Genomic DNA, 128,037 nt, shown 5'->3' on the forward strand with positions numbered 1-128,037 from the left:
CAGATGATGAATTCCTTATAGGCAACAACTGTACCATCTTTGCCACTGCATTCCCAGCACTAGATCCAGTATCTCTCCCACGGGAAATGTTGCTTGACTGAATAAATCACTCCTCAAGTTAGAGAGTGAACACAGGCTTGGGAGGCAGATATAACTGGCTTCAAACCTTGACTCTGCTGGTCCATAGTCTTTAGAGTAGCCCATGTGACCATGAATGACTCACTTAAACTCTCCAAACCTCACTTCATCATCTGTAACATCTGTAAGAGAGCCAGAATGCCCTCCTCAGGGGGTACTGGGAGGATTAAATTATATAATACACACTAAACTCTTAGCACATGCCTGGAGCAAGAAAATCATTTAAGATGATACCCACAGATACAGACCTAGAACCTCAACTTTAAGCCAGATCCTGAAGAAGGCACTGGAGATTCTATAGTTGTTGAAATAGAGTCCCTGCTCTGTATCTGAATTATGCTACATAAGTCTTATCTATCCAATTAATGGTACTGCCATTTATTTAGCATTTACTATAGTAACAAAAGAATGCATGCCTGTGCTAAACAGTTTATATTAATTACCTCCTGTGATCTTCACAATAACCCTATAAATCGGACACATTTACTAGATTAGGAAACAAGGCTGGAAAGGCTTAAATAACTTGCCTACAGTCACACAGCTAACAAGGGGCCACACAGACACTAGAACATACATTATCTGACTCCAAAGACTGATCTCATAACCTCAATCTCAGGCTCTCTCCTTGTCTCTAAGAACTTGTTGTTGACTTTTTCCCATCCTCACAGTGACCTCTGTTACACAGGGATAACACTTTAGGTTATCATAAACTTAAACGTGTATCTATAAAACCCGATGTGTTTATGAGCTCTGAGGTCCCTGAGGGGTAGGATAGGTAATAGGTTTGGGAGAGAGATAAGGAGTGGGGAAGTGAGGGATAGAGCAGAATAACTGGTTTTCAGGTAAACTCTTCTCTCAGCAGCTACCTGGCGTACAGTGTGTGGACTGAATGAATGACTGGGAAGGGGAGGCCCAAGGAAGCACCAGACTGGAGACCCTGAGTGGTCAAAAGAAATTGAATGACTCAAGGGATTGGGAAATTGAGCAAAACAAAATATGAAGCAGAGGAGAACCAGAGCTGAGCTTTGCATAAGTGAGAAGAGCTGGTTCTCACCTGCCCATCAGTCTCCTTGTCTGACATGAGGCAAACCTGTCATTACTAAAACAGGGTATTGAAAGCCGGTTCTGCCAAACTTGGTGGATCATGGAGAGACTCCACAAAGATCCCTTAAAGTGCTTTGAAAAAGTTAAAGAAGGTATATTCTGAGGGTGATTTTTTTTTTTTTTGCGGTACGCGGGCCTCTCACTGCTGTGGCCTCTCCCGTTGTGGAGCACAGGCTCTGGACGCACAGGCTCAGCAGCCATGGCTCACGGGCCCAGCCGCTCCGCGGCACGTGGGATCTTCCCGGACCGGGGCACGAACCCGTGTCCCCTGCATCGGCAGGCGTACTCTCAACCACTGCGCCACCAGGGAAGCCCTCTGAGGGTGATTTTTAAAAAGTTATTTGTTGGAGGGCTACAACTGTGATGTGATGGAAAATGCACCACCCAATGGTTTAGGAAGCAGTTTTTGCAACCTGCTTTGCTTCTCTGGGCTATTTTGCTAGCTTGAGAAAACTCCTTCACTTCCTGGAGTCTGTTTTTTCCTACCTATAAATCAAGGATATGAACATCAATGTCTCAGGGTTGGCCTGAGTGGTAAACATGAACATGTATATGTCAGCTCATTGTATATATATGTTATCGTGTCAGAGGTTTCTACAACTGTTTTGTTAACTTGCTAAATTTATTATAAAATAATAAGTCATCCCCTATAGCCCTAACAGAAGACAGCATGATTCACCATAAATGATACAAGTTTTGGGGGCCAGATTTGTAGTCTCAACTCTATCCCTTACTAACTGGGTGGGATGAGTTACTGTGCCTCTGTGTTTCTTTATGTTTAAAGCAGAAGTGAAAACACTGCCTCATTCCTCTTCTTTAAAATGGAGATGATATTATGCAGATAAAACATTTATTAAGCACCTACCATATGTAATAATTTCTTATCAAGGAGCTTATATAAAAGAAGAATTATATAAGAGAGTCTTTAAGTCAATTTTGTTCCACCCTTACTAAATCTCAAACTGCTCAGGACAGAAAATTACTCTGGGAGCAACTTTGCTCTCAACCAAAGGATGAGCTGGGGACTTGAGATCTCCTCTTGCCACTTTCTAAATGACCAAAGGACAAGTATGGATTTTCTAATCCCAGAGTACATGTTTTGTTGATGCACTAATAACCCAGGCACTGGAAATTCAGGTCAGGGATTTGGAGGGAAACTGAAGAAACTGTCATCAGCCTTTTGGGAACCCAATGTTAGATGCAAAGCTTTTAAAACAAAAAAGGACCGCTTGCTTCTGAAATTCAGGAAAAAACCGCCTTTAATTAGCGATGGCAACCAGGATCCCAGGAGAGAGTAGAGAAATGATACTGTGTTTTTATCTTGCATTGTTGGCTTTGGAAAGTGGCTGGAGGCCTCAAAGACTCAGATCCTCAGTCTCACAGTCAGCTGTCAACTGACTGCTCAGAGGCACAAGCTCTGGGACTTCCGGGGGCCCTGCCTGGACCTCTTCTACCTGAAGCCTGAGATGCTACCAGGAGGAAGGATGGACAGAGCCCCCAGGAAGTTCAGGACACACTCACAGTCTAGGGATCATGGCGGGAGAGGGAGAGTGGTGGTAATAATAACGAAAATAATAATTGAGCACTTTCTCTGGGCCAGGCAGGGTTTTTTTGTGGTTTTTTTTTTTTGCCGTACGCGGGCCTCTCACTGCTGTGGCCTCTCCCACTGCGGAGCACAGGCTCTGGACGTGCAGGCTGAGCGGCCATGGCTCACAGGCCCAGCCGCTCCGCGGCATGTGGGATCCTCCCGGACCGGGGCACGAACCCATGTCCCCTGCATCGGCAGGTGGACTCTCAACCACTGAGACACCAGGGAAGCCCCAGGCAGTTTTTTTATGCATGAGTACACAATATCCCCATGAGGTGGGTATTGTTATCATCACCATTTTACAGATCAGGAAACTGAGGTTCAGAGCTGTTAAGTAGCTTTGCCAAGGTCACACGTTAGCAAGTAGCAAAGCCAGAACTTAAACCCCGCAGCCCACATTTCTAGTCATTGTGACCACCATCTACATGTATATAAAATGAGTGAGGAGTTACCTTTTGAGTATAAGTTTTTCTCCCAAGAGCATTCCACAACAAACCACATTGAAGATCTCTTGAATACTACTGTGTGAGTAGGAAGGGAGCCTAGAAGCCCAGTCCCTCCTAAGGTGCTGGAATGTCCTCTGCACTATCCTTGTCATCATCCAATACCTGCTTTCATACTTTTAATGACACAAACATTAACTACCTTCCTTATAAGACAGATCCATCACCTTTCAAGAGTTTGGCTATAGGAAATACTATATTGAGCTGAACATAGGGACATCCTATGTTCCCCTGAAATGTCTACCCACTGGGCTTATTTCTGCCCTTTGGGATGGCACAGAACAAATTCAACCCTTCTTCCACCTAACAGTCCTCCAGGTACTTTGGAAACAATTCTGGTCCCTTCAGATATACCACCCTCCCACCTGCCACCCCTGCAAAAAAAAAAAAAAAAAAAAAAAAAAAATTAAGGCATTTATTTACTTGTTCACACTCTCAATACACATTGCCTGAATACCTACCACAGATCAAACACTCTGCTATCTATGTGCTGAGGGGACATCGGAGCTTAAATTCTCAGAAAGAAGATGAAAATATACACAAATGATTATATTACAAGGTAAAAAGTTAAAAAACCATAGGAATACCTGGTAGAGTCCCTTACAGGTTCCGACAAGAGATCTTTTCCAGCTGGGTCATATGTGAAGACGGCCTAGAAGAGATGCCGTTGGAGCCTGGTCTTGAAGAATGACAAGTATTACCGACCATCTGCTGTTGCAAAGACCTGGGTGGTCAGAGTGTCCTGGCATGGTGTAAGAATGAGAGCACTGGTCTTGGAATGGATCTGCTGCCCTGTAGCTGTATCTCTCTGCACCTTCTTTCCCTCATCTGTAAATTGGAACAAATAACACCTGCCCTGACTGTCTCCACGTTGCCTTAAGGATCAGGTACCAGGGTTTTGAAATAAGATGATAATGAGGCGAAACTGCCTTGGGTGTGCAAGGAATTGATAAACCCTATTTTCCTATTTGAGGATTCCTCTGACCTTGCTACAACTTCGTGAGAGCTGGAGGAATCGGAAGACACAAGCTTTGGTGAGAATGCCATTGAAGGGTTTCTATTCCAGCACCAACAAAAGGAGGAGAAAGAAAACTGAAATGCCAGAGTGAAGCAACATGGCCTAATCGTAAGCAAGACAACTAAATAATAGCCCCAGTTCCTCAGCTGTTCCATCTCATTACAGAATAATCCTATAAGGGTGATCAAAGAAAGGATCAACAGCTCAAACATATTATCAGCCACCTAAGCCTTTAGAGGAGAAGGCCTACTGAGAGATTAAGACACTCAGGACATGTCTGAGAGGTTTTCAGGCAGTTAGAGTTTCACTAATTGATATCCAAGCATCAGCAACTGTTCCATCTGACTCACTATTACCACCACCTGAGAAAGGAGAGCCCACCCTCACACAGAGTCAAGGAGAGAGCAGAGGAAGGTGTGTGGTGAGGTTTTCTGCAAGGTCACTTAAGACACCCTTCTGCCTCTAGTCAGGCTACATGGATTCACTCTTGGGTTAGGTACAAGTTGCATGTCCACATAGCCAATCAACCATCAATAGGCATTTACGGAGAACTATATGAATCAGGGCTCTTTCAGGTGTAAAGGGAAGAGAAATCCAACTAAAACTGGCTTAAGCACAAAATAAATGGATTGATCCATTTAACTAAAAAGGCCAGAGGAGATCACGGTTTGAGGCTGGCTAGATGCAGGTGCTCAAACAATATCACTGGGAATTCAACTTCTCTCCAACTCGCCACTCAGTACTGGTTTCATCATTTTTGTTTCTTTTTAATGGGGGTGGAGGGGGGTGAGGGGAGTCGGCTCTCCTATTTACATCCTCAAAGCACTAAGTTTAATTCATTGTAATTGGATAGATTTGGGTCATTTGTTTATTCCTGAGCAAGTCGCTGTTCAGGGGCTGGAGTATACTGATTACGCAGTCCTGTGTCAGGCCCTCCCACCCCATGATCTTGGGCTAACTCCACCCAAACCATCTGGAGTGACAGTGGGTGAGGTGAGGGGAGTTCCTCAAGGAAAATCCAGGTGCTGTTACCAGAAGAGCGACGAATGGATGCTGGTTGGGCAAAAACAGAAGACACCTATTCTTAAAACTCCTCTGGTGCAAATCCACAACACAACCACATTTTTGTCATCAAGGAAACTATTATTTAGTTGAGAGGAAGTTGCCACACATAAAATTAATAGAAAACCTAATTATAACAAATAACCTGAAGTATACAGTACAGATCATAAGTCTAAAAAATGAAGTTAGGGGTTAAAAGTGCAGGCTTGGGGGACTTCCCTGGTGGCACAGTGGTTAAGAATCTGCCTACCAATGCAGGGGACATGGGTTTGAGCCCTGATCTGGGAAGATCCCACATGCTGCAGGGCAACTAAGCCCGTGCGCCACAACTACTGAGCCCACGTGCCACAACTACTGAAGCCCATGTGCCTAGAGCCCGTGCTCCACAACAAGAGAAGCCACCGCAATGAGAAGCCCGTGCACCACAACGAAGAGTAGACCCTGCTCGCTGCAACTAGAGAAAGCCCGCACACAGCAATGAAGACCCAACACAGCCAAAGCTAAATTTTTTTTAAAAAGTGTAGGCTTGGGACCAAATCCCAGTACCACCAGTACCTGCTATAACTGAACAAAACACTTGATCTCTCTGTGCCTTAAACATTATTACTCTGTAAAATGAGGGCAATAATAGACTCTATACGGTTATTTTGATAATTTAATGACAGAGTTCATCAGGAGAAAAAATACAGTGTGTGTCATATAATAAAGAAATCTTATAGGACTTCATTCATTCATTTAATGCTTACTATGTGCCAAGAGTTACTATAGGCACTGGCAATACAGAGGAGAAGAAAGTTCCTATTATTGTGCTGCTTATATTTTAAAATGAAAAAGTAAATATGTAAATGAGCAAAAAAATTTTAAATGAGGATAATAAATATGAAGAAAACAATGAATGATAATGATGGGGGAGAGGGACTTCAGAGAGGATGGTTAGGGAAGGCTTTATTGAGAAGGTAACATTTTAAGTGATACATGAATGATGAAAAAACTAATTGTGTGAAGGTCTGAGCTCAAAGACAAGTGGAAAAAACATCTGTAGCTTGCTGAGATAAGGGGAGAGAGGCATGAGGTGTGATCGGAGAGGGAGATCAGGGCTGATCATATAAGTCCATGGTGAGGAATTATGTTTCGTTCTACGAGCAAATGGGATTCAATGCAAAGATTTAATATTTTAAAGATTACTCCGCTACTGTGTAAACAATGGACTATGAATTGGGTGTAAGAGTAGAAATAAGCTAGTAAAGAAAAACTGCTTGAGGGAAGAAAAGAAGTAGAAAAGTTACAGCTGATCCCTAAGGAAAGTATCAGGTGAGAAAGACAGAAAGATGGGCCAAAAGCGAGCCAGCTGAGGGAAGCCATGCACATAATGCAGAGTAGTTGTAGGAAGCCATCAGTGGTTCCCTATTGCCTCCTGGCTATGAAGCAGTAATCTGTATCTGACAAACCCTCCTACCAAGAACAACTATAAAAACTGGATCAAAAATAAAATCAGGGGCCTCCCTGGTGGCGCAGTGGTTGAGAGTCCACCTGCCGATGCAGGGGACACGGGTTCGTGCCCGGGTCCGGGAGGATCCCACATGCTGTGCAGCGGCTGGGCCCGTGAGCCATGGCCACTGAGCCTGCGTGTCCGGAGCCTGTGCTCCGCAACGGGAGAGGCCACAACAGTGAGAGGCCCACGTACCGCAAAAAAATAATAATAATAAATAATAATAAAAGTAAAATAAAATCAGGAGCCTGAAGGCAATGGGGAGCAAGACAGCTGTGAATTGAAGGGCCAGAGGAAAGGAAAACATACTGAAGTTGGTCCTAAATTGGTGCCTTCTCCACTCGAGGTATTTTCTGATTCTCATTGCAGGACAAAAAAGCAAAACAAAAAACAGCGGCCTAGCAGTTCCACTGGGCTGGAAGGACAAAAAAATGAGTTACAAGCAGCCAGAAATTGAAGAGCCGATATCCTAGAGAAAAAGGAATGACAGAAAAGTGAGCTTAATATTTTGCATGAAGTTTCTCAGGGCACTTGCCAAATTCTCAGATGCACATGTATGTGTTGAGAGTCTGAGAGGCCAAACAAACCTGATAACTTCTTCTAGGAGGTGGAGCTCATTTCCCAATCCTTGAGTAAGAGCTGGACTTAATGACTTACTTCTGAAGAACAGAGAATGGGAATGGAAAAAGAGTAATTCTACAGTGGAGGAAACTGCCAGACACTACCTTACCCAAATGCTCAAAGTTAACACCCACAGTGATAAGTCATGGTGATATCATGGACCTGCTGATATCATGTGACAAGAAGGGCAATTCACCACTCTGATATTCTTCAAAAAACTCATAAACTCAGTCTAAACATGAGAAAAAAATTCAAACTCAAATTGAGTGACATTCTCCAAAATACCTGACCAGGATTCTTCAAAACTGTTAAGGTCAGGAAAAACAAGGAAAGACTGAGAATATGTCACAATTCATAGGAAACTAAAGAGACGTGATGACTAAATGTGATGTGGTATCCTGGATTGGATCCTGGGACAGTAAATGGATGATCAGGAAAAAAAAAAAAAAAAAACTGGAGAAATCCAAATAAAATCTATAGTTTAGTTAATAGTAATGTACCAATATTTATTCCTTAGTTCTGACAAATGTACCATGATATGTAAAATGTTAACATTAGGGAAAACTGAGTGAAGGGTATATGGGAATTTCTGTAAATCTAAACATAAAACAAAATGAATGATAGTGATGGGGGATACTTTAGGGAGGATGGTGGTCAGGGAAGGCTTCATTACAAAATAAAATTAAAAGATTGTTTTTGAAAAAGCAGCTGCAAAGAGGTTAAAAAAAAAAGCTAAGCAATAATTTTAGCAATCCCATAGATTTGGGGAAAGAAAAGTTGGAGTTTAGCGCCCACCAAAGAGAAGGTACTGGTTTTCAGTTGAGACCCTGATAGGCTCTGCCCAAGGATAAAGGGAATCAGAAATAGACACCCCTCACAAAGCCTGAAACACAGCTTCAAATCATCTCAACCCATGGTTGGATCAAGGTGAGCTGTCCAAACTCTGCCAGCCACAAGGAAATTTAATCCTTTCTAGAAGATAACATGATACAAAGCCACTATAAGTTTTAAATTTTTAGACAATTTAAGGTGTTCACTGCAAAAATACCAGGCATGACAGTATACAGGCACAAATGACCTAAATCCAATTTTTTAAATATCAAGCAATAGAAAACCCAGATTCTAGAATTATCAGACAGGAACTATAAAAAATAATTATGATTAATATGTTCCAGAAAATAGATGAAAAGATGGAGAATTTCTTCTGAGAACTAGAGTCTATTTTTTTTTTTTTTTTTTTTTTTTTTTTTTTTTTTTTTTTTTTGCGGTACGCGGGCTTCTCACTGCTGTGGCCTCTCCCGTTGCGGAGCACAGGCTCCGAACGCGCAGGCTCAGCGGCCATGGCTCACGGGCCCAGCCGCTCCGCAGCACGTGGGATCCTCCCAGACCGGAGAACGAACCCGCGTCCCCCGCATCGGCAGGCTGACCCCCAACCACTGCGCCACCAGGGAAGCCCTAGAGTCTATTTTTTAAAAAGAAAAAAGAAGCAAGTGGAAATGCCAACCTGAATATTAAAACAATTTAAATTAATTCAATAGATACGTGAAAAAACAGATTAAACACAACAATCAGAAGATTAATCAAAAGAGTAGGGCTTCCCTGGTGGCACAGTGGTTGAGAGTCTGCCTGCCGATGCAGGGGACATGGGTTCGTGCCCCAGTCCGGAAAGATCCCACATGCCACGGAGAGGCTAGGCCCATGAACCATGGCCACTGAGCCTGTGCGTCTGGAGCCTGTGCTCTGCAACGGGAGAGGCCACAACAGTGAGAGGCCCGTGCACTGCGATGAAGAGTGGCCCCCGCTTGCCACAACTACAGAAAGCCCTCACGCAGAAACGAAGACCCAACACAGCCATAAATAAATTAATTTAAAAAAACTAATGAATATAATAAAAAAGAAACAGACTCACAGATATAGAAGATAAACTAGTGGTTACCAGGAAGGAGAGGAAAGGGTGGAGGGGCAAGATAGGAGTAGGAGATTAAGAGGTACAAACTATTGTGTATAAATAAGCTAAAAGTAAGCTGTATATTGTACAATACAGGGAATATAGCCAATATTTTATAATAACTATAAATGGAGTATAACCTTTAAAAATTATGAATCACTATGTAGTACCCTTGAAACTTATATAATATTGTACATTAACTATACCTCAATTTTAAAAAAAACTGATAAAAACCAAAGACACTAAAATATTAAAAATCACCAGGAAAAAATGATGCATTATCTTTAAAGAATCAAAAATAAGACTTTTAGCTGACTTTCCAAACACACGATGTAAGGCAGAAAAAAAATGGAATTATATCATTGAACAGTACACTTCCAAATACCTCTAAGGGTTTAATATTTTAACTAGAAAATATTTTGAACTGAATATTGAAAATATAACAATTTGTGAGATGTACCTAAAGTAAAGCTCAGGAGAAAATACAAAGTTATATATATATATATAATAAGAAAAGTTAAAAATCAATTATCCAAGCATCAATTTTTAAGAAGCCAGAAAAACAAGCAAATTAACACCCCCCCCGCCCAGAAAAATGCATAAATTGAGACGGGAAAAAAATGAAATAGAAAACAAATTTATAACATAGGAAAAAATTAAAGCTGGTTATTTGAAGGCACAAATAAAATGGATAATCCCCTTGAAAGAATAATCAAGAAAAAGAGAAAGCACAAATTACCAATATAACAACAACAACAAAAAAAGACATCACTACAGATTCTGTAGACTAACAAGATAAGAGGGTGATAGAAATTTTATGCAATTAAATGTGAAATTTTATCTAATGGACAAATGCCTAGGAAAATACAACTTATTAAAATAGAAGAAGAAATATGCAGTCTTAACAGTCTTACATCTACTAAATGTGTAAATTAAAACCTTCCACTAAGAAACCACCAGGCCCGGGGCTTCCCTGGTGGCACAGTGGTTGAGAGTCCACCTGCCAATGCAAGGGACACAGGTTCATGCCCCGGTCCAGGAGGATCCCACATGCCGTGGAGCAGCTGGGCCCGTGAGCCATGGCCGCTGAGCCTGCGTGTCCAGAGTCTGTGCTTCGCAACGGGAGAGGCCACAACAGTGAGAAGTCCGCGTACCGCAAAAAAAAAAAAAAAAAAAACAAAGAAACCACCAGGCCCAAATGGCCTCACCAATAAACACTTCTAAACACTGTTAAAGAGAAATAACACCAATCTTATACAAACATTTCTAAAGAAGAGAAAGGAGGAAATATTCACAGCTTGTTGATGAAGCCACCACAATCATTATACCAAAACCTGAAGACATTTTTAAAAAGGAAAGTTACAAGTCAATCCCTATTGTGAACAAAAACGATTATAATCAGAAAAAAAAACAAGCAAATCAGAAGTAACAGAATGTGGAATAGTAGATCCCTTTGGCAGATAATGACTGGGAGGGGATATGAGGCAGGCTTCTAAAGGGCTGGTAATGTTCTCTATCATGATACGGATAACTTGCATTTTAGAAATAATTCATGCACTTTATATGTGTGTATTTCCATATTAAATGGTTTTTAAATATGCAATACAAGAATCTCTTTTCATGACCTCCTCCCTTCAAGCAACACTGTTTAGGCTATTCTTGTTTTACCATTTGTCATACTTCCTAGCACTGAGAAGGTACTTAAATGTTTGTTAAAATCTGAACGGAGAGACCTTCAAGATGGCAGAAGGGTAAGACATGGAGATCACCTTCCTCCCCACAAATGCATCAGAAATACATCTACATGTGGAACAACTCCTACAGAACACCTACTGAACGCTGGCAGAAGACCTCAGACTTCCCAAAAGGCAAGAAACTCCCCACATACCTGGATAGGGAAAAAGAAAAAAGAAAAAAACAGAGACAGAAGAATAGGGATGGGACCTGCACCTCTGGGAGGTGAAGGAGGAAACGTTTCCACACACTAGGAAGCCCCTTCACTGGCGGAGATGGGGGGTGGGCAGAGGGGAAGCTTTGGAGCCACGGAGTAGAGCGCAGCAACAGGGGTGTGGAGGGCAAAGCAGAGAGACTCCTCCCGCACAGAGGATCGGTGCCGACCAGCACTCACCAGCGCGAGAGACTGACTTGTCTGCTCAACCACTGGGGCGGGCGGGGGCAGGGCGCTGAGGCTCGAGCTTTGGAGGTCAGATCCCAGGGATAGGACGGGGGTTGGCTGTGTGAACACAGCCTGAAGGGGGCTAGTGTGCCACAGCTAGCCGGGAGGGAGTCCGGGAAAAATTCTGGAATTGCCTAAGGGGCAAGAGCCCATTGTTTCGGGGTGCATGAGGAGAGGGGATTCAAAGCACCGCCTAAATGAGCTCCAGAGACGGGCTCGGGCCGTGGCTATCAGCGCAGACCCCAGAGACGGGCATGAGACACTAAGGCTGCTGCTGCAGCCACCAAGAAGCCTGTGTGCAAGCAGGGGTCACTATCCACACCTCCCCTCCCGGGAGCCTGTGCAGCCCACCACTGTCAGGGTCCCATGATCCAGGGACAACTTCCCCGGGAGAACACATGGCGCCTATCAGGCTGGTGCAACATCACGCCGGCCTCTGCCGCCGCAGGCTCGCCCTGCATTCCGTACCCCTCCCTCCCCCCGGCCAGAGTGAGCCAGGGCCCCCTAATCAGCTGCTCCTCTAACCCCGTCCTGTCTGAGTGAAGAACAGACGCCCTCAGGCGACCTACAGGCAGAGGCGGGGCCAAATCCAAAACTGAATCCCGGGAGCTGTTCGAACAAAGAAGAGAAAGGGAAATCTCTGCCAGCAGCCTCAGGAGCAGCGGATTAAACCTCCACAATCAACTTGATGTACCCTGCAATTGTGGAATACCTGAATAGACAACGAATCATCCCAAATTGAGAAGGTGAACTTTGGGAGTGACGATATATATATTTTTTTCCTTTTACTCTTTTTGTGAGTATGTATACCTTTGCTTTTACCATTTGTCCTAGGGTTCTGTCTGTGCGGTTTTTTTTGTTTGTTTTTAGTATAGTTTTTAGCCCTTGTTATCATTGGTGGACTTGTTTTTTGGTTTGGTTGCTCTTTTCTTTCTTTCTTTTTCTCTTTTTAACTTTTTTATTTTTAATAATAACTTTTTATTTTATTTTATTTTTCTTTCTTTCTTTCTTTGTTTCTTTTTTTTCTCCCTTTTCTTCTGAGCCACGTGGCTGACAGGGTCTTGGTGCTCCAGCCAGGTGTCAGGCCTGTACCTCTGAGGTGAGAGAGCCTAGCTCAGGACATTGGTGCACCAGAGACCTCCCAGCTCCACGTAATATCAAACGGCAAAAGTTCTCCCAGAGATCTCCATCTCAACGCTAAGACCCAGCTCCACTCAACGACCAGCAAGCTACAGTGCTGGACACCCTATGCCAAACAACTAGCAAGACAGGAACACAACCCCACCCATTAGCAGAGAGGCTGCCAAAATCATTTTAAGGTCACAGACACCCCAAAACACACCACTGAACACGGTCCTGCCCACCAGAAAGACAAGATCCAGCCTCATCCTCCAGAACACAGGCACCAGTCCTCTCCACCAGGAAGCCTACACAACCCACTGAACCAACTTTAGGCACTGGGGGCAGACACCAAAAACAATGGGAGCTATGAACCTGCAGCCTGAGAAAAGGAGACCCAAACACAGTAAGTTAAGCAGAATGAGAAGACAGAGAAACACACAGCAGATGAAGGAGCAAGGTAAAAACCCACAAGACCTAAAAAATGAAGAGGAAATAGGCAGTCTACCTGAAAAAGAATTCACTGTAATGATAGTAAAGATGATCCAAAACCTTGGAAATAGAATGGAGAAAATACAAGAAATGTTTAACAAGGACCTAGAACTGAAGAGCAAACAAACAATGATGAACAACATAATAAATGAAATTAAAAACTCTCTAGAAGGAATCAATGGCAGAATAGCTTGGGCAGAGGAATGGATGAGTGACATGGATGATAAAATAGTGGAAATAACTACTGCAGAGCAGAGTAAACAAAAGAGAATGAGAAGAATTGAGGACAGTCTCAGAGACCTCTGGGACAACATTAAATGCATCAACATTCGAATTGTAGGAGTCCCAGAAGATGAAGAGAAAAAGAAAGGGACTCAGAAGATATTTGAAGTGATTATAGATGAAGGCTTCCCTAATATGGGAAAAGAAATAGTTAATCAAGTCCAGGAATCGCAGACAGTCCCATACAGGATAAATCCAAAGAGAAACATGCCAACACACATACAAATCAAACTAACAGAAATTAAACACAAAGAAAAAATATTAAGAGCAGCAAGGGAAAAACAACAAATAACATACAAGGGAATCCCCATAAGGTTAACAGCTGATCTTTCAGCAGAAACTCTGCAAGCCAGAAGGGACTGACAGGACATATTTAAAGTGATGAAAGGGAAAAACCTACAAGCAACTTTACTCTACCCAGCAAGGATCACATTCAGATTCGATGGAGAAATTAAAACCTTTAAAGACAGGCAAAAGCTAAGAGAATTCAGCACCACCAAACCAGCTTTACAACAAATGCTAAAGAAACTTCTCTAGGCAGGAATCACGGGAGAGGGAAAAGACCTACAATAACAAACCCCAAATAATTGGCAGGATGGTAATGGGAACATACATATCGATAATTACCTTAAATGTAAATGGATTAAATGCTCCAACCAAAAGACATACACTGGCTGAATGGATACAAAAACAAGACCCATATATGTGCTCTCTATGGGAGACCCACTTCAGACCTAGGGACACATTCAGACTGAAAGTGAGGGGATGGGAGGGGATGTACCATGCAGGTGGAAGTTAAATAAGAGCTGGAGTAGCACTTCTCATATCAGACAAAATAGACCTTAAAGTAAAGACTATTACAAGAGACAGGGAAGGACACTGCATAGTGATTGAGGGATCAATCCAAGAAGAAGATACAATTGTAAATATTTATGCATCCAATGTGGGAGCACCTCAATACATGGGGCAGATGCTAACGGCCCTAAAGGGGGAAATCGACAGTAACACAATCATAGTAGGGGACTTTAACACCCCACTTTCACCAAAGGACAGATCATCCAAAATGAAAATAATAAGGAAGACAAGCTTTAAATGATACATTAAACAAGATGGACTTAATTGATATTTATAGGACATTCCATCCAAAAACAACAGAATACACTTTCTTCTCAAGTGCTCATGGAACACTCTCTAGGGTAGATCATATCTTGGGTCAAAAATCAAGCCTTGGTAAACTCAAGAAAATTGAAATTGTATCAAGTATCTTTTCTGACCACAACACTATGAGACTAGATATCAATTACAGGAAAAAATCAGTAAAAAATGCAAACACATGGAGGCTAAACAATACACTACTTAATAACCAAGAGATAACTCAAGAAATCAAAGAGGAAATTAAAAAATACCTAGAAACAAATGACAATGAAAACACGACGACCCAAAATCTATGGGATGCAGCAAAAGCAGTTCCAAGAGGTAAGTTTAAAGCAATATAATCCTACCTCAAGAAACAAGAAACATCTCAAATAAACAACCTAACCTTACACCTAAAGCAATTAAAGAAAGAAGAACAAAAAAACCCCAAAGTTAGCAAAAGGAAGCAAAGGAAAGCAAAGTTAGCAAAAGGAAAGAAATCATAAAGATCAGATCAAAAATAAATGAAAAAGGAATGAAAGAAACAATAACAAAGATCAATAAAACTAAAAGCTGGTTCTTTGAGAACATAAACAAAATTGATAAACCATTAGCCAGACTCATCAAGAAAAAAAGGGAGAAGACTCTAATCAATAGAATTAGAAATGAAAAAGGAGAAGTAACAACTGACACTGCAGAAATACAAAGGATCATGAGAGATTACTACAAGCAACCATATGCCAATAAAATGGACAACCTGGAAGAAATGGACAAATTCTTAGAAATGCACAACCTTCCAAGGCTGAACCAGGAAGAAATAGAAAATATAAAGAGACCAATCACAAGCACTGAAATTGAAACTGTGATTAAAAATCTTCCAACAAACAAAAGCCCAGGACCACATGGCTTCACAGGCGAATTCTATCAAACACTTAGAGAAGAGCTAACACCCATCTTTCTCAAACTCTTCCAAAATATAGCAGAGGGAGTAACACTCCCAAACTCATTCTATGAGGCCACCATCACCCTGGTACCAAAACCAGACAAAGATGTCACAAAGAAAGAAAACTACAGGCCAATATCACTGATGAATATAGATGCAAAAATCCTCCACAAAATACTAGCAAACAGAATCCAACAGCACATTAAAAGGATCATACACCATGATCAAGTGGGGTTTATTCCAGGAATGCAAGGATTCTTCAATATACGCAAATCAGTCAATGTGATACACCATATTAACAAATAAAAGAATAAAAACCATATGATCATCTCAATAGATGCAGAAAAAGCTCTCGACAAAATTCAACACCCATTTATGATAAAAATCCTCAAGAAAGTAGGCATAGAGGGAACTTACCTCAACATAATAAAGGCCATAAATGACAAACACACAGCCAAAATCATCCTCAATGGTGAACAACTGAAATCATTTCCACTAAGATCAGGAAAAAGACAAGCTTGCCCACTCTCACCACTATTATTCAACATCGGTTTGGAAGTTTTAGCCATAGCAATCAGAGAAGAAAAAGAAATAAAAGGAATCCAAATGGGAAAAGAAGAAGTAAAGCTGTCACTGTTTGCAGATGACATGATACTACACATAGAGAATCCTAAAGATGCTGCCAGAAAACTACTAGAGCTAATCAATGAATTTGGTAAAGGAGCAGGATACAAAATTAATGTACAGAAATCTCTTGAATTCCTATACACTAATGATGAAAAATCTGAAAGTGAAATTAAGGAAACACTCCCATTTACCATTGCAACAAAAAGAATAAAATACCTAGGAATAAACCTACCTAGGGAGACAAAAGACCTGTATGCAAAAATCTATAAGACACTGATGGGGCTTCCCTGGTGGTGCAGTGGTTGAGAGTCCGCCTGCCGATGCAGGGGACACAGGTTCGTGCCCCGGTCTGGGAAAATCCCACATGCCGCGGAGCGGCTAGGCCTGTGAGCCATGGCTGCTGAGCCTGCGCATCCGGAGCCTGTGCTCCACAATGGGAGAGGCCACAACAGTAAGAGGCCCATGTACCGCAAAAAAAAAAAAAAATCTATAAGACACTGATGAAAGAAATTAAAGATGATACAAATAGATGGAGAGATATACCATGTCTTGGATTGGAAGAAACAACATTGTGAAAATGACTATACTACGCAAAGCAATCTACAGATTCAATGCAACCCCTATCAAACTACCACTGGCATTTTTCACAGCACTAGAACTAAAAATTTCACAACTTGTACGGAAACACAAAAGACCCCGAATAGCCAAAGCAACTTTGAGAAAGAAAAATGAGCTGGAGGAATCAGGCTCCCTGACTTCAGACTATACTACAAAGCTACAGTAATAAAAACATCATGGTACTGGCACAAAAACAGAAATATAGATCAGTGGAACAGGATAGAAAGCCCAGAGATAAACCCACGCACATATGGTCACCTTATTTTTGATAAAGGAGGCAAGAATATACAATGGAGAAAAGACAGCCTCTTCAATAAGTGGTGTTGGGAAAACTGGACAGCTACATGTAAAATAATGAAATTAGAACATTCCCTAACACCATACACAAAAATAAACTCAAAATGGATTAAAGACCTAAATGTAAGGCCAGACACTATCAAACTCTTAGAGGAAAACATAGGCAGAACACTCTATGACATAAGTCACAGCAAGATCTTTTTTGACCCACCTCCTAGAGAAATGGAAATAAAAACAAAAATAAACAAATGGGACCTAATAAAACTTAAAAGCTTTTGCACAGCAAAAGAAACCATAAACAAGATGAAAAGACAACCCTCAGAATGGGAGAAAATATTTGCAAATGAAGCAACTGACAAAGGATTAATCTCCAAAATTTACAAGCAGCTCATACAGCTCAATATCAAAAAAACAACCCAATCCAAAAATGGGCAGAAGACCTAAACAGACATTTCTCCAAAGAAGACATACAGATTGCCAAGAAGCATATGAAAAGCTGCTCAACATCACTAATCAATAGAGAAATGCAAATCAAAACTACAATGAGGTATCACCTCACACCAGTCAGAATGGGCATCATCAGAAAATCTACAAACAACAAATGCTGGAGAGGGTGTGGAGAAAAGGGAACCCTCTTGCACTGTTGGTGGGAATGTAAACTGATACAGCCACTATGGAGAACAGTATGGAGGTTCCTTAAAAAACTAAAAATAGAATTACCATATGACCCAGCAATCCCACTACTGGGCATATACCCAGAGAAAACCATAATTCAAAAAGACACATGCACCCCAGTGTTTATTGCAGCACTATTTACAATAGCCAGGTCATGGAAGCAACCTAAATGCCCATCAACAGATGAATGGATAAAGAAGATGTGGTACATATACACAATGGAATATTACTCAGCCATAAAAAGGAATGAAATTGGGTCATTTGTAAAGATGTGGATGGATCTAGTGACTGTCATACAGAGTGAAGTAAGTCAGAAAGAGAAAAACAAATATCGTATATTAACGCATATATGAGGAACCTAGAAAAATGGTACAGATGAACTGGTTTGCAGGGCAGAAATTGAGACACAGATGTAGAGAACAAACATGTGGACACCAAGGGGGGAAAGCGGCGGTGGGGTGGGGCTGGTGGTGTGATGAATTGGGTGATTGGGAATGACATGTATACACTGATGTGTATAAAATAGATGACTAATAAGAACCTGCTGTATAAAAAAATAAATAAAATTAAATTAAAAATAAATAAATAAATAAAGCAGAAACTAACACACCACTGTAAAGCAATTATACTCCAATAAAGATGTTAAAATGTATATATATAAAAATTTTTTAAATGAACGAACAAATCTTTTGCTAGACATGTAAAACCTCAGCACCATGTCAGACACACAGCCAGTATTCAAAATACATGTCCTTTTCAAAGAAATGAATGAACCACTGAGTGAAAACTCAGAAAAAATGATGTATCCTCTGCGAACCTTCTTGATGCCAAAAGTCCTTGCGGAGGCAGTAGAAGATGAGAGACGCAATAAGCGGAACAGACTGAAGAAACATGAAATCAGAGTTAAGGGCAGACTGAGCAGAAAGCTGGAAAAAAAGAGGCAGAGATGGCTTGAGGGAAAGAAAGAAGAAAATGAAGAACTAGGAGGTTATAAAAAGTCTCACATGGATGTCAAGCTACTAGAGCAAAGGGTACAAGTACAGACCTGGCAGAGAAAGAAAATCCAGGAGTCTTCAGGGAGAAATCCAGGGTCTGATCAGCCGTGATAGGAAGCTTTTGTCCTCTCTCATCTTACCTTCTCTTCTTTTATTTTAAGTCTGTGAGTGAAGGAGTTGGGAGCTACAACTTGAAAGATAGGAATCCTGAGTTCTAGATTCAACTTTGTTGTGATACATTAAGCCAGTCACATCACTTTCCTGGCCCCTGGGTGACTAGTCTGCAAAATGGGAGGAATGGTCTCTCAGTATTTTATCATCTACTCCTTATGACTAAAAATTCTCTGGTGCCACTGAGATTTCCTAAGTAGCTCTGAGTTCCCTTCTTTAAAGCACAAAGAACAGACTATTGCTTTGCAATTAAAATAAAAACAATAGCAAGTTCATTTTCTAAGTTGGATTAGGAAAGGCTGGCAGTAAGCCACCAGCTCCTTGGAGGAAAGGCTCTTCCATAGTCCCATTTTCAGACTCATATTCATCATAATACTTCAGCACAATTAGGCAAGCTGCTTAGTTGCTCCAAATATCCATCTCTCTTTACAAAGTATCACTGGAGCCTGTCAAAGCAGTGTTGAAGCCCCAAGCACTCTCCTCTGTGAATGTCATTTTGGACAGAGGCTTGTCATTGTGTTAATTACATTAGCTGGCTCAAGACAACATAATTGCACCTGATTAACACTATTCCTTTCTTTTCTTTTCCTCCCTTCACGCCCTCTGCCTGAATTTTTTTGTTATGCTTTCATTTATTCACTCATTTATCCTTGCAAGAAAGTTCCTGAGCACCTGCTATATGTCAGGCACTAGGTGTGCCAAGTGCTAGGTATATATCAGTAACAAGCCAGGTAAAGTTCTTCCCTTGTAGATTTCCTTAAACTTTATCTTAGTTGGAGCAAAAAGCAGTGGAAAGATCCTTTAGCCATAATTACAGTACCTGTATTCTTTTTTTTTTTTTTTTTTTATAAATTTATTTATTTTATTTTTGGCTGTGTTGGGTCTTCATTTCTGTGCGAGGGCTTTCTCTAGTTGCGGGGAGCGGGGACCACTCTTCATCGTGGTGCGCGGGCCTCTCACTGTCGTGGCCTCTCCTGTTGCGGAGCACAGGCTCCAGATGCGCAGGCTCAGTAGCTGTGGCTCACGGGCTTAGTTGCTCCGCGGCATGTGGGATCTTCCCAGACCAGGGCTCGAACCTGTGTCCCCTGCATTAGCAGGCAGATTCTCAACCACTGTGCCACCAGGGAAGCCCAGTACCTGTATTCTTATCCCAGCTCTGCTACTAGTTTAAGGGGTAAGTTGTTTAACCTCTCTGGAGTGGAACAAGAGCAGTCTCTAAGAGTGTCACATTGATTTTTTTTTCAGTTAGCTCCTAACTAGTCTCCAGCTTTCATTTTGCCCCTCTCCTCCCTGTACATTTAATCTAAACACAGTAGCCAGACTAATCTTGTTCACATGTTGTCAGATATTGTTAATGCTTTGCTCAAAACCTTCCAATGGGTCTCATTCAAAATACGACCCAAAGCCCTCGCTATGCCTTGAAGGTAGAACACGATCTAGCCCCTAACTATTTCCTAACCTCTTTCCTGGCACCCTCTCCTTCACTCACTCCATCCTGGCACACTGGCCTCCTTGCTGTTTCTTGCACACTCTAAGCATACTCCCCGCTCAGGGCCTTTGCATTTTCTTTTTTTGCAGTACGCGGGCCTCTCACTGTTGTGGCCCCTCCCGTTGTGGAGCACAGGCTCCGGACACGCAGGCTCAGCGGCCATGGCTCATGGGCCCAGCCGCTCCACGGCATGTGGGATCTTCTCGGACCGGGGCACGAACCCGCGAGCCCTTCATCGGCAGGTGGACTCTCAACCACTGCGCCACCAGGGAAGCCCAGCCTTTGCGTTTTCTTTTCTACTTCCTGGAAAGCTCTTCCTCCCCTCCCTGAGGTTCACAAGCCTCATTCCCTCAATTCCTTCATTCATTTTTTCAAATGTCTCCTTTTCAGAAGTCAGTCCCTGATCTGACCACCCTGTAGAAACTAGCATCTCTGTGTTAGTCTCTGCCTTTTACCCAGGTTTACCCTGCTTTTTTCTTTTTAATCCTTATGATTGCCTAATACATCATAATTTGTTTATCTTCTGTCTCCATCTGCTAGAAGATATACTTCAATAGAAGAGGGATCTTTACCTGTGTTGTTCTCTGCTATATCCCCAGTGCCTAGAGCAACGCCTGACACATAGCAAATGTTCAATAAATGTTTGTTGAGTTAATGAAAGGATAAGTCTCCTCTAGTAATAAAATAACTATCAGTGCAGGTCATAATTTAGTCATACCTAGGAGGGCTCAAATCTGGCTACTGGGGCCTATAAGGGACGGGACAAATCAAGTATTGGAATTAGGCTACAAAGGATGTTTACCACTAGAAATGGACCATCAGAGGAAGCCAATCCATTCCATTCCATTAAGAGTTCTGGTTCGGGCTTCCCTGGTGGCGCAGTGGTTGAGAGTCCACCTGCCGATGCAGGGGACACGGGTTCGTGCCCCGGTCCGGGAGGATCCCACGTGCCGCGGAGCGGCTGGGCCCATGAGCCATGGCCGCTGAGCCTGCGCGTCCGGAGCCTGTGCTCCGCAACAGAAGAGGCCACAACAGTGAGAGGCCCGCGTACCGCAAAAAAAAAAAAAAAAAAAAAAAAAGAGTTCTGTTTCATAGCATGGTAGTCACCCTAAGATTAGACCTGAATGCCATTGCTTCTCTACAGCTTCTTGTGGGGAGAAGAGTGGGCATGACTATCTTCTTTTGACTTAGGCCAGAGAGTAATTTATCCAATGTCAGCCAGGCTTTTTGAGGCAGAGAGAAAATAAGAACATAAATCCCTGACCTCCAAGTCTATGGTTGTTTATTTTCAAAAGTGACCTACACAAGACAGGAAGATCTGGGTATACTGTTTATAGGCATAAGAAATATGTGAGGTACGAGGTAAAACATGAGGAACTTTTCTCACTGAACCTCTGAAGTGACCGCATGTTCCAGAGGTTCAAGTTATTGTTTATCTTACGTATTGTCATATCCCCAATGCTTGGCACATGCTCAGTTCATGCGTGCTGGCTAAATAAAAGTAGCACCCTCAGATTAAACGGCTACTAGAAAATGGGAAATAATTAGTCTCATCTCCTGCACAGGCCACAGCCTTAGAGCCATTCACACCCACAAACAGCAACACCACATACACACACGCGTGTGCACACACACACACAGCATCACTTAAAGGAGAAGAAAACCCAACTCTACACAGTGCATCCACACCCACGTACACAGGTGCTTCCTAGCCAGGTGAGGAGGAAAAACAAAGTTGTCAGCTCGCAGTTTACTTCAGTACCTCAAGGGGCACATCACTGACACACATAGATGCATACATATATGCCTATGTGGGCAGAAACCCATTTAAAAACCCAAATGTACAAATACACATATGTACTTCACATTCACTTCAGAATTAGTCAGGTGTGGCAAGTGAATTTATATACACAGAAATATGTGTGTTTGTCTTTCCCGAGCAAACTCACAAATGTGCACATACATAAGTATACAAACACATTCACAAAGATAGTATTTACCTCAAGGTATGACTATAAGAAGTAAATGAGATTATATGAAGTGCACAATAGTGCCTGGTACATTGAAGACACGTTAATAAGGGTTAGTGATAGATAGATAGATAGATAGATAATAGATTGACAATATAAATTTGTATCAAACTCGTGTGAATATTCACCTTCAAAGCAAAATTTCCTTCTCAGTCACTACTCAGAATCTCATGGAAATTCTAAACAACCTCTCACTGTTCTGGTGTGTGGGAGCCAACGAAAAAGGAAGTAATGTAGGGTGTGCTGTAACAGTGTAGGGGGTAGGGGGTGAATCTATGCTGATACGAGGCTAGTGAACAAAGATTTCCAGACTTCTTTCCTGGGAAGAAAGCCTGGGCTTGGAGAGAATTCAGCTGTCAAGAACTATTCTAGGGAGAACCAGCCTCCAAAAACTCAAAAGAAGGAATTCGTAAAGCTACTGGGTGAGAGGGAGGGGTTATCCCCTTTCAGTAGGCTGGGAGAGAGAGACCCCACTGTCCCAGACAGTTCAAATCAGCCAGAAAATCCTGCAGAGGCTATTAATCTACTAAAGTCCAGCAGCTTGGAGAAAATCTGATTAATTCCACCTCCCCAGCTGGGCTCTAGAGTGAAATGTATAGTTGCTTTCTGAGATTCAAATAAGCTGGGAAAACAGAGAAGCAGGAGGAAGAAAAAACAGAGGGGAGTTGGTGAGTACTGGATACCTGTATGTACAGGTTGGCACTACCATTATTTTGTAGCAAGCCACAGCTCTCTGAGGCTCTGTTTCCCAAACCTGTGAATGTAAATAAAACTGTCTCCTGTCCAGTTAAAAGAGGGCATATCTTCCTTATCTCCCCAAAGAGTGCCAGCAGTGAGGCCAGGGCTGCTCTCTCTTGACCCTGAAAACTGCTCAAGGAATTTCTCCTGTATTTTCCTGCCACTGCCACCCTGGGGAGGGAGAGGGGGGATCTTCCTTTATAGATCAGACTTCTTTTTGAAACCTCTCGGTTTTTTTTCTGGAGCCAAATATTACTACTTCAGGGCTCTAAAGAAACTCAGGGATCTGGTTCAATGCTTCCCTTTTAAGATGATAAACTGAGCCAAAAAGCACGTCTGAACTGGGACCCGTGGTGTTTGTTTTACTCACATACAACTACATTCTTTAAAAATAAAGGCAATAATTTGAGAGACCTCGAGAGATTAACTCCATAACCTCCCCCACTCCACCGCCAGCCTGCAGGGGAGAGGGGAGACACGGATCTCCTCCAGCACTCTAAGCGTTAAACTCAACCCAGAGTCTAATACTCGATTGGCCGAACCGGGAAAAGATCTGGTTTTCGCAGCCGCGGGCCAATGAACACCTCGAGTGGGAGGGTTTGAAGATACTAAGGAGTTTTTCCCCCCTTTTTTTCCCTCTCCACCCCCTCCCGTCGGCCATCGCCCGCCCCCCCCACCCGCAATCCCCCTCGCCACCAGTTTGTTAAATTAATGCAGTAAGAAAGTCTGAAGATCTAAGGGAGTCCTGGCCAAAGGAAGATGGGCGAGCTCAGAAAACCGAGATGCATCTGAAGCCTTGGGCTCCTGAGCCCCGCGGGGTTGCCATGGACCCCGGCAGCCCCTGAAACTTGCCCTGAGCTGTCTCACGCCTGCAGCCCCGAGCAATGGGACACCTTTCCTGCAGCGATCATAACTTATTCGGCGAGGACCAGAGAACAGGGATCGCAAGGCAACAGCAGACGGGTACGCAGGCAGGGGAATGAGATTCCGGGACTCTGTCGCGATGCGCCAGCCTGGCACATTCTCTGGGATTTAACTGAAGGCAGCACCATCAATCGCTTCCCCTCGCCCGTAACCCCCTCAGGCCAGCCCAGGGGCATAAAGCCCTGCTCTCCCTACCCAGGATGCTCGCCCAATCTAACGGTCCAAGGCCAGCGCTCTGATCTCCACAGAAGATTTTTTTTCTTCCCTTCGCGGGGCTGGCCATTTAAACAGAAAAACGGGTAAAAAACAAAATATACCCGCCCCCAGACGTGCCTCCCCAGCGCCGCAGGGAGCCAACAGACACGCTGGAGTTTCACAAACAGCAATACTCTTCGCGCTCCTGAAAAGCAGGGCTGGACGCTCTCCGTGGTGCTGAAACGCTTCGAGGCTGTCTCTGTCCGTGGTACCTAGAGCCCCCTCGCTCCAATTTCCCCTGGGGCTCTCCCTCCGCGCCCCTGTTCCCCACCTCCCCTTAGGATTTGGATTATTTTTTTCAACAGCGCTGTTTTGTAAGTGCCAATTTGAAACATTTTTGCCCCCCTAACTCGTGGACTACAAAGCACAAGGACCTGAAAAATGTACAGCTTCAATACTCTTCGCCTCTACCTTTGGGAGACCATTGTATTCTTCAGGTATGCAATTTTCTACTGACCACATCGCTCTGATGGAAATGGGGAAAAGGAGCACGGAGGCTGAATCTGTCCGTGGTCCCCTCTTTTCGGGGGAGGAGGGTGCTGTATACCGCTGCAATCGGGTCCTTCCATCCCCGTTCCCTCCTTCCCCCTCCCCACTCCTCCCGCCCGCAGGGTGTCTGGCTTGTGCGTGGAGGTCTGAGACAGTCGCTACCCTGGCAGCTGTTTGCCTATTTCTTGTGATTTGTTTGTCCTTCTGCCTGCTATACCCCCGCCCCATCACTGGCCCCCAACCCCCCTGCATATCGGCTCTCGCTCGGCTGAGGACTTTAAGGGGAAGCTTTAGGAGTTACTCAGTTTAATTAGGACTGCATTCTCTCTAACCGCAGTGCCGAAAACCTCAGCTCTCCCGTCTGGGAGCCAAGTGACAACTAGCGGTGACGGGGAAGGTTGCACTCGAACTCGCTGGACACAGAAAAATCATTTTCTCTCCTTTTTTGTTGTTTTCTTTCGCTGCGGGGTGGGGGTGGGAGTGTTGCTGAGGCTCAGTGCTTGGAAACAACAGCGTTATGACCTCAGGCTGGAAAGCCCTGAACTTGCAGGCAGAGTGGATCTACTCAGGAACAGATTCCGGGAAACATTTCTCTTTTGAAACTTTGACTCCCTCCTCTCCCCCATTCAGCTTTCCAAACTCTACTTGCTAGCTGCAGGTCCTGAACTGACGGACAAGTCTCGTTTGCTTTGTTTTTTTAATTTATGTCTATCTGCAACTCAGTAGCTGAGTTCCCCCACCCATGGTCTCCCAGGTTAAACTTTTCTGCCTATAGGCTTAGCATTCTTATGACAGCACAAGTGAAAAATCACCTCTTCAGGAAGCATTGAAATATACAGTCTTTTTGTAAGTGGGTGAATCATGCCATCTTCAGAGATTGTTATGATAAATTCCATTTATATGAATTGAAAAAAATTAGTCTTCTTCTATGACCTGCAGGGATCATTAATCTTCATTTTAGATGTCTGACCCTCATGTTTTACCATGGCATTGGATTAACAGTCATTTGAAAAACCCACTCTAGGTTGTTTTTAAAAATAAGTAACCAACAAATATTAGTCTCTCCCATCATAAACCAGCAAACAATTCTTGTTGTTGCTGTTTTTTCCTTTTTTACATTATAGAGAACTCTGCATATAAATTGTTGGTTTGACTAATCCAGTGGTTGGTTTAATTAAATGAATGACAACTCTCTCCAGATCGTAAGGGTCTATATGTGAGCCTCTCTTCATGTCTTTCTCTTGAGATGAAGACAAGACCTCTCTCCTTCTCTGAGATACCCAATGCTAAAGCTTCTAATCTCCAGTTCAAATAATTCTTTGATAGGTCATAGTCCTGCCCACTACTCAGAATACTAATAGCCAAGGAGTCAGATAGAAGGAACAAAGTGCAACAATCCAGGGCCTTGTGAAATATAGCTACTTTATTGGCAAGAGGGCAGGAAGTATCCTCTTAACAATATCAAATCATTTCTCCTCTACATACCTTAGTAGAACTGTAAAATGCTGTGGAGGTGGGATACTTAGTAACATTTGTACGCAAATTGATTCTCTGTTTGGCTTTCTGAGACAGAACTGAACCAGAGAGATTAAAGAGCAAATTAACAGGACCAAGCACATCCTCTCCCCCAACTCCTTTTTTCTTGATGAACAGTATGTAATGCTTGATTTTCTTCTCCCAGACATTGTCTTTTGCAATAGGGAGACAGTCTAAAAGGTTTGCATCGTAGTCATTTTGATAAGGTTATGAATCCACCGTATTAATTCTTTAAGTTACTGGTGGTGGCCTATCAGGAAGCATCACTCCACATCTCCTTCCCCTACATACGTCAAGGCAGACATGAGCTACAATGGATATGGGATATAATGCCATGTGTTTATAAGAAGAGGCATGACTATGGAGAGCTGGAAAGGGGATGGTACTGTTGCACTTCCAAAATGTAGAAATGGCTACATCATTTGGGTAATAAATGTTGTTTTAGAACATGAAACATAAACTAATAAAAGGAATTGAACTAGGGAAATACCCTCAGCAATTTTTCAGAGAGACGAGAAAAAAAAAAAAGGTCACAAAGAGGGAAAGTACTGTCTTTGTCTAATTGGCATTTTTATTACTAACTCTCTCATTTTTTTAAGTTTAGGTGAAAATACAGAAGCATTAAAATCTGGGGGCTCAATAGAATGTATGTGGGGGTAAATGGAGATTGCCTCCCTAGCAGGTTCCATGTGAATAACCCCTTCTCCCCCAAGGGACAGGCACCGTGTTGGAACGAGCCAATCCAGTCATCTCAGGCACCCAGGTACTCCTTAGATTAAATGATGCCCAGCTGCTCACCTTGTTGGGGAAATCTGGGGGCTAGAAAGGGAAAGGCTCTCGATAACAGAAGTGCTGCTTCATCAGCACATAACCAGCAAAATGGCAATAATGACAGCAAAACAAACAAAACAACAATTGAAGTGAGTAAGGGAGAAATCTCATACAGTGCCAACAAAGAGAATGAATTGAGGCCTTAGGAAGCGCTGAGGGGGAGAGAGAAAGAGGGTACTGGGGGACAAACAGCATTGCAGTGCTCACCAACTGTGTCCCCATAAGTAAAATGAGGTGATTTGGCTGAAGTTCTTGCTCTGATATTTTAAAAGCCTGTGGTTCTAAAATTCTATGAGTGATATTCAAGTATTCAATAAACTAAATTTTGTCTCTTTGTTTTCAATTGGGGATGGGGCTTTATATCCAGACCGGTTAAAAAATAATAGGCAAAGATATGGTTTTTTATGGAAGCATATTCCTTTCAAACCTCCTTTCAAGTCAAAGGGAACTTGATTTGATTCCCAGAGCCCTTACACTGGCTTATGGCTGGGAAGGGCTCAGGGTGACCCCCAAATTTTCTCACCTTCTGAGTAATTCAGATAGACCCATGGTATATAACCATGTTTCTCAATCTTGGCACTACTGACATTTTGAACGTTTTGAAAAATTCTGTGTTATGAGGGCTGAACTGTGCATTATAAGATGTTTATCAGAATCCTTGGCACCAATAACCGCCCCCCTCAGTCATGACAGTCAAAAATGTCTCCAAACGCTGCCAGAAATCTGGAATGGGGTTGGTGGGGCACAAAATTGCCCACAGTTGGGAACCACTGGTATAGAATGACCAAATATTTAACCCGGGGCTCTGATGAACCAATTGTAATGAGGAGGAAAGTCTAGTTTCCTTGAGAAAATGCCCCCATGGAACACACAAAGCACCAGAGTGAAGCAAACAGAGACCTAGCTTGTGCTTGAGAAGGGAATAAAGGCAGAGGAGATAAACCAAGTCTAACCCACGGGTGGTTTTTCCAAAAGATGATCTTTATGTGCTTTTCTTTATGTGTCATTTCCATCTGCCAACCCAGTAGATGTTTCCTTGAACAAGGTTTTGTACTGAATATGGTACTCACTTGCTAAGAAAGGTCATCAAAACCTTGAAGGAAAGATATCTCTACCCACACTAGGGTCAAAAGGAGCATGGCAAGTAGATTGCTTCATACCTCAGTCCTGAAAAACCACCCAGTTAAAAGGTAAATGAGCTTTCTTCTGAGGTGACCCTTCCGGCTTCCCATTCTCCAAGCTTGCCAAGAGGAGCAAATGACCACCTGGATCTTTTGCTCCTGGTAGCATACCTGTATTCTTCCTCAAATCTTACCCACTGCATTTTGGGCACTGCAGAAAGTGTCTAGGAGCTTCTGGAGTGGGCCAAGGACTTTTTCCTAAGGAAAGATGCCCCTTGGGCAAGTTCGCATTAGGGCCAATCAAAATGTCAGTCTACCCTCTTTGGGGGGCTTAGGAAACTTGAGACAGAGAAAAGAAAATGTCATGTTTTTGTTCCCGAGGGACATCTTGGACAAGAACATTAGGCTGGTAAATGGAGTTATGAATCAGCACATAACTTCTGCATATTTGCAAAACTGGTAATGAACTATCAGGGGAAATGTAGGGAATTTATTTTTGAGACCACTTTATGAAAGAGGTTGCAACCAAGCAGTGCCGTGGAAAGAACAGTTAGGCTATGACTTGAAAGTCTTCCTGGTAGAGTCAGCTCTGCTCTTACCCTGCAGCACAGCTTTGGCGAATCTCCTTCCTTCATGGGGACTCAGTTTTCTTACCAATCAACTCAAGTAACTGACTCCAACACCCCTAAGTTCCCCCCAGTCTCAGATAAGGTCTTCACGAAAGACAGAGGCCCATACCCATGAAGGCTCAGGCTGAATTTACATCAGTGCCGACACTGCCTTCATTTCAACACCACGCATTTATTTATCATGTGTTTACGTGTCCAGTCCAAAACTAGGCACTCTGCAGGGGAGACAGAGGTAACAGATGCCACAGTCCGTGTCCTTGCAGAAAGGGGAGACACTGCTCCCTTTAAAGCTACATTAAAAACCGCTTTCCTCCTTCAGACAGAGCTTCCCTCCAGACAGCGAGCACGGTCTGCGACAGCATCCATCACATTTCTGTGGGCGTCGTTAACTTTATTTCCTTCATCAGCTGGCAGAAATCAGAATGATTTTTAAGATGGATGGCACTGTCTCCTGCCTGGCCAACTTGATGCTACTCTGCAGGTTTTCTGCTGCTTTAGGCAAAGCGGCCTTGGCACCAAGGGCACAAGACCTAGGATCCAGAATTTAGCTAGTGGCATGCCCTTGAGAGGGTTTCATGATCTTTCTGGCCTCAGTTTTCTCAGCTCTAACATAAAGAGAATTAACAAATCACTGTCCCTAAAATCATTTTTACCTGTGCCAGTCAAGGATTATCGCCTCCCAATCTCCTTCATGATAGAACAGTTTTGGTTACAGCTATTGCGGTATATTTCAATTATTACAAGAATTATATTCTGGCTCAAAGATCTAAAAGAATTGAGGGCCTCAATAAACAGCTTCACTCCCTGGAGATTTATCCCAATCTGGGATACAATTACTGACAGATCCCATAAATATGTCAGTTTCCCCAGGAAATGCTTTGTATGATGAGAAAACATGATGTCTGATCACAATCCTCATAGATCTGAAGAGGGGCCTGAGAAAAAGACCAAAGGTTTCTATACTTTTATCAGTGACTCTGTTTGTTTTTTTCCTCCCCTATAAGGCTATGTTTTTAAAATTTTGTTTACCAAACCCCATTCACCATTAACTTGTTTTCCCCATCTTTATCAACCAAAGGCATACATAACTGCCAGAAATACTGAACATCATGGGATAAGCAAAGTCACCACACTGAGTTAACCTAAGAAAAAACAAAAGAAAAGGTGTAATGCTTTTTCGTTAGCCCATAGAGCCTTGTCAGAAATAAATATGTAATTTGTTAGTCTCTGAAACGTTTAAAATGGATTCTGAGTCCTCATTCCTATTTCATGAACTCCCTAGGTACCCAGGGACCCCATTTGGGAAACATTAGATTTGATTTATTCTATATGGCTCCAAGAGAAGAACTGCAGTAAATAGATAAATATATTTTTAATGTGCACACACAAATTCTGTTTTAACGTAATTTGGAAACTTCTGATAGATCTGTCAAATGTGCACCAGCTGCCTCAGTGGTAGTGAGGGTCCCTGTCAGTGGAGGTGTGCAAGCAGAGACTGGAAATCCACCTCCCAGGAGGGATGCAGAAGAAATTCAAGCTACTTTTGTGCATTGAGATTTGCAATTTGCAGCAGAAAAGTAAATGAAATGCAGGTCAGAGAGAAATCTTCACGATACTTACGGTCCCCCCTTTTCTTGATCACCAAATTACCCATCTGATCTTCGCAAGCTCTCTGAGTCATGCCATAAACACACACTCACTCATGCCTTTTCCTTCTCTAAAATGGATTGGGTAATAAATAAACTGGGCAATGAACACGCACACAAACACACAAACTCACGATGCGACAAAGGATTATTAAAAGGAAATCACCTTGGTTATGTAAGAATCTGGTCTTAAGAAATGAGAAGGACCTCAGAATAAGAAAACGTCAGAACCAGAAAGACCGCCAGAAAACGCACTGGTCCACAGACAAGTCCTCAGGCACAGATGGTGTTCACAGGACTGATGGCCTATATGGCTAAAGGCCTCTCAGCCCTGAACTCCAGCTGTCTCTCCTGAACAAACTCCCTGTTAAGCCTGACACACAACTGTAAACACCATCGGGCCAGCCAGGAAATTCATTCAGAAAGCACATGAGAAGGGACCAGTGCTCTGAGATGCTGAGGAGAGGGGCTTATGCGCAAAGTGCCTACGCTTTGTAATGCAAGCCCTAATGAGGGGTGCTGAGGCCCCAATGCTTTTGAAACTCCTTATAAAGGATCCCTTTGTGGTTTTCTGAAGTTGATATTGTCCCAGTCTCCCAAGGCTAATTCAGTGCAATTAGATTACCACTCTTTGCCTTTGAATTCGGCTGTTTTTCACTGTCCCTTGCTAAACAAGTTTACCGTCTTAAAGGGGAGCTGCTGACAGTCATTAATCCCAGCTGTGAAATGGGCAGCGTTCTCTCTTGCCTCATATACTGGGCAGCCCCAGGCACCTACAGAACAAGTCTCCTTGCTCGCAAGGTCCTTTCTCCATCTCCCACGCATTCACCCACAGAGAATTGCACTTTCTTTCAGGGGGTCTTAGGTACCAACAGAATCATGAAGACTTAGGGCAGTTCTATAATTCAACAGCTCTCAAATCTAGCTGTGAGGGGCTTATCAAACGTACAGCTTCCCACCATCATACTAAACTACTGAAACAGAATCTTTCAGGATGGGGACCCAGAAACCTCTAAAGGTAACAAGAGTCTCTAAGTCAGTGCTTTTCAAACTTCAGTGTGTGTATGAATCACCTGAGGATCTCATTAAGATGCTAATTCAGACTCAGGAGGTCTGGGGTGGGGCCTGAGAGTCTGCATTTCTAGCAGCCACCACGTGATGCTCATGCTTCTGTGGACCAAATGTTTGAGTACCAGGGCTCTGAATCATTCTGACTGGGGACCCCGGACACAGACCAACCCTTTTATTTTGCAGATCAGGAGAGGATGACTTCCTCAAGATTATAGAGTGAATGTCAGCGCTCCCAAAGCCAAACACAGTTGTGCTCATCTCCCAGACTTATTCCCCTACAGCCCACGTGCCCTGAACTCTGCCACTGTGCTTTCCTTCCTTCAGCCCTTTCACACACTGTGCTCCCTCATAAACATAAACACGCACCTCAAGGAGGGTTCCTCAGGGAACTATCCCCATCCCCACACTGAAGGGAGTCTTGGTGCACCAAAAAGTTCTCATTCACACAGCTGGGAACTACAATTGTGTGACATCTGGATAAAGAGAAGGGGCAACTGAGGAACTGGCTTTGAATCCTGGCACCAAGGGGCCCTGGGACACAGCAGTGAGAGCCTATAGGGATTGATGGAAGAGATAGAGCAAAGGGGGTCAGAAGGAGGGAATCGGTGGTTTCTTTCTCCAAGGATGATCTCACTGACCAGTCTTCCTGCGCACATTGTACTATCAACTCTGCATAACTGGAGGCTTACTTAGGACTCCCAGATGTTCAGAGAAAGCCACCCCATTCTGCCATCTGTCTGACCTCAGAACCATGTCCTTCATTCCTCTCTCCCCCTCTGACCTGTCATTCTTTCCAGAAAGCATATTAGTATCTTATACGTCAAATAGAGTGACTGTCATGATCTTCAGCCTTTGAGAGCTCCGTGTTTACTGCTGTGCACTCAGTTCTACAACAGTCCCCAGCTCCAGAGGAATGCAGCAAGGCTGCTGCAACCCTGGCTGCCAGGCAGACTTGCAGAATTCTCTTACAAGAGCACTTTACAGTTTATAGAGTATTTCGCATCCGCAATCTCATATGAGCTTCCCAATCACCTTAAAAAATAGATACAAGGCAGTGGTTACTATCCGCATTTTAGAGTTGAGAAAACTGAGACTTGGAGAAGAAAAGTGACTTCCCTAAGACAATGCTGTTCCTCTCAGGGTAAAGTCAGGATTCAAATACAAATCTCCTTCCTCCTAGCTCACCACACTGCCTCTTTCCTTTTAAAGCTGGCATATGTCTATATTCCTAACCTACAGCTGGAATATATACATCCCTAAATATATAGATGATCAATCGATAGATAGACAGATAGATAGATATAGACATAGATATAGATAGATACATATAGGTATTCCTCTTTTATATATTCTTCTCAAAGCTGCAACCACTGTGAGCTGATGTAGATATCAGGCTAATAGCCCTCACCCTCTACCAGTGGGTCACGGGGGTAGAAGAAAGCCTATGAGCTGGGAATTTCCCATCAGGGTTTTGGTTTGACAAAGTCATAGTCTTCCCATTCTTAGCCAGATAGGTATTTCCTTCTCTCTTCTTGATCGCTTTTAATTGTACAACATATGCATACATTCTCTTTTTAAAAAACTCTGATACTAGACCTAAACCTAAAATCCCCTTTGATGATGATCTCCAGGTCCCTCCCAGCTTTTATTTCTTTAAGGGGTATCCTACTTGATCATTTTAATTCATATATATATGCACATATGAAATGATAGTCTATATATTTCAAGAGTTATACACACATATGCTGAAATAAATATTGAAATCTATTGAACTATATATACTATCTATTGAAATATATAGACTATCATTTCATGGAATCAAATTGCCCGTGTGATTCTGTAACTTATTCTGTTCACATATCAACATGTCTTGGAAAGCTGTATCTGTCGAGGCATACATCTCCACCTCATTCTTTTAACTATGGCAATACATTTTATGTTAGGGATATCCCGTTGTTTTCCAGCCATTCCTGTATTGATGGGCATTTCTACTTGTTTCTGATTTTTCCACTGAAATCAGTGCTGCAATAACCACAGTGTACCTACATCTTTGTGAACGAACACAAGACATTTTTTCAGGCAGATAACAGAACAGAAATGGACTAGCCTGGTCACAGAGCAGGCACATCTTTTATGTTAACAGACACTGCAGGCAGACATTCCTTTCTTCCTTCCCTTATGATGCTCCATCTCAGCCTTGACTGCAACAACTCAACAATAATCGTTACTATTTATTGAGTGTTTATTGAATGCTAGGTACTGTGCTAACATCACATGCCTCATGTCATAAATCCTTAGACAAAAGTACTGTTATATTTCCATTTTACAGGTGACAAAACTGAGGCATAAATAGGTTATATAGTTTGCCCAAGGTAAGACAACTTGTAAGAGGCAGAGCCATGATTCAAAAATAAGTCTGACTGCAGAAAACATTCTTTTAACCATTGTACTGCCACTATTACTCCAAGAATGAACCCAGGAGGAGGAGGGAGGAGACTGAACTGGATGAGGAAGATGGAGGCAAAAAAGGGAGGAGTTTGCCTCTTCAAAAAACCAAGGACTCATCTCCTGCAGGTAGTTCTAGATAACAGTAAAGTTAACACACATCCATAAATAGATGTGAGTTTTTAATCTCCATCCTTCACAGAGGAGGGAAATTGCACTACCTTCCACCCCTGGCAGAGAGTATGGGGTTAGAGCTCTGTCTCAGGGTAAAGACAGGTCCCTGTAGCACATCTTTGCTTCTTCGTCCTCAAATCACTCCAATGAAAGAGCTATCGGGGATTATGGGAGAGAATGCCTGATTGAGTGGGGACGCAAGGAAGAAAGGCAGCATAATCTCTGGCCCGTTTTTAATTTGTTTTTCATTGCGGATCCCTAGTACTCAGACCAAAGATCTTCTCAAGCCTCAGGCTCTAACACCCAGACACACAGGACTGAGGGTACCCAGTTTCCCTTCATCTTCTGTATGGGAGGTTGGAAAGGCAGTCCGATCTCCAGCATTGGAGATCTCACCACAAGCTCCAGAATTGCTGCTCCCAAATCAGACCTAAAGGACTTCTCAGAATATCTCTAGGCCAGGAAAACATACCCAGTCCAGATGAGGGCAGGGGAGCAGCATGGGGAGAGGCAGCAAGGACTGGGCTAGTTCTCCTTTATAATCAGGAGCATCACTCCAGACAAGGCCTGTGGGACACCTAAACAACACTGTCTCTGACACCTGTTTCCAATAGCTATCTGAGTGACACCAGAGACATTTCTGAATGTGTCGCTAGCAGGCCTGTTGCTAGTAGAAGAAAAAATACAATAGAAATAAAGTCTCCTAATGTTAACTTTTGAAATAAACTTGCTGGTTTGTTTGTTTGCGTTATAAACATTATTCATTCGCCATAAAATATTTAAACCACATAGGGAGATGTGTTTAAAACCAAAAGGCACAGAAATCCTACTCCCTAAGGGAAATCACTTAACAATTCAATATTCATCTTTCCAAATAATTTTCATAACATAATAATGGCAAGAATGCTTACTGTGTGCCTGACCCCTTTCTCAAAGTTGACTATGTATTAACCCATGTAATCTTCAGAACAATCCTGCAAGGATATACTATTATTCATCCCATTGTATAGATGAGGCTACAGATGAGGAAACAGAGAAGTTAAATAATTTTCCTAGGGTTGCCAGCTTGGAAATGGCAGTGCCAGATTGAAATCCAAACAGTCCAGCTTCGGAGAGTCTTTAACTGCTGTGCTGCAGGCATAAGCTGTTCCTATTTTACAAACATGGGGTTATACTAAACACCAAGCTCTGTGACGTCCCTTTTTCCCCCTCAGCAATACTGTGTCAGTGCACATACAGATGCATCTCATGCGTCTGTGTGTTTGCGCTGCCCTTCGCTGAGAACACGGGGCTTTAGTGTGCTCCCACTCTCAGCGTGGCCACAATGTAACCCCACCTCCACCTCCAGCTCCTTCCCTTCACACAAACCAAATTCCACCTCAGATGAATTTCTTATTGGTCTGCTACATGTCCACTGTGCTCAGCTCTGTACTTTTCTCACACTGGTCCCTCTCCCTCCACATATCTAGAAAAACCCCTCCCCTCATTTCTGCCCTGAAAGGCACACCCACCAACTCTGGATTCAAGCTCAGGTGATTTTTGAATCCCACCTCTGTCACTTCTTCGCTGTATTATCTTGACAGTTTGCTCAAACTTTCTGAGACTCAAGTTCCTCATCTTAAAAAATGGAGATAACACTTTTACTGATAGATAAATGCAGTCACCTTTAAGCCCTTTTTCTGAGCAAAGCACAAGCCCTGAGTGAATTCCCTCTCCACTTCTCTGAGATCCCATCCACGCCTCAAGAGCCCCTGCTAGCAACACTTCCTCCACGAAGCAACCCCAGACTGCCACCATCACTATCCCCAACTGGGCATGGATTCTCCTTCCTAAACCCCCTGGGAAATGTAAGCATTAACCCTCAGCAGTCAGTTTGCTCAATGTAGCCTTACATACATTTGGGTTCCCTTCTAACCTTCCTGCTGGATTGTAAGCCCTTCAAAGGCTAGGAACTTAATGGATTTCTTGGTTCATGTAAAAGGCCAACACGAAGACAAGGGACACATCCCCTGGTGTGTCCCAGAGTTTTCAACTTGCTCCATTTCCCCTCATAGATAGTATCACCCCAGTGGTTCATGTACTGTACGTTAGATATTCTGTGCTTATTGAATTGAATTGTTTTGCCCCCATATGCCTGCTCCCATCCTTCTTTTATTGACTCTGCAGAGGCCCAGGACTGGAGGCTTCCAACCAGCCAACCCAAAGCACTGCTATGTCTCACCATGACCCCTTTTTGCTCCAAGAAATGAGTCACAGTGAGAGTGAGCTAGATATGCAGCTCAACCCTGGCTCAGGAGCTGTTGCAGTGAGTTGTTCAGCCTTATCCTTGCTGTCTGGCCAAGCATGTCCAAACTCTGGGCCTCTCAAAACATCTAAGCCATTGCAGATAAGGCTGCTTCCCACTATGACCTGGGTCTGCAGAGAGGCCCCTTCCATAGGACGAGGCAAACTTTCTAAAATGGTTTTCAATCGTGCAGAAAACATGGACCTCATTGGATATAGTTTTCTTGATGTGATCTAAAACATCTAGTAGAAAAGAAAAACTCTTCACAGGAGCCAAGAAAAGACTGCATCATGCCCAGAGAGACGGGGCTTGGAGGAATTCACTGAAAATGCCTTGAAATATGAAAAGCTACACTTCTTGACAAAGAAGGCAACAAGGTTTAGTAAAAGAGTCAATCCCCATTCTACCTCAAAATTGGACAGCCTAGAGATTAGAAAAGATCTTCCTCCCCCTGCAAGCACTGCTCTGACTTTGTAACTGAGTCACAGTTTTTCCATCCCTAAAATAAGATTGGACTACATAAAGACTCCATGTCTTTCCAGCTGTCATTGCATAATTCTTAAATTAAGTTGGCTCATAGAAGACCCAGAAGTTAAAAACTCTGGCTTGGGAATATGTCAAATATGTTCTGGAATCCTGGTAATACCACTTGCTATGGTATACTGCTCTATGCCTTGGAGCAAGCTTGTTTTTAAGACTTCTAAGCCTCAATTTTCCTCATCTTTAAAATGGCAATAGGGACTTACCTGGTGGTGCAGTGGTTAAGAATCCACCTGCCAATGCAAGGGACATGGGTTCGAGCCCTGGTCCAGGAAGATCCCACATGCCACGGAGCAGCTAAGCTCATGCACCACAACTACTGAGCCCACGTGCCACAACTACTGAGCCCGCGAGCCACAACTTGCCACAACTACTGAAGCCCGTGCGCCTAGAGCCCGTGCTCCGCAACAAAGAGAAGCCCGCGCACCACAATGAAGAGTAGCCACTGCTCGCCGCAACTAGAGAAAGCCCACGCGCAGCGACAAAGACCCAACGCAGCCAAAAATAAATAAATAAATTTATTTAAGCAAATAAAAGTAAATAAAATGGCAATAATAATTATCCTTCCCTGCCAAATCACCCTACCCTGACAAATCACCCTAAGAATTCAGTATGAGAAGGCATGTAGAGTGTTAGCACTGCTTATGGCACATAGCAATTGTGCAAAGCGGGAAAACCATGATTACTATTATTAAAAAGGGATACGTACAAAGCATTGTGGGAGCATAAAGAAGAGTCTGACTAACTCTTCCTGGAGGTCGGGGGACAGTACAAAGTTGAAGACAATTTTAATAGGAGTCAGGACACTTAAACTGGGCCATAAAGAATGACTAATTCACCAGGTGGCAAAGAGTGCCAAGAGAGGATGATGCAGGCAAAGGAAAAGGGCTTACAGAACAGGCAAGCTGGATGACGTGGAGTTCAAGGACACTGATGGGCCAGCTGTCCACCATCACCCAGGCTCAGCCCAGTCCTGCTCAGCCTTGTTCTCTCCCAATTGGTCTTTTATCAATTGGAAGCCTGGCTAAGTGTGGATAATTTCTTCACTATCCAAAAAATATGTATTGACTTCCTACTATAAGCCAGTAATCTTTCTACATTCTGGGGACAGATACAGTGATGAACAGAAGAGATGTGGTCCTTGCTCTCACACAGCTTAACTTCTACAGGTGGGTACAAATAAAGAAACAACTTGGGAAACTACAGAATTTCAGGCCACGGTCAGTGCTCCAAACCCAGTCAAACAGGAGTATGGGACAGAGAATGGTTCACTGGACTCCATCACAGGATGCCTACACTTTCACACATGCCCACGATCTCCCTTAAAGCTTATATCACATGGAGGTGAGCAGGTGGGAAAGGACTGTTTCCTTTTACCGATGAGGAAACTGAAACTCTGAGAGGAGCAGTGATTCATCTAAAGTCTCACTGCCAGTAAGTGCCAAAGGCAGATGACCTCATTCCATGCAGAAGAGTCAAAAATACTGAGGATGAAGGATTAAATAGGGGAAAAAAGCAAGTAGCAAAATAGTATGTATAGTAGGATCCTGTTTTTATTTTTTTAATGTTTTACTGTTCTCATATGGGGAAAAAAGTCTAGAGAAATGGACCCCAAACTGTTTATAGTTGTTATCTCTTGAGAATGAGACTATGGGGGACTTTTATTTCCTACATTACATATTTTAGTAATGCTTGGATGTTTTACAACAATGTGTATTGCTTTTGAAAGCTGGAAAGTAGTTTTTTTTTTTCAAAAACAAAAAGAGGATATCAGAAAGCATGGGCACAAAATCAAACTTGGAGGCAGAGCACAGCGGGGACAAGGTCAGCAACGAGTGTCTATTTAAGCTACATTCATAGTTTTCCATTCCCTTCTTTTTTTTTTTTTTTTTTTTTTTTTTGGCCACACCACGTAGCATGCAGGATCTTCGTTCCCCCACCAGGGATTGAATCCGTGCCCCTTGCAGTGGGCTCAGGACATGGATTCCTAACCACGGGACTGCCAGAGAAGTCCCCTCCATTCCCTTTTCATGTGAGAATGACATCTGTGACTCCCAACCCTGTGCCTCACAGACAGGAATTCCTCTAAATAATAATATTTATAATTAACAATATTATACACAACATGTATTCAGAACCTACCAATAGGTTGCCAGGAACTTCTCTAAAAGCGCCATATGCATTAACTATTTAATCTTTATAGCAACGCTATTAAGTAGGCACTGTTATACCCCTTTTGTGGATGAGGAAACTGAGGTAGGGATCTTCCCAATCTGGGATGCCTGTAGGCCACCCTGCCAATCCAGCTCAAAGTCTTCATATGCAGAAAGACATTGTACAAACCTCTCCAAAGATGTGGAGGGGCAGGGTAGAGGGAGTAGAGTCTCTGAGGAAGAAAACTGAGAGGCTCGCTCCAAACCACAGCCTTTCCCAGTGAGGAAGAGAGGTGAGGAGAACCTGACAACACACTTCCCCTCAGTTCTGCTACCCAAGGCCCTGATTTCCTTTCCATCTATCACCATTGGGTTTATGAAGACACTAAAGAAAATAAGAAATAATACTGGGCAAGAAATAAAAGGGGGGAAAGGACAAGAAGGGGGAGAAAAGAGGGAGACATGCAGAATAATAAAGAGGAAAGAGCACTCAACACAGGTCTACTCTAGGTTCAGCCAAGAACTCACTGTGGGAGTCTCTTTCCCTCCCTGGACTACAGTAATTCTCATCTGTAAAATGCATGGGTAGACTGTACTAGATGACTTTTAAGATCTCTCTCAACTCCATCATTCTAGGATTCAGAAACAAATGAAGGGAAAGGAAGAAGGTAGAGAAACAGAAGGGGAGAGAAATGTTGGTGGGAAGAAGCAAATGTTAAGAAGGAATAATGAAAGGAGGAGGAAAAAGGAAGGCATCTCCCAAAGCAGGTGGAATCTGCTTATTTTGTTGAAAGAGGAGAAGGAAGGACTTTCACATCAAAAATTACAACAATAAAAGCTTTATTCTCAGGCAGCCAACTCCATGTCTCATCAGTGAGAGCCATGGCTGATTTTGGTGAGGGCCATGGCTGATTTTGGTGAGGGCCATGGCTGATGTTGGTGAGGGCCATGGCTGATACTGGTGAGGGCCATGGCTGATACTGGTGAGGGCCATGGCTCATATTGCCGGGGGGCCACGGCTGATATTGGTGAGGGCCATGGCTGATATTGGTGAGAGCCATGGCCGATGTTGGTGGGGGCCATGGCTGATGGTGAGGGCCATGGCTGATGCTGGTGGGGGCCATGGTTGATGTTGGTGAGAGGCATGGCTGATGTTGGCTGGAGGCATGGCTGATGTTGGTGGGGGGCATGGCTGATGTCTAAGGAACAGGGGCCTGAAGGGAATTGTGGAAGGAGGGAGGATGTTGCCTTATTCTCTGGCCTGAGAAAGAGGACAGCCCCTCCCTGACAATGGGCAAAAATGATTAGCATATTCCCAGGTTCTGGGAGATGTCCTAGGGAAATGACTAGAAAATATGCCCAAGGGAGCTACAACTGCAACATTACCACACTGTGCCTGCAAGGATGCAATCCTGAGAACCATAAAACTGAGAAAATCCCCCAGGCCAGGAAGAAATCTTTCAAGGTCATTTCTTTCCAACCTCCTGCCTCTAAGCAGCCCTTCCCTAACTGCCCTGTGCCAAAGGACTTAGTACAGAATGACACTCAGTCCTATTCTCTAATCTTTTCAGAGTTGTCTGAGGCATCCCAGGCATTAAGGCCCTTGAAGACAAACAGAATGCTTCCAACTGATTGAATATACCCTTAATCCACATGGCAGGTGCTGGGCACACAGTGGGCTTTTCACACCCATCTGATAATTGATAATAGAATAAAATGGTTCTAATTTCTCGCTCTCTCAATAATATCTATTCTGTTGCTTAACATTACAGTCCAAACATCCTTCCTTTTGCTTACTCCACTGCCCCTGTTCCGAAGTCCAACCTGTCATTTGCCTGAGGAGACAGAGCCTGGCAGATACCTCTGCAGAAGTGAGCTAGAATACCCACTCTGCAGGTGACATCTCCAAATCTGGAATTGACCTCAAGGAAGAAATAAATAGATAGGATCACCCTATAAAATGAGAAGCACAGGTACAAATAAATTAAAAAGACCATAGATAATTGTTCACTTAACATATAATCAGCAACTTCTGTATGCCAGGTTCTTAGCTAAGCAATTTATCTGAATCTTTTACTCCTCCAACAGACCTAAAATTAGAATTAAGTATTCCTAGTTTACAGATGAAGAAACTGAGGCTCAGAGAGGTTAAGCAACTTTCAAGGTCATACAAGTAAGTAGCAAATTCATGGTTCTAACCTACTCCTCAGCTGATTCATCCTTACAATATGATACTAAGAGTTCAGCCTGTACGTGAACACTTCCAGAGACAAGAAACTCACCATCTCCTTAGGCAGCCTCTCCTGTTACCGGGTAGCTCTAATGGGTAAAATATTCTTTCCTCACATGTATCAGGGAGCCACCTCCCTATATGAGAGTCCCATCTGCCTTCCCTGGTCACTTGGAACAAGTGAGTGGGCTATAGAAGGTACCTAAACTGTTGAATCAGAAAGATCTCATTCTATTCCTCCCCTACCACCTACTAGCCATGTAACTTCCACCATCTGTGCCTTGTTTGCTTCACCTAGACAATAGTAACACAAATATGAATCTCACATAGTTTTTTGGAGAAGAAGAAATAAATAGTATTTGCAAAGACCTTAGTTCAGTGCCTGGCAAATAGTAAATATTCAAGAATATTATTTTACTAATTTGAGTCCCTCTTCCCATGATAGCCTAAAGAGATTTGTTAAAAATGATCTGTCTATGTTTTCTCTGAGCCAAATTATTCCTTACAGGTCAATTTCAAGTTTGTTTACCAGCCTAGTTGTTTCTTTCTGGACCTGCTCCAACCTATTAATGTCCCTCTTAAGATGCAGAACCTATGACAGAAAGTAATAAATTAGCCACGATTTGAAGTACAGCCCACATCCAGTATTTCCTGCCATACCTGCTTCTTTTAGTCTTCAGGTTTTTCTGAAGTTCTTCAGAATCATAACCTAGACTGGCATAAAATTTTAGTGAAGAATATTTGAATCTTACAAACAGAAATTTTTATTTTTATTTTTATTTGTAATAATGGCTAAGATACTAGGTGGTTTCTATCTATCACGGTATCAACACTTGATTTTCTCCTTTAACTCCAGAAATCCTAAGAGCACTATCATTACCCTTACTTTACTGATAAAAAAATTAATAAAACAGATGTGAAGAGGTTAAGTGACTTGCCCAAGATCACACAGCTATGTGGCAGAATCAGATTTAAGTTCACCAAGCTATCCTACCTCCCGTTTCAAGCGTTTATGGGATACTTACTATATATATGCACTTTCAGGGATAAGAAGAATATGACACAGGGAGAAGACATTGGCAGGGCAGTTTAATAGAAAAGGAAATGTATGGCACCAAGCTACATTGGACTTCTGAACTACACTGTCACAAAGATCTCTCCTTCTCTCCTCCAGCACATTCCAGTGTATATAGCTTCTCAGGCAATGTGAGTTAAAGGAGAAAAAGGAAAAAGAAGCGGTCATCTCTCTTCTTCAGCTTTCATTTAGTCACCACTGCCTTCAGCCCTGGCCCCTAGCAGACTCCATCTGATGAAGAATTCATTTTCAAAAAGGAGCCAATCTGCTGGTCCTGCGGTGGGGAGGGGTCCCTTTACACTGGTAGAGTCTTTCTGCCTTAGAAATATTCATACCCTTTGACTCAGCAATTTTGCTTCCAGGGCATGGATAGAGGTTTGTGACCAAGGGGGCTTTTCACAGCATAGATTATAATAGCTTAAAATTGGAAATGGGGGCTTCCCTGGTGGCGCAGTGGTTGAGAGTCCGCCTGCCGATGCAGGGGACACGGGTTCGTGCCCTGGTCCGGGAAGATCCCACATGCCGCAGAGCAGCTGGGCCCATGAGCCATGGCCACTGAGCCTGTGCCTCCAGAGCCTGTGCTCCACAACGGGAGAGGCCACAACAGTGAGAGGCCCGCGTACCGCAAAAAAAAAAAAAAAAACAAAAGGAAATCATATAAATGGCCATCAAAGAGGGGTGGCTAAATGAATGCTAATACAGCCACACACTGGCATATGCAGTCATTTAAAATCGTGTTTCTAAAGGTTTAATAACAAGAGAAAATAAAATTGTCCTTAGAATCTTCATTAAAAAAAACAGGAAACAAAACTGATTATAATCTATAGAGGAAAAAAAAAAAAACCTAGAGGAAATTTACTAATATGTTAACAGTAGGTATCTAGATAATGGGATTTCCAGGTGGGTTTTATTTTTTTTCTTTGAACCGCATTATATTTTTCCAATGTGTGTTCATTGCTTTTATCATCAGAGGAAAATGTTATTTTTTAAAGGATTGAAAGAATCTGGTCTGAGGGCTGCCAGCCAGCTTGAGAAGAACAGTTTTTGCCAGTGGACAGTTTCCATCTGTGCAGCAGCAATTACTACTCCGTTATCATCAGATCATCTTAATCCTATTGATTGAAATGTCAAAGTAATTCTATTAATTTACTACTTAAGAGATAAATTACTAAGAACAGAGCAGGAGAATTACCAGAAAGTGCTGTGGTACTCCACTAGATGTGAGTGTGGGTGGTCCTTGTAGATTCAAGCATAAAATTCAAAGAAGCCTCTGGAAGTTCATATATTCATTCCCTGTCATAGAGCTTAGATCAACCAATGAAAATCTGAATCAATAAAAATTGTATTGAACATTTACAATGTTCCAGGCACCAAAGAAACACTGCAGAAGAATTATTTATTCTTTACCACAACCCTGTGAGCAGCAACAACTATTACCCATTTTACAGATGCAGAAACAAAGACGGACAGAATAAGTAACTTGTCCGAAGCCACACAGCTAGTAAACAGCAGAGACTGGCAGAATTTGTGTGCTTAACCCTGGACCATGTTGCTGTTTCAATCCAGAAATGAGTTCTTATTTGTGTAGTACCTTATGCTCTCTTCAACATGATTTCTTTTTTTTCCCCCCCTTGGCCATACCGCACATCATGTGGGATCTTAGTCCCCCGACCAGGGATCGAACCCACGCCCTCTGCAGTGCAAGTGTGAATTCTTAACCACTGGACCACCAGGGAAGTCCCACATAATTTCAAATAGTGATTTATAAGTTAGGATAGGAGGGATCTACACTCTATGGATGAGGAAAGTGATGCTTCAATATACTAAAGGACATGCTCACAATCACAGAAGAAAGAATCGAAACAGGTAGTAGCCAAACCTAAGACTTCTGACTCTACAGCTACAGCTTGTCCCATGTGCCTCTGAGCCGTGCAACAAGAAATAGAGGGCAGTGGAATTTGGGCCCCCCGTTTTGTCCTCCTATGAGCTACAGGGAGGTGACCCTGCTGGAGGATCCTGAAGGTATAGGGTAGAAAGGAAGGAAATCCCAGAAGGAAAAGAAGTCTCAGTAATGACCCTTGCCATCCTTTCACCATTAGCCCTCCTTCCTCCTAAAATCAGGAAGGGACACTAGCCACGGCACCTGGTCCTTCCCTCATCGTCCACCTACCTTGCTTTCAGCTCATTGAGTCCCACAGGCTTCACTGACACGTCTTCTCCTCAACACTCCTCAGTAAATATTCCTTATAGAAGCTTATACTAAACCACAGAGGAGCGGGAACTTAAAACAATGCATATATTAAAGTTGAGTGAGCCTTAATAGCTCAAATTAGCACATTTGAACAGCTGCTCCAAAACATATGGCAAAATTCCACCTCAATTAGATTCATATATCAACTCAGCCACCAAATTACCTTGATTATGTCATTTAAACTTTCCAAGCCACGGTTTCCTCAAGTGAAAACTAGAGAAGAAAATGGTATTCACCTCATAGAGTGGTTGGGTGGATTAGAAAGCATGTATGGTAAAGTTCTTAGCACTGTGCATGGCACCCAGAAAGCGTCTGATCATTGGTAGCCATTGCTATCATTGTTAGTTAATCTCTGAGTCAATTTCCTCATCTACAAACGAAGATGATCATCCCTACTGACATTGCAGAACCATAATATACAGTTATTAATTTATAGCAGGTGCTCAAAAAACATCTTTTCTGGGCTTCCCTGGTGGCGCAGTGGTTGAGAGTCCGCCTGCCGATGCAGGGGACACGGGTTCGTGCCCCTATCCCGGAGGATCCCACATGCCGCGGAGCGGCTGGGCCCGCGAGCCATGGCTGCGGAGCCTGTGTGTCCGGAGCCTGTGCTCCGCAACGGGAGAGGCCACAGCAGTGAGAGGCCCGCGTACAGCAAAAAAAAAAACAAACATCTTTTCTTAATGCACAAGATGTCCGGGTCCCATAATTCTATGACTCTTCTTCCCACTTCTTCCCCAAGATGTTGGAACCTGCTGAGTGAGACAAAGAAGTTCCACCCCGCTGAGCACAGCTGCAGCTCTCTATCTTAGAGGATACAGGGGAAACAAGGAGGGCTATTTAGAGTTATTACAGCCCAGGAGCTTCTGTAAAACTCTGTATTTACATACAAATACCCACTTCAACTAAATCCTCTCAACTCACAGTAAAGTATTCTCTTTCTGAAGACCAGTCACTCAGTTTATTAAAGGCAGATGCAGATTTTAATCCAAGTTGTTTTTTCTACAATTTAAGGTCATTTCTTCCTCAGTGCCCAGTGAAGATTATTTATTATTTTCTCAACATCCTCCTTTGAATCACAGTCTCTTGGATGCTTGAAGACCACACACATCCAAGCTTCATTCTTATGAAAACCTCTTTTTTCTCTGGGACAAACAGATCCCTTTTGCTGATGCATTTCCTATGGGTTCATTGCACCTTGGCTTATTTTCCGCTATAAGTTTGAACTATTATAGATCTCAGAGGGAGAAGTGATATATTTTTCTACTAGACTCAGATATTCAAGTACTTACTTGTCTTCACACTCTCTCTATTAATTTGGGAGTTCTTGGAAAACAAGGGCTATGGCATATCTATTACTGAGATACATTTAAGAGAAGACTCCGGGGTCAGGTGTATCTAGGTAAGTTATTTAACCTTTATGAACCTCAATTTCCTCATGAGTAAAATGGGGGTAATGATATCCAACCCAAAGGATTATATTCAGGATTAAATATTGCAGACAAAGCTCTTTGTGTAAGGCCTGGTACTTTATAACCACTCCATACGGGCTGTTATATTTTTATTATTTATATTCTGCTCAGTCACCTAGCACAGTCTCTGACATACAGTAGGCACCTCCTAATTATTTTAGATAAATAAGTAAATAAGTGAAGTAATAAATTAATGCCATCTCAAACGAGATGATTATCTCAACGTACCTAGTCAATGAAAAAAGTTCACTGACCTAAGAAGGGAAAGAGTTTACTCCCACAGCATCTTTAAGCACCATGGCCTTTTGCCATTCAAATGACCCCTGCAGTTGATAAAGGCAGGTGGTATTTCAAAGATGGGTGAACTGAGACAGAGAAAAATAAAATGAAAGACAAGTTGACTGCAGAGAAATTCTGAGTGACAATTTAATAAATAGTCAAGAAGGGTTTGTCCATCACCTTCCCGTCTTTTGGGGCTAGCCAAATAGTCAAGCAGAAGATGCCCCAGACCCTGGCCATGTTAGGTCTCTGCCATCTGAGACTCTGAGAAGGTCTCTTAACCTGTCTCTTAACCTTTCGGTTGGTCCTCAATGTCATCACCTGTACATGGAGATGCTGTCATGGGGGTGGCATGGGGATCAAATGAAGTGGAAGTGCCAAGTAAACCGAAAGTGTTATTTGTGTGAAAGTGATCACACTTTCACACAAATAACATATTCTTCTCAATCCATAATTTCCAATTCCCAGAGCTCCGTGAATTCTCACTCACAGTTCCAAAGAATCATACAAACATTTCTATTATAAACAAGAGCAGCTCCTCAGAGGGACTCTGCAAATCTCTATCATTTGGGAGAGTCAACAGAGTAGTGTGGGCTTTAGAGACCAGCAGACTGTTGGGCTCTAACACTTATAAGCTACACGACCTCAGCTAAATTTCTGAAAATGCAAGCATCAGTTTCCCCATCCACAAAAAGGAGGTAATGCCGTCATCATCACAGGACTGTTGAGAAGATTAAATACAGTAACATATGTAAAGGACCCAGCACATAGTAAGTACTTAGTGAGTAGTAGCTATTACTATCATTAGCTAATATCACGTCTTTATCTGTTTTTATCATATTACTATTTCTCCTCAATATTTATACTCCTGGGTCTTTGCAACATCAAATGACCATTACCTGCTGATCAATGCAATCTTTTTTCCCAAAACTTTTTGTCTAGAATCCCTGAGCTCCATTCTCTGCAAAGACATACTTTTCCAGGGAGATTTATCTGATTAAAAAGAAAACTGCATTGAAGGTAATGAGAGCCATTTGCTCTCCTGTCCGACTTGTGGGATGCACGCTGATTACCCAAGGCCTGATAAGAGCTTAGACTCAGGCAGAGTAAGCCCCACAGGCCTGTTCTTCAGCACTCAAGCCTCTGAAGAATCTCCCCCTACAGCCCCGAATTCCTCTCATTGTAACTCATTTGGGAGGCTACTTGATGCCCACAGCCCTAAGCCAAAAATTCTTTAGCCATGGAACCAGATTGCGGAATGACACTGAAGGTCAGAGGCACAGGAAAACTTCCCAAAGTGAGATACACATGGACAGTCAGGGAAAAGTGAGATGGCTGTTGTAGAATTATAATTAGTGACCTAAGGGAGGAGAAATGCGCAGACATAGGTTTGACCTTGGACACTGATCTGAGTCATTCTGTGGGAGGGCCGTAGATGCTCCTAAAAGAAAATGGGATGGCTTCTTCTATTTTCTTGCCTTGGATTTTCCCAGAGGACATCAGGGTTTTCCCCAGGGACTGATTAAAGCTTTCAGGGCCTTTTGACTCCAGTCAAATCACATCATTGATCCCAAGTACCCACACAGCTAAATTCCACTTCCTCTGAAGTGCCAGGTGTATAATCATCCATTTAACAAATATTTACTGAGACCTGACCATGTGCCAGACTCTGTACTTCATGAAAACCACACGGAAGAAGCTTGCCTAAGTCATGCTCTCAGGGTCTTATCTACATAACATCTGATTGCTCCAATTTGGGGGAAAGGAAGTTTAGAGAGCTGAAGGTTGAGCTTGAACCAGAAAACACCAAGGGCTGCCATGATTCCAGCCTTGAACCATGCACAGGGGGTAAGAAGAAGGGAAGTGAGAAAAGAGAAAACATCGACATAGTTTAAGCAAATGCAGTGCAGTACGCCAGAGTTAGACAATCAAGCCACATGTTCCTTAAGCCTTAATTTTCTTATCTGTAAAATGGACACAGACATCCCTACCTCTCAGGTTGTTGAAAGGATAAACTGTGATAAAATATGTAACGATGTGGGCCTCCCTGGTGGCGCAGTGGTTGAGAGTCCGCCTGCCGATGCAGAGGATACGGGTTCGTGCCCTGGTCTGGGAGGATCCCATATGCCGCGGAGCGGCTGGGCCCGTGAGCCATGGCCGCTGAGCCTGTGCGTCCGGAGCCTGTGCTCCGCAACGGGAGAGGCCACAACAGTGAGAGGCCCGCGTACAGAAAAAAAAAAAAAAAAAAAATATGTAACGATGTTTTTTGCCACCGGACAAGAATAATTAAAATGAAGCTTTCTGAAAATAAAATGAGATGTTGTGAGCAGTAGACACTCCCTCTCCAGAACACACTTGATTATCTACAGGAAACTCTACCCTAGATAGACTGGGTTTAAAGAGCTACGATGTGGGCTTCCCTGGTGGCGCAGTGGTTGAGAGTCCACCTGCCAATGCAGGGGACACGGGTTTGTGCCCCGGTCCGGGAAGATCCCACATGCCGTGGAGCGGCTGGGCCCGTGAGCCATGGCTGCTGAGCCTGCGCGTCCGGAGCCTGTGCTCCGCAACGGGAGAGGCCACAACAGTGAAAGGCCCACGTACCGCAAAAAAAAAAAAAAAAAAAAAGAGGTATGATGCTCTAGGAGGACCAGGAATGGGGCGAAGCAAGTGAGGCACCCAGGGCACAAAGTTTAAGGAGGCGCTCACTCTCAGGTCTCCGCAAGTGCAGGGTTGGAACGTACACAACCCTGAGAGTGAGCGCCTCCTTAAATTTTGCCAGGAGCCTCATTCATCTCACCCTGGTTCGTGGGGATACTTAAATAAAGCAGAAGAGTTTGTGGAGGGAAGGCTATGGAGAAGAACACACTGGAAACAATGATAAGGAATACGAGACATCCCTAGAGAATGAGACTTCCCTAGGGGCAGGGGAAGAACGAGTTGGAATCTCAAGGTTCCTTTCAGCTCCAAAGATCCAAGATTTTATCTTACTGCAGAAAGAATCATGTTCAAATGCTTCTTACCTAGATAACGGTTCCTTAAAAGAGGCAGATACAGCTGTAGGAGGTGTGACAGGAAGGGAGAAGGGTGTCTTGTTCCATAAGACCTTGGGGAGAAGTGGGCTCAGGGCATGCCAACTGTGACATTCTACTCCCAGGGGTGCTTAGCAGATCATGAAGTGAGACTAATAAAATGTCAAGCACTCCCGGGCCAGCCTAAGCCCCTTACTGCAATCAAATAAAATCAGAATTGCATAGCTGGCCAGGGGAAGCCAGCTGTTGACCTGAGGATGCAACCCAGGCAAAGCTGACGGTGACCAGCAAGGCCCAAGCCCCTGGTGTCAGAGCCATGGACAGGAAACTGGTTCAGCCCATAAGGCCAGAGAGTGCCAGCCTCACTCAGCCCCACTCCTTCCCAGGAGTCTAGGACACCCAGCCCTCCCACCATCTCTCCATTCCTTTCTAAGGACAGCCTACAGGCAGAAGAAAGCTTTCTCCCCCAAATTACACAACGTGGACATTGACAAATGTCAGGTCTTTCCAAAAGTGCACAGAGGCAAAAATTCATAAAACTCAGAAAAATTCTGATTCCTGTCCCCACCTGCCCCCAAATACCGCCTTCCTCCTCTGAAGCACTACGGCACTCCAATTATGCCCCTAGGCTAGGTGGCAACCTCTTATAATTGTTTATATGTACCTAGCCTAGTCTATCTGCTGAACTATAAACAACAAGAGGACAAAAGCTATTCATCAACAAATGATCATTGGGAATTCCCTGGCGGTCCAGTGGTTAGGACTCCGCGCTTTCACTGCGGAGGGCCTGGGTTCAGTCCCTGGTGGGGGAACTAAAATGCCACAAGCCTCACTGCACGGCCAAGAAAAAAAAGAAGATATGATCATTGATTGCTACTACCTGCCAGGCACTGAATGAGACAGACACAAACCCAGTCCACATGGAGGGCCTCGTCTGTGGGCAGTGACATATTGATCTGCCTCTCCTCCACAGTGCCTTATTCAGATAGTGGGTGTGTAACAAATTAAAAGGATGAGAGGACTGTAGAGCAAGAGGACCCCCGGAGATCAGAGGACCCCCCCCCACTCCACAATCTAGTCCCTTGACAGAGACTGATAATCCATCCTGCTACCCTTCCCAGCTGAGTCAGGCCCCAGAACCGATCTCTGAGGAATCACTCAAAGCAAAACTGTTTACCATGCCTGATCTAATCCCAAACTTCCATTTCACAGATGAAGAAACTGGGAACCATCTAAGAAAAGAAAAAGAATTAGCCCGTGACCAGAGAGAAAGTTAGATACAGAGCCGAGACTATATCCCGGTTTCCCAGCCCAACGTTCATGTTTTTCCCTCTATTCCACAGTGAAATTGTGTCTTAAGTAAATGCTCATGGAAGAATAGACCTTCAAACAACATCCAACTAGTTGACTTGGTATAATATTTTCTGCACGGAATAAATACCAGCTCATTAGATTACCTCCCTGCCAAGGCAAAGGGGATGTTCTGGCCCAAGTCAGAGGACACATTGCCTGGAAACCAAGTTGGACACCCACCATTTGGAGGTGTCTTTGGAGAGTGCATTTCCCAAGCTTGGCCAGGCCACAAGTCAATTTAACCAGAGAACAGCTGAGAAATCCAGATGGATTATTCTTCCTGTAAAGGCACTGAGGAGGCACAATCTTCATTAACTTTCAGACGCACCATAAGGACATAGAACAGGGGGTCAAACCCTGGCTACTCCCAACCTTGCAGACTCAGTGTTCCATCCTCATCTCTCATCTTTGTCCTTTCTCTCTCTCTCCTTCACTCCCCCTTCACTTCCTCACACGCACACTAAAGTTCTCTTAATTCTCCAAGTCCTCACTCACCTCTAGACTTTACACATGCTGTTCCTTCTACTCAAAACACTCTCCTTGGGCTTCCCTGGTGGCGCAGTGGTTGAGAGTCCGCCTGCAGATGCAGGGGAAACGGGTTCGTGCCCCGGTCCGGGAAGATCCCACATGCCGTGGAGTGGCTGGGCCCGTGAGCCATGGCCACTGAGCCTGCGCGTCCGGAGCCTGTGCTCCGCAACGGGAGAGGCCACAACAGTGAGAGGCCCGCGTACAGCAAAAAAACAAAAAACAAAAAACACCACTCCCCTTCCCTATTTCTTCCAGGCCAATTCCATACCCAACCTTCAAGTTTTACTGTAAAAGCCACTTTCTCCACAAAGCTTCTTGGAGACCACCCCACTCCCGCCAAGTGCAGTTGGGTGCCCGTCCTCTGTGCTCACAGACTTCCTTGGTTATAGTACTGACCACACCTCAGACACCTCCACCTGCCTCTTCCTCTCTCCTTCCCACCTCCCTTCTCTTCTCACTCTGCACCCCCAACTCCCTCCCCCAGCCCTATGCATCCTTCCCTTGGCTATCCTCAGCCTCAGAGTCCCTCTTCTGCCCCTCACTTTGTCCTTCCTCCCTTGTTCCCAGCCCTGACCTCCTGACTTCTCTGCCCATGGTGAACTCAGGAGATGGAGTCTGCTGGGGGGACCCGCACTGCTAGCCCAGCGTGGTCCTCGGGTGCGTGGTGCCATGAAGGGTCTAACTGAAACTGTTTCTCCCCAGCCTGACTGCCAATCCCAGCTCATTTGAAATTCAGATTGACAGCTGCATATTGATTCCCTATTTCCAAACGATGCTGCAACTAGAGAATGAGAATCTGAGCATTGATCTGGCCGGTCTTCCAGCAAATCCCTGAGAAATGAGCTGTTCCACTGGAGAGAAATGTGGAGACTGCGTGGGGAGAAAGCAAGGCACGAACACAAGCATACTCCCCCAAAGGGGTCCAGACAAATTCAGGTCCCAAGACCAGATGCATAAAGAAGAAAAAAAAACAAGAGAGGGAATATTAACGGTTACTAGAATGATGGTTTAGAGCCAGAAGGACTCTTAGAGATTATTCTAATCCCCTCATTTCATAGCTTGGGAAACTGAAAGCTGAAAAGGGAAGTGATTCACCAAAGGTCTCAAAGCTCCCACTCAACTTTGTCACCTTGCCTCCAGTGCCACTGTGGAACCGGCCCCTGGACTTTCCCACAGTCTCTGTCATTAGGAGTGAAAGCTTATGGTCCTTTAAGTGCCAAAGTCTCCTAGTGTGACAAATGCCCCCACTAAAATGCGATAGACAGTTCAAGGCTCTGTCCAGTCAGTGCAGCCATCACCATAAGCCCTCTCAGCGAGGGACAGAATGCTTGGTCCCGGGAGACCTTACGGTCCTTCTGAAAATGACTAGTAATCAAATCTGTCTAAACCAAGTCTGATTCACCACATGACATTTCAGTAATCCCTGAAACAATTTGCATCATTTCCAAATACTTTTATAGGGTCAGCAAATCCTAACAATCACGCGTTTCTTTTCTCGGACTCATTCCCAGCTTCTGTGTCCAGTACCTTACTGTGTATAAGCAAAGTCTTCAGCTCACCAGAGGCAGTGGCTCCAAATGAGCATGAAGGGCCCCTGGATGCATATTTTCTCTGCACAAAGGCGCAAAGCACAGATTTACTTGAGAGGGCCCTAGAAATAATTCTGTGCAAAATGTGCTGTCTAAATATAGCCAGAAATGTACAATGATCATCAAGTGGAAAGGCATGGCTATTTTGACATTCAAATGAAGGATTTATCTGAAAAAGAACTAGAGAAATTTTGGACTAGGGCAGTAAGGGATGGGGGGATGATTTTAGGTCATTCAACATATAATAACATAGAATGATTATTTCAGTCCTTCTCATTATCTCAGGAAGAAAAGTCTCAGTTAGGTGTTACTATGCTCTAACACCTTTCCTACACTAGCTGATCTTCCTTTGGAACTGAGGGGAGGCCTCAGGCTCGGGACTTCAGCCAGAAACAGTATATAACTAGGATTTTTAAATACTTCTCTTTCTGTGTGGTTTTCACTGTACTCACTGTTTTGGCTGTCCTCTATTATGGCAAGTAATACCGGGTTTTCTTTGTAAAGAGTGAAGTAAGTTTCTTTTTTTTTTAAAGAAGTGAGATAATTCAATGAAAACTTTTAGGTGACTAACAGTAGAAGTGGTACAGAAACAGGGCGAAAATTGTGAACGTGATATCCAAGAAACCACTGGTCCACGTTACATGGGAGAGGCTAGACTAGAGAATCTCAAAATTTCCAAGAATTCTGCTGTGAATCACCTGACAAAACAGAGCACCATTCGACAAGTCACAACTACTTCTCCCCCATTTTTAAACGTGGGAAATTCAGAGTTGTGTATGCCAGGATTGCCAGCAGTCAGATACGTGTTTTGATTTTCTTGGATAACAATATGACGAGCTTCACAAACAAGTAGTAATAATAGCTACTATCATGATCTATACCCTTCACAGGTTATAAAAGTTTTTCCTATACATTGTAGCATTTGGATGAGGCAGGACATGAAAATTTGAGTTCTAATCCTTTCATTAAAGTGCTGTGTGACCTGAGGCCAGTTACTTAACCTCTCGGAGTCTCCATTCCCACCAATTCAGTTCCCCATGCAAGGGTTGTTAGTGAGGCAAAGGCCAGGTGACCAGACTGTAAACACCTTGCTGCAGATGTGTGAGCTAGAATAACCAGAGGACGTTTCAGATTTGTGGAGTATTCAGATATTAAATGGCATATTTTGCTAATAGCAAATGGCAGCAGATAATTTGGGGTGAATTCATTCTCTCACTGTTCTGCCTAATGGGATTCAGGCTTATTAAAGAGGCCTAAGGGCCAGAGATGGCTGTGCTGTAGTAATTGCTGGGAGGGAGTACCACGTTCCCAAATCTTATTATCTGAGAGGAGGGGCTTAGAGAGAACAGGAGCTTATGAAAGCTTCATAACTGCCACTCCTAGAGTGGTTTGAGAAGTGAATCATAGCAGCAGCAAAGTCATAAATCACCAGCTGCATGCCTGTGGTCCCCTTTGCCACACCAGAGCCACACAGCGGCCACGGGTGTGGTGCTGAATGGAGAAAAGGCTGGGACTGTGGTACCAACCGTGGGCCACGGAAGGCATCTGGCAGGACTTCCCCGTCATGTGGGGACTATGGTGCAGCTGAAAGCAGCAGTGAGACCAGAAGAACCTCCAGCCTGAATCTCAACTGCTACACACACACACACGCACACACACACACACACACACACACACACAGCGAACCATCCTTGGCGTTTGTTACCTGTGCTATTTCAGTTACTAATTGTGCAAATTTCTTTGACATATCAGGCAACTAAAGTTCAGAGAGGTTAGGTAATTTTCCCATGGTCACACAGCTAGTAAATGACTGAGACAGGATTGATTCCAAATCACCTGTTCTTTCCACTCTTTTTGAAGTATTCTCCATTACATGTGACAGTACGTTTCAGTAACACACGTGTAATATACCCACCGCATACATACAGCCATGAAAGCATTTGACACTTTCACACCCTATACCCCATGTCCACATACATGCCACATGTACACACAAAAATGCCCACACTAAATACCACGCTTAACAACACATTTTGACAGGAACACAGGTCTTCACATTTTTGCATATCTGAATCTCTGTAACACAATCCACTGTACATCCACAGATGCCCCCATGCATGCTCTAGTCCCCACACACATCCATACACATCCATCCATTTATTCACATAACATGCATACACATCACACCTAGAAACCTACCCACATCACACAAACTCACAAATATCCATATTCACACCTACAAGAACAGGATAATGCATTTGTCCCTCACTCTGTTCATCAAAACAAGCCCTTCAGGATATAAATAGAGAATGGTCCGATTACTAAGCATGAGTGTCTCAATCATCCTGGAATACCTCTGAACCTTCAGAGGAATAACAGATTATTTTCACTATTTTTCATTAGTGGGTATAATGGTCTAATTATTTTAAAATTGTTAGTCCATGTATATATATTTATGAATACTTCTACTAACCAGGGCATTTGATTAATTAAAGTAGCCTATTATTCATTCGTTCATTCACTGTGCAATTACTGAGCACGTTATGTGGGAGACACACTGTGGCAGACACAGTAGTAGATTAAATAAACAAGCGATAAATACAACCACCACGATTGCTGGTCTCGGAACACAAACACAAGTAACTACCTGACAAGGTAGCATGGCCATGACATGTGAAAGACAGGAAAGGCCCCCATGAGTGAGGGGACGCGAGAGGAGAGGGGACACAGAGACTAGACGGCTCTGAAGCGTCTAGTCCTAGAGAATGGGAAGACGACATCGGTGCCACCTGGGCATCTGTGGTCTGGAGAAACAAGTTTGGGAAGGAAGCTGCGGCATTTGGTTTGGAATGAACTTGAAGCCTGGCAGGACATCGAGATGGGCACGCCCCCCCCCAGGCATTTGCAAATGAAGAAAGGGGGCTTAAGGGAGAGGCCAGGGTAGAGAGAGAGAGATTTGAGAGCCACCCATTAGAGGGGATCACTTAAACAGTTACAACTCTGAAATCAGAAAAGGAACCGAGGCAAAGAACAAGACAGGCAGTACAAACCCTTGGGGGACACGACGTCCTGCTTGGCTAGGTGACAGAAGCTCTCATTTTATGCGACACACACAGGCATCTCTATACATGCACTTCCTCCAACGTACCAGCCCTACAGCACGCACAGCGGGGCTGCACTAGCTTCCAGCTATCTCCTGGGTATAATTTCAAGACAGGGAAGCTCAGTTGCCCAAAGCAACAGAAATAATTGATCCTCAACCCTTAAACTTCCAGTCTTGACGGTTCTAAGAACCTGCATGCCTCTGAGAGTGTGGCAGGGGAAGGGCCGCTGTTCTTAGATATCAATAATTCTTAACTGTGGCACAAATGAAGACCTAAAACTACTTTATTGGGGGGGGGGTGACAGAAACAATGTGTAGCATCCCCAGCAGTCGGATTTCAAATCCCCCAATTCTTGATACACTGAGGCAAGCTGCCACTGATTGACTCTGGGACCTATGTCAGTTCCTTCACTAGCTGTGCCTCAGTTTTCCCAACTGAGCATTTTTTAAAGTATATGAGATAGCCCCATAAGTACAGGATCTAGACTTGTTGTAGGTTCTGAGAAGACCCGAGGTAAAGACGCCTGATTCAATTTGTGTTCCCAAATGCATTTGACTTTGGCATCTTTTTTTAGAAAATTAATAACTGATTCTGAAGAGAAACTTTGGGGAAAGGCTGGACTATTTGATCTCTAACATTCTTTCTGGCTGCACTGTTCCACGGACCTATGAAAGTGCAGGCACCCAAAGCACAGGGCTGGGCCTAGTGGGAAGTTAACCCTTCAATCTCCTCTCCCAGGGAAACCAGCAGCCAACTGTGATTGCCCTAAACCTTAGAGATACAGCCTTAAAAGAGTCAGCAGCTTCTCAGCATCAATCAGACACTCAGCTGCCTGCCAGGATCCCATGCTGGCTAATACTTAGGCTGGGTAAACAAGGTAGTGTGGGCCTTACCTCATTAAGGACTCCTATTACCTATTTCTCTAGTGGCTCTTACCTCTGGGTAAGCGACAGGGGCTGAGCAAGACTGGGATCTGATCACAGTGTGAGAAAGGGCTGTCATTAACCCTCCGCTTTCTCTCTCCTTTCTTAGCCTTGCTGCTTCTAAGGAGGCTGAAGCTGCCCGTTCCGCATCCAAGTCTATGTCACCCTCGGATTTCCTGGATAAGCTAATGGGGAGGACCTCTGGATACGATGCCAGGATCAGGCCCAATTTTAAAGGTAGATAAACTTGCCTTTCAGAGCCTTAGGGGTCTGCTTTCCTAGACTGTGGCAGCCAGCCGCATGGAATTGTATGCGGATGATATATACAGGGTATGAATTCCATGACTCTTTCCTCTACCCGAGGCAGATACTGTTAGTCAATTCACCAAGACCAAACAAAGGCTCGGAGAGTCCAACTCAACAGTATCTCTGGTTACCAGAGTCAGTACGTGAATTAAACCTACTTGCTAGCTCCGGTATAATGGACAAGAGATTAATGTGGAATGTGGAAAAATGGGTTCAAGTTTTGCTTCAGGCACAAAATTACTCTCTGAGCTTAGATAAGCCTCTTGCTTTCGCTGGGCCTCAGTCTCCTCTTCTCTGCAGGCATGGAGTTGACTGTCTCTGTGGTTTTTAAACTATGCTTCATGGAGTTCTGGGGCTTTCACCCTGTGTCCCAAAAGGGAGAAACAGAGGACGGGATGAGCAAGCCCACCCTTGCTTCTCCCCCAAGCAGCTGCACTTTTATTCATCTTACATAAGAAACTTCCAACTACCATTCATCCACTGAAAGCTTCCCCTGGATTAACAAATAATTTTGGAACTCTCTTGCCTAATCAGAGTCTCAATTTCAAATGCCTAATAAGGCAATAGGGAGAGACTATGGAGAAATAGAGGAGCAGTCCCCTTGAAAGTGGGCGGCCCCTCCTTAGACCCAGCGCATAGTTACCCTACAGGAATGTGGGTCCCATGCTGCCAGACCATCCAAAAGTCCAACGAGAGCCAGAAATCAAGATTTACGTGAAACTTCTTGAATCCTAAAACATGTAAATTCAAACAAAACACGTTTGGGAGCCAGATATGCCCTGTGGGTAGCCAATTTACAAACCATAACTGAAGTGATTTGAGAAGCTTCTTTCAGCTCACAATCCTATGAGATCTTAATGTCTTACATCAAGAGTGGACCAGTTCCCTTTGTCCACTGATGCCTTAGGAGGCTCTAACCATCTCTAACTGCTGGGCAGGTTTTCTGCAGGCACAGTCTTAAGGACCTCCTTGGGAGTCTGTGACCCTGACCTTCCTCCCAGCACCCCTGCAAAAATCTTATTTCAAAGACCCACAGCCAACCTCCTAATCAATTCTTGATTCCAGATGCCCTTCCTCACTGCTCCTTTTGGCTCAAGTCCAAGACCAAACAAGGGATGCGACAGCTGGTAACGGCTTCCTAATATCTGCTCACTCAGTCCCCCACCCTCTAAGTTCCCGTCTCAGAGCGCTCTGCAAACAGAATACAGTCTGGGAAATGCACTGAGGTTTGTTTGGGGGCCCACCTCCCACCCCTGTTTACCTCAAGGTGCCTTGCTCCTGAGGCCGTTATCCTCCAGGATCGTTAGCATAACCTTTCTTCCCTCAAGGGCAGATAAGTCGGCACCCAAGCCCTTCACCAGGGTCACAATCTCAAACACCCCAAACACCCAGAGGGGCCTGGCAGGTATGGTACATGATTGAAGCAGGTTGGGGATAAGCAGAGAAAACCAGAAAGCACAGGCTCCTCTGAGGGCTGCAGCTTCTCAGCTCCTGCCCAGAGCTGCCAGGTAGGAATGCAGGCCCTGGGCAGCGGACATTCCAAGAGAAGACTTAAGTCTGGGGGTTTATGTGAAATCTTCCAAGTTCGCAGCTAAATCACATCTTTGAAACACCACTGGCCAAATGAGACACACCAGAGAACTGACCACCAGGTTGCATCTGCAGCAGTTTTCAGGAATTCCATCCCACTGCGCCCCCTGGTGGGCTCTCTTGGAACTCCAGCCTGAGTGGAAGTGCCTTGGTCTTGCTCGTTTGCTGAACGTGGGTGCATCCAGGGTTCATGTGTTAGTTATCCTTTGTGCATACCACTGTATTCGGCACAGAGAAGGCCCTCAATAAGCCTGTCATAAATGAATGAATGAACGAATGACCCCACAAATATGCTAAGTAGAGCTATTAAGTGACTTTCCCAAGTCACACTGCCAAGACTGGGGACGTTAACCCAGCTAGCTGCTCCGACTCAATTCTCTGTCTAATGCTACTGATTTATTTATTTGCTTATTTCCTGATTCGTTTATTTATTTACTTACTTACTTAGCAGTGAACATGTTTAAGAAGTAAAATTTCACCCAGACTGTAAGACCGTTGAATCGGGGCCCTTCCCCTCCTCGCTTTGAAAACCTTATTCCAAGCACTTGGGCCCAAAATATACAGGACTAGATCATCTCTTAGGCCTCTCGCAACCCTGCACTATCTCTAACCCCTACAATCCCCTCGACAATGTGGGCTTTGAGCAACAAGTGCAGCTTCTTGGAACCTCACCCCAGGAGACAGGGAGCAAGATTTCTCTACTCTCCCTGTGGTGAGGGCAGAGACACTGGTTGCAGGGGATCCCCTGCCCCTGAGCCCCATGGCCTCTTTCACGCTTCCACCCAGGCACACATGAGATTCCCAAAAGCCCCCCGCAAACTACAGAGCTCCTGAAAAGGCCAGGCCAAGTAGGCCCCGTGACCCCGACACAACAGGAAGAGGCCTGCCTGCTTTGAAAACTCCACAGCGTGATTAATCACACAGCAGGTTCCTTCAAGCACAGGAAGTTGTGCCTGCTCCTGACTCTCTAGATAGAGGGAGGAGATATGGGGACATATGTATATGTATAACTGATTCACTTTGTTATACAGCAGAAACTAACACACCATTGTAAAGCAATTATACTCCAATAAAGATGTTAAAAAAAAAGAAAAATCAAAGCTAATGCATAAAAGGCACGATGAGCAAAATATCAAAATGTTCAATAAAGATGAGATCCAACCCTGAAAAAAAAAAAAAAAAGATAGGGGGTCCGGGGAGAGCAGCCTCCGTCTGCAGAACATAGTGGCAATGCAACTCATAATACTGAAGTAAAGAGCTCGAAAATTGGATTCTAACCCTCCTGCTACTTACCTGATATCTATGGCCCAGAGTAAATCACTTGACACATCTGGGCCTCTGTCTCTGCATCTGTACAATGGTCCAGTAGGACCAGGCCCTGTCAGCTTCGGTATTCTGTATCTTCGCAAAGACTTTGCATATCACAATGGCTCCCAGGATCAGGGGCACAGACCAATGCAAACATATACACAAAAGCAAAGTTAAACTTTAATATTTAATGAAATATATATATTATGCTGCTGCCAAAGGCAGCCAGATTGTAATTTTCTTGAGGATAATTTAATTTCAGATTTATTTCAATGAACCACACCTCCCCATGGGATCATTTTTGGCTGGCATCCTCTCGCACACATAAATCAGGATCTAATTTATATGGGAGTCACAGCACCAGACACTTGCAGGGCCTGGGTGGGAACTCTGTGCACGTCATTTCAAGGCACAGGCAGTAACTCTTTGGGGCATCTTAATGGTATGAAGCCAAATGAAAAGAAAAACCTGGATCTGAGTCTAAATGAGGGGAAGAAAGCCCTAGTGGGCCTTTGTTTGGGTGAAAGTGACCAAGGAGGCAGATTCCCGTTCAGCATAAGGACAAAGTTTTTAGCAAGCAGAGCCATCCAACTATGGAAAGGGCTGCTCGAGACGAAATGAGTTCCCCACTGCTGGAGGTGATCAAGCGCTAAGCCTTGCATGGATAGCAGTGGTTCCTAAACCTGGCTCTGCATGAGGATCACCCAGGTCACTCATTAAACAATAAACTCTGGGCTAATCCTCACAGGTTTGGGTTCACTGGGTCTGGGGCTGGGCCCAGGAATCTGTAGTTTAACAAGTTTCCCAGATGATGCTACGGCAGACAATCCCATCTGCACCTCAGTTTGGGAAGCAATAGATTAGGTGACTTTTAAGAGACCTTCCAACGCACTGAGTGACCACCTAGAGGGGTGCGATAGGGAGGGTGGGAGGGAGGGTGACGCAAGAGGGAAGAGATATGGGGATATATGTATATGTATAACTGATTCAGTTTGTTATAAAGCAGAAATTAACACACCATTGTAAAGCAATTATACTCCAATAAAGATGTTAAAAAAAAAAAAAAGAAAAAGAGAGAGACCTTCCAGCCCTGAAATTCTATACAGTAACATCATAATTCAAATGGGTAGCTTCCATAAGGGAATTGCAACCCCATGGAGCTGAGAATGACTGCCCAGATCAAGATCTACTCTACCAAATTGATGGGGAAATTGCAACCCAGAAAAGGGAAGGGGCGTGTCTCAGAGCAAAGAGTCAGGGAGAGCTTGGGGCTATGTCTAAAACCCAGGAATCCTGGCACTCCCTTGGAAGGAAAACCTGGATTCTCACAGCAGGATTGAGTCTCTTTCTATACACCAGGATTTCTGAAAAGAAGGAAGTCTTGGCTGAGTTTGGGTGAAATGCTTGGGCTACTTTTTCAAGAGGGACAGAGAGAAGTGGGTATCAGAAAACTTGGGTTTGAGTCCTGGCTCCACCACTTGCTGGGTAAATAAGCCCAGGTGAGTTACTAAAATTTTCTGTGCTCCACTTACGAAGCTGGGACAGTAACTTTGCCCTGCCAACCTCAGGACCTCATGGGGATCAACAAGAAAGTGGACCTGAAAAAATTCACAAATGGCATGTCACAATCTTCAAGTGAAGGATTATGACCTATTATCCAAGTCCTACCCACCTTCAAGGTCAGCTCAAGGTCATCACCTTCATGAGGTCTTCCCTAATGCCTCACTCTTTAGAACCTCTCTCATACCTGGACTCCTACTGCTTCTATGACCCTTACCCACAGTCTCACATTCTTCCCTGATTATTTTATGCCGGCTGTCTTATCAGCACATGTGGAAGCCCAGTGCTTAAAATCCTGGATTCTGCCACTCTGTGACCTTGAGTATGCCCCTTCCTTTCTCTGAACCTCTTTCAAAAAGTGTAGCCATTAAGACCACTAGCTTTGGATTAGATCAATCTGTGCTCAAGCTTGACCATTTACTAGCTGTGTAGCCGTGGGCAAATAACCTCTCTGTGCCTCTGTTTCCTCATCTGTAAAATGGAGGGAATAACCATGTCTTCTCATAGAGTTGTTGAGAGGATAGAATGAGATAATGTTAGTAATACTCTCAGCACAACAGCAAAACCTGCTCAGTAAATGGTAGCTGCTGTAATTAATAGTATAAAATGAAGAGACTGGGCTTCCCTGGTGGTGCAGTGGTTGAGAGTCTGCCTGCCGATGCAGGGGACATGGGTTTGTGCCCCAGTCCGGGAGGATCCCATATGCCGCGGAGCAGCTGGGCCCGTGAGCCATGGCCGCTGAGCCTGAGCATCCGGAGCCTGTGCTCCGCTACAGAAGAGGCCACAACAGTGAGAGGCCCGCGTACCACCAAAAAAAAAAAAAAAGAAGAGACTGGGCTTCAGTTGGACAGAGGTCCCTCTAGCAATGCGATTCCAAAGAGCAAATATTCCTCCACTTCCTTCCTGCCCTTGCAGTAGCTTGCCTGGAAAGTATTTAACAAAGACTTATGGACTTCCTTTGAGGTTCCCTCTGGATACCTCAGCTGTTAATTCCCACCAATGCCCTTTCAGACAATCATTCTTGGTTCATAAGTTCAAGGCAAGGAACTTGCTGTTCCTTGCAATTCCCATGATGGCCTCCAAATGTTGTAGCTGTAACCTTGCAGCCACAAATTAGAAGGCAGCCGATGGGGTTTGGGGAAGGGATTTCAACCATATGGCAGGATGATGAATTATCCTTTTAATGAAAGTACATCCCGGCTCAGCCTCTGGTGTTCTATACCTGGTGCTCACTTGGGGACCAGGGAATCTGGCATAGCAATGTGGCTGGGAGTCCCCGCTGCTCGGGGGTGGGGTACAGGGCAAGCAAGGGTCTCCTCCACCAAGGGGGATCCATCCCTGAAGTCAAAATCCCACAAACTGATCCTATCCTTGGGATTTCTTCTTGGCCTTGGAACTAAGCAGGAATCTCTCTTGATTGGCAGGTCCCCCGGTGAACGTGAGCTGCAACATTTTCATCAACAGCTTCGGTTCCATTGCTGAGACAACTATGGTGAGTGAGTCAAAACACAAGCTGCTATTTCCTGCTCGGGATATCTCTCTCCCTGAAATATCTACCCTCTGCACTGGTCTTCCCCAAGGAGGTGGAAAATCTGGTGTTTTTTCAGGTCTTCCGTGGTATACTATGGGATTTGGACATTTTTACTGTCCTAGTCAATGTTTTGGGTGAAGACATACATCTGAAAATGGCCAAAGAGCTAGCAGGGCTAGCACATGCTAAACACTCAGGATTACAAAAGCAAAATTCTATCAACAGGTGAAAGTTTTAGATTAAAGCAAATGTAAAGACCTGCTTTTAAGTTTAAAATTCAACTGCGGAATAGCAGAAGACTGGTTACAGAAGCTAAAATGGGTATATTGATTCTTCTCTCTACTTTTGTATGTATTTTAAATTCCCATAGTAAAAAGTTTAAAGTAAATCAGTTACTCTAGAAAAAAAGGCTAGAAGGAAAAATAGCAAAATGTTAACAGCAATTATCCCTGGATCATAGATTTATGCATGATTTCATATCCTTCAGTATTTCTATATTTTTCTAATCTCTACAAAGAGTAAATCTTACATTAGTAATTATAAATAAATGTAATGCTACTTTCAATTTTTTTTTCTCAATCCTTGAAAACAAAAAATCAATTATACTTGTTTTGAAGGGAGCAATCTAGCTTGTGAGAAAATAATTAAGGCAGTTTCAATCATCTCTTTATGAGCAGAGGCAGAAGCAGCCAGTCAATCACCAAGCCCTGTAGATGTTACTGCCTTGAAATCCTCTAAACCATCCATTCCCCTATGTCTGCCTGACCCTAGTCCAGCTCAGGCTTCCATGGTGCCTGGCCCACATTACTGCAAAGCGTCCCAAGACTTGCATCTTGCCCACCTCCAATCCATTCTTCCTCACACCGTGGTCTTTCTAAGATACAAACCTAACTACACCAGTCCCCTGCATTAACGCCTCCCTGTGGACCCCCCTCCCCTTCAGCATTAAGCTTAGAAGGCCCCTCTGATTCTGCTCGGCTGCATCTCTTCCCTCTTGCTTCCCATTCTGGATAAATGGAATTGTCCGGCGTTCTCCACACGGGCCGTGCTCACCCTCCGGTTTTCAGCCTTCTCTTGATGCTGCTGAGGCCTCTGCCCAGAGCACCCACTCCAGCCTCCTTTCCATTGCCAACCTCCAGGCTCCCTTAACTCTCTGCTTAGAATGACCTCCACAAGGGGACATATAGTTTTCAAGGGCAGGAGCCCTCTGTGTCCCCCTTTGCCTGGCAAAGCAATAAAGCTATTCTTTAAAAAAAAAAAAGAGAATGACCTCCACAGGAAGCCTTCACACTCTAACACATGTGTACACGTGTGTGAGTTCATGTGTACGCTTGACCTAAGCCTGCGATGGGTCCCTTCTACCCATTCTTGTGACACGTACTACAATTCACATAACAGCACTGACCACCTTCATTTACACTCTCACAGTCTGCTCATGTGTCCCTCCTCTCACTATAATGTCAGTTCTCTGGGGGCCAGAATCTTGTCTCATTTCCTGTGGTAACCTCGGCAGCTGGCACAGTGATCTAATAACAGGTCTCAGTCATCTTCTAAAATAAATAAGCCAAATCAGATATATTGTCTGTTGATTCAAACCATTATTTGGTCCTAAACATTTATGGAGATTAGATCTAACCTTCTAATCCCAGACTGGCAAAAATCACTGAGCTCCATATGTTATGGGGCAAATGGTCCAAAATCTATGCTCCTGCAGAGAGGTCTGTCTTAATATGGTCAAGAGACCCTGCCCACATCCAAAGGAAAAGCAATCAATTCCCTAAAACTCATAGGCCTTTTATCTCCATATGGAGATGGTCCCACCTGTCGACTAAGAACCAGCATGGCTGCTTTTCACTGGGCCTCCAGGTTCGAAAGCCAAGTCTTTCCACTCTGTGAATGGATATCTTATTAGAGCTTCTAATGAACTTCTCTGCTTTTCTTCTTCTCCCTCCCAAATCAGAAGTGCATTCACATCTGCATTATTTATAGTCCCTGTGCGGTGACTGTTGACACTTCCTCTCTTCTTCTGAAATGGTAAAGAGTTATCAAACCAAGTCAGGGGCCACCCGGTTATGTTAAGAACTTGGTTATCTGAGGACAGGTGTACATATCTGCACTCCAACACCAGCCCCACCTTTTTCCCTGTAATTGCCACACAGAGATCTATTTCCTTGTTACAGATTACTAAAGGCGTAGGGGTTTGCCCTTATTTTGTGTGGTGGTTAAAAGCCGAGACTCTGAAGTGACGTAGACCTGGGTTCACTCACTATATGTAAGAAGCTGATTTGGTTCGTATCTTTAAGCCTCAGCTTCGTTGTATGTAAAATCCCAGGGGTGATTAACATCATACTACTTCACCAAGTTGTTTTTTTTTTACCTCCTCAAGTTATTATGGATGGAAATTATGTGCATGGAAGTGTTTATCACAGTAAATGCTTTGTTAAGTGCTCTAAATGTTTTCGATGATGATGATGATGGTGGCGATGATGGAGGCTCTGGGCACTGAAGCCCCAAAGCCACCACTGATTAGCTGTGTGATCCTGAGCAATTCCTAGACTTCTGTGAGCCTTACCCTTCTCTGGTATCTCTTGTCTACCTTTCCAGACTTCATTCCTGCTGCATACTGCTTTCTACAGAGACAGTATAGCAATTAGGACACAGTCTTCCATGCCCAGACAAAATCTGAGGCTCAGCTCTGTGGCTTTGGACAAGGTACCCTAAGTTAGCCTCCTCATCTGCAGAGCAGGGGATCAATAGCATCCACCTTGTGACCTGTTGTGAGGATTAGGAGATAAGGCACAGAAGTGCTAAGTGCAGGGTCTGACACATAGTACATACACAATGAATGTCAGTTATTATTATTAAATGCCACTAGTAATTTTCAACACATTTTCACACTCATTCTCTCACTTGATTCCTTCACCAAGTACTTACTGTAATGACCACTCTACAAAGTAGACATGGCAGACACAATGTTCCCCAATTTACAGCAGAGGAAACCGAGATTTGGTGACATCACATCCCAGAACTAGTTATTGACTGGGCAGGGATTAAGATCCAATCCTTGTAACTGCCAGAACATTGAAGAGCACAGACGGGGGAAATTGAGGGACCCCAGGCCCACAAAGCACACTTAAGCAACAACCTAAGCATTATCAAAAGTGGAAATCCAACCTCAAATCATGGTAGGCTCAGCATGTCTCAGGAGAAAATAATAAGTAATGAAAATGGAGATAACCAACAAGGGGGGTGCAGAGAGATGGCCCCCTGGAGTGGAGATCAATAATGTTTAGACAGAACATGAAGGATTGGCGATGAGGTGCTTCTTTGGGAATGATCCACAGCTGACACAGTTTTCTCCTTATTAACTAAAGTTAATCCAAAGTAGGAGTTGTCATTTCCCTGCTTCCATATTCCATAATATGTGATTTTTTTCTACTGGGTTCTTAATTATCTATATGTGTTTAATTTACATCGCAGACAATTTAGGGAAAAAAACCTAAAATCTCAGAGCTAGAGAAAACCTTAAGAAACCTAAGTCAGCCTTTACCCTACTAAGAGGGAATCTGGTGGCTAGAGAGGTGACGTCGCCTGAGCAAGGTCACACAGCATGGAACAGGTGTGACAGAAACCCAGGTCCAGTGCTCTTTGCAGTGGCCAAAGTTCCCCTTCCCCTCAGCTTCTTTCTCCCCTAAATCCCACCAACCAAACCCTCTGGACCACTTTCCCATTCAAGCCTCTTTCCTTTTTATTCAGAATATGCTTGGAGAGCAAGAGTGGACTCGTATTAATATAGTAACAAGGACAACAACCACACAGTAAATGCTACTGTATGCCAGGCAGTATGCAGAGCACTTCCACATGTTTCATCTCATTTAGACCTCACAACAACACCCATGAGGCAGGACATGTTATCCCCATTTTACAGATAAGTAAACTGAGGCTCAGAAAGGTTAGGTCACTTGCATAAGGACATGCGGCTAATCGGTAGCAGAAGTGGGAATTGAATTCAGATCTATATCACCCCAAACCCCACGTTCTCCTGAGCCAAATATAAACATTTAATTTCCGGATGTTTGGGATTACCCAGCACTTGCTTGTTTCTTTTCATCATAAAGAAGTTAGAGCTAAAGTGGAACTTCATTGAACAGACATGCCCAGGCCCCCCAGACTTTCATCCCAGGGCTCTGCCTCACCAGCCACGCAAAGAGCTGGTCGTGCACCCTGGGTCCATGGTAATATGGACATAGTCCCAATGTCAGAAACTTTCCAGGCTGTGTCTGTTCTCTAAGAGCAACAGGAGTGCAGAGCCACTCTGTAAACAGCTGGAGTCCCCAGCCCTGACTGTCTGCCTCTCAGAGCCTGGCTTTATTCACCAGAGCTGAGAGCAGAGAAGGCAGCCAGCAAAGCAATAGGGGTCTCTATCCGTTCCTGACGAGGGGAGGGCTGAGTCTGGCTGGCCTTCATCTGACCTTTCCAGAGACTCTCTTTGAGTCTATGCAGTGAGATCAAGGTAGAAGCAGGGACAGGGACGGACGAGGGAGAAGAGGGAAGGGAGTCCTGGCCTAGAGCAGCACCTTCAGCACTCTACAAGAGAAAGATCTGGAGCTAGGACCGAGAGGGAACCATCCATCTTGTCTGGACACGTGTGCTTACGAGTGCGCCTAAGTGTGTGCTCTGCAGCTTCTATACATCATGGAGCATGTGTGTGCATGTGTATATTGTGGGACCATGTGTTTGTGCAAATGTACACATCGGCCTGTGTATATGTGTACACTAGTTTGAACAGATTTAGATAGGTAACCTCAGAGAGAGATGTATCTGACCATGTATAGGTATGAACATAAGTATGTGTACTTCTGTGCTTATAAATGCACACGTGAATATGTGTAGTGAGGATGTGCATGTATCTGCGTATATATGTAGGAGTACGTGAAAGTGCTTAAGAGTGAAAATGCATGAAGGGTATTATTTTCACATAGGTAATTGTGTGTGGATATTTGTGAAGCACATATTTAAGTATGTAGCAGCATTTGAGCCAGCAATATGTCTGTGTGAATGTGCATAAATACAAGAACATGTGAATAAGTGAAAGAATATTTAATGTGTAACAGTATGTGTGTATGAGTATGTCGATACATGTGTTCAGGTGTACATGTGAGTGTGCACACGTGGGGACATGCAGACAGCTGGAATTCATGTGGAACTAAATGTCAGCAGATGTGAGAGAGAGACAGAGTGTGTGCATGTGTGTGTGAGTGTCTGTGTGTGTGGGTCCTGACATCCTTTGGGCATGAATCTCAGCATTTCCGTTATGAGGACATGTGCTCCAGCCTCTCTTGCCAAGGGCCGGGCTAGCCTGGCACAGAGACAGGCACACTGTGGCCAGGACCCCTGGCGATTGGCAATGGCCTATGCAACTACCGTCCACATGTTTGGCCTTACTTGTCAATATTAGGGGGGCAATGGACAGAGCCCTGAACCAGGAAACAAGAGACCAAGGTTTGAGCTCTAGCTCTGCCACAGTTTAATACCACTGAGACTCAGTTCCCCCTTGGCACCTGGCTCTAAGAATGGTGTGTAGGAATACACAAGAAGTGGGTATGAGAGCCCTTTATGAATGCTACAGAAATGTAAAGGATTATTAACTATTGAACCAGTCAGCCAAGGACTCCAACACATAAGCCTAAGGAAATGTCTTTCTAGTTTTTTTTTTTCCTTCTGTTCCCTATTTATTCATTTATTGTTTCCACCTCCGTTTTTAAGGTCCTATACTGTACGTGCTGAATAGGCTGTAAGGATATAGATTAGTTTTACTCATATTAGGCTAGGCTTTCCTGCAGCAACAAACAACCCCTGAAATCCCAGTGTCTTAGAACAGCAAAGACTGATGTATCACTCACCTAAAGTCTGCTACAGATCTGGGGGACTCTCCAGGACTACTGTCCTCCACGTTGTAGCTGAGCCTTGCACTTCCACATCAACATGCGATTTCACATTTGCTGTGAGAGGAAGAAGGCATTAAAGGGTGGCACACTGGCAAGTAAGTGCTTTCCACCCATAAGTGACATATAGCACTTCTGCTCACATTTCACTATCCAGAGGAAGCCACATAGCCCTACCTGAAGAAAAGTAAAATCCTCCCATGTCCCCAGAAGTAAACAGGAGCCAGGTAGGTCTCTGCTTTCAAGGAGTGTATTGGAGAAGGTGGACAAGGAAACCAAAGAGAATACCACAATATGATGAGTGAGATTACAGAGGTATGCACAGGATGCCATGAAACACAGAGAATAACAGTGACCAACAGCAATATTAGGCAACACTTACTGAACATGTATTATGTGCCAGGTGCTGTGGCAATGCTGTTGTGTGGTTTTGAGTAATTTTTCTGAAGTAGAAATCTGATCATGGTTCTTTGCATGTTAAAACCTTCCAGGAGTCTGTCATACAGAGTGAAGTAAGTCAGAAAGAGAAAAACAAATACCATATGCTAACACATATATATGGAATCTAAAAAAAAAAAAAAAAGTTCTGAAGAACCTAGGGGCAGGACAGGAATAAAGACACAGACGTAGAGAATGGACTTAAGGACACGGGGAGGGGGAAGGGTAAGCTGAGACGAAGTGAGAAAGTGGCATGGACATATATACACTACCAAACGTAAAATAGATAGCTAGTGGGAAGCAGCCGCATAGCACAGGGAGATCAGCTCGGTGGTTTGTGATCACCTAGAGGGGTGGGATACGGAGGGTGGGAGGGAGGGAGACTCAAGAGGGAGGAGATATGGGGATATATAGCTGATTCGTATAGCTGATTCACTTGTTATACAGCAGAAACTAGCACACCATTGTAAAGCAATTATAGTCCAATAAAGATGTTAAAAATAAATAAATAAATAAAATAAAAACTTCCAGGAGAGAATGGCATTGTAGAATGACCCAGAGAGGAGAGGAGTTTTAAAAGCTGGTGTGTGTTCAACAGCAGTAAAAGAGGAGACAAGTCAAGTAAGAAAAGAGAATCTTATCCAATGGGTTTGGCAATAGAGGATGGGGGAGGGGAGCATGTATGAAATTAGAGAACGCGATTCAGGGGCACGAGGAAAGCACAAGACAAAAGGAAGTGAAGACAGTGGGAAGATAATTCTTTCAAAAAGCTCTGCTATAAAGAGAAGGTGAGGTGGTGGTGGCGTCATGTGTCATTTATTGAGCACTGTCCTAAAAACCAGGCATCCGCGGTTAGCAAAGTATGGGGATCATTTCATATAACACAACAATCCCATTTTATAGATGAGGAAACTGAAGCTCAGAGAGGCTTAATTCACCCAAGCTTTTCCAGCCAATAAACACCATCACCAGTTATTATCCCCAGGCTGCCTGAATCCTGGTGCCCTGCTCTTGGCCTAGGCCACCTGCTGAGTTTGGGGCAAGAGGAGAGGCTGCAGAGCCAAGGGGATGTCAGGGTCATGGGAGGACATGACTTCATCCTGGTCTCCTGCACTCTGGTTTGGCTAACAAGTAGGATCTGTGCAATTCTATCAGAACTGGTATTGAGAGAAGCCGTTGGCTATCCATCCCTGTGGATATTTGCAAATGAGACCTCAAGATCTATGAAAACAGCTACCATGTGAGGAGGTTAAATGCCCCTTATGTCCAACCATAAAAGTTAACACATTGTTTAGGAAGCAGTCACTTCTGAATGCCAGCCTACTTCTGGGATCGACTGACTAAATCGAATCAACTGATTGAATGAATTGGGATCAGTTGATGGAATGAATTGATTTTGAATCACAGAAGATAAAACTTAAATCCATCTACTTCTTTCCAACTCTGCTGCTGTCAACTCTAGTTCAACTTGGCACCATCTCTATCCTGCTTGACTGAAACAGCCTCCTAGCCGGCCTCCCCGCCTCCCTTCCTCCCCTTCTCTACCACTTCCCATAGTGCCTTTTAAACCCTAAATCACATCACAGCATTCCCCTGCTTCAAATACTGCAACAGCTGCTTAATCCTTTTACTACGCTCAGCTCCTTCTGCCCAGAAAAATCTTTGCATGAATGGTTTCCTTCTCATCCTTCAGGTCTCAGCTCAGATATTTCTTCAGAAGGTCCTTCCCTGACTAAAAATGTCCCCCCTTTCAGTCACTGTCGCATCATGTTCTATTATCTTCTGAGTAATACCTAAAAAGTAAAAGTCTGCTTGTTAGTTTGTTGTTTTGTTTGCTTTTTTATTGAGAGTGGGGACCCTGTCTTTCTCAATCATCCCTATATTTCCCATGCCCAGTACTTTGCCTGAACCATAGGAGCTCAATCAATATTTGTAGAGAATTAACATTGGAGGTTCTCCAGTTTGAACCCCCATCTGTTGTCAGAACCTCTGCCACAAATGTTGTAGTTTCTGCTTGCACACCTCCAGTGATGGGAACCCCTGCACCTCCCCAGGCAGCCCACTTCATCTTGGGACACCTCTGACATTTCCATTTGCTCATGGCTTTCATTCTGATCCTGGGGCCACAGAGAACCAATCTTTGCACCTGACAGCCCTTCCAATAACTGAGGACAGTCCTCTCGCTCCTTGGCCATGCCTGGCTTCCTTGGCCATTCTCCCCGGTTCTCAGTCCCTTTCCCATCCAGGGTGCTCTCCGAGTACAGCCAGCATGTCAATTTCCACCTTGAGCTGAAAGGCCAAGCTATGAACCCAGACCCTCAGGAGTGCTTAGAGCAGAGCGCACCAGGGCCATGCTCATCCTTACTCTGGGTTACTGGGCTTCAAAGCATTGTTTTTAACAGCAGCCCACCACCACAGTCCATTTTTAAGGTGAATCTTATGCAGCACTTTAACACACTGATTTTTGAAAATGGGCTGTTCTGGAGGAAGTGGAACAGAAGCCAGAAATCTCAATGCCTTGGCCTTTTCCTCAATCGCCCCCCCCAAGGTAACTCTGGGGACCTCCTCAGAACCCTGAAATGATTTCTACACACACCACCTCAAAGACATTTCAGTTTAGGGACTTCCCTGGCAATCCAGTGGTTAAGAATCTGAGCTTCCACTGCCAAGGGCATGGGTTAGATCCCTGGTCAGGGAACTAGGTGCAGCCAAAAAAAAAAAAAGACATTTCAGTTTAGGTAACAAGTCACAGTGTTGACTGACACTATGCTTATGGACAGCAAAACTCTGGAACTTTTTTTAAAAGTATATGAGCAACAGATGAAAACAAGTTTTGTAGTAAGTCCAGTAAAAAAGAGAAGAGAGAGAGAAACAGGAATGCCCCTGCTTTGCACTCTCCCCCTGTCCCATCTGAGTTAACCACTGCAGAAAACACTTTAGTGTATGTCTTACTGGTCTTCTTTCCTTGAATGTATCGATACATCCCTTCGTTATTACACATCTTTGTCTAAATAGGATTGTGCAATACAATTTGCTTTTTTCACTTCACCATGTCTTGGAATCTTTCCACATCACTACATATAGGTCTACCGCATTCTTAATGTTCTACACACCCTCAAATTTGGAAACATAACAATGGTTTATTATTATTACATTCAGTATGTGACAAAATGATTTTAATCAGTATTTCCAGATTTACAGCCCGCCTGTAAAATTCCACATTCTGGACATAACATCACTTCATGGTATTTAACCACTTGTCTCCTGATGGGCCTGTAGGTTTATGCAGCTTTCACTATTACAAACAAGTGCCACAATGAATAGTCTTGCACATGACTCTTTGCGTGCTTCCTTAGGATATATTACAAAAGTGGAATTACTTTATCAAAGGACCTGCACTATTTTGACAAATATTATTGCCCAACTTGCTCCCAAAGAAGCTTCAATAATTGTTCCCACAACAGCGTTTTTATCCTTGCCAACTCAAGATATTATCAAGCTTTTTAATTTTACCAAATGGGATTTTTTAAATGGTACTTCACTGTCATTTTTAATTTTCACTCCAGATTCCTAGTGAATTTGAGTATCTTTGCTTTTTTCTTTCTTTTTCTTCACAATGGGCACTTTGAATAATATTATAAGTTTCTTCTTTTACATATACCTCCATAATCCATTTGGAGTTTAGTTTGCTGTAAAGTATTTGGTGATGGTTTGACTCTATTTTTCTCTGATTAGATAGTAATTTTCCAGCATTATTCTTAAATAACCATTATTTCTCCACTGATTAGAAATGTTACCTTTCTCATAAACTAAATCTATATATATATATATACACACACACACACACACACACATATATACACATATCTTTTTCTAGTCTCAGTTTATTGTCCATTGCTCTATTATCTGTTTCCACTCTATTTTAATTACTATGGCTTAACACTGTATTTCTATATCTGGTAGAGAAAGTCCTCTGTTGTTCTTCTTTAATAAGGTTTTCTTGTCATTTCCAGTCCATTTTCTCTTCCATACGAACTGTAGAATCAGCTTGTTGATGCCTATAAAAATTGCCTCAGGTTTTGATTGAGGTTGCATTGAATTTATAGATTCACTTGTAGAGAATTGACATCTTAACAATATTATACAAATGTGGTATGTCTCTCCATTTATATAGGTATTCCTTTATGCCTTTCAGTAAAGCTTTAGAATCATTTCGTTGTGTGTGTATGTGTGTGTGTATATAGATACACACAAGTCACACATTTCTCATTAGGTTTATTACTGAATATTGTGTGAGGTTGGTTAATATTGTGGATGAGATCCTTGTTTGTTGTTGCTTTTTCCATTACACGTTCAGTCTGCCTACACAGCTAATGCTAGGCCATTTACACTCTGGGATTTAGGAAGTCCAAGAAAAAGTCTATTAAGTGCCATCCAGTTAGACATATCTCGACACTCCACAAAGCCTTGGTAAACTGCAGACAGAGAGGAAGCCAAGGAGAGAGCCCTCACACATGCTATAGAGTCTGTTAAGAGGCAGAAAATGGGGTTATAGGCAGTCTTGGTATCGTCTGCTGGATGACTCTCTCCAATACACCACCATGGGAGGCATCACAGTCATGAATTTATGGCATCCCAGGGTTGGCTCTCCATCAGATCAGATTCAGGAAGGCTGACTAATGACAATCAAAGCCACAAAAGACTGAAGTGGGTAAATAAGACCGTCAAGTTATTTTACTTTATGATGGGGCTTTCCATTCCAATAACAGCATGCTTGTGTCCTCCATGAAAGCACTCCCTTGCCATTCGCCGAATACCAGGGTAACAAATCAAAATTTGCTTTTGACATACCAAATTGGAGGAAAAGAAGGAAGACAGTCTTGAGGAAAATCTCATCCAGGCCAGAGAGAGGTCTAAGAAACCATCCCTCCTCACCACACAGAAATCCTCTTTTCAGACACAAAAATAGTTGGTGTTCCCCCAAGCAGTGTGACCCTATCCTTCAGATGATGCTAGACTACCAATTGCCAAATTCCTGCTCATCAAACTGCCCTTTCTTATACTATCGAATGAATGTCTCCAATACGTTTATAAAATAGTTCTCTAAACAAGACACAATAGGGACTTCCCTGGTGGTGCAGTGGTTAAGACTCCACGCTCCCAATGCAGGAGGCCTGGGTTCGATCCCTAGTCAGGGAACTAGATCCCACATGCATGCCACAACTAAGAGCTCTCACATGCCTCAACTAAGGAGGCTGCGTGCTACAACTAAGGAGCCAGCCACCCACAACAAAGAAACCCATGAGCCACAACTAAGGTGCCCTCAAGCCGCAACTAAGGAGCCTGCCTGCCGCAACTAAGACCCAGGGCAACCTAAATAAATAAGTAAATAATTATTTTTTAAAAAGTTGCAAAAACCCTTAAAAAAAAAGACATAATACAACAAATTAAGGTTCCACTTAATAAATTACAAGCACAGGCCTGTTCTAAATCATTGAGATTACACATGGGTCATTGTGATTGATGCTGAGCCTTGCCAAATTTCTCTGCTGCATGTTCATCTGTTAGTTTAACTCGCAGAGATCAAACTTCTTTTCCATATTTCCAAGTTCGCTAGTGGCATGTCTCACTTTTATGCCCTGTACTGCCAATACTGTCCTCTTCCCTCTTTTCAGGTTAATATCCACGCTTCAATTTGCATCCTTTGGCAACCAGTTACAAATCCACCTCAGTTTAGCATCACAATCCAAAGTTCTCCATCTGATACTATGAGGATATGTATGAGCCAACCTGTCACATGGGCTCAGTGAGATCCCAGTATACTATGTCTACTATGTTTCTTTCACCTACCCATCTAGGAACCTGGTTTTCAAAAAAAGGAAACAGAGGGAATTCCCTGGTGGTCCAGTGGTTAGGACTCCGCACTTCCACTGCAGGGGACACGGGTTCAATCTCCAGTTGGGGAACTAAGATCCCGCATGCCTCACAGCATGGCCAAAAAGAAAAAAGGAAATAGGCAGCATGCAATTGTCAAAAGAATGTGAAATTGGGAGCCAGACAGTCGTGGATTCATATTCCTGCTCTAGTACCTACTAGCTATGGGACTCTGGGCAAGACACTTAACCTCTGTTTAACCTCTCTGAATTTCAGTTTCCTCCCCTGTAAAATGAGTATAATAATATTCACTGTACTAGGCTGATGAAAAGTTTAGAGATACAATGCATATAAAATTCTAGCAAATGTTAGACATCCAATAAAAGGGGCTTCAATTAGCATTTTTATGTAATTATTAAACTCATGCTGGGCTTTAGTGATCCCCTGAAGATAAACAAAGAGGCTCCGCTCCACTGGTCCAAACCATCAGCAGTTCTTCACAACAAATGTAGCCCTGATTATGTGCGATCCAAATGAGAATGCAACAGGCAGGGTGGCGACTTAGGAGAGGTTGAAGGCATGGAGCAGGCAACTGGAACCAAGGACGCAATGGTCAGGATCCGGGGAGTCTGCCAGCTCTGTACTTGAGTGTAGAGCAGACAATGGGTCAAATCCAAGGGGCAGGGATTTCCCTGGTGGTCCAGTGGTTAAGACTCTGTGCTTCCAATGCAAGGGGCGCAGGTTCAATCCCTAGTCAGGGAACTAAGATCTCACATGCTGTGCAACGTGGCCAAAAAAAAAAAAAAAAAAAAAATTCAAGGGGCAAATCAGGAATGATGTAGGAGCACTAGTAGACTGCTGGACCTGGGGAAGAAGGCTTTTGTCCTTTGCCCGTTTTTTTTTTTTTTTTAATTTTTATTGGAGTATAGTTGCTTTACAATGTTGTATTAGTTTACACTGTACAGCAAAGTGAATCAGCTATACGTATACATATATCCCCTCTTTTTTGGATTTCCTTCCCATTTAGGTCACCACAGAGCATTGAGTAGAGTTCCCTGTGTTATATAGTAGGTTCTCATTAGTTACCTATTTTATACATAGTATCAAAAGTGTATATATGTCCAGCCCAGTCTCCCAATTCTTCCCACCCCCCTCCTTTGCCTTTTTTTAATACTTCCTGCTAATTGTGGGTATCTACAAACCCACAGGAACATAACAGCAGCCAGAGGCAGTAGCTGATGGCATTGAGGTATCACAAAAGTGTCACTCAGTACAAATCTGGGAGATTCTGGATGGTGTAGTCTGGTAGCTAAATGCTTGGGCTCTGGCATTAACATCTTGGGTTCAAATCCCAGCTTTGCCACTTACTAGCTGTGTGACGTCAGGTACAGTACTTTAACTTCTGCGTGCCTTAATTTGCCTAACTGTAAAATGAGAATAATAGAACCTACATCACAGGATTATTGTAAATATAAAATAACAGACATAAAGAACTTAGCATCATCCCTTGCATGTGGTAACATCTCAATGTATTATGTGCATTGTTATTATCAATTCTGCATCTGCCAGTAACTAGTGCTGGGAACTTGAGCTTTTAGGGCTTCCACGTCTATCCAATGGAGATAAGAATCTGCCCTTTCACGCCAAACTTCATAGAACAAAACTAATGTGAGGGTGCTTTGTAAAGTAAAAAGCAGTTAATAAGTATGAGATGTTATTAATAAAAGGAACTGACACAAAAAACAAAAACAAAAAAGAAAGAAAGAAAGAAGCGAAAACAGTGTACTACTTAAAAGCACACGAGTTTGGAGTCAGCCAGTCATGGATTCGAGCCTCAGCTCTGTCACTAACTTTAGAAAAAGCATTAAGTCTCCCCAGCCTCAGTTTATCCATAAAATGGTATCCCCGTGAGAATCTGGGGAGAGGGATCATTAAAGCACTTAGCACTGTGTCTGGCACTCAGTCAAGATTCAGTAAACTCTCCATGTGCCGGTGAGCCAGGTCCATACTCTCACAGGGCAGTGAGGAGACTGGGGCTGACCCTTCTCACATTGGAAGGCAACATCTTTGACTCTGATTCCACAGTGCTTCTCAGAGGTCTGGGAAAGTGCTGGAGAAGCAGCAGCATCTCATAAACCAAGCCTGGGACCCTCCACTCTGAATGCCCCCTGGTCCCTGGCTCTCAGCAGACTGCTCCAGCTCTCACACATCTTAATCCCAAATCCTGTCAGAGCTGAGTCTAAGTTAGAGTTTCTCCAAGGAGAGCAGAGCCCGCCTGATGGCAGATTCAGCTCGGTTCTCCTCCTCCTGCCCTTAAAGGTGTACAAGGGATTAGGAAAAGTAGTGGGAAAGGGGTCAAGATTTCTGTATGCAAGTCCCACCTTAGTCACTGAATTGCTGTGTGGCCTGAGAAAAGTCTCTTTTCCTCTCTGGGCTGTGTGTAAAAGGAAGGAGTTGAGACAGAAGTCTACCTGTAATATTTGTGATGAAAATGATGAAGGATAAGATGATGATGACAAAGAACAATGATTCTCTCCTCTGCCCCACTCTCCATCCCTACTATCTTAGTTTAGCTCTTCCTTATCTTTCATTGAACTGTCACAGTGGCCTCAAAATAAGTCTCCCTGGTCCCGTTTTCTCTCACTTCATCACTTCATGGTCACACCTCCCACGCTGATCTTCCTGAAGTCAAACTGGGATACTGCTCCACTGCTTAAGACATCAGTGGTGCCCAACTGGCTACAGAATAAGATCCAAACACCTTGGTTTGGCAGTTAAGGATACCCCCAGTTTCAAATCAATCCATTCTACAGCCTCATTACAGCAGAGTGGTTAAGAGCATGAGCTTTATATAATTGGACAAACCAGATTTGAATTCCAAGCCCATTATTTACTGGGTGAATTTGGACTAATTACTTAATCTCCCTGAGCCTTCTTCATCTATAAAATTAAGGTGAAACCACCTATAATCATAGGACTGTTTTAAACATAAAATGAGGGCTTCCCTGGTGGCACAGTGGTTGAGAGTCTGCCTGCCGATGCAGGGGACACGGGTTCATGCCCCAGTCCAGGAAGATCCCACATGCCGCAGAGCGGCTGGGCCCGTGAGCCATGGCCGCTGAGCCTGTGCGTCCGGAGCCTGTGCTCCGCAACAGGAGAGGCCACAACAGTGAGAGGCCTGCGTACCACAAAAAAAAAAAAAAAAAAAAACATAAAATAAGCAGAAGTTTGTGGCATGCTTAGCACAATGCCTGGTACTTACTAGGTCCTCAATAAGAGGGACTTTTATTACTTATGCAGCTGACGGTTGAGCTAAATTGAACTGTTTGAATGTTCCTGCCTATACACTTTTGCTGGTGCTATTCCTTCCACGTGAAATTCCTTTGACAACCTGCCCCCCCACCCCCCCACCCCCCACCAACTCTACAAATCCTAACCCTAAATACACCAAGGCCGAAGCCCTGGTCCTCATGTCCTGTACTGCTCTTACACCTGTATTCCTCACCTCTGTCCTTCCTCCTCACACATCACTGGCCTCCTTTCCAGCCCAAATCAGATATTATTCATATCTCAGAACAACACCAGATCTAGAGATGCTAACTTCAGGAGGATGAAACAACCTGATAGGGGCCATTTCAAATGCCACTTTCTCCCCAAAATCACTTCCAGATTCACCCAACCTGCCTGGAAGTAATGTCAACGACTTGAAAGCAATATCTAATAGCAGCTTGTTAGAACCTCTTCTGACCCATATCACTTTCAGTTTTGTATGTTAGATTTATGTCCATACCTTGCCTTGCTTGCTAGATAATCTGAGCTCTGTGAGGGTAGAAGCCAAGACCTGAGCCTCTGCTCTCACCGTTCTCCCACTGGGCCTCATAAGTGTTTATAGAGTTGAATCAAGTTTAGAGAAGAAACATCCCTTTCACAGCTGGAAGGCTGAGACTTAGGAAGGTATAAGAATCTGATTCTTCACCCTCCTCTTGGGTGATGGCTCTTGGTTCTGACTGCTGTGGGCATACATCTTGCCTTCCACGTCCTCTTCCCACCAACACACCCACCAGGCTCTTAGCTCTTTCCTACTAAAGCACCTCATGCTTCCTATTTCACCACAGTACTGAGTTTGGAGTTTGCTGGGAGAGGTTAGAGTCTGAAATTAGACATAACGGGGGCGTTAATACTCTACCTTGGTCTCACAAGCATGGAAGCTGCACAGTTTCCAGAAATCAAGCCATCAGGGAATCTCAGAGGCAAGACCAGAGAGTGGGTGCTAGAGCCTGCTGAGCCAGAGCTCCGCCAGTCCCTCCCCCTCGGACTTAGAAGATGGGCCACCTTGAGGGTCAAGGCCTGGAAGCCAACTACCAGACGTGGGACCTGAGGTTCTCAGCTGGAGAACTCCAGTGCTGTTCTTCCAGCCTCTGGACCTGAACGTGGACCCCCAGCAGGTCCAACACTGACCAGAGTGACTGTAGAGCCAAGTAAGCAAAACAGCATTTAGCTTTCAGCCTATTACAACAGTTGCATTGGTCCCTTCCAGATGGCATTTCCTGGTGCTGTTTACCAACCGGGGAGGAGAAAATCGATGCAGCAGCTCGGCTGGGGAGCGAGTGCTGAGGGGAGAAGGGGGCATTGGGAGAAGGGGACAAGTCGCCTGAGGACACCAGACACAGTCTCTACAGCTCTTACCCTCACTTCTCAGGAATCGCTTCAAAGCGAGACGCTATGGTTTTCATTTTGTTTTTCTCCTTTTAGGTGACATATGTTTCTATTTTTTTTTATAATCAACAAGCATTACTTCTGTGATAAAGAAAAATAAAGTATTTTTAAATATCAGTAATAAAATGCAACTGTAATAATGTCATTCCCTACTTAAAATTCTTCGAAGACTCCACATTAGTCCCAGGATGGAGTCCGCATTCCCCAGGACAGCCTGCTCGGCGCTGCATGCTTCCTCCCCCTCCTGCCCTCACTCATCTACTTGCTGTTCTGTCCAAAGCACCGTGCTCTTGCTTTGTCTCTAGGCCTTCACAGGTGCAGTTCCAACTGCCCAAAATGCTTTTCCTTTTTGGCTCTGCCATATTTGGTCTCACCTTAAATATCACGTCTTCCTGGCACCTTCCCTGACCCTCACCTCCAAGTCTAGATGGGGAGCCTGACTTCTGTATCTCCCCAGTGCCCTATACCTAATCCCCAGCAGAGCCCAATCTCCGTGTGGTGTAAGCGCTACATTGTAGGCTCTGTGACAGCATAAACATGTCTTTCTTGTTCTCAGCGTGTTCTCCAGTGCCGAGAACAGTGCCTGGCGCTTAGATGCTCCATTAAATGTCGCTGGAAAGGGCTTCCCTGGTGGCGCAGTGGTTGCGAGTCCGCCTGCCGATGCAGGGGACACAGGTTCGTGCCCCAGTCCGGGAGGATCCCACATGCCGCGGAGCGGCTGGGCCCGTGAGCCATGGCCGCTGAGCCTGCGCATCCGGAGCCTGTGCTCCGCAATGGGAGAGGCCACAACAGTGAGAGGCCCGCGTACCGCAAAAAAAAAAAAAAAAAAAAAAATGTCGCTGGAAAACAAAAATCTAATAATGATCACCTATTAGATTTGGAAGGGTTCTTAGAGACCATCTAGCCTAACTCCTCCTTCTAACAGTGGGGCCCGGAGAAGTAAATCCAGATTTTAATCCCAGGTCTCTTCTGAATTGCTATGTGACCTTGGACAATGCCTCCTCTCTCTAACCCACAGTCTTTCCAGCTATAAAATGGGGAAAGCTCGGACTTCCCTGGTGGCGCAGTGGTTGGGAGTCCGCCTGCCAATGCAGGGGACACGGGTTCATGTCCGCGTCCGGGAAGATCCCACGTGCCGCGGAGCCGCTGGGCCCGTGAGCCATGGCCGCTGAGCCTGTGCGTCCGGAGCCTGTGCTCCGCAACGGGAGAGGCCACAGCAGCGAGAGGCCCGCATACCGCAAAAAAAAAACAAAAAACAAAAAACACACATGGTTCTCAGAGGCATTCTTCTCAAATCCAACGGTTGTTAACTGTTATCAACAGAGGCCCTCGTAATGCAAACAGAGAGGCCCTCGTACTGCAAAAAAAAAAAAAAAAAAAAATGGGGAAAGCTCTTCCTGTGCCAACTTTTTCCGCTCTGCCTCCCCCTCCCCCTCCTGGGTGGTGGGTAGCTCCAGGTACACCGACGGGGTGAGTAGGTAGGATGGTGCAAGAGAAAGAGAAGGTCAGGTTTATCCTCTCAAACTGTTGCCCTTCAGGTTGAGGAGATAAGACACACACAGTGAGGTACTGCTAAATTAAACGTTTCTGGCCATTCCGTTTTGCTAGGAGATCAGAAAAGGAAGAAGTCAGGGAAGCCTGGGGGCATCAAGCCTCCTACAGGAGATAAGGATTAAACTGATCAGGCAGAGGGGGGTGAGAGAAGAGGCTCCCCAGCACAGAACCGGCCATCCATAGCCAGGGGACGTAATCAACAAGTGCTCACTAGAAGGTTGGGCTGATGTGGATTCAGATTCCAAACCTCAGTTTCCTGAACCTCACTAGGAGAATTTGAATGTCTAGCTTGCAGGGGTTTTGTAAGGATTAAATGTATGTGACAGTATCTAGAACAGTGCCTGGTGCCTAACAGGCCATTTTAAGAAATGCCACTTTCTTTTCTTCCTTCCAGCCACATAAACTGGCTTGACATGTTGCTGGCAAGAACATCAGAAGTGCAGCTGGGGTTTGGGGACTGAAGGCTTTTTCTGTCCAACCATTAATGCATAGTCTGTTTACTCTGACATGACTCCCAGCGCCTCATCTCTCCCTCCCTCCCTCCCTCCCTCCCTCTCTCTCTCTCTCTCTCTCTCTCTCTCTCTCACACACACACACACACACACACACACAAACACACGCACTTCATGTAAAATCCACAGGACAAACAGAGGCTGTTTCTAATCCCTGATGAGATGGGGCCAGGTTGGGAGCTATTACAATCAACAGGAAAAACAAAGAATCAACCTCCAGTCTGGCCTGAAGTTTTCCCTCCACCGCAGGACTTATAAGATAGGAAATTTTTTTTAACATCTTTATTGGAAAATAATTGCTTTACAATGGTGTGCTAGTTTCTGCTGTATAACAAAGTGAATCAGCTATACGTATAAGTATATCCCCATACCTCCTCCCTCTTGCGTCTCCCTCCCACCCTCCCTATCCCACCACTGTAGGTGGTCAGAAAGCACCAAGCTGATCTCCCTGTGCTATGTGGCAGCTTCCCACTAGCTATCTATTTTACATTTAGTAGTGTATATATGTCCATGCCACTCCCTCACTTCGTCCCAGCTTACCCTTCCCCCTCCCCATGTCCTCAAGTCCATTCTCTACGTCTGTGTCTTTATTCCTGATTATGAGACCAAATGTCATTTTCTATGGGGCTGGAGGGAGAGGCTTCAACTAAATTATAGAACAGTCCCATAAGATGTCTTGGAACATTTCAAGAAGCTACTGATATTCCTGTAGGCAAACAGAATGTGGGAGGAAGTGGCATGGGGGGAGTGTGGGGGACAGAAGGGCTGTTTGCTTCAGTCCATTCCTGCTGATGACAGATCGAGGGTGATCAGGATGTAAGGGTAGCACCCCAAAAGAAAATATAGCATAACCTCCTTTATCCTGCACCTTCAGAGAAAAAGCAGCAGCAGGTGCTTCTGAGCAGAGATTATTCTCTGAAGGAGAACATTTAAAGTTGGATTTCAACTGAGATTATTAATCTTCTAGGGAACTATAAACCCTCTTGGGAATCCAACAGAAAGAGCTATACCCTTCTTCATAGGAAAACACAAATACACCCCAAATTCTACTTGCAGTGGAATATTCACAGGCCCCAAGTTTACAACGTCTCTCTAACAAAATTTAAAACTTTTCTTAATGGAAATATTTCTTAACTTCATTATCCAGCTTCCCACTGTGGAGATCTACCACAAATTGCTTCTCAGGTTGTTAATGGGAACTAAATGGATTCTTTAAGACCCTCTAAGACCCAATGAACAAATCCTCAGCTAGGAGTCAAGGCACCTGGGCTTCAAAATCAACTCTGCTCTACCTTTTCAGAGAGACACGGCCAGTCTCAACTCTCTCTAGATTTCAGTTTCCTCATCTGGAAAAAAAAAAAAAAAAGGTGGGGAAGGGGGTAGTTTTGACTAGGACAGCAATTTCTAACCCACATTCTGTAGAAGATGAGCCTCATGCACAAAATAAAAGAGTTCTATGGCATAGGGAGGGTGGGAGGGAGGGAGACGCAAGAGGGAAGAGATATGGGAACATATGTATAACTGATTCACTTTGCTATAAAGCAGAAACTAACACACCATTGTAAAGCAATTATACTCCAATAAAGATGTAAAAAAAGAAAAAGAGTTCTATGGCCAAAATAAATCGAGGAAATGTTGCATAGTCTATTCCCCTCTTGGAGATGCACACAACTCCTCAGCATATTAAGGTCTCTGAGAAGTCCTGCCATAAAGAAATCTGATACATTTGGTTTAATCAAACATTTCCCTACTTGGTTTGATCGTGACTTTTTTGTCCCATCAGAGAGCATTTAACTTAGCGCTGGTTTCCAGTAAGATGTGGCATCTATTAGTCCCCCCCAAACAAACAAATCAACACGTTATAGAAGGTAACAGAAGGCCGACATTAAAACAGAGTGGTGTGAACCCTAAGACCAGCAGAACACTATAAAATCCTTCCACCCAACTTTCCTTCACTGCTTGGGAACTGGGCAAAATAGTGTGAATGCTCAGGCATCAGCTTTTAGTCTTTTCTTTTGTTCCTTCAATCTATCTAGAATAGTGACTCTCAAACCTTAGTGGGCATAAGAATTACTGCACTGATGGGGTTGATAATAAAAGGGGGACTTCAGCTTTATCTGTGATGTATTATTTCTCTTATCTAATGAAAACTGAAGCAACCACAACAAAATGTTAACAGGATGAAAAACAGGTGTTTATGACATCAGTATGAACTTCATTTTTAAAATTTGTCAGAAGAAAGAATAACATTTAATTAATCTCAGTTCAGAGTTGAATATACTTAACAGAGCAACTAGAGAATTTTCAGGGATAATTATGACTGCCCTGATTTTTGCCTGATGCACAAACTTTACGTCTCATCCCCATGTAAGATGCAACCACACTCTGACAGCATCCTCCAGAAGGGGCTTTGGGAAGCGCTGACCGAAAGCACCTGGGCCCTCCAAGATGTGACATCCCAGGGCCTAACTCTGAGTCCACCTCCTTATCTCCTGGCTATAGGACTATAGGGTCAACATCTTCCTACGGCAGCAGTGGAACGACCCCCGGCTGGCCTACAACGAATACCCGGATGACTCTCTGGACCTGGACCCATCCATGTTGGACTCCATCTGGAAACCTGACTTGTTCTTTGCCAATGAGAAGGGGGCCCACTTCCACGAGATCACCACGGACAACAAACTGCTGAGGATCTCCCGGAATGGGAATGTCCTCTACAGCATCAGGTGAGTTCTGTACAGGCTCATCCCCTCCATCCTCAGAACATACCTTGTGGGAGCAGACGCTAAGAGGAGGGCCAAACAGAGGTGAAGAGGCCCTGGCAACCGAACACCTTTACAGAATAGGCAGAGCCAGCTCTGCAGCTTACACTCAGCAAGTAAGAATAAAATACCTCGGGAACTCCTAGAAGCGAGTAGTTCATTATAACCAGGGGGACCAAGGAAGCATCCTAGAGACGGAAGGTTAAAGTTAGCCCCCCAAGCTTACCCAGAATTTCAATAAAACAAGATGGGAAAGGAATATTCAAAGACAGTGCTGACCCCAGGAACATTCGGTTACTCAAGATGAATAAATTCCAGAGAGCTGCTGTACAACAATACTCTATAGTTAACAATACTCTACTGTACATTTAAACACTTATTAAGAGGGTGGATCTCATGTTAAACGTTTTTATCATAATTTTAAAAAATAGCCGAGCAAAGGCACAAAGTCTGAAAAATCACAGCAACTTCAACATAAATGGCCTGCCAGGTGGACGGTGCTGCTCACAGGTATAAGCCAGGGCTGCTCCTTCCCTTCTATAAAGCCTTTCTATCTTCTACTCCTTGCACTGAGTCTGCTGGGACTCCCTTCCCCAGTTGGGGGATATCCTGCATACACTGGTTATGGGCAAACTTTCAGAGCTTCCTGCCACACTCTGCGCCCCTCCCAACCCACCTAATTCTCAGTCTCCTCCCCCAAGGCATGGAGAGAAGGACCAATGTCCATGTTATATCCTTACTACGTACCATTCACTGGGAATTTACCTACTAGGCTCAGACTTTGTAGGTATTATTTATAATCCTCTTAACAACCCTATGAAGTAGGCTTTATTATGCCCATTTTGCAGATTAGACAAGTGAGGATCTGAAAGTTTAAGCAACTTGCCAGAGTTCCCACAGCTACAAAGTAGCAGAACCTAGATTCTAATCTGTTAGTGTGCACCTAATGCCCACTCAGAGCTTAGAAGAACAGTGCAGAGCATTCAATAGGCACTCAAATATTTGATGAATGAATGAATATGTTTTTATTTCAAAGAGCTTAAAGGGACACTGGTCCTACTGCTACTGTGTAGCACAGGGAACTCTGCTCAATGTTATGTGGCAGCCTGGATGGAAGGGGAGTTTGGGGGAGAATGGATACATGTATATGTATGGCTGAGTCGCTTTGCTGTGCACCTGAAACTATCACAACATTGTTCATCGGCTATACGCCAATATAAAATAAAAAGTTAAAAAAAAAAGGGGGGGGGTGGGGACACTGGTCCTAAATGACTCTCCTGACCCTCCAGTCCCTCAGGGGAATATATCTTTTTATTTCCATTAGGAGATGAGCTTTAAGTGTCCAAGCCCATTGGAGAGGCCGCACAGATCCTAATCCCCAAATGTGACTGGATTCAGAGTCTCCCTTGAGAGCAGGCTGGGTGGGAGAGGGGACTCAGGGACCTCAGGAGGTAAAGGAGGCACCATGGAAGGGCAGACTGGGAGGAATCCGAGGCCAACATGGCCTTGCTCACGCATTGCCCTCCCCACCCAGTGCGCATCCAGACTGGAAGGGTGACGGGCTCAGGATGGCCACCGAGGCCCTGGCTGGCTTGGATTCTGCTGCAGCCAGGCTCAGTTTCATATCTCCAGGAAGCTAAGCCCCAGTGCAGCATGACAAAAAGACAAATCAGCAGAAAGTGATGTTCCAAGGTCATTCAACTTCAGGAAATTCACCCAGTGTGACGGCTGCCCCACTTTGGAGCTTTTATCTTCAGAAATTCAACTGCGTGCACTTTCCCTTCCCTTCTCCCTCCTTCTCCCGCTCCCTCTTTCCCCTCTTCTTCCCCTCCCTCTCCCTGCCCTTTCCCTCCCTGCTTCTGCCTTGTGCTTAAAGGGCCCGCATCCACAGCCGTGGGTGAGAGCCGGAGGGGGAAGTTCGCGCCAGGCCGTGGGCCTCACCACGTGGGGCCGAGGTGCCAGCAGCTAAGCCCCACAAGACCACCAGTTAGGGGTCTTTGGGTATTGAGGTTGGCTTTTCAGGACAGCAGTGCTAGAAAGCCCACCAGCAAACACACAAGCTCAAAATCCAAAGGCCAGGAGACCTGGTTTTGAACCCTGGCTGAGCCATCAGTTGGCTGTGTGACCTGACATGCCTCCCCACCTAGCCTTCTCTGCATCCCTGTTTTCTCACCTGTCCAGTGCAGGAGTTGGCCTGATGATCTAAGTCTCTTTGGCCTCCATGAGCCTTTCTTCTCTGTTCCCTGCAGCAGGGGCTCAGATGCTGGCAAAGCCTTTCAAGCTGAAGCCTTGCATCGCAGCTGAGCTGCAGACCTCGGATTCTGTTAAGGGGACTCCCTCTGGTTCTGAGGCTGCAGTCTCTGCCAGGGCTGAACAACCCAAAATAAACAGCTAGCCCAGATGCCTGGAGCAACCACCACTCCCCAACTGACCCCAGCAGGAGCCCGCAGATGTGAGTCAGCTGTGTTGGACACCCAGCATGCAGGGAGCCTGTTGGAAATCACTTTTGATGAGCCCAGTGTGTGAAGGGAGAAGCCAAGAACCACCTGCGCACCTGCTACATAGAGGTGCACCTGGGGATGCCTGACGCCTGGTGGTGCTCAATTTAAAATTCAGGCTCTGCCCTACCTGAGGGCTCTACAGAAGAGAAGGGAGGGAGGTAGCCCATGGCCTACAGGCCTTCAGGCAACTTGCTAAAAGGCAAGTTTCTAGAAGCCAGACAGACGCCAAAGAAGCCCAGAAGTTCCACTGACTTGTGTGACTTTAGGCAACCTACTTTATCTCTCTGATGTGGAAATATACATATATTATTTCAATAAACACTGGTTCCCTAGCCTCCTTGGCCTTTCCTAGATAACTGATTTTCCAGTAGTAACTGGAACGGAGGCACAGCTTCTCTGGTTTGTGGATCTAGCATCATACAGCTCCTTTCTCTTCCCAGAATCACCCTGACACTGGCCTGCCCCATGGACTTGAAGAATTTCCCCATGGACGTCCAGACGTGCATTATGCAACTGGAAAGCTGTGAGTCCCTTGCATGAGGCCTCTAAAAGAACCAGACTCTCCTATTCCCATGTGACCAGCAGAAATTCCCACACAGATGCTCCTACCCTCTGGACCCCAGGAGATTACTGTAATAGCCCAAAATACCAGATGAGGAGCTTTGCTCTTAGAAAATGCATTAGAAATATAACTTCCCTAACATTGTCTGACTGAAGTTCAGCTTTGGAGCCAGCAGCATTCTCCAAAGAGGCACTGTTCCATGTCCCCTGTGAACATGCTCGCCAGGAATGGAGGAGCAATAGCTTGAATAAGTCATGCTCCTTGAACTCACAGGGATGCTCACTCCAGCAGGGGAGAGAGAGGTCTTCCGCACAAGTAACTCTAAGGCAGGCAGCAAGTGGTAAGTGTGTGGTTAGACGTACAAAATGCTGTGGCCTCAAGGCAGAAAGTGCACTTCCTTCTGACTGGGAAGGAGACAGGGTGTGGAGAAGGCATTATGGAGGAGATCACAGGTGAACCAAGATTTTAACAGATGGGAGAGCTCACTTCTTTGATTGCAAACACAGAAACCAATCTGACTCATGTAAAGAATGGAATTAAGTGGAAGAACATAGGGGGTCCACATGGACTTGAAGGAAAAGCTAAAGTACAAGAACCAGGACAGAGCATTTAGGCAACAGGAACTAAGAGACCATCCCCTTGGAGCACCACCTCTGAGGAGAGTCTGCACCAGCCAACTCTGAACCCTTTGTCACTTTACTCAACAAAGTCCTGGGGCAGAGAGTCTGGCCTAGTTGAATCACCATCTCACACCTTGGTCCCCAAATGATAGCCCCGCCAGGACAGCATACCATACAGTTATTCCCCAGAGGAAAATCTGCTGGGGGCACAAGAAGGGGCTTGCAAGGATGGCGCACAGGCAAAAAGAGCGGAGGTCAGCTGAATCTGACCATGGGACTGAGGGGTGCGGGCAGGAGGACAAGCCAAGGTGGGAGGCTGGGGGGGTGGGGTAAGAGAGGTGGAAGGGCTGTGGGGTAGATGTCAACAAGAAAACCAGCTTTAACCTCTCGTGTGGGGAGAATAAAACAGCAGCAGCAACATAGTCTCATGAGTTCCACTGAGTGTCTGATGCCTCTCTGCTTCTAACATGCTTCATGTTAGATGCCCTTCCTGCAGCACCCCTGACATGCTTCAAATAAGAGCTTCCGGGTGGTGACTGCTCCTCCTTCTCATCCCATCCCAGTTGGATACACCATGAATGACCTCATCTTTGAGTGGCAGGAGAAGGGGGCTGTGCAGGTGGCAGATGGACTGACTCTGCCCCAGTTTATCCTGAAGGAGGAGAAGGACTTGAGGTACTGCACCAAGCATTACAACACAGGTACGTGCGAGGGCCCACCTCAACCCAGCCAGGGCCAGAGGTCATTGCAAACATTCATTCAGTCGCTGATCCAACGGATCTTCCGAGATACCTGTGGTGGATCTATCTCTGCATTTATTACCTAGTAGTTAAGAGAACATACCTTGCAACCAAAAAGTGGCTCCCATGCTTTCTTCCTGTGAGTCCTGGGACAAGTCACTTGAGCTTGGGCCACATCTCATGACAAGGGGAGCTGGGAGATAGTTTCTTTTCCAGGTAGCAGCATGTCCAGCTCAGGACGGACCCTGTCCCTAAGGCAGAAGGGAGAGCTGACAGTGGGAGGACATCTAGCAGTGTCTATCACAGAGGGACTGGCATTTCTATTGTTTTTCTTAAGATTTTTTTTTCATGTGGACCATTTTAAAGTCTTTACTGAATTTGTTACAATATTGCTTCTGTTTTATGCTCTGGTTTTGTTTTTCTTTTTTTTTTTTTTTTTTTTTTTGGCGGCGAGGCATGTGGGATTTTAGCTCCCCGAGCAGGAATCGAACCTGCACTCCCTGCATTGGAAAGTGAAGTCTTAATCACTGGACCGCTGGGGAAGTCCCAGGACTGGCATTTCTGAGAGGGCAAAAGCACAGAGAATGATCACATTAGACCTCAGGGGGGAGCTGGGAGCTGGCACTGAGGATTAGTAAACAATGAAGTTGAAAAGGGTCCCCTGGACTGTGAGCTATGAGGAGGGAACCCCACTTTTTAGCTCAGCTCTCTATCTCCCCTGCCTAGCCCAGCATTTGTTGGAAGGTTGAACACAGGGATGAAGGGGGCCGGATCAAGACTGGCTTTGCCTGCCCTGTTTCAGGCTGGGAAGGAGCTCGTGGAACATTGTGGACAAAAGGCAGTCAGTTAGTATGCCACGCTGGGGAGCTGGGCCGGGGGCTGCTGTCTGAACACAGCCGAGTGGCGTGGAGGCACATGACAGGCTGGGACAGGGGCCCAGGAGAAGAGGAAGTGAAGGCGAGGGGTTCAGAGAAACCACTGTGGGTTCTGATGCAAGTAGAAGGCCCAGAGAAAAAGCAGGCAGCCTCGGTGCTGGTCTGTTTAGGACAGCTGTCTCTTTCCAGTGACCCCGGAGATATCTTAGAACCTTCAAAAATACTCTCTTCATCCCTGGGCAAGCTGAGACTCAGAGACAGTATCCAAGGGGAACTGGTTCCAGGACCTGCCAAATTACCGAAATCCAGGGATGCTCAAGACCATAGTTGACCCTCCTCACTGAAGGATGCAGGGCCCACAGACACAGAGGGCCAACTGTACTCTCATTAGCAGTGAGTCCCCATGAATCAAATAATCACAACAGACTCTCACGTACCACACACAGCCCTTTACTGTTTACACAGCGTTTTCTCATTCATCATCTCAGCTGCCCTTCACTATTCACATTTAAGTGAGAACTGAGTTCTGGGCTAGCTCTGTGGATTCAAGGAGAGAAGACTGGCAAGGCCCTGTCCACATGGAAGGTGCTGTCCAGGGAGCTGTAGAAAATCCCTTGGTAACTGTGCGTCAGTGGACTGGAGCTAAGACGCCACCATGGGATGGCCCAGCCCAGTTCCAGGGATTCACAGATTGGGAAGAGACGAGCTGTCCGCAGTCCGGCGCAGAGGACAGAGAGAGAGAGAGAGAGAGATTAACTTGCCTACTAACTCAGTGTACTATGCCTTAAAGGCTCTGATGATCATGTGAAGAGAGCTGAAGGGACACAGGAAAAAAAGAGCACTCTGCCTAGGGGAGACTTCACAGTTAAACTGCCATAAAGGAGAGGGAGGATTTCTCTGGCTGGTTGTGGGGCGGAAGAAGGGCATTCGGGGCAGAGGGATTATCAGGCTCAAAAACTCAGAAGTGTGAAAATACAGAGGATGCTCAAGACAAGGGATGGAGTGTAGGGGGTCATGAGTAGAGTAAAGAAACAAGGGAAATGGGGTGGAAACAGGCTAGAGCTCGACCGTGAGAGGCAGACTAAAGAGTTTGAACTTTTCCCTGTAGGTAATGGGGATTTTCTTGTATGGGGAGACATGGAAGGAAAGAAAGGTTCTACAAGAGGAAGTAACACAAATGAGTCACTTTTTGGGAACAAAACTGGCAGAAGAATAGAGAATGATCCACTTGGGCCCACTCTTAGCAACAATATAGTGTTGATGGGGATGATGGCAAATGACATTCTGAGCATTAATAGTTTGTGAAGACTGTGCTAAGTTCTTTAGAGGCATCATATCATTTTACCATCACAGTAACCATGAGTAGCCATATGAGGTTGGCAGTATTATTATTATTACTATTATCATTATACCCAATTTACCAAAGATGAGGAAACTGAGATAGAAAGATTCAAACACTCACCTAAGAACACAGCTAGTGTGAGGCTGAACCAGGACTCCAGTCGAGGTTGCTCTGACCTCAAAGCCTTGTTCCTGTCCAAGGCTACCTGGCCTTCCCACTATAATTTCTTGCAGGCAAATTCACCTGCATCGAGGCCCGGTTCCACCTGGAGCGACAGATGGGCTACTACCTGATCCAGATGTACATTCCCAGCCTGCTCATTGTCATCCTCTCATGGATTTCCTTTTGGATCAACATGGATGCTGCCCCAGCCCGTGTGGGCCTGGGCATCACCACCGTGCTCACCATGACCACCCAGAGCTCAGGCTCCCGAGCATCCCTGCCCAAGGTAAGTCCTACTGCCCAAGAGCACAGAACACCAGGACAGATAAGGAGGACACACATCTCCCTTCCCTGCCTGAGACAAGGCGAGCACAAGGAATTAGTCATTATTTCTTTTTTTTTTAATATCTTTATTGGAGTATAATTGCTTTACAATGGTGTGTTAGTTTCTGCTTTATAACAAAGTGAATCAGCTATACATATACATACATCCCCATATCACCTCCTTTTTAAAAAAAATTTTTTAATATCTTTATTGGAGTAAAATTGCTTTACAACGTTGTGCTAGTTTCTGCTGTACAACAAAGTGAATCAGCTATATTTATACAGATATACCCATATCCCCTCCATCTTGCGTCCCCCTCCCACCCTCCCTATCCCACCCCTCTAGGTGGTCACAAAGCACAGAGCTGATCTCCCTGTGCTATGTGGCTGCTTCCCACTAGCTGTTTTACGCTTGGTAGTGTATATATGTCCATGCCACTCTCTCACTTTGTCCCAGCTTACCCTTCCCCCTCCCCATGTCCTCAAGTCCATTCTCTATGTCTGTGTCTTTATTCCTGTCCTGCCCCTAGGTTCTTCAGAACCTTTTTTTTTTTTAGATTGCATATATATGTGTTAGCATACGGTATTTGTTTTTCTCTTTCTGACTTACTTCACTCTGTATGACAGTCTCTAGGTCCATCCACCTGACTACAAATAACTCAATTTCATTTCTTTTTATGGCTGAGTAATATTCCACTGTATATATGGGCCACATCTTCTATATCCATTCATCTGTCGATGGACTCTTAGGTTGCGTCCATGTCCTGGCTATTGTAAATAGAGCTGCAATGAACATTGTGGTACATGACTTTGAATTATGGTTTCCTAAGGGTATATGTCCAGTAGTGGGATTGCTGGATCGTATGGTAGTTCTATTTTTAGTTTTTTGAGGAACCTCCATACTGTTCTCCATAGTGGCTGTATCAATTTACATTCCCACCAACAGTGCAAGAGGGTTCCCTTTTCTCCACACCCTCTCCAGCATTTATTGTTTCTAGATTTTTTGATGATGGCCATTCTGACTGGTGTGAGGTGATACCTCATTGTAGTTTTGATTTGCATTTCTCTAATGATTAGTGATGTTGAGCATCCTTTCATGTGTTTGTTGGCAATCTGTATGTCTTCTTTGGAGAAATGTCTATTTAGGTCTTCTGCCCATTTTTGGATTGGGTTGTTTGCTTTTTGATATTGAGCTGCATGAGCTGCTTGTAAATTTTGGAGATCAATCCTTTGTCAGTTGCTTCATTTGTAAATATTTTCTCCCATTCTGAGCGTCGTTGTCTTTTTGTCTTGTTTATAGTTTCCTTTGCTGTGCAAAAGCTTTTAAGTTTCATTTGGTCCCATTTGTTTATTTTTGTTTTTATTTCCATTTCTCTAGGAGGTGGGTCAAAAAGGGTCTTGCTTGTGATTTATGTCATGGAGTGTTCTGCCTATGTTTTCCTCTAAGAGTTTTATAGTGTCTGGCCTTACATTTAGGTCTTTAATCCATTTTGAGCTTACTTTTGTGTATGATGTTAGGGAGTGTTCTAATTTCATTCTTTTACATGTAGCTGGTCCAGTTTTCCCAGCACCACTTATTGAAGAGGCTGTCTTCTCTCCACTGTATATTCTTGCCTCCTTTATCAAAGATAAGGTGACCATATGTGCATGGATTTATCTCTGGGCTTTCTACTCTGTTCCACTGATCTATATTTCTGTTTTTGTGCCAGTACCATACTGTCTTGATTACTGTAGTTTTGTAGTATAGTCTGAAGTCCAGGAGCCTGATTCCTCCAGCTCCGTTTTTCTTTCTCAAAATTGCTTTGGCTGTTCAGGGTCTTTTGTGTTTCCATACAAATTGTGAAATGTTTTGTTCTAGCTCTGTGAAAAATGCCATTGGTAGTTTGATAGGGATTGCATTGAATCTGTAGATTGCTTTGGGTAGTATAGTCATTTTCACAGTGCTGATTCTTCCAATCCAAGAACATGGTATATCTCTCCATTTGTTTGTATCATCTTTAATTTCTTTGATCAGTGTCTTATAGTTTTTTGCATATAGGTCTTTTGTCTCCTTAGGTAGGTTTATTCCTAGGTATTTTATTCTTTTTGTTGCTATGGGAAATGGGAGTGTTTCCTTATTTTTTCTTTCAGATTTTTCATCATTAGTGTATAGGAATTCAAGAGATTTCTGTCATATGAACGCTTGATGCCTCATTCTGCTTTACTCTCCTTTAATGCTAGGTGCTGTGTTCCACTACATTCACTACAGTTGCTGGAGCCACATTCCCCATTACTCACTCATCACCAGACACAACATTCTGCTCTACTGTTAATGCCAGATGCCATACTCTGCTCCCTTCAGCCTCATGTTAAGTGCAACATTCTGCACCATTTCCAATGCAATACTGCACTTAACATTGTTTTGATACAGAAAAAGTTGAAAGAATATAAACTGAACACCCTAAAAGCCTTCACATCGATGCCAATTGTTATCATTTTGCCACATTCACTTTATCTCTATTTATAGGTAGGTAGGTAGGTAGGTAAGTAGATAGATAGATGCAACTTTTGCTGCCTCATTTGAAGTTTACAGACATGACAATTCACCTCTAAATAAGGAATAAGGATCACAATGATATTATCACATCTAAAAAATTAACATTGAATAAGTATTAATGAATTAGAAAAAATTCCATAATTTCATCTAATATAGAACCTTTAAATTTTCCCAATTGTCCAAAAACTGTCATCAATGGACATGGATCCAATAAACATTCATACTGCATACATTTGCTCTTTTAATCTAGAACAGTCTCCCCACTGTTTTTTGTTTTTCATGACATGACTCTTCCATTAACTTTTTTTTTTTGGCTGCATTGGGTGTTTGTTGCTGCACATGGGCTTTCCCTAGTTGCAGTGAGCAGGGTCTACTCTTCCTTGCGGTGCACCGGCTTCTCATTGTGGTGGCTTCTCTTTGTTGTGGAGCATGGGCTCTAGGCATGTGGGCTTCAGTAGTTGTGGCACACAGGCTCAGTACTTGTGGCTCGTGGGCTCTAGAACGCAGGCTCAGTAGTTGTGGTGCACGGGTTTAGCTGCCCCACGGCATGTGAGATCTTCCCGGACCAGGGCTCAAGCCTGTGTCCCCTGCATTAGCAGGCGGATTCTTAACCACTGCGCCACCAGGAAAGTCCCTCTACCATTAACTTTTAATGTGAGACGTGACATTCTACTCCACTTGCCATCTACACTAGACACCACTCTCTCCTCTATTTATCCTCACAAGAAAACTCAACAATCTGCCCTTTGCACTATTAATGCTAGACTTTGCATTCTGCTACATTTACTGTAAAAGCCTGAAACCAAATTCTGTTTACTGTGACCAACTGACAACACTTTCTGCTCTGTTCATTTGCAACAGCGGGGGTAATATTCTGCTTCCTGTTCCTTATGTTAGGCTCAACATGCTGCTCCACTCTCTATTAATAGTTGATGCCACATTCCTCCTCACTAGACTCAACATTCTACTCCACACATTGTTAACACTAGACTTGATACTGGGCTTCGTTTGCTATTACACTCAACCTGACATTCTTCTCCCTTCGCTTTTTTTAAAGCATAAAATTCAGGGACATTTAATATATTCACAAAGTTGTACAGCCTCAGCGCTATCTAATTCCAGAACATTTTCATCACCCCACAAAGAAATCCCCATATTCATCAACAGTCACTCCTTGTTCCCTGCTCCCACCAGCCCCTGGCAACCAGGAATCCACTTTCTACCTCTATGAATTTGCCTATCCTAGACATTTCAGCTAAGGGGAATCACACAATATGTGTACTTTTATGACTGGCTTCTTTCATTTAGCATATTTTCAAGGTTCATTTATGTTGTAGAATGTATCACTACTTCATTTCTTTTTATGGCTGAATAATATTCTATTGTATGGATATTTCACATTTTGTTTATCTATTCATCAGTTGATGGACATTTGGGTTATGCCACTTTTTGCCTATTTTAAAATAATGCTGCTATGAACATCTGTGTACAAGTTTTTGTGTGGACATATGTTTTCAACCCTTATAAGTATATACCTAAGAGTTGAATTGTTGGGTCATATGTAATTATATGCTAAACTTTTTGAGGAACTGCCAAACTATTTTCCAGAGTGGCTACACCATTTTATAATCCTGCCAAAGTTCCAATTTCTCCACATTCTCGTTAACGCTTGTTATTCTATCTCTTTAATTATAAATATCTTAATAGAAGTGAAGTGGTATCTCACTGTAGTTTTGATTTGCATTTTCTGAATAACAATAATGTTGAGCATCTTTTCATGTGCTTATTGACCATTTCTGTATCTTCTTTGGAAAATCTATTCAAATCTCTTGCCCCACTTTTTAATTGGGGTATTTCCCTTTTTACTGTTGCGTTGTAATAGCTCTTTGTGTATTGTGGATTTAAAGCCCTTATAAGATATGTGATTTGCATATATTTTCTCCCATTATATGGGTTGTCTTTTTACTTAATTGATAATGTTCTTTATGCACAAAAGTTTATAATTTTGATGAAGTCTAATTTATATTTTCTCTTGTTGCTTGTGCTTTTGGTATCGTACTTAAGAAACTAATACCTAATCCAAGATCATGAAGATTTACACGTACATTTTTTTCTAAGAGTTTTATATAGTTTAGCTCTAAATATAGGGTTTCGATCCATTTTTGTTTATTTTTGTATATGGTATATGGAGGGATATCATTCTTTTGCATGTGGATATCCAGTTATCCCAGCGCCATTTGTTGAAAAGACTATTCTTTCCCTCCACTGAATTTATATTCTTCTCAAAAATCTACTGGCCATAGATGCATGGATTTATTCCCAGACTCTCAATTCTATTCCATTGATAAGTATATTTATCTTTATGTCAGTATCACTCTCGTGATTACCATAGCTTTATAGTGAGTTTTGAAGTTGGGGAGTGTGAGTCCTCCAACTTTGTTCTTTTTAAAGATTGTTTTGGCTATTCTGGGTCACTTGCATTTCCATATGAACATTAATATAAATTTTAAGATCAGCTTGTCAATTTCTGCAACAACAGTAAAAAGGAATTTTAGTTAAAAATGCATTGAGTCTATATAGGAATTTGGGGAGTATTGCCATCTTAATAATATTAGGTCTTTCAACCCATGAACACAGAATGTCTTCCCATTTATTCAGGTCATCTTTAATTTCATCCCACTGCTTTCTAGACCCCATGGTTTCTAAAGAGAAATCAGCTGTTAATCTTACTGAGAATACCTTGTACATGATGAGTTGCTTCTTTCTGCTTTCAAGATTATTTTCCTTTGGCTTCTGACAGTTTGATTATGGTATGTCTAGCGTGGATCTCTTTGAGTTTTATCTTGCTTGGAGTATATTGTGTTTCTTAGATGTGTACATTAGTGTTTTTCATCAAATTTAGGGAAATATTTGCCATTATTTCTTCAAATATTCTGCCTCTCTCTCTCTCTCCTTCTTCAGAAATACCCATCAAACATATGTTAGTGCACTTGATGGTTCCCTGCATGTCTCTGAGGCTCTGTTCATTTCTCTTCATTCTGTTCCTCAAATAGAATAACCTCAAGTTCATTGATTCTTCTTCCAATTCACTAAGTCTTTCTTCTGTCTACTCAGATATGCTGTTATCCTCTCTAGTAAACTTTCAGTTCAGTTATTTTATTTCTATTTGGGTCTTTTTTGTAACTTCTATTTCATGCTCTACTTGGTGAGACTTTTGTTCTCACACTTTTTTTTTTTGGCCAGGCTGCCCAGCTTGTGGGATCTTAGTTCCCTGACCAGGGGTTGAACCCGTGGCCCCTGCAGTAGAAATGCAGAGTCCTAACCACTGGACAGCCAGGGAATTCCCTCTCATACTTTAGTTGTGTAGACAAGGTTTCTTTCAGTTGTTTGAACATATTAAAAATGTAACTGATTTAAAGTTTTGTCTGTTAAGTCCAACATCTGGGTTTCCTCAGGCACAGTTTTTGTTTGTTTGTTTGTTTGTTTTTGGCTGTGTTGGGTCTTCATTTCCATGCGAGGGCTTTTTCTAGTTGCGGCAAGAGAGGGCCACTCTTCATCATGGTGCGCGGGCCTCTCACTATCGCAGCCTCTCTTGTTGCAGAGCACAGGCTCCAGACGTACAGGCTCAGTAGTTGTGGCTCACAGGCCTTGTTGCTCCGCAGCATGTGGGATCCTCCCAGACCAGGGCTCAAACCCGTATCCCCTATCTGGCAGGCAGATTCTCAACCACTGTGCCACCAGGGAAGGCCAGGCACAGCTTCTTTTTACTGCTTTTCTTCCTATGTATGGGCCTGACTTAGTCAATCCAGGCTTCTATAACAAAGTACCATAGACTGGGTGGCTCATAAACGACATAAATTTATTTCTCACAGTTCTGGCGGCTTGAAGTCTGAGATCAGAGTGTCAGCATAGTCTGGTTCTGGTGAAGATCCTTTTCCAGTTGCAAACTGCTGACTTGTTGTATCCTCACATGGCAGAAAGAGAGTATGCTAGCTCTCTGGACTCTTTTTATAAAGGCACTAATCCCATTCATGAGGGATCCACTCTCATGACCTAATTACTTCCCAATGGCTTCATCGCCAAATACCATCGCATTGGGATTAGGATTTCAACATATGAATTTTGGGAGGACACATTCAGTCCATTGCATTCGCCATATTTTCTTGTTTCTTTGTATGTCTTAGATTTGTTGTTGAAAATTACACATTTTACATTATACAACGTGGCATCTCTGGAAATCAGATTCTCCTCTCCTTAGGATTTGTTGTTGTTTGTTTAATAACTTTACAGAATTAATTCTGTAATGTCTGTATTCTTTGCTGTGTGGGGCCACTTAAGTCTCTACAGTTAGTTTAGTGGTTAGCTAAGAATTTAAGAGATTTCCTTAAATGCCTGAACCCTATAAGTCTCCCAGCCTTTGCCTAGGGGCTGTGTGTGTGTTAGGATATACTTTCAATACTCAGCCAAGCAGTTTACAACTTTGCCTTAGCCTTTACTTCCTGTTTATTCAGAGTTGAGTGCTAAGAGCCTTCTCAGGTCTTCCCTGAGCATACACACAGGCCTTAGAATGTGCACAGATTCCCAGGAATATATCATAGCTTCCTAAAGCCCTCTATGGACAGCTCATTCCCCAGATTTTCCTTTTATACTTTTTGCTCAACCTGTTGTTTGCCTCAACTGTTACCAACCTCCTGGGGCTGATGTAATGTTCAACATTTGCCAATGATTGTTTTCAACAAATGCCCTCAAGGAAAAAGCTGTTCACACTGGACCAGCTCCAAGTCAGGTCAAATAAAGACAGCCTTGTGAGTGGGATCTCTCAGAGAACCACAAAACTGGTCAAATAACAATTCCAGCTGGAATAAAAATTCCAGCTGCATTTGAGAATGCAGCTTTAAAGAAGCTCCTACACTGTTCTGCCCCATGCAGTGGCTGTCAGGATACTCGTGTTCACCATGCTTGCAGGCTGTTGGATTTCAAAGCTAGCACAGAGCTGGGGATGAGAGGATGGGAATAGGGCAACTTAAAACACCACAAAGCCCCCAAGGGAAATAAAAACATATATCCGCACAAAAGCTTACACACCGATGTTCATAGCAGCTTTACTCATAATAACCAAAAAGTAGAAACAGCCCAAATTGTCCATCAACTGATAAATGGATCAACAATATGTGTTATATCCATACAATGGAATATTATTTGGCCATAAAAAAAGAATAAAATACTGACACATGCTACCATATGGATGAATCTTGAAAACATTATGCTAAGTGAAAGAACCCAGTCATAAAAGGCCACAAATTGTATGATTCCATTCGTATGAAATGTCCAGGACTGGAAGAAGACAACTGGGGGAATAAGGAAATGATAGCTAAAAGATAGCAGGTTTCTTTTTGAGGTGATGAAGATGTTCTAAAATTGACTGTGATGATGATTGCACATATCTGTGAATGTACAAAACCATTGAATTGTACCCTTTAAATGTGTACGCTATGTGAATTATATCTCAATAAAGCTGAGGTTTTTTTAATGCCATTAAGCTTAATGTTCTTACTGAGATCCAGCTGATTTTCTTAAATAAATGCTTACAGGATTGCTGTTAGACTTTGATTAATTAGCAGAGTTCTGAAAAAAAGTTGGTTCTGACCGTTTTTTATAGTTGCTTTAATGGGGAGAAAGAGTTTTTGAAGATCTTACTCTGCCATTCGCACTGACATCCTCCACTTACTTTTAACCCTAGGTACAAATTCTGTTCCTATTTAGAGCTTTAGTCTAAATACTACATTCTGTTCCACCAACAATAATGCTAGACACACTGTCCCCCTCTAAAGTCTTTAGTACTCTTCTAGGCACCATGTTCTTTTTCCCCCAATATTCTGTCCAGTCTTCTTGATGCATTTCTCTTCTGTTTCCCTCTGCACCCTCCTCCCTAATATCCCAGCTGAGAGGGGACAGCAGTGAGTGAGTGATGGGGGAGGGGGTCCTAATGAGCAGAAAACATTCCTCGGTACTCAAGACTTCACTCTGCTCTCTACTCACTTCCCTGTGCTCTTCCCCCCACCTCCGCCCCAGGTGTCCTACGTGAAAGCCATTGACATTTGGATGGCCGTGTGCTTGCTCTTCGTGTTCTCAGCCCTGCTCGAGTACGCCGCTGTCAACTTTGTGTCTCGGCAGCACAAAGAGCTGCTCCGATTCAGGAGGAAGCGAAGACATCACAAGGTAGGCCTTTGGCTTGCTGCTGGCGGCAAACAGAAGAGTGCCAGGTAACCTTGTCTTGCGATACTTGTTTCCCTGGACCATCCTTCTCAGTGGGTAAAGCAGGCACAAAATAGGGGTCAAAGTTCTGGAAGTCCTAGCTTCCCCTCCCATAAACAATGCCCTGATTGGGTCTATAGGCAGATAGTAACACTAACTATCAGGTTACACCTGAAGACAGAACTGAGGGAGCAAACACTGAGGGTGTCAAGATAGAAACTAGCTATAAACCCAAAGCATGGCAGGCAGAGGGAGTGTCTGTTGGTGTTTTCTACAGGGTGGAAAACATTTCAATTATTTCAATGGGCCTGATTCCAGAAGGGATTTGCACCACAAAAGGTGAGATCTTAGAGTAGAATGTCCAGTTTGCAGGCCTTTGTTTCCTACTTCCAAGAAAAGGGCATCCAGCAAGATTCTCCCCCAGAGTGGATCCTCTCACCTTATGAGGAACTGAATAAAGAAATACTTGGCACACCACCTCTGAAAAGTCACCAACCTCTGTTAACTCAGAGGTTGTGTGTGTCCAAACCAACAAGCGCCATTGGGGAGCATACAGCCTGTGGGAGAAAACTGCCTCCACATCCTGGTCCATAACTACTTCCCCAGGAGACCTTTCTCCTGTGGATCAGAGAAGCTGCTTTTCTCTCCAGCCTCATCTTCACATCACTTCCTCCTTTGCTCTCTGAGCACCATCTACACTGGCTTTTTTCATAGTTCCTCCAGCATACGCACAGGACGTTCGGCATCTGGTTCTCTCCTCCTGGGTTGCTCTTCTGGTGCACTTTGCCTGGTATGAACCTACTCATTTTCCAGTTCTCGGCTGAGGCATCTTTCCTTGATATCCTAAGTCAAGGTTAGGTCCTGTACTGAGGTGCGTATGCCAGCCTGTTAAGTATGGTCATGCAGATTGTATCCTACAAGGACCCCCAGCCAAGGAGGTGCTCTTCTCTAAATCCTGCCCTTGCGTGGACTCTATCAGCCAGAGGAAGGGATCTCGATTCATACACCCCAAGAGGCGGATGCCTTTCTTCTAATTTGCACAAAGACACTGTTTATGCCAGCGAAGACCATACTCTAGTTGAACTCGGTTTCTTTCCTTCTGAACATTTATCTTGAGTTATAATTATGCATTCAATCATGTGATTGTTTACCGTGCATCGTCCACTGAATGATAAGCTCCCTCAGGGCAGAGACCCTGTCTCCTCTTGCTCAGTGCTACATCCCTGGTGCGTAACACAAGGCCTGATAGATAGTGAACATGCAATAGGCATTTTTTGAACAAATAGACAAAGGGATAAAAAAACCTAATGAAAAAAGAGGAGATCTGCCAGTCAGAGAGGTTACCTGAAAGTGTTTCCAGCAGTGGATAAGGACAACCAGGGGCTCATATGCTCTGACCTGTCAGACCACACACCACATACCTGCCACACACCAAGGCCCTAGCTGCTTTAGGTTGACCTACTAAAAATAGCTGTCTACCGAGTTACAAGGTGCTGTGACAAAGGACTCTGCCTCTTTGATTTTCAGCTAGTGATTTTCAGCTAGCCTCTTTTGGGGCCCAGCTTCTCCATCAGTAAAATGGACTAAGTGGGTATAATGGGGGACTGGGGTGAAGATGAAATCAGATGCCAAAGTAGCTTTAAGTTTTGTTCCTGCCACACAAGTGCCAGGGATTAAGATGATTCCATAGGCACAGATTTCCCTCAGTATGTTTCTTAAACATCAGCAATCTGATTCAATTAACTTCTAGCAGTTAACCACAGGCGGCAGGCAGACATTCCGAGACAGAAGATGCCCATGGGAGTTAGGATATAACCTGTACTGGAAGAGGAAACTATCTTGGGTGCAGCGAGCCAGACAGGACTTCTTGAAAGACCCTAGTTTTAGTCCTTCCATTACTGTCCATCAGATACCTAGCCTCTGACTCTTAACATAGTCTAAACAAGGAACTGACCAAACACAACTATCTCTGGGATTTACTTTTTATTTTCCCTTTCTCCCCCATAGGCTAGTGTTTTCTGCATTTCCCTCTGCTAAAAGAAGTTCAAAAATTTGTTGCAGAGACAGTTATTTGGGAAGACTATGTCCCAAATATTTGACTGGCATCAGTCCACTAGACTGTGCCCTGCACAACTCCAGGGGGCAGCATTTACAGAGATGAAAATGTGAATGAAGTTCCTTGCAGATATGTAATATGCAGGGCCTACAGTACTTCCAAAGGCTGCCTTCACCCTTGCCAAATGCCTACCAGTTTTATACACTACAGGAAAACAAACGCTTTGTTTCACCTCTGGCCAGGTAAAGTGTGCATAAGGCCACTATGCAGATTTGATCAGATTCCTCTGCTCGGTTCCTTCCTCATTCTCTCATAGCACATTGGTGCTGCAAGAGCTCTCAAGAAAGCATCCCGTCCACTCCTCCTGTGAGGTGACAACAAAGAGGAGGGGCAAGTTACCAGGATCATGGAGACACTGATGGCAAAGGCAAGGCGGCCTTCCAAGACCCATGGCTATTCTCAAAACACTGACCATATACCACCAGCTGCTGCTTATCTGTTCATCAATGTTTCCACCCTGAAGCAGATAAAAATAGTCCTGCATTTATTAGACCTTAAATAGGAACTAAGATTTATCCCAAGGCGGAGGTCAAAAACTAGTAGCTAGAAAGTCAAATTTGCCACGCAAATATCTTTAAGTTTTTTAAGCAGTGTCTTAAAAATCTGGAAGAAAGTACCAGCATTCAAAAGTCACACTTCTAGTTTCACTCAAAACACTGCAGCATCTGGTCCCACTGGATACACATCCCACGTGGTACAGGTGCACTGCAAATGCCTGTATGCATTCCACAGCCCCAGGCTCACTTCATCACGCATTTCTCCTGCCTGGCCCCTGGTGTGCATCTGAATTAGCATGACCTTCCTTGTGCCCGTGGGCTCTGAACTTGGCACAAATGTCAGAAACTACAAGGACCCAGAATCGGGCTCACCATAAAGAAGAGGTTCCTTGGAGTAAGGCCCCCTGGATGCGGCCTTTACACTGGCAGTGTACAAGTTAGGACTGCAGAGCCCTAGGAGCTTTTAAGCCCCAGATGGGGAGTGAAGAGGAACTCGCTACATGCCCGAGTTTCTCGGAGCCTGTGATCTTGGCCAGGCTCTTCATCTCCCTCCATCTTCCCACGTTACCTCATTTGCTGGGGAGAAAGCATCTGGTCCTCGAATTTCCTGGCCAGCCTCATTAGTCAGATTATTAGGAAACCTCTGTGAGCCTGACTGGGAAGGCACACTACCAACCTCCCTGGGCTCTAGAGTAACTATCAGATTTCCCCTGCTCCAGCCCCACGCAGCCCCAGGTGCAGTTGGGCATTCATTTCCTGCCATCTGCTGGCTCAAATAGGAATAGCAAGCTTTGGTCCAGTCATTTCTAGGGAATTTCCTTTCTGCTGGGTACAATGTGAAATTGATCATCATCTCACCAGATGAGGCCTCCACACCTCCATCCCATCCCCTCTCATGCTTAATAGATGAAGAAGGCAGAGAATAATTTCCCAAAGCTATACAGAGAGTTAACTTGGGCCTCCCCCTGCATAACTGGAGCTGAGGGAGAAAACATTTTCAAGCACCCACTCCCACCCACCCCACCACAGCGGCAGGGGGGGCCTATTTATATTGATAAGCAACAGAGTCGGAGCCAGCCCACTTCCAGGCACAGGGTCCATTGACTTGGCCAGCCTCCCCCAACTCCTCTCCTCGGCTCTGGCACAAACCCTCTAGTTGTCCTCCCCCTAGACAAGTATTTGTTGAGCACTGATCTGCCAGGCAGTGGAGCCCATCTCCTTTCCCGCATTTCTGCAACATGGGTGTTGGACCAGATTCAGTCATTTGCAAAAGATTTCTTGAGTATTCATCATATGTGTCAAATCCTCCTGGTGCTAGCAAACGTATGGATACCAAGGCGGGGAAGGCTGGGAGTGGGATGAATTGGGAGATTGGGATTGACGTATACACACTACTATGCATAAAATAGATAGCTAATGAGAACCTACTATACAGTACAGGGAACTCTACTCTATGCTCTGTGGTGACCTGAATGGGAAGGAAATCCAAAGAAGAGGGGATATATGTATTTGTATAGCTGATTCACTTTGCTGTACAGCAGAAACTAACACAACATTGTAAAGCAACTATGCTCCAATTAAAAAAAAAAATCCTGGTGCTAGGAATACAACTGCATTTAAATTTTTAAAAAAAGTTGGGGGGTGGGGAAGCTGGGATTGGAGAGGATATACAAGTAAACGTTTAGTCAACAAACATTGGCAGAGTTTTGAACTTCTGCCCAGGAAATATATTCATGACAGACTCTGCCTCTGACTTCATGGAGTTTACAGTCTAATGGAAGAGACAGACATTAATCAAGGAAAACAATATAAGTGCTTTAAAATATAAAAAAGGAAAAAGAGGGAGGAGTGTAGAGGGAGCTTATGGAGCACACAGCAGGGATACCTAGCCTATCCTCGGGCTCAGGGAAGGCCTCTGAGTAGGAATTAGCTAGGGGAAAGAGAAGGAGATGGAAGCAGGGGTGGGGCTGGGAGAGTGCTCCAGCAGAGAGACCCACCTTCCCAGAGGCCAGAGTGAAAGAGGAGTGCAGCACTTTCCAATAGATGGAAATATCACAGGGTGGCTGGAGCACAGAATGCCAGACGGAGATATGCAGACAGGACTGCCCAAGTCATCTGAGGCCTTGTCACCATGTAAAAGTTTTAATTATCCTCAAGTCAGTGGCAGCCTATTAAAAAGTTCTAAGCAAAAGATGACCAATAAGATTTATGTCATAACAACCCAGATGGGTTGGAGGGGGTGGGGGGGGAGATGGGAGGCAGGAGGGAAACTAGGATAGAGGTCATCACAACAAGCCCAGATGGGGACCCAGGATGGAGTGGCAGGGGCAGAGCTGGACAGGCACTGGGGCCCCTGGGCTCCATTTCCTGCTCTCCGCTGGCCCTGCCCCTCACAGGAACAAGCAGAAGACAGGGAGGCTACCCGAAGAGCTCTCGCTCTCTAGGATGGCAGAGTGAGCCCATAAAAACCCCCAGAGCCACACACTGAATCAGCAGCCCTGCTGAGACTCTCAGCGTGCCTCAGAGCTCACAAGGAAGGACCACAAAGCCAGACATGATGAGAGCAGACAAGAGTGTCTCCACAATCCAGATGAGGAAAAGAAAAAGCAAGGAGGGTCAGGGGAGCAGACATTTGGGTAGTGAGCATGAGGCAGGGAGGGGGGAACATGCAACACAACAGGCAGGGGTGCAGAGCACAGGGTGGGGGAGGGGGGGAAATCTGCAAAGGTAAGTCGGAGCCAAATGATGAAGGGCTTGAATGATAACTTGATAAAAATCCAGAGGTATGTCTGAGGTCACACCTGCCAGGGTTACAGGAACATGGAGGTAAGAAGCAGCTGTGGTGCCCTGGCTTGTGAGTGGAGGTGAGGCCCACAGCCCTTGCTCCCTCCTGGGCCGTTCACTCCCTCCCCCAACCTACGCACAGAAGACATTAACTGGGGAATGGGGTTGGGGGGAGAGGGCAAGGAGGCAACAGAGACAAAGCAGGGGATCTCTCCAAACTGTCCCCTGGATTTCTAACACAAAAGCGTTCAGAGTATCCGCTCATCTATAACCTCTGATGGTCGAAAAACACCTTGAAGTAGTGGAGTGAACCTTATTCCCACTTAAAGGAAAAAATGAAATTAAAACACTCTTTGAGAGTCACGGAAGGAAGTCTTCCAAGGAAGTGACTTGCGTAAGGTCACACAGCCAGCAAGTGATGGAGCAGAGACCTGAATACAGGTCTCCAGACTCCAAGCCACACTCCTATCCCCTGGTTTGCATCTGTTTCGGCATGTAAGTGGCGCCCCTCTATAAGGCATAACTCCCCAGCCAGCCAAAGAGCCTTCAGGAGCCTGGAATGGCGCTGTCCCGGAGGCAGGGAGAGCCAGATAGGCATGGCCTGGCCCCCCAGGGGAGTGCCTTGCAGGGAGGGTGCCCAGCTCCTGTCTTATTTTAAGTAGAGCCCCATGTTGAATCTGTTTCAGGAGGATGAGGCCGGAGAGGGCCGCTTCAACTTCTCTGCCTATGGGATGGGCCCGGCCTGCCTTCAGGCCAAGGATGGCATCTCGGTCAAGGGCGCCAACAACACCACCACCACCAACCCACCTCCTGCGCCATCTAAGTCCCCGGAGGAGATGCGAAAACTCTTCATCCAGAGGGCCAAGAAGATTGACAAAATCTCCCGCATCGGCTTCCCCATGGCCTTCCTCATCTTCAACATGTTCTACTGGATCATCTACAAGATTGTCCGCAGGGAGGATGTCCACAACCAGTGACGGGTCTGGGATGGGGGGAGGCTGGGAGAGGGCAGAGTGGGAAGAGCACAGGAATCTGAGGGCCAAAGAGGAGGGGACGGGAGGGAGGGGGCACACACAACCGTCTCCTTCTCTGCCATGTGTGCAATCCCAAATGTGGCGATGCATGACTCTTAGAATGTGGCACTATCTATTTAACCTCGGGTGGCCAGTGGGAGCGGGGAGGGAGGGGCTTTTCTAATACAGGGACTGAGGGGCCAGGGAGGAAGGGGAGGGTTCGGGGTGGGTTGGGGGGAGTGGGAGAAAACAGCTTTCAAAAATTTGAGTCCGTGGGCTGTGCAGTTTTCCTGTTCGGAAGGAGCATGCAGTCTGCCCCAGAGCAGAAGGGAAGCAATATAATATAGGATATATATTCATGCTTAATATTAATCCAAAACCACAAGGACAAAAGATTTGTTTCTTAATCAGCCTAGTAACTGCTTAAATTTTTAAAGTCACAGAAGTGATGGACAATTTTTCCCAGAGTGGAAACAGTCACAAATAAGCTTGCTCTGGTGTGTGTCCCACATCTCACCCCTCCAAACGCCATGCCTATCTTCCAACTGGCCCAGGCGGACTCATGCCAAAAAGCCATTCTGCCTCTGCTTCAAGAGGGTCGTGCGGCCCAGGCATAGGTAGTGGAAATGGGGAAAAGTGGAGAGAAGAGAAGGGAGTGACTAAAGAGATGGGACATTTCCAAGGCCCAAAGATTGAGAATCCATCCTCACGTCTCCAGACTGAGGACCTCTGAGTTGCCCCTCTCTGAGCCCTCACGCTTCTGTGCTTCACCACCCACCCCACTTACCCTCCACCACCACCCAGAAATGGCCGCCGTGGTTTTTCTCATCATATTGCCAATATGCAATCTTTTTTATGGTTAAAAAAAAAAGGTAATAATCTCAAGAAATAATATGCAGATAGACTGAGTATAAACAGATGCACTTTTTTCAGATGTCTATTTTTGGGGAGAGTCTCTGGAATTGCAAGTGGGTGTATGTTTGGGAAGGTGGGGTCCATAGGATGAAACAGATGCATTATATCGTGGTTCTACAGAGTGAAGTTTTGTGAGGTGAAAGGGTAGCAGTGAGGCTGCTGCCACTTAGATGTGTGTATACGGGTGGAAAGAGAGTCATGTTCATAAAGTCTGTTCATTATGTTCTGACATTTCATATACCACAAAGAATGTGGGAAGCCTGGGGGGGGAAGACCCCATTATATTTTTATAAGTCTTTTTTTTTGTTTTCCTTTTTGGTGCTTTGTTTGGCTTTAACATTTAAGAAAGTTAGACAAACATTTCTCTCTCCTTCTAACTCTGAAGTGCCAGAACTATCCAGATAGCTAGGGATAGCGTGGGATAGTTTTGGGGAAAAAGGAGAGAGCCTGCGAAGTGAACTGCGGGGAGTTGGGGAGCCCGCTCAAGGACACAGATGTTTACAGATGGGAGGTCTTCAAGGTGGGCCGCAGAATTGGAGGGGAGCTCTGTCCAGCAGCCTCTGGCCCACCCTCTGTCAACACCACTGCACCTGAAACGATTGCACTATGGCTTGTGGCATCCTTCCTGCTATGGCCCATGACCAGAATACTGGGGTAACATTTCTTTGCACTTTAGTGGATCAAAGTGGTAGGTAGCTGGTGAGACACAGCTGACAGTCAGTCATACTAAGGCTTGGGGTTCACTTGTGCCTTTAGAGTATCCCCAACTTAGGGCAGGACAGAGATGAGACACTGGGAACCTAACTCCTCCCTAAAGCACCTTTCCCAGGGGAAATTTCTCCCATTCCCTATGCCCATAACTAACGCCCAGAGAAGCCCAAAGAAGCAGTTTAAGACAAGATCCAGAAGTGATTTAGGTAAAGAAAATGCACTATGCAGCCAAAAAAGGATTTGGCTTTGTGGCTTTAATGAAAAAGCTGTTTACATCTAAGTTCCAAGGTTAATCAATCATTGCCTTCCCTTCTCTTGGCCTGTGTAGACCAGAAAACTAAACTGTATTCTAGCCTTGGAGGATGTGGGATGGAACCCCGAATCCTTTTTTCTAAGAAGCACTGAGGGATGGGAGCCAAGTGAGTAGGAGTCTCTCATGTAAGACCATCCTTTTCCCCACCACTAACATGTGTCTGAAGGAGGAAAAGTTAAATAGAGGGACTTGAACAAATACTACCAGTTCAAGACTAGACTATCAGCCTTTGAACTGCTATTAGCACCTTTCATGAGCACTATATTCACTTTATTTAAGGGAGAGGGGGAAAAAACCCTCAACTCTCAAGTGGTGCATGGGTCTCTGGAAAGGCTATCATCCCCTTTCACTAGCACTTTATTCAATTTAGGGGGCAAACCATTTTTTAATTTAAAAAAAATTAAAGAACCCGTTCTCTCTACTTTACTCATTATTAGACTAGATTCAGAATGTCTGAAGTCTAGGTGAATCAGGCAACAAATGTGCTAGGCCACTATCGGGAACTAAAGACAGTACCAATTGTTCTAAGACATTTTTCCTCCACTCAAACTACAAAATCACACTGTACTCCTTGTGTGAGGTGTCTGGAATCTCCTCGAGACAGAGAAATCACTGGGCCATTTGCCCAACCTCTGCTGGATCCTTGAACTTCTGCCACAATAGTCAAACTCTGTGCCCACTGGGTGCTGCCAGGTCTAGCTGACCATAGTGATCCAACAGACAACAGAATCATCTCTCTGAGACAAAGAGGGGATGAAATCTTCTCTCAGACGATTCCAAACACAGCATCTCTCATAGAAAGTAAATGTGAGCGGATGCATGATAGCAGTGAAAAGAAGAATGTGAATTTTAGTCCTGCCACTAATACGCTGGGTGACCCTGGGTAAACCACTAAGCTCTGCTTTCTCTAGATACATAATGGGGAGAGTGGTACAGGTGATTTCCACCTCCCTCCTGGCACTGACTGTTCTATGTGCTTGAACTGGTCTATAGGAAGTTCACACAACAGAAAGTTTAATGTCACTTTGATTTCTGAACTCTCCGGGTGGCTATGAATATACATATGCACACGTATATGGACACACACAATTCTTGTTGCCTTTCTTTGGACAATTTGCAGATTTGTTTTTCCTTTCGCTCCACTTTATCAAAGGTGAACAATGGTGGGGAAAGAACATCAATCATTGTAATGTCAAAAATCCCATCATGAATGAGGAATGGAGCATGCTCAAGGAGAACACATTATCATTAATGTACAATGTAGTAAGGATTTAGCAACTAGTTACATGGATTTCATCATTACAGAAAATCAAACTAGGTAATTTAAGCCCAATATTTTTTTAGTTGGCTTTAACAAAAAGGGCAATACTTCCTTAATTTCCTCTTCAGTTTGTGCACAGAGGACATCATGCCTTGGGACTACAGATGCCAAGTGCTATGGTACAGAGAAAACTGATTTAGGTATAATGAGTGGTTTACTGGTTTTCAAACCCTTTATGTATATAGACCAGTATTTATTTCTGCATGAAGGAAGAACTGGATACTGGCATAGATGAATGGGTGATTTCACCGACCTCCCAAACTGCAGCTACTCCTAGGAGCCAAATTTAGGAGAAAGCGATTAAGCAAATAATAATACCAATAACTTCTTATCTATTAGTTTACAACATGTCTCATTTTTCAAGAGCAGCCAAAATAAATGGCTCAGCTCTGCCATCCTCTGGTCCTTTCAAATATTCAAGAGTCCATTCCTGACTAACACTACAGGGAGTGACCAAGGACAGGCATGAATAGAACTAAAAATGTGTATGTGTATATGTGAGAGAGATACCTTGAACTTAACTCTATTTTTAGTTTGTCTACAAAGACAAAAGGTCATTTGATCCAAATTATTTCTTCTTCTAAGCTGTCAATAAATAAGAAATGTATCCCTCTAAGAAGTTCACCAATATTTTTCATAGGCTACTTTTTTCATACTGGGGAGAAAATATATATGACGGGAGATGGTTCCTTTCTTTGAAAGTATGCACTTTTATGAACGTCATTAAAAAGAGATGAGATGGTGTTTTGTGAGGCTCAATATTAGATTGCAGAGTAGATTGGTGCCCCAGCTAAGCTGGTACCATCGCTGATAACAGTCTTGTGAAAATTAGATTCCTTAGTTAATTGCAACACACCAATATTGAAGGGAGTTATCATGTCTGCAGTAAGTGCCTCCTTAGGAGAAGAAGCTGGCAAGCAGCGGGTACAATCTGCATCAGCTTTAGGACTGGGGTGGAGATCTGAGATGTGCAGATATTCCCTAGTCTGGCTGGAAGCCCAGCCCAGGGACGATGAATACCACTCTGGAACCTATCAGATTTATTCAGCGAGCACCTTCTGCACATTCAGAAGGCTGCCCTCTACCCTAACTCTGAAGAGGCAGGCAAGATCAGGTTTCCTCTGTGGGCTATGGTTCTCAGGTTGACCGAAAGGTTTGCACTCTGAGGGGCTGGTAAGGTCTGCTGAGAAAGAGAGATTGGATCTCTACACCCTGATATTATCAAAGTATCTTTAATCAACCAACCAGACCAAAAATTCTCTAAGCAGAACAGACCAAAAATTCTCTAGCAGGGAAAAGCTAAAATTTAGCTGTTTTTTCTTCCACTAAGTCCCTTCTCTCAGAAACCAACTCCTGAAATTTAAATGAAGAACACTCCTATTTTCCTGCAGCTCTAGGAAGCCAGAAACAGGAGCTTATCCTGACCAAGGAAGGAGTAAAAGACACGCTTTGTTTTGACTGAGCTGGGCTGCTCTTAACTACTTGTATCACTGTGAGGCAAAGCATATGTTGCAGAGGCTTTGGTCTCAAAGTATCCTGAAATCCCAATGGATAGAAAGAACCTCCGTGGATAGGTTGAAATCCCTGTCGTAATGAGGAACTTTAAAAAAAATCCCGAAACACTGCCCTCCCCACCCCAGCCCAATGGTTAAGAGAAAGAAAGCAATGACTTCTTTCTGGCTGTCCCAGTTAAAGATCTCAGAATGTCAAGGAGAACAAGGGCAATGCGCCAGCACCTCTCCCAGGCCTGAGTAACCTAGAATCTTGAGAGCCCAGACTAGATGATGACTCTACCACGTTATTATCCTGTTGTTTCCTTAAGGATTTCTCAGGCTGTAAACAGCAATGGCAGTAGATAAGTTTGCTCATACGTGGGTGCTATTTCATGCTGTTTTGATGGAGCTGTGTGGTTATTTAAATAATTAAGGTGCTTTATCATTCTTTGGAACAGCAAAGTGAGTTCCAAGGTAGCAATTATTGCCCAATCATTTTTAGGATCATTAAGGCTTCTTCAGCTAGCGTCCAGACCACTCCTTCTCCCTCTTCGCTCTCCACCCCACCTCTGCCCCCTCTCACACCCTCCATCAGCATCCCTGCTTCCTCAAGCTGTGCATCTTGTTTCGTGGAACCCAGCTCTGCCAGACATGCTGATGTCCTTCTGAGGGGAGGAGACTGGGATGCCGGGATGGGGACTAGAAGGGACTAGTAGCTCCTGTCTCCTTTGTTTTAAGGCTGTGATTTCTAGTCTTCCTCTTGCATTTTGAAATTTCCATGCTCTGAAAAATTTCCACTGGAACACTGGGTCGAAAAGTCAGACTATAGAGAATGGCAAGCCAAAAATATACCCTTCAGAGAGCCCAGTGATGAAAATTATATTCTCTGTAAGGCCATTAACCAGCTGTAGACCAATACCAGCTAATTAACCAGCTAACTAATAACGGGGATGAAAGACATTCGCTGGCGACATACAGATTCCAAGCAAGATTGGGTCTTCCATTCCCACAACTGCCCTGCTTCCCAATTCCCCGCATTGCCTTGTTTTAGGCCTGCCTTTCTTCAGATTCAACTGTTTTCTTATGCAACTTCAGAAACCCAGTGTTCTATTTAAACACACCTGCCTCCTGAAGTAGACAGAGGTCAATGGGAAGTGGGTCCTCGTTCTGGCGCTACCTCAGGCTCACCATGGAAACATGGGTAAGCTACTCCACCTTCCTTGGCCCAATCACCCTCCTGTAAAAAGAGGGAGTTGAAGGAGATTTATCACAGCCAAATTCTGGATACTTTGATGGGTTGAAGAAAAGAGCATACTGTGTGTTGTAAAAGGTTTCACTGTTTCCGCATTTCAGTGTCAGGCTTGGAACCCCATCCCAGGCCTGCCCAGAAGGCAGGTAGGGAGAAATTAAGAAAGAAGAGGGTCTTGGTCCTCAAGGAGATTACAATCTTAATTTTCTGGCAGTGAAAGTGTAGGTATTTCACGGTACTGATAAACTAGCTTCTCACCTGAGAATCCCATCCAACATCAGGACAACATTCCACTCTGTATTTTAGCATATATGTCCTGTGAAGACTGTACCCCATTTCCTATGACAGTTGTTTGTATTCTCTCTGCCAGAGACTCTGGAAGGATCAAAGAGAAACGCATCAGAGCAGAACTTATGAAATATCCCTGGGGAAATAACTGCAATGACTCCAAGTCCCCTCCCAGCCTGTCCCCCACACACTGTTTAATCATAACAAGAAAATTCCAGCAAGACTTAGGAATATTCTCTGTCTCTGTTACTCTAGCTGCAGTTACAGGAGAAAAAAAATGGGACTGCTCCAGACCACTGGGGAGGCTCATCGAAATTCGTACCACTAACTAGGTTATACTAAGAAAGAGAAAAAATATTATAGCAAGTATGGCTGGAGTTGAGCCAGCCCTCTCCAATCGCCCCCCACCCCCAAGCAAACCTCACCCTCGCAACGATGTTCCTGAAATTGCTTCCACACGCCTGTAGCTCCAACAAACACTCCTTATAATCAGAAAACACTGCTCCTGTCTTTCCCAACAGGGATGTGTTTATGGTTTATAGCAATAGAATCTCTTCAAAATATTTATAGGGTGACATTATGACAAATGATCTTCACTCTCCCTTCATCTGGCCCTGAAATTAATGAGAATATTGCAGATTGAACTTTTTTCAGGTTCCAAAGTTAAAAATAAATAGATTTCACATAAGATAATAAAATAGAAACCATAATGTTTCCATTAGGAAACCGTTTCCTACCCCTGCTCCCCATATCACCATATAGCCACTTCCTTCTTTGCCCCTGAAAGATTCAACCCAGGGATATTTAAAAAGACCTCTAGAATGGATAGATGTGTGATAAAACAAATACAGTGAAATGGTAGTTGTATAGTCTGGGTAGTTAATATAGAGAGTCACTGTAAAATTCTTTCCTATTTTCCCCTCAGTTTTCCTATCTGTAAAACAGAAGTACTGAATTAGTTGGGCCTGACGAGTTTTCCCAGCTGTAAAGTTTCTGTTGTTTTTTTAAAGGCCACTTCACCAGTTGCCTTTTAGTTGCAGAAAAAACATAAAGACTTCCCCAGACTCTAAGGCGATCTCACTCTCCCTTTTCTCCTCTCAGCTTTCCTCTCTAAACCCACTTGTGATTTTCCTAGTGCATTGGAAAAGCCACGAGCTTCAAGTTAGAAGGCTGAGACGCAAGTAGGCAAGTGATCTTGAGCAAGACCATCACCTCTCCAACCCTCAGTTTCTTGATGTATTTGGGGATAATGTTCACATCACAGACCCACTGTCTCAAAAAAATGACATAATGAATGCTAACTCCACCCCCTTGATGTAAACTGTAGAGCATTTTCATTATTTCAATCTCTCTGAAGCTCCTTATCACTTCTTCCTGTTTGCCAGAAGAGGTCACCAGAAATCTTTCTTTCAGAATTGAGGCTGGCTCCCAAAGGGCTAAATCCACCCGCCCTGCAGAGCAGCTGATTCAGTGACATTGCATGACTAGCCCCAAGGATTCTCACTGGCGAATTACACCACACCTGCCTCAGAGCCTGTACACACACTGAGAGACCTAAATTCTAGAACCAATTCCACTTACCAAGCACCTGCATCCCTTTTTCCCATGGATACCATGAGTACCAGCTAAATAGAAGCACCATATTAAGCTCTGTGAATAGTGGTCACTCACACGTAGACCATTAAGAGATTATGAACAAACCTTGAATATCGCAATAATATTGTTGAGCACCTACTGTATGTCAGTCTCTTTAAATTATATAACTTATAAATTATATAATAATTCTCACAATGGCCCTAATCCTATTTCTCCTTTTATAGATCAGGAAACTGCGGCTCAGAAAGCTTATGTTACTAGCCCAAGTCACAGCCTTGTGGAAGTTTCACATCATTATAGAGATGATGGGAAGCCAAGTTTTGGAACAGGCATGACATGTTGACCTCTTCCACTCATCTGTTTTTGACTTCAACAAATTATTTCACTCTCTGTGACCTTATTCACCTGCCTGTAAAAAGCTCTTATCTTCCCAAATTGTTGAGTATAAAATCAAGTACTTGATGTGGTAGTTTACTTTACATTAAAATTATTTAGTTTAGTTTACATTAAAAAGCAGTATATTGAAGAGACATTTATTAGTTTAACTCAAATGTATCTTCTGATAAAACACATGGTTCCTTTTGCCTAGGTACATTCCAATACACATAAATTTAACCTCCTATAATCTGTTATGTGCCAAGGCATACTATCTTGTACTAGACTGGAAATCAAACATCTTCTAGATCAAGAACCAACCAAGACAATCCTTGGCCTTCCTCTTCTCAGAACTTGGTAATGAACAATGAATATAAATCAGCCCACCTTAAAAGGTTGAGAGCCTACTAATCCAGTTTTTGGTACATGAAGGATTTGGAATTGATATGGGGCCATTTTCTGGCTAAAGGAATTGTGGAAGAGAGCAAAATGAGTAAACAACAGGGCAGAATGGGAATAAATGGCATTTGGAGGACCACGAGAACACCTTGTCTGTAGTCCTGCATAAGAGGTCACTCTGTCCTAGAATGGCTTGGATTTGGCTGGACTCATGGTTAAGGACTAGAACTTTTCTGGAAGTCTTTCCTAAATCTAGAATCCCTCTAAAACATTCACTCAACTAAGAACCTATTACAAAAAATACAAGGCATAGGAACCAAAGATAAGCACCATCCCCAACTACAGAACTTCTATTTAGTGAAGTGAGATGTGATATGGATATGAATAACTAATTCAAGAGAAGATCTGATAACAGATGAGGCAGGGAAAGAATTCAGGAGAGCTCTCTTGGAGGATGGGACATCTGAGCTCAGACTCTAAACAAAAAACTATTTTCCACAGCAGTTTACTTTTTAGATTTATGTAACGGTAGTCTCACCCACCTTTGAAAGTGTTAAACACAAGGTAACCACCTCCCCCAAGCAGCTGTGGAGGTAAAGAGGGAACAACTGTTTATATGAGGTACCACTGAAACAAGAGTATTACAAGTGGCAGCCTGACCAATGTTCCAATAAAGGAGGGCCTTCTAACAGCTCTTGACTCCTATCCAGGCTCTGGAAATTAAGTGGGAAAATAAAATCATAGGGAAATATGTGGATGTAACCCTGCCCCACACACTCAAAAATATATATATTAATAAGCTACTGCTTGTCTCTAAGTCCTTTTGTTCCTGACTTAACAATCGCCTAGATAACTTGATGTGTATCATCTAGCCAGACCAGTTCATGGGGGTAGGCTTCTTCTTACTACATTGCCGAAGTCCCTTTTGGCCTCATCCATGACTCTTCAGCCGCATCAAGTTTGGCGTCTGGCCTAACAGAACCATCAGCTACCAGCAGTGACACCAGAAAGGTCTTGGCGACCGCTCTGAGGACCAGGGCCGCTTCCTCTGTGAAGCTCTGGATGCTGGTGAGCAAAGTGGCGCTCTGAATGGACCCTGTTTAGTGACCACAAGTCAGGTTCAGCGGGTCTCCTGGCAACTGTTAAGAACTTGCCTTTGGATGATTTTTCAAAATGTCTCAGCCTAGAGAAAGCAGCTTAGCCCTTCAAGGTTTGAGCTGAAAGCTCAAGGAGGAGGTTTCAAAAGAAAGTGTCATAGCCAGGGCTAGAATGTACATATTCTGTGCAGGTTTTCTATCAGCTTTGTTTTTAACCTCCCTACACCTGCCTGTCTCCACCTACCTGCTCTTTATTAAATCTACTGTGGCAAGACACAGTGGCAAGACACTGTGTACAATGAAAGCAGGGCATCAGAATAAAGCAGAGCTTCTTTTCCTACATCACAGGAGGGGCTAATAGAAGTACCAAAATACTTGGTACTTACCAATACTTGGTAATACTTTCTAATGTGGAATGCAAGAAATATGCGACAAAGGAGGGTACCACAGACCATGCAGAAAATAAAACATGCTATGTTTCATGGCTTAAGAGCCGTTTGAGCAGTAGCAAGCTTAAAAAATATGTGAGATTTTGACAGATAGTAATAGTATTCCAGCAGAAGGAACATAAGTAAAAAATATGGAGGTAAATAACAAGAGGCACAATATAAGGCACAGTGACTATCCATTTGGCTGAAGTCTAATGAATGGTAGGCATGTTTGGAAAGACAGACTTGGAATGCATCAGGACAACCTTAAATGTAGAATAAAGGGTCAGGACTCTATTAAGTATGGTAGTTCTCAAAGACAGACCAATAGGATATTCCCTCATGGTTTGCAAAGCAGTTCATTCAATCCCCTCTCTCCATTAACTGATACTTCCAGCCTAATTCAAATTTACCTGTACTTTGTTGCAGGGAACTTGCCTTTCCCTTCATCTCAGCAGCAGATATAGTAAATACCCACTAGAAATGCACATCTTCTAGGACATCATCAATTCAAGCCAAGTATTAAGCATTTAGTTTGTGGTAGGTAGGCACTAGAAAGGGGACAATAAAGGTACAGTAGAGTCATGGTTCTACATTCAGCTCACTATTCTACAGTGATTCTGAAAAAAGTTACTTCTACAGTTTCTTCTTTTGTCAAATCTCAAGCCAAGGCAATTCTTAGTACAATGTAGCTATTTGCAATGAAGAGATTGTGGTCCTAGTACTATTACATTTTGTTGATCTGAAATATTACACAGAGATGACCTAGAAGAAAAGAATAATCTAGCAAGTCCTTTTTATTTTCAGCTGTAACTAAAATGATTCTCCCAACCCAAAGAGCATCTATTCAAAGCATGAAATCATGAATATAAAGTAAAAAGGGTATGGAGTGTGAAAAAGTCAAATATGAATAGAAAAAAAAAAACAGACAAAATATAACTGGTTTTTAATAAGTCACTGCTTGTGGAAGTATGTAAAAAGAATAATTTCTTTCAGAATGATTTGCCTTTCTTTAGAAAGAATATTTTTGGGAAAGAGAAGGTTAGTATTACCTATCCTAGTAATAGATGAAAGATTGCCCCACATCTTTTTTAGAAGTGGTGCTTACATATCAAATAATCAATTTGCTAAACTCAGTTTTTTCCACATTAGATATACATTTCTACCACATTTAAAGGTGTACCACGCTCAACATGCCATTTAGCCAGAATAGTATGCAAGAGACAAAAAAATTGGACATTCCCACAATGCATTTCAGAGCATTTAAAATTCAGACTATTTCACATTTTAATGGTTCAACCTTCCAATACGTGATCCATTATAATATTTTCAGCATAAACAACAGTTAAAATGAGATGAGTGAATTAAATCCCAAAGGGGTGCGTCTTGCTACTTAGTATACTGGACACAGATTAAATACCTACCCAATGTGATTCTTGCGCGTATTAAACAAAAGTACAACTTTCTCAAAAAAAAATTTTTTAAAGCAAGTTAAATAGCCAAGTTCTACTTTCAAGACAAACATACCAAGGACCTCAGCAGCCTCCAAATAAGTTTGAAAAACGACACAATACACATCTTCCCTGCTGTAATTAGACTTGAGGTGTACAACATGAACTACAAAGTGTCCAAGACAAAACTCTTAATGCTTTTAAGCCTCTCAGCAAGGCTGCCAAAGGGGATCCACCATGTCTCATTGTCTGGATCAGTCCCAAAGTGCTGTATCTAGAACTGATGCAAATTACTGCAATGTAAATAACTAGTGTCATTTTGGGTGAAACGCAGTTGGAAAGGATAGTGACTGCTCACTTTCTAAGTGTTCAAAACATACTAAAGTGCTCCCAAATGACACATTATTTGGTCCTCTCCCAGAACAAGCCATTTCCAGAGACCTCATTCTCAAACTTGACTGACCCAGGGAACCCAAGGGAGGAGACGAATTACCTTGCAGCCACAGTTGTTGTGAATACCCTAGGCCCTGCTTGGAAACTGGCCCATAAAGAATTGGGGACGAACAAGACTACTTGATATCCAATTCACAGCTAAGACAACATTACTGAAAAAGCAGCGTTAGACTGATCTAAAACACTCCAAAATGAATGGTAACATCATCAAATAAAGGCTCAAAGTCAGTCACTGTATTTCATTTGCATAATTTATCTTAGATTTAGTTAATATTTTTTTTGTTTTTGGACAATTCATCCACTAAAATGGGCCAATCTCAAGAGTTGCCCCCCAACCTTGCCAAAGGAAATGACTTCTGCATAACTGGAAGTCACCTCCAAAGGACTTGCCCATGTTTTCCCCATTTCACTCATTTGATATCTGCACAAAAAATATGCCTTGTCTTAAAAGTTGCCTGACTTGATGTTTAGACAGAAGAGCAAATCCCATGTTACAATATTTCTGCAAGTGATTTTACATTTCCTTTTTTCCAAAAACGTAGCTGCCAACTTAAATGTGTGACACAGTGGGGATAAAAGTTGATTATTAACTTTCAACAACTCCAGGGGTCGTTATCTGAAACCTCACACTTTGGTTCATTACACTTTAACTATTCAAAAAGTTACCTTAACCCCAAAGAACAGAAAGGCACTGTTTAGTTCTTCAGGTCACAGTGCCATCATTGGCTACACAGTCTGTTACAGCTAAGACAAATGCAAATTACTTTTGGGAGATATAAAAACTATGCTGGGCTGGGCAGTGTTAGTTAGGCTACAAAGCGCTTGATCACCCATGATGGAAGAGGTTCAAGATGATTCATACTTCCCTGTAAGAGACTACGAAAGTCACAAGCCCACATAGCAGTAACTGACAGCTAGCCAAAGTAGAAGACATTTCTAAGTAACCTGGGGACATCTTAAACAATTAATTGGCCTGGAAAATTGGGTCAGGATTAGTCACAAAGCTCCTCATCCTTTCCTGGAAGAAAATGTGACAGTATGCCTTTTATATGGAAATTTCTTTGTATATATGTATAAACTTGGTATGGCCTTAATGCTGCAGTTAAGGAATTGTTTGGCTACCACCTTAAGCAGCATGTTAAGCAATCGCTTCCTATTGTACATTTCTACTTCTCACTGGACTCTTAACCTTGAACAACCAATTAATTCCCCTTTGTCCCTTATTCTTCCCCATTTTTTGCATGAAGTCATAAATGTTATGGCAGTTATTTTTTGGCTTGTAAAATAATCTATTTCTGCAGTTTGAAGATGGAATGTAAAATTTCTGTGATACATGTATATAAAAATATATTTATTGAACCATCCATATACACATATCCATGCTGATTCCAATGGAAAAAAAATTAAAGTTTTCTGAAATTTTCCCTGTGGTTAACTCATAGTTGTTACTAGTTAACCGACTTTATATTAGGAGAACTTTTGAAATCTCCCCATTACCCGAGAGAAACCTACATATCATCTGGAAAACATTATTTCACTTAAGACAAGGCTTTATGCTGTTCATTCAAGATATATTTATTGATAGGTGCTATGGGAGATACAGAGATGACTCAGACACAGATCCTGCCCATAAGGAGCTTACAGTCTAGTAGGGAGGATAGAACACATACATGGGATACACGGTCAGAGCTAGGTTTCAGTAAGATGTATCTAATATCGTGTAGAAAGTAGGCTGGGAATAGGAAGAGGTCAAGGAAACTGAGAGGCCACTGAAATTAACTAAGTGAGGAGGAAGATGTGAAAGACTGCTGAGTTGTAGAACTGACAGGACTTAGCTAGACACTGGATTTGAGGAGTAAGGAAACAAGAAGCAGATGACTAAGACTGAGTCTAAGGTGACTAAGACGTAAGTCTAAGGTGACTTAGACTTATGGCATGGGTGATGACAAACTGAGAACAGAGTAGGTTTGGGAATTGAAATTTGGCGCATACAATTCTTGTGCATAAACACAAAGTGCTCAGGATATACTGGACACAATCAGAAAGAAATAGCTAATTGCCCAGACCGGGGATGGAAGTATTTCAAAATGACCGGTGACTTCCTCCCTCCTCTGCCCACCCCTCAAAATTTCCCAACAATCCCCTCCACTATGAAATGCATAGTGCCTATAATTTACTGAATTAAGTCTGATCTCTAGGCATGCCTCCCTTGTGAGAAAGAAAACAGAAATACATTATTAATTGAGTGAATCATCATTTACGGATGCTTTCATGTACCTCCAGGAGGAAGGAGGAATACAGAGATTAATCCTCAAGTCCTTGTCCTCCAGGAGATTATGGTCTCATAAGGTATGTCTGTTCTAATTCTAGGTTGAAGGGGTAAGTTATTAGCTAAGAGAAAGGTATAAAGTATTCTAGGAACACATTTTAAAATGAAGGTTGGGACAGAATTTCAAACAGGAGGGACAATGTGTAAGGAAAGTAGATGAGAGTAAATTTGTTCCTCACTTCAAATTATGCACAAATCAACCCCTAAAGGGGGGCTACCCTCTCGTAAGACATCTTTTCTCTTAGGGGAGAAAAAAAAAAGCTCAAACTAGGCCTTGAAAAAAATGGCTTTGATGGTAAGAGATTTGGGAGAGATGGGGGTGGCGAGGAGAATGCAGATGCAAGTCTATCTTCAGGGAAGTGAAGGCACTTGAAGCCACGGAATCAGCCGTATCTGGCTTGTTAGAGGAACTGTAAGTAGTTCAGCATGGCTGGAGCATCCTTTCGCGAAGAACAGGGAAAATCATTGGAAAGGAAGATTAGGACCCTAATTCAAACATGGTGCTGCCAGGCACTGAACAGGGTACATGTCTAAGACCAAATTGCTGCCCCTTAGGAGCTTACAGTTATAACAATACAAGGTGGAAAAAGCACCACAATGTACAGAATGCAAAATGCTGAAGGATTTAGGAGAAAATTACAGCTGAGTTTCAGCTATTAACACATTAGGATACCCAATAGCTTTCTGACAGCTAGTAGTAAACCCATCCCTGAGGGGAACACAAGTTAATGTCCTTATTGACAACAGGCCCTGGTAGAATTGGGCATTAAAACAGTTCTAAGAAAACAGAAAACTTGGGTATGAAAATTGAGCTAATGAAGCAATGGGGTAAGCATATAAAATGTGGCTCCTTCCCTTTTCTCCCCACATCCTACCCTTTAACAGCTCTAGCTTACTAGAGCAAACATAGGGCAGGACTGGCAATTCCCGAATGTGCTTTAAGCTGACTTGAAACTCTGTACTAGTAACCTGGGTCATCTATCTTCTGAAAACTGAAGGGGTTATACAAATCACCTTAGTCCTTTCCAGCACTAATATTCTAAGAATTACAGGAGCCTCCTGTTTCTTGTGGTAACCATCAGTATGGGAAGAAAAACTTTATGGAACTATTCTGATGTTTCTCACTTAAAATTATGATTTTTCTCTTTTATATAAACCGTAAATGATTCCTATCCCATCAGCTAAGTTCCACGCCCACCCCACTCTTCTTCAAAACCAACATCTACCTATACAAATTTATTTTTAACGTCATGTGTTCTGCGTAATCTATTTAAAGTGTACACTGAATCTTTAAAGAAACAAAGTCCCTTCTTCTTTCCTACTTCCTTATGTCTTCATTTAAAAGGCCCAAATCAGGGTACATACGCTCCTCATAAAAACATTTAAGAATTTAAACCAAACCCAAAGTGAAACAGGTGACAACAAAGCTTAGGGAGATTATCAGTAACCAAAGTGGTTAATATAGCAGTAGTTAAAACTGTTTATATACATATTAAATGATATAATCATCCCTCTAACTACCACCAATAATACAGGCAAACTTCCCATAAATGTGTTTCCGAAAAATAAATACTTGCTAAAGTAATTCAACAGTGAATTTTTGGTAAGCATTGCTTACTTTTTTAAAAAAACAAAGACACACTGGATGGATACAAGTCCCTTAGGAATCTGTGACACTGGACATATTTCAAAGTAATAAACACATATGGATTTCTGAAACTATTCAGGTCACATGGTTTATGGAAGTAAGAGGAGAAATGATTTCCAATACTATTTTCCTCTCACTGGGAACTAAAAAAAGCTACCAGGTTCAAGTGGAAACTGGAAGAGAGGAGACTTCAAAAGTCATGCAATCAAAGACAAACAGAGGCTTCCCTGGTGGCGCAGTGGTTAAGAATCTGCCTGCCAATGCAGGGGACACAGGTTCGAGCCCTGGTCCAGGAAGATCCCACATGCCGCGGAGCAACTAAGCCCATGAGCCACAACTACTGAGCCTGCGCTCTACAGCCCGCGAGCCACAACTGCTGAATCCCACGTGCCAGAACTACTGAAGCCCGCGTGCATACAGCCTGTGCTCCACAACAAGAGAAGCCACCGCAATGAGAAGTCCGTGCACCGCCAACGAAGAGAAGCCCCCACTCACTGCAACTAGAGAAAGCCCGCCCGCAGCAACAAAGACCCAACGCAGCCAAAAATAAATTTAAAAAAAAAAAGAAAAGAAAAACAACTTTGATTCTAAACCAATACATAAGCATAATCACAAGCAAAACTGGTTAAGGGCTGTAGGCCACCTTTAATCAACTTCTCACTCAACTCACTCAGGCCATTATGAAAGACTGCTTCATTAAAGCATGAGCAAAGCAGTCTAATTTCAGCATCATCCTGAGTTAGATACATATCTACTAAAAAGAATGAAAATAAAAGTTTTATCTCACACGTGCCACCATTTCTTCTTTAATTCAGTCTAGCAAGAGTTCACAAGCCTATCTATGGTCCCCAGAACCTCGATATTACAGTAAACACAAATTCTAAAAGGTATTACTACCTTAAAACCACAAATCCTTGTTTAATTATCTAGTACAATATGGCCATTACTTGATGAGCAACTTTAACCTACAACCCCATCCCACACAAGACATTGCTAAGTTGCTAACACATTCTTTAAGGTTTCTAAAACATTTGCGAAAGAGTACCTCTAACTGTCCACTGCCCATCTGTGGTATATTAGGCAGTTAGCTAGAACCCCAATTTCAAATAAATGCTGAACTTGCTTCTTTTACAAGGTTCAAAATTGCTAAACTAAAAGTTCAACAATTATCTAATTTGTATGCAGTTCCTGCAGAGATTTGTTCAAGTAGCACAAAAATAAAACTTTAATATAAAAGATACTTTTAGATCAGTAGATTTGACAAATGCAATCGTTTACTTAAAATAAGCCACAACATGAACAGTGGTCTACAAATTTAAACCTCATAGAAAGAAATTTTCATATGGATTCGAACAAATTGTTTTCTATAAAGTGCCACATTTTCCACTAAATCATTAAACTCTACAAAGGTTTTCAAATATAAAAGGGATGAAGAAAAGCATCGGAGGATGGCAGTTATAAGCAAAACACAATTGTTATAAACTCATCTGTATGATGCTATGATAAAAATATTACTTCCATATATAGATTAAATTGTACTAAATGTATTATCAAACCAGATGAGAAAATAATCTAGTAACTCAATGTTGCTGTGTTACCATAGTCTGCAAAGCCCTACAAAATCAATGTTTACGCATCTACTTTACACTAAAGGAAATGGAGAACCTTGATCCGAATGTTTGCAGACTCAAGTCTCTATACTGTAGTTATTTCATGCCCTATGCCCCTAATGTCATTCAAATATAAATAGGTAGGCATTATGGTTCTAGAGAAAAAGCAAGAGTTTTTGGAAGCCAATCTGCTCCTAAGCTACATGGATGACTTTGAGGCCTCTGATATCATCTCTTCATCTATTACTTTGGGAGAAATCGCACCTAACCCACAGGGTTATAGTTGTGAAAATTTAGTTGTCTAACCTAAAACTAAAGTGCAATTCAACTAACACTGTGGTAGTAACCTACTCATCCAAAGGCAAATAATTATTTTTGCATTATCCATTTCACTGCTCCACAGCAACAGCTCAAAAAGTTGAGAACACAGGAGACACAAGTAAAGCCCAACCTCAGCATAAAAGCAAACAAAATTATTTTTGTACAACCAAGATCTATTTATTTTCAACAGATCTTAAAAGAGACCCACTGAACCAAACTAGTCTTACCTAGCTAAAATATTCATGGGTGAAGGGTTTTAAACTCAGAAAAGAACTGCATGTTGGGCCATTCCTACAGATGAAAAATTATGTTGAATGTGATGAGTTGATGCTGTCTACAGAAAATCTTGCCCTAAACTATTTTATTTTCACTTTCTAACTGTGAAATGTGAATATATGTGTATCTAGGGTGACATGTTTATTCCATCAGCAATAATGTAATCGATGATAGCTGGATACTTAATAGTGTTAAACATGATGCTAAATCCTATTTATAAAGTCCAATGTTAGTCAAAACACCATAATATCCCAATTATGATAACTTGAAATTACTGAAGCAACCTTTTCTTTTCTGAAATTATGCAGTAATCCCCTGCAAGCAGCATCTAGTACATTGCTACTACCTCTCCAAATTAAAAAAAAAAACACACAATTGGTACAGATAAAGGAAAGCTGAGATTATTACTTACAGTAGTTGTTACTATAATTCCTGAGAGAGATTTACTTGCTAATTTATTTTTCTGAGGCTCTATTTCAAAGGAAGGACAACTTTCACTGCAATTGTCCTAGTCCACCATTCCACCATGAATTATAGGAGTAGGGACTACCTGTGTTCTCAGTGGGGTTGCTTCATTTTCCAAGGGCACTTGGCACCACTGGCCCCCACCCAGCAAACCCTAGATGCAGGGAATGCATCTCCCTCCACCCCCAACCCACCAAAAACCCCACACATTTCTGCATGTCCTCTAGGATATAGTACAGCCCCAAGTTGAGAAACACTGCACCTAGTTAGTGCCCTTAAAGCTCTGTTCTAAGGAGGAAGAACATTTTGAAATGTACGGTTTAGTATTCACTTATGAAAAATGGTTTCTAGGTTATCTATAATTTATCACCAAACACTTACTGCAACTTAATTTTTTTCTCAAAAATAACTCAGGCTAAATTTCCTTCTTCTACCACAAGCTTAATATAAGCTACGAAAGTACAAGCTGAATTTCTTCCAATTATCACTGGCCTGGGCCAAATGAAGTGGTTACCAATTATTTATTTAAACTGACCCAAAACACAGCCACGTGACTCAGTTATATAAGTTTCTTTATGTGAAAGAAATGTTGCCAATTTTCAAATATTTGAGGTACTGAGGGTCAACTGATAACATCAAACTTCATTTTAGTTTAAGGCTACACCCTTCAGCAAAACTAGAGTTTCCCAGGAACAGCAAAACAAACATTCCTATTCCTACTAATATTCTATCCTCAAACAATAGTCCTAAAGGCGAATACTGTTAAGAAAACAAATAAGTTAAATTTGACAACCTCAATGCCCTTCAATTAATGACAAGTTATCACGCAAAGGCTTGCTTCACCAGTGTAAACAAAACCTTCACCCATCTCCCTAAGAGCACTCAACAGTAATATACTATGCAAAACGAGTATCAGTCTATATTGCCAGATTAAATTTTCTTCCAGAAACATTTTAATAAAAATTGGCCATTTCCAAGAAACACCCAGTACATGCCCACCAATAAAAGGGAACCATAACAAAATAGAATATTTACCATATGGCTATGATTTAAGAAAAAAAAACTAGTGCACACTCAAGCACACCAGCAAAGTCCAATATTAAAGTCACATTCTTTCTTAAGGGCCATGATTAGGATTCTGAAGAGACACTGAAATAAAACGTAATACAAATGCTGAACTACTCAGGTCAAAGGACCTCTACAAAAGCATCTGACCTCAAAAGCATTCCAGTTTGAGACTCAATTTCAGAATAAGGCATAACAAATGAACACAAGACATACAGGGTGAAAGAGGGATTCTATAATTCCCAACATACTCTGAACCTAATAGAACAAATCTAAGTTTACTTTTTTTTATTATTATTTTTCTTTAAACAATTGCCAAGACTGGAATCAAAGATAAATAGAAGGCACAACAGTTTTGCTCTGGTTTTGTGTTATTCAGATTTTTGAAATTTTTTGGGGGTCTTTCTGGGTTTTTTTTTTTTTTTTTTTTTTTACAAATACTAATTAAACATGAAAAAACTCTACTTCAAAAAAAAATCTAACAGTTCAAGAAAAGCTTATCAGTTGCATTCTAGACATTTAAAACCTATCTCACAGTTTAAATTTCAATGGTAAAAACAGGTTTTGGAACTGTTTTGCAACCACGTATCCAAAGAAAAACTCTACTAACACCTTTTATTCAGTTT

General features: G+C 43.5%; 1 protein-coding gene and 1 long non-coding RNA gene across 4 annotated transcripts; one reads left to right on the plus strand and one right to left on the minus strand.

Moving 5' to 3' along the window:
* Nucleotides 1-24,817: 24,817 nt before the first annotated feature.
* Nucleotides 24,818-107,572, plus strand: GLRA1 (glycine receptor alpha 1; the record flags this gene model as incomplete). 2 transcript variants are annotated; one of them, XM_082620899.1, is made up of 9 exons in its annotated part: nt 24,818-24,873; nt 57,295-57,422; nt 63,374-63,441; nt 85,022-85,245; nt 88,223-88,305; nt 89,528-89,665; nt 92,155-92,369; nt 101,016-101,162; nt 107,258-107,572. In XM_082620899.1, the coding sequence occupies 9 exons, from the start codon at nt 24,818-24,820 to the stop codon at nt 107,570-107,572; spliced, it is 1,374 nt and encodes a 457-aa protein (XP_082477025.1). The 2 variants fall into 2 exon arrangements, with proteins under 2 accessions (XP_082477025.1, XP_082477026.1); XM_082620900.1 differs by having other exon boundaries at nt 107,282-107,572.
* Nucleotides 107,573-110,394: 2,822 nt separating this feature from the next.
* On the minus strand, nt 110,395-118,601 carry LOC309803967. 2 transcript variants are annotated; one of them, XR_014294028.1, is made up of 4 exons: nt 118,207-118,601; nt 114,324-114,512; nt 113,869-113,985; nt 110,395-113,598 (listed from the first exon to the last, which is right to left on the minus strand). It is a non-coding gene; the product is annotated as an uncharacterized lncRNA (long non-coding RNA). The 2 variants fall into 2 exon arrangements; XR_014294029.1 differs by having other exon boundaries at nt 110,395-113,985.
* Nucleotides 118,602-128,037: the final 9,436 nt, after the last annotated feature.

The sequence above is a fragment of the Mesoplodon mirus genome, assembly GCF_964341445.2.
Source record: "Mesoplodon mirus genome assembly, chromosome: 5".
Lineage (NCBI taxonomy): Eukaryota > Metazoa > Chordata > Mammalia > Artiodactyla > Ziphiidae > Mesoplodon > Mesoplodon mirus.